Genomic DNA, 144,179 nt, shown 5'->3' on the forward strand with positions numbered 1-144,179 from the left:
GTGTTAAGTGGGCCCGTGTTAAGTGAAATTATGATAAGAAACTCAAATGCATTATTTTCTTCATTTTGCAATGCAATAACATAATTTGAATATGAATTGTAAATGACTTGACTAGACTAAAATATATTTATTTGACAATCGATTCTATTACAGGAACCAAGTACTTTCCTGGGATATATGTTTCTTTTCTTTCCTTCTTCCCCCCCCCCCCCCCCTCTCTTGTTTCCTTTTCTATATATACATCAATTAGTTGGTTTAACTATCACAATTACAAAGCTCTCAAATGAAATACAACATAATTTGGAAGGTATTTGTCATCTTACATGATAGAGCAACTATCACCCTTCCTGAAAAAAGAAATCCACGTGATCATATTATCCCACTAAAATTTATAGTAAATAAAACGTAATCCTTTCATCTTATTTAAAAATATGAAAGTTTCATGTTGTGAGGGAAAGAAGAGTTGTCTTGGGACAAGCTCAGGTCAATAAATCTTGTGCCTAATCTCAATTCCTATCAAAAAGGGGAGGATTCAAAATGTGTGTACCTCTTTGTTTCTTCATATTTGCTGAGAGTTTCCTTGAATTCTAGCCAGAGAGTGCTGGTATCCTGAAGGTTCACATTTTTTGGCCCTACAAAATATGCTTCAACAAAAAACTCTGGATTTCTTTCCCTGAATTACAATCGTTGAATTGAACATGAATTGGTCAGGATAAACATTCAAGACAGTAATGATCGACATTGATTTATTTTGTCTTGTTACCACATTTTATTCTTCCAAAGGTGCATGCATCATTAATTTAGTCATCTAATGTTAAATATATGCAAATATGTTATTTAGGAAAATAGTATCCATGTAATTATAATAATTAAGTAACTGGATATTTGTTCTTAATTACATAGTTATCATTATGAATATGATTAGCATTGTTAATGTAAATATACATCCTGTGGTGTAGTTGACGTTTTCTCTTATCTTAATATGGTATCAAGAGTCTAAAGAGAAGGAAACCTTAATCCGTGCTTAACCCTAATTTGTCCTTTCCCTATGGGTCCACTTCTCATAGGTGTAAGTTTTTTCTAGAAACCAGAGACACGGTTTCTAGTTTTTTTTTTTTTCTAGCAATCTCCTCCACCGGCCACCACTGTTCACCACTGACAACTTTTCTGGTGTGATTTTTTTTTTCCAGCTTCTCACCATTATGGGTTCACCCCACCATAAACAACACAACCAGTCATCACGTCAGTGCATCACGAACGGAAATCCCACATGCCCACACTCGCCACCTCCTTCTCTGGGGACTTTCTCTCTCTGCCACCATTTCTGTTACACATGACAGCGTGTGCGGCAACCTTTCAGCCTCCTTCTTTGCTGACTAGACTCGCATTTTCGAGAAGGTTCTGGATTTGTGGTCCTTTTTTCCATTTGACTTTTGAATGTTGTTGTTTTTCCTGTTTTCCTACTATTTGATTGTTTTTATCTCTCTCTTAGGCTGACCCATGGCAACTCCAGCTCCTCCTAAACTTGAAGCTCCTTTTTTCACCAACTTTGTCATTGCTCCAGTTGTCTACTAACAAGCTGGATGGGAGTAATTATGATTTTTGGACCTCTAACATCAAACTTTGGCTCAAAGGTCATGATTATCTCGACCATCTCACCACCAAAGAAGATACTGTAGCTGCGACTAAATGTGCTATATGGAGTAAGATTGATGTTCAACTTTGTAGTGTCATCAAGCCCACTATTCATCCTTCTGCGAAGCAGATTTTTTGCTCCCATGATACATGTGAATCAGTTTGGTTACAAGTCAAGTTGCTTTAAACTAATGATATACAAAATCTATATAGAGTATGTCAAACTCTCATAAGTGTTATTTTATATCTTTTGATATTACTTTCTTTGAGTTCATTTCCTTCTTTCGTTCTTCTGCAATGTCTGAGACAGGACTAGAATCTATCATGCCTTCTCCACCAATTCTGATTATTTTTCACCCACCAGAGATACCACCTCCTCTAGATGACCCTCCTCTACGTCTGTTACAGGGGTACTATCGTTAGTCACCAGCTCCTCCTTTGCCCACCATTGACATACCATGTGACCCTTCGTCAGCTTTAACACGTGACCCTCTGGCCCTATTACCCGACATTGATCTTCTTATTGCATTTCGAAAAGGTATACGTTCCACTCGTAACCCCTCTACTCATTATGCTGCTTTATCATATCATCGTCTATCTTCTTCCCAATATATCCAATATATATGTCTTTCTTCTTTGTTGTTTGTTTCTATTCCTAAGAATACAACAGTTCTCTCACATCCCACTGAGCATGAAGCAATGCTTGATGAAATGTGTGCACTTCACAACAATGGCACTTGTGATCTTGTTCTTCTTCATTCAGGTAAATATTTCGTGGATTGCAGGTGGACATACACTGTCAAAATGGGTCTTGATGGTCAAGTGGATCACCTTAAAACTCGTATTATGGCAAAAGATTATACTCAGATCTTTGGATTGGAGTATGGTGACACATTCTCTTTAGTCGATAAAATGACTTTTGTTCGCTTGATCTTGTTCATGGTTGTCATTTGCCACTTGAATCTTCATCAACTTAACATTAAGAATGCATTTCTGCATGGCGACTTTGCTGAAGAAGTTTATATGAAGTAACCTCTTGAATTTGTTGCTAAGGGGGAGTCTTCAAGATTAATTTGTCAAATTTGAAAATTCTTGTATGGTCTTAAACAGTCTCCAAGAGTTTGATTTGGTATATTTAGCATCGTTGTTCAACAATTTGGGATGATTCAGATTGAAGTTGATCCTCAGTCTTTTATCACCACTCAGCTATAGGATGCATTTACTTTATTGTGTATGTGGACAATATTGTTATTATTAGCAATCACTATCATGATATTACACAGTTGAAAAACCACTTCAAACAAAAGACCTCGGTAAACTTTGATATTTCTTGAGAATAGAGATGACACAATCCAAGTATAGTATTGTAATTTTCCAAAAGAAGTATGCATTAGATATATTAGAAGAAACATGTTTGATAGGGGCCAAATCTGTAGATACTCTTATGGATTCTAATTCTAAACTTCTTCCAAGTCAAGGGAAACCTCTTGCTAACCCAGAAAGGTATGGAAGATTGGTTGGTAAAATAAATTACCTCATGGTTACTTGACCCGACATTCCTTTTGTTGTTAGTGTGGCAAGTTAGTTCCTTAACGCTCCTTATGAAGGACATGAGATGCATTGACTCACATTTTGAAGTATATCAAGGAGCTTCAGGCAAAGGTCTCCTATATGAGGACAAGGACTGTGATAAGATTGTTAAATATTCTAATGCAGATTATGCAAGTTCTCATGATACGAAGTTCATTTCTTTTCTGGCTATTGTGTTTTGATTGGAGGTAATTTGATTTCTTGGAAGAGCAAGAAGCAAAATGTGGTTTCTTTCTCAAGTGTAGAAATAGAATATCAAGTCATGGCTTCAACCACATGTGAACTTATATGACTAAAATAACTACTTAAAGAACTAAGATTAGGAGAAGATACACAAATGACACTCATTTGTGCCAATCAGGCAACCTTACGCATTGCCTCGAATCTAGTTTTTCACAAATGAACAAAGCATATTAAGATTGATTGTCACTTCTTTCATAAAAAGATCTTGTTAATATGTAAATATAGTAATTAAGCATGATTGATGTGTAATTATAGTAATTAGGCCAGTAAAATAGCGTAATTACAACATGATATCAGGATTACCTTTATTAAAGTAATAATCTGTAATTAATGTAGATTCCTTTGTACATGTATAAATTCAGACTCTTGGGTCATATGCAATCCACATAAAAGCATACATGTATCTATTTGGTAGTGTATGTGAATGATATTGTCATTACTGGCAGTGATTGCATGGGCATTCAGTGCCTCAAACAGCACTTGTCCCTACATTTTCAGACCAAGGATCTCGGTCCTCTCAAATATTTCCTTAGCATTGAAGTTGCCCAATCCAGCCATGAGATTTCTCTCAATCAACGCAAATACACCCTTGATATTCTTACTGAAACTAACATACTTGACTGTCGTCCGACTGATTCTCCTATGGATCCCAATATCAAGCTCTTTCCGGGTCAGGGGGAGCCTTTGAAAGACCCAGAAAGGTAACGACACTTAGTTGGTAAACTCAACTACCTCACCATCATTAGACCATACATCACTTTTGTCGTAAGTGTAGTCAACGAGTTGTTAAATGCTCCCTGTACCAGCCATTAGGATGCTATTGTTCGCATTCTCAGATACATCAAACATGCACCAAGCAAAGGGCTACTTTATCAGAATAAGGGAAACTCTACTATTGTTGGCTACTCTAATGCTGATTAGGCTGAATCACCATTAGATAGACAGTCTACTTTGGAATACTACATCTTTATTAGGGGAAACTTAATTTCATGGAAAAGCAAGAAGCAACACATTGTTGCTAGATCCAGCATAGAAGTAGAATGCTGTGACCACGTGTGAACTTACTGGGCTAAAACAATTACTCCAACAACTTAAAGTAGGAGAGGTCGATAAAATGAAGTTAATTTGTGACAATCAGGCTGCATTACACATAGCCTCTAATCCGGTTTTTCATGAACGAACCAAGCACATAGAAATTGATTACCATTTTATTAGAAAAAAGATTCTCGCAGGAGAAATTGAGACAAGTTTTGTTGGCTCGAATGATTAGTTGGCAGATTTGTTTACAAAATCCTTAAGAGTGCCTCGAGTGGAATATATTTGTAACAAGCTTGATGCATATGATTTGTATGCCCTAGATTGAGAGGGAGTGTTGATATATAAATATAGTAATTAGGCATGATTGATGTGTAATTATAGTAATTAGGCCAGTAAAATAGCATAATTACAGCATGATATCAGAATTATCTTTATTAAGGTAATAATCTGTAATTAATTTAGATTCCTTTTTACATGTATAAATTTAGACCCTTGGGTCATATACAATACACAGAAAAACAAATTCAAGTATCAGATTCTACATATCTTATTTGTAATTATTGCCACAAGTTTTGTCAATTCAAATGATTAACTAGCAGATGTATTCACGAAGTCTATAAAGGGTCCTCATATGAAGTACATATGTGACAAACTCAGTGCATATAGTTTATATACTCCAGCTTAAAGGGAAGTGTTAAATATATGTAAATATGTTATTTAGGAAGATAGTATCTATGTAATTATAGTAATTAGGTAACTGTATGTTTGTCTTTAATTATGTAACTATAATTATGATTAACATTGTTAATATAAATATACATCCATGGTGTAGTTAAGACATAAAATTCATCTCATCCTTTCTTGTTTTCTCTCATCTGAACATCTAATAATAAATACATCAAAATGAACATTTAATGTCAATTTTTTACTTCAAGTTAGTTCTTCTATGTCAATTTTTGAAAACAAATTACTCCTCCAAAATGATCAATTTGATGCTAAATTTGACATTGAAAGACTATTCTAATAAATTTATACATTGTTAGAGGACCAAATCAATAACACTCATATCTTGAAGGACCAAGATAAATGGACATTATTTTCTTTAAAATAATTGTTGTAGACTATATACTTTGCAATATTATAAAAGTTTGGGAGGCCATTATTTGCCTCAATATACACTATATGCATGGCTCCTTATCCTCACCCTTCTCCACTATGTATGTCCTAAATAAGGAAATTTTTGGATTCCTACCCATATTTTCCTTCCTTCCAAATTTATCCATCTCAAAGCCTTCCAAACAGCAAGGATGGAGACAAGGGAGAAAAACTAGACATCTTCAAAATTTTCTTTCAAATTCAGTATACAACATGCAGTTTGGTCCAATCAAAAAAATAAATTAGTATTTGACCCCTAACATGAAATTCTTAGCTCCATCCTTGCCAAGCAAACCATTAGAGTCAGAGGAAATGGAATAACACATGTGGACATTGAATGCCATATATGCAACTAATTGATTGAAAATGAAGAATATTTTAGAATTGGGTATCTTTTATGTAGAAAGAAAAATCTTTACTGGTGGTGATCAGATCAGACATACCTTCCTTCATATTCTGACAACCATGCTACGTAAGCGGCTCCAAAGTACATGGATACAAATGGATTGTTAAGATCATCAACGGATTCAAGTTCATAAGCCTTGGAGCCCAAATCACTGAACAAAAACAAGACATTGCACACAGATATCAGTTTTAAGAGAAGAAACAAATGCATTTTTTTAATAATATTATGTCCATTTTTGGCAAAATAAAAATAGAAGTCTTTCTTTATAATTGCAAATTAACAGGTCTTGCTTAACTTAAATCTAGAACTTGGCAAAGTCAAAGATATTTGTTACTAAGAATGCCATCACAAATGCGCAATACTTTCTAAAATTGATGATAATGGATATTAGTCTAATTTCAAATTTATAAAATTTCCAATCTTAAATAAATATATTACACACATAGATATAATACTTTTGTCAATATATATTCAAAAAGTAATAATGGATATGTCCTATACATACAAATAAAGCCAAGAAGCAGTGGAATAGTCAATCCCCATTATTCCAGGTCGCGATCCAACTCCATGTACAAAACGCATGCTAGAAACCTCCCCAATTGCACAAAGTACTGACTGTGCACCAAACAATGTACCAGAAAAATTATAAGATATTCATATGGTATTATATATTTCTAACAAATGCATGTAAAAAAAAAAACACACACATTGAATGTACAGTCTGTTATTTTCTCCACCAAATCAAAGAAACACTGAAAAATACCAGAAATTTTGTCTTCAAGGAATTTTTTAATATTCATTGGATTTCATAATCATGCCATTGAAAACAGAAATTGAATCTCCTGCTTTCTCTGAAGATTCGTTAGCTTAGTCACCGTAAACATTATGAGTGCATTTGGATACCACAACTTATTTAAGTAATTATTCAATAAGTTCTTTGTAAGCGGTGACTTATGCCATAAATTTAACAGTGAAACTTATTACGATAAGTTGAACACAACTTATTTTGATAAGCTATAATAAGAAACTTATTGAAATAAGTTGAAAAGATCATAAGCTTTTTCAAGCAGACCCTATAGGGTACAACATATTACATCAAGAATGGATAATACATGATTTGATAGTGGATTGGGCTAGTGCTAAGGCGCTTGGATAGTTTGCAGGAGGTTATAAGTTCAAACCTCATAGCCACCATTTTACCCAAGAAATGTATGGAATTTGTTAAGGTTAATATCTTTGTAATTATGATAATAAAGTAATTGCAGATTTAGTAATTATTTTGTAATTATTGCTAATATTATTATTAATATAAATATCTAGCCCATTATGTAGTTGAGACACACGGTTTCCACCAATTCTCTTTCATTTTTTTCTCTCTTAATATGGTATCTAGAGTCTAGCAAAAGGGTAATTTTAAATCCGTGCATAGCCGGTGGGCCAACTGCCGATTGGTAAAATAAATTTCCTAGAAATCGCGCTTCAATTCTAGTTCTGGTCTTTCATCCACTGCATCATTGTTCATCACATACTATTCCAGCATGACTATTCTGATTTTCCAAACACTTTTCCAGCCACCATCAAGCTTGCTTAATTTGCCTCGTTGAGATGATTCCGGATCTGTGGCCTCTTTTTCTGTCCTGTTGGCTACTCATAGCGTCTTCAACCCCTCCCAAAGCTCATATCTTTGTTTTTACCAACTTTGTCACTACACCACTCTCCATTGATATCCTCCATAACTTCCTTTGTAGAAGATCACCATGCCTCCACGGTTTTTGTTGCACACACTGGTAACAAATATCTCTTTTCTTCTCTCTCTACCCCTAGTTATTTACCTTCATTTATTATGACAAACGACTCCAAAACAAAGTCTCAAGGTATTAGTACTGTTCATCTCTTTCCATCCTTACCTATTGACAATGTCTTAGGGTCTCCTTTTAATCTTTTATCCCTAAATCATTTTACTCTCACTCTAGATTGTATTGTCTACTAAATATTTTGTTTTCCACTAAGATCAAAGTTCAGGGCAGATGATTGGCACCGGATGTGAGTTACATGACTTTTATCACCTCTATTCTAATGCTCATGCTGGTTTGACACTGAATTCTCCTCTCCTTCTGCATACTCAATTGGGTCATCCCAATCTCTAGAAGCTACAATAACTAGTGTCCAGTCTTTTCAATGTCTAACTTGCCTTATGAATTGTGTCAATTAGGTAAACATGTTTATAATTATTTTCATATGCATATTAATAATCGAGTTGCGTCTCCCTTTAGATTAGTCCACTCAGATGTTCAGAGTCCTAGTCATATAATGTCTACTTTAGGATTTTAGTGTTTTGTTACATTAGTTGATTATTATTCTCGTCGTACTTAATTGTTTTCTTTATGAAAATTCATTCTGAATGATTTTCTATTTTTCAAACCTTTTATCATGAAAGAAAAGTTCAATTTGGTATTGTTATACGCAATTTGTGTAGTGATAATGCTCGAGAGTACTTCTTTGATTCTTTCTAACAATTTATGGCTTCCAATGGAATACTTTATCAAACCTCCTATGCTCATACTCCTCAACAAAATAGGGTTGCCAAAAGGAGAAATAGGCATCTATTTGAAGCTAATCGCACTTTCCTTTTGCATGATAATGTCCTTGGTTGTTTTTCTGGGTTATGTTCTTAGACCATGTTATCTTACCAATCAACTACCTTATTCTATTTAGAACAAACAGGTACCTCACTCTCCTGTTTTCTCACTAGTCTCTTTATCCTTTACCTTCTCGTGTGTTTGGGTCTACTTATTGTCCCTAATCTTAGTCTAAGGGATGATAAACTTTTTGCTCATGCTTATAAATGTGTCTTTCTGGTTATGTTTTCTCTTAGAAGAGTTATAAGTGTTATTATCCAATTCTTAAGCATTACCTTATCTTTGTTGATATCACTTTCTTTAAGTTTGTCCCACTTTTTGGTTCTTCATCTACATCTTCTATGTTAGGCCTGCTATGTTTCTTTCTCTAATTCAGGTTGTTTTTCACCCACCAGAAATATCAGCTCCTTCAAATGAGCCCCCTCTACATTCTTTACAAGTGTATTGTCAGCAACCTCCTCCAAATGACCCTCCTCCTTTGTCATTATTGGCTAGCATTGGGACTTCATCTAACTCAATGCCACAACCAACTCCTCCAGCCTTACCTACTAAGTCTAGTCTTCTCATTGCTATTCGAAAAGGCATGTGGTCTACTCGTAATTTCTTTCCTCATTATTACTTCAACATATCACTATTTGACTTCTTTCCAATATATGTGTTTTTCTTTTTTGTCTTTAGTTCCTATTCCTAAGAATACAGATGAAGCCCTCTCACACCTTGGGTGGCGTCAAGCAATGATAGAAGGATGTGTGTGCTTTAGAGCAGTGACACCTGGGATCTCGTTCTTCTTCCTTTAAAAAATTCGTTGTTGATTGCAAGTAGATTTACACTGTCAAAGTTGGCTCTGTTGGTCAAGTTGATCACCTTAAAGCTTGTCCAGTAGCAAAGAATTATATTCACATCTTTGGTTTAGATTATGGTGACACATTCTCTCTAATAGCTAAAATTGCTTTTGTTCATTTATTCTTATTTGTGGCTGTCATATGCCACTGGCCTTTACATCAACTTGATATAAAAAATGTTTTTCTTCGTGGTGATTTTAATAAGAAAATTTATATGGAGTAACCTCTTAGATTTGTTGGTCAGGAAAAGTCTTCAAGATTAGTTTGTCGTCTAGGAAGATTCTTGTATGGCATTAAACAATCTCCATAGCTTGGTAGATTCAGCATTGTTGTCCTCCAACAATTTGGCATGTCTCAGATGGAAGCTATTCATTCAGTTTTTTATCGACATTCAGCCATAGGATACATTTATTTAATTTTTTATGTTAATGACGTTGTTTTTACTGCATTATACAATTAAAGAACCATCTATGTCACAATTCAAGAATGATATTGTAATTTTCCAGAGAAAGCATGCATTGGATATTATACAAAAAAAAATAAGTTTGTTTTGAAAGTGAAAACATTTTTGCTATGGTGCATGTGCATCATAAAACATTTTTGGTATGGATCAATTAAGGAAAAAGTTTACATTTTGATTTGACTTGTTAAATTAGTTCTAGACTCGAGAGTTTATGAGTTTGCACAAGTTCCAAGAGTATACCCCGAGTTTATCAAAAAAAGAGTTTGACAGCGAATTAACTCAAATTCCTTGTCTAGAATCATAAACTTGTAAGAATATATATAAGGGTTAACTCAAGAAGTCCTACAATTCTACATACTTACAGATTTAATATCCGCTGTGTTGAGGCGTTTGGATAGAACTATATCTGCAACTGCCTGTAAGATATAAATTAGTATGATAGGACATCAAATACTTCATATGCATTACTATCTTTAAGTAGACAAGATGCAAAAACATGAGCCCCTTGTCAAGAGAGAGAAAAGAAAGAATACAGAGGATAAATATCATTTCTATTTGAAATAACGAGAGAAAAAAATGCAAGGAATGAAACATCAAAATTTAAAAAGTCATCTCATAAAAAGTTTATAAAATATTCAAGAATTAAATAAGTGTATGGACATAATTGAAAAGATAGTAACTAATGTTTTCTTAAACTTTAGGTAGACAGGTAAAAAGAAACGAATGGAGAAATACAATCGTGTAATTACTCACAGTAATAGACTCATACCTGCATTTCCACCTGAGAAAGATATGGTCTGTTCTTTTCATCAAGAGAAAATCGCACCTTTCCTTTTTTTTGTTTGGATTTATTCCACATTTTTTGGACCCGAGGATGGATCCATATAGCTGCCATATCTTCTGGTGATGCTCTAGAATCCCAATATGTGTCAGCACTTGCATCTTCATTTAAAATATAGCGAAAACCTTGTCAGCCAACATAGCAATACAAGCAAAGGCAATTTTTAAGAATATTTTAAAATACAATTAAATTAATAGAAGAGAAGACTGCCAATATTCAGATCAATTTATGAAGTTGACATATCATAAGGAAAGTTGAAATAGAATCAACATTAGATGATAAACATCAACTTAAAAGCAAAGGCAAAAAAGAACTATCGACGTTAAATTTTTTACTGTCACAGCACAATCTATGCAATTCAATGCATATTACTTTATATTTCAGCAAAATGACAATATCAACTATCAGTAGATAAAGATAATTAGCAAACTTTCTAAACTGCCTTTTTTCCCTTCATAGTTTTAATATTAAGCCTTCTTCAAGTGTTTCATGATCTTATTCTAAGTCTATAGCATCTACAACTAGCATTCCAAGACTAGATGCTGAAAAACTCAACCACTGAAATAAGAAAAACTGAACTCACAATAATCCAATGTATTTAAGCAATTTAGGCATAACTACGTTCCAGAATTACTACAATGACAACTTTGAAAGATAAACTTTGGGCATTCACAACAACCAATCATCCCATGTTTATGTACAAAATGTAGATTCCAAAGGATTGTTTGTTTATATTCATACATTGTGAACAGAACCTACATTCAGCAGTGAAAAGTGAACACCTGGCCCTTTTCACTGGATGAGGGAAGGTACTAAGCATGGTTTGGAAAGCGTCATCCTCCATTCGTTCCAACTTCAGAATACATAAAAAGTGAACAATACAAGTGCTGCAAAGCACAAGAAAGCAGATTTAGACAAGTGTCCCTTGGTATGCCTAAGCAAAGGAATCACACACAAGTCGAGCTAAAAGAGTACTCTAATAAGCAGAAACTCAAAAGGTGGTATTTGGCTTGAAGGACTTCGAGGTGTGCTTTACTATAGTAGAGGCATATTATGCCTTAAAAAGGAGGTAATCCTATGCGCAACTCGCATCCCAAGACATGTCAAGCAATGTTAGGATCCTAATTGCAAGATACAGGACTTGAGTCCCACATTGGAAGTATGGGATTTATAAGGCCTTGGGCTCTCCAACTATAGTAGTTAGCTTTTGTGGTTTAGTTCTTCCGAGGTTCTTATCAATTGGTATCAAAGTCTTCCACCAGGTCTCAGCAATAATCAAGCGACGCTGGTGGTGACACCGGTATTGCAGTTGGACCATTGTTAGCATAGAAGTAAAAAGGCAATGATACTTTAGAGATCAACACACTTCGTGGAGTGAACGAGTTCATGTGAAAAGAACACACATAACAAAGATCGAGCGAGTTCATATAGAAATACATGCACATTACCCAGTAAGCAAGTTCGCATAAAAAGACACATGTCTTGAAGGAAGAAATTCATGTAGAAAAGCATGTACAATGCAAAGCAAACAAGTTTGTATAAACATACATGTGCAACACAAAGCAAGAGAGGAAAGCCCATAAAGTGTAAGCATCAAAGCACGAGGACTGCAATAGGAACATGCTTGCAAATTATGCATGCTAACATTGGTACAAGTTCTTCATGGAGCTAAGTACTTAATTTTGACTTTTAATTTACATTTACACGTTATTACGTCTTTCAAATGGCTAAAAGTACAAGTAGTGGAGACAACGAATAGTGCTATTCCAAAGTAACATGCTTAAATAGTGTGTTCATTTGATAAACGTAAGTCATATCTAGTCGTTCTAAACATGACACTATGAGGATTAGAGCGTACTTGAACAATGGCTTTCTTGTTTAAAATTGCTTTCTTAGTTTACCACTTCCTTGTGTAAATTTTTCTCTCACATGGAATCATTTTTATGATTGACTGTTTTCTTTCTTAAGATCACCTTCTTGATTGAATGCTTTTTTGTTTGAAATTATTTTCCAAATGATTATCTTCATGTTAAAGATTGCTTCTTGAATAATCATTTTCTTTATCAAAATTGCTTTGAAACACATGCTGAAAGGACCAAGTATTCAGTATTTGAAAAGGGAAGAGGTAAATACTTTATAAATCACGCTTAGTATCTCACTCCCTATCCAATAAGAGCTAAGAGTTTGGTATTTAAAAAGAGCGAAAATGAATACTTTCCAAAGCATGTTTAGTTCCTCACTCCTATCATCTAGTAAAAAAGGTTAAGTATTCGATATTTGGAAAGAGTACAAGTGGACACTTTCCAATGCACATCTAGTACCTCTCTTTCCTTATCCAATAAAAAGGACTAAGTATTTGGTATTTGGAAAAAGTGAAGGTAGACGCTTTCCAAAGAATGCTTAGTACCTCACTCCCTTCATCCACTAAAAAGGGCAAGTGTTTGGTATTTGAAAAAAAACATAAGTGAATGGTTTCCAAAACATACTTAATACTTTGCTTCCTTCACATTAGTGAAAGTCGCCCCAAGGACCTAGAAAGCAAAAATTAGATCTTCCAAATTAGGCGAGACTATTGAAAAGCGAAGCATGGTCTTCCCATGCAAATTGAAAAACAAACTTTAATCTTTTCTGGATTAAGAAACAAACCTTGAAAAATAAAGTTCGATCTTTTCAAGGAAAATAAGATAAAATGTTGGGAGCAAAGTTTGATCTCCCTCAGCCAATCAAAAAACCAAATATGATCTTTTCAAAAACAAAGGAGCAAATGCAAGTTCAAGTACAAGTGAAAAAAAAAAACTGAAAACAAATGAAATGCAAAAGCAAATGCAAGAAGAAAGTGTATAACCAAAAGTGAACGCAAAAACAAGGATTCCAATGTAGGTACAAATACCGATGTAGAAATAAACAAAACAAGAGTATATGTATGAATGAAGTATGAAAAGAAAACCTGTTCTGAAGGCGTATAAAGTCTAATGCAAGAGTACGCATTATCCTTTTTAACAAAAAAAAGATTATATGAAGGCTAGTTGAGGTCCAGAGATATTATTGGCACACCCAAAACTAAACAACAGAACAAACAACTGCAGCAATGGATGGGCCAGGACAAGTACATGACAAGGCAAGCGCGTATAAGGCACACCAAATAAATTGAAAATGAAACTATGCAGAAAATACAAGACAAGACATAGCGCCATGAAAGGAGGACCAAGATATTGCCCCTGAATCTGTGAGCATGCGAACAAAAGAATTGACACACATGACAGTAAAGGCACTCAAGCAATACAAAATAAAATCCACAGGCAAGACAAGCTTAACAAGATCATGATACAAGCAAGTAAACTAAAAGACTCCCAATGTAATCATGTTCTCAGTGTTAAACCAAAAATTTGAGTGCAAAAAGTCTTCCCCAAGCAGCAGATTGAGAATTTAAGAGCAAAGGTAAATTTCTTTGAACAGTAAGACAAACAAATAAAATTATATAAAACATCCTTAGCGTTCATTCATAAGCCTTCATACATAACATGCACCCATTCATCAGTATTTGTACACATGCACATGGCACTCACACATAACACCCATAAAAAGAACACATTTACATGATCTATAGTCATGGATGCTTTGTCCTCAAGAACAAGGTTCCAAGACACACATGGCTAGGTATAGTTAGCAATCACTCTGCGAGTCATTCAAAATCACTTCTGTTATTACTAAGGGAGGTTTCAAATCTTTCACAAGTATATTTAATCTTGATATATTACCTCCTTACTAACAAGTCCTTGGCAGCATGATAAAGCATCAAGAAGCAAACTAGTCATTTTATTTTATAGATGCCTACATTCATAGAAATGATGTGGTGGGTGCTTGCCACATACATCTAGGGCTCATGTCAAATTTAATAAACGAAAGACCAATTACTGGGGGCTTCAACTCAGAATAATGCATGGCAAGCAACCACCTAAGAATCATTACAATTCATCTTAACAAAAAAAAGGAGCACTTTTACACGATATGTTTGACTTGAGAAGAACTATTTCTCTGTTAACAAGTTATCTGCAGTATGAAAATTTCTAGAGAAAGGAACAGTATAACTTTGAATCATCATAAAACGAGGAAGAATATGAGGAAGAGTTTATGCACCTAAGGAAGAAGGTTTTTGTTAAGTACAAGGGGGCTATTTTTGAGAACCAGCCTCAGAATATATGATAAGTGAACAATTTAAGTAATGCAAAGTATATAAAAGTGGATCTAAATGAGCTTCTCTCAATATGCCGTAACAAAGGAATGATGCGCATGCCAAGCTGAAATAGCACTCTGAAAAGCGAGAACTCAGCAAGCAATATTTGGCTTGGCGGTCTTTTTAGACATGCTTTACTCTAGTATAGATAACTCTTTTCTATGAAAAAGACTAACCTTGACCTTTCTTCTTTAAGCTTAATTAGCTAGCACCCTTGTTTCTACAACAGCAACCAACAAGCACAGTGCATACATAATACCCTGTTTTTCTCAACAATTAATGTGTCCTTATCTTTTCTAATAAGAAAATCTCTTATAAAAAGGCATGGCTGGGGATATGGAGGACTGATTAATTCCTCCACAAGAAAAATCCCTTATGCTGCCGGTGGATTCTAATATCCTCTCTTCTTTTGTAAAAAGTATATTTTTTTGGAAAGCATAACTTTTGCATAAGTGATTAATAATTGAAAGTGAGCCGTTGATTGTGCAGTTTAAAATTGGATGGCTAAGATTAAATATTGAAAAGGTAAACAAATGCGGATAGGAATGAATAGTGAGCAGGATGAAGAGGGTTAATAACGTAAATGTGATAAGTTGTGTACATAAAATTTGATTAACATGATGCGCCCCATACAGTCGATGTAGATATGGTTAACACGACACAGTAAGGAAGTAATTGTCAATAAGAGACATGACCTTTGAACCCAATTAATCTAAATACAATAGATGTGCAATGTGAAAACTGTGTTAACACAGAACCGATACAAATAGAGTGCATGCGCAATATGTAAAAGGTGCTTCTGAAATGACATCAGTTGTAGCACACAACCGATGCAAAAAGAGGGCATACACAATATATAAAAGGTGGCCACATAATGATATCATTTTTACTATACAGTCGATGCAAATGTAGACAACGTAGAATATATAGAAGGTGCTTCTGTTATGACATCAGTTGTAGCACGAAGTCGAAAGGATAAAAAAGAAAGCGGGCATGAGGAGGGGAACAGACATATAAATAGAACAGCCAGATAGCAGGAAGAAAAGAGACAATGGACATTAGAATAAAAATACACAGCCTGCTTGAACTGATAGCTATTGTGAATCAAGCTTGAGAAAAGATAGTGCCTTGTTCACTCAGAGTTCTTTCTGAAACAGAAGAGAATGCCCCTACTAAAGCATAAAGCACCAACTTATTCCACAAAGAGCGGAAAGAGCATCAGTTATTTCTTCAATACATAATCTCTTGATCACTGACCTACCAGAGTATAAGAAAGAACGGAAAGAAGCAAAAACCGCACCAATCACAGCTTCTTCACCAAGACGTGTGAACAGCGCCTTGAGTAGCCTATATGAAGTAGCGAAATCGGCCTTACTTATAATCGGGAATCAGAACAGGCAACTATGAGACAACTTTCTCATTGTCCCGACAAAGTTACTGCATACCTGAGAATGATTTAAACACAGCGGGAGTGGACGGAAAAATCTATAAGGAAGCCATTGAAATATGAGTAAAGTAGAAGGTGGTTGGATAATGACATCTGTTATGCCATTATTTCAAATTTCAAAATGGGTTGTCACTTCTACATCGGTTGAATTAGATGACCGATGCAATATTCCTTTACAAAGTATATCTATATGGGTTTTGTCATATAACAGATGTAAAAAGTGGCCACATCAAGCCAACACAAGTGGTTGCCTGATGACATCGGACTTACCACAAAACCGATGCAAATGGAGTCCTTCACAAAGTATATTTACATGGGTTCTCTCATATAACCGATGCAAATACAGTCCATGAACATAATCTATAACATAGTTGCCACAAAACTGATGCAAATTGATTACGATCGTCACCTAATGATATTGGTTTTATAACAACCGATGCAAATCCCGCTCCTATTTCTTTCACGTATATATTCTACCCTTTCATTTTCACAACAAAAGTGGTAAACAAATTCTTCATATCACACTAATAAATATGGGTTCTTCTATATGTGGGTTATTGCACAAACTGATGTTCACGTTTGACTTTCTGTAATATTGCCTATAATTCCAAATTGAATTATTTTATAACTTCCATCATTCCATCTACAATCTGTATCTTAAAGGTTGATATAGCAGAAAATATGTATGCGTTTCACCACAAACACCATCAAATATTATATATGTCTTTCACAGATGAAAGATAAAAGTGCAACTAAAATAAAATATATCACTGTTAAATGTAAGCCTCAAAAGATAATTCTGATACAGTTCCACGTTTGCCAGAAAATCAAATGGGACATAATGCGACCCAGTTCCATAATTATGTTGCGATGCGAAAAATTAAAATAACAACATGAGCAACAAGAAGAAAACGTACAAAACACGAAGAAAGAATAAAACCACGAAATTACCAATGTATCCTTTCAGAAATCTAACTTGAATAATCGATATCCTATAATTCATTCTTAACCATTCGATTAAAATCAACGGTTCATAATACATGATAGCTTTTGCAAAAGATTTCTTTTCTTTACTTTTTACAAAAGAAGGGAGGATATTAGAAGCCGCCTATGCTGCCAATGAGTTCCTATTTGTCTTTCATTTCATAATCTAACAAACTGTAGAATCTTTATGTAAAGTATGGACATCAGAAGAAAAAGGAAACTACAATTATCCAATGTATTTAAGCATATATATTAAATTGATATTGGGCATAACTACACGTGCCAGTATTACTACAAATACACCTTTGCAAGATAAGGGCCTTCAAGGCAAAGGAGTCATCCCATGTTATGTACAAAATGTAGATTCTACAGGATTTTTTGCTTATGTTCATAACATTGTGAACAGAAACTACATTCAGCTGTGAGCTTGACTTGGTGCTACTGCAAATCAAGTTATCATGATACAAACAAAGCTAGAGGAAAATTCTGAATGGGTAGGATGAGAAATTTATTTGAGGGGAAAAGTTAAAAATTTGAATAAATATGAAAAAGTCAAGTTTTAAAAATTTGGGGAGGACATGGCCCCTTTAGGCATCAAAAGGTGACACCTTTATCCTGAATTCTGCTTAGTTTGTCAATCAGTTTCCCTTTCCTTTCAACTAACATTCTTTAAAAGCTTGTGGAATTATTTTCAAAAAATAAAATATTCAAATTTGATTATACAGGTAAAATGAAAAGTTTTTAGAAAATACTACTTTAAGCAATTTATTTTGTCTCCTTATAAACTAAATACAAGGATGATCCTTAGCATACATCTTGAGGAAAGGTTGCATAACTCCCCATCCCCCACTATGGAGATCTTCAAGCACTGGTCCACCACTGTTATTATAATCTGAACATCTAAAATAAAGAATCCAACATTGTCTTCGGAAAGGGGTAGCTACAAAAACTTTTGCATCTGAGATCAATCAGTGCCTTTTGCATTTCACTTTTGAGAAATAACACATTAAAAATTGGAGGATAGGGGGATAGGAAGTGACCTCTTGTGTTTTCTGATGAAGTTATAGGATATCCTGCATGAGAATGAGAATGAGCAGGAGCTGGAGCATTGATTGGTGAAGGACTGTCATGAACAGATTTTTAGCATAAGGACAAAGTATTAGCAATAAGGCATTCTGAGCACTTCAATTTGAGATTTCTTTCTAACTCAACAAATAGACTATAACTAATAATTTATTACACTGATGTTGATACTAATATGTCCCCCACGCATATTAGTACTAATTTAGATTCAGTAATCACAATTGGACAGCATTAGCAAAGCACAGACAAGAATATACGCAAAATTTATCTCGTGAAACTTCAAAAAATATCCAAATAAACTACAATTTATCAATAAGTAAAAGGAGGAAACACCTGGATGGGAAGCTTCCTTTGACCGAGAGATAGCATTTCCAATAGCACAAAGTTGATTTATGAGTTGCCTTCTTTGTACCCCCTTTATATGCCCTTGCAATAAACTCTTCACTTCTTTTTCTGCAAGCAATGCCCCTCAATGTGATAAATATTCTAGAACACACACTAATGGTAACCACTGGGCAATTCATTGCTAGTGTACACCATAAACATTAATAGTGTGAAATATGTGACTTACTTCTTATCAAAATTTGACAACCATTTGATATAAGCAGCACCAAAATATACATTTATGAAGGGTTTGAACAAGAGTTCTATATTCTCTTGTGCTGCATATGAATGATAACCTAACTCACTGCAAGCTGCAGTTAACCTTAGTGAACCATAATCGTGAAACAAGGCACATTAAATAAGGTGTCACATATAGCCAGTACCTCATCAACCACTCAGCAGTTTTGGGTAGGAGTTGCATAAGCCCCACATTAGGCTCTTTAGATTTATGGCCGGAGTTCATAACAAGTAGTTTCCTATCACTTCCAATTTCAGCAATAGCACAGATCATGCCCTGCAGCAAGAATAGAAGGCCCACCTTATAAACTAAGATGATCCTGATACTCTTAACATTTGAAATTATTTATTTTAATCATGGAAGTAGTACAAACTTTTAAGAGTCTAAACAAAAGAAAGGTGAGTGTTATGATCGCATTATTTGTGTTTGCCAATTCCACCCTTCATCATGGAATAAAATCTATTTGCTTTAGACCTCTTCCCTGAAGTACTTTCCTTCAAGGAATATGAAATTCTGTCAAAGAATAACAGGCTGAAGCTCATTCTTATGATCTATACTCAGTAGCAGAATAAATTCTTCTACCACATTCTTCCTTTATACCCCTTCTCAGCTTGGTAAGATTAAGTTGTTGAGTGCCTAACCTATATTTGGAACGACAAAATGAAGAAATAATATGATAAAATTTAAACTAAAAGAAGTCATACAGGATCTATCTCTGAAGGAAAGTGCCTGCTAATAACAATATCAGCTACAGCCTGAAAATACACAAAACGACTTAAAGTAAGAAAAACAAGCGAATCAACAATCATCATCTAGCAACATATTTTGAATCTATCGTACACATTTAATGCAATTAATAACCTATCCAACATAAAGAACAGAAACTTACAAAGTAGCTTTTGAGAGATTTACCAAAATCTTAATACTTGGGTTTATTATAAGTAGAAGCCAACCACCTAGAAATTCAAAATCCTTAAGATAGAGCAACGTTTACCCTCATTTCAGTCTGTGTTAAATATGGTTGCCCATCAGGATCACGTGAGAGGTGAACCTTTCGACATCTCTCCTCTCCAGCTTTCAGCCATTCAGCACTCACTTCGGGTACATTCCACATTGCCTCCAAATCCTGTGGGTCAACACAATCATCCCAATAGCTGAAGGTGATGGCCATCCTAAAAGATAAAACTAATGAATGAATCAAATGCTGATACCAAAAATAAATTTAAAAAAGCCAAAAAAAGTGAAGAGAATAATATTGTCATTAGTTCATTATTATTTGTGTTAACATTGACAAAATCCATGATTCCATTGGCTAATTTGGAGACACTAGGAACTGCCAGAAGATAAATAACACAAAGCTTATTCATGAACTTCAAAGTTAAAATTTGCTTATTTGATAGTAGTCAGAAACAAGAAAAATTAAAAGTTAAAATACATGTTCAACATCTTTCGTTATCCATTTTCACATAAGGAACCAAACAAAGCCACATATCAGTCTCAGTGATCATTATAAATCAAACATTGAGAAATATCCATATATTTATTATAAATTCTAGATATATATTCCTATGCTGCGTAGTTTCTGAAAAATGTCACACTATTTTTATGAATAAATGGGAAACAAAGGGGAAAAAGATCATAACGTAGGGGAAAACTAATGAATGAACAGACATTCACATTATACTCAAATTAACTTGTTTTTGAAAACATGGCAAATATTTATTTTGTCATTTAGAAATTGGGAAGGAAAACAAGAATGTGGAAGGGAACAAAAAACACTTATACAAGTGATATCATGAATGGCCCTCAAATTTAACTAACAGCGGAAATCAAGCTCACATAGTTACACCCTTTCATGTGTGATGAATCTGCCTAACAGTAACCTCTGAACTTCAATTAACTAGCCAATAATTTGTGGTGGAAAAGAAATTTTTAGTGGCAAGGTGAATGTGATAGAAGAGAGAGAAACGGAAAGACAACAAAATAAAAAACTTGATACATTGTTAAGATAATAAAATCTCACGTTGGCGAGTTAGAAACAAATCAAAGAAAATGCTAGCAAGAGGATCATGACTCTAAATTGCCAAAGGCATTTTAGAGAAGTAGATCACTCAAGCTTATAATCCACTCTTATCTCTAATCTTAGATCAGGTCCACATGCAAAAATACCAATATAAGTAATCAATTCCAATATTCATCATGTGAAAGCACAAGCTCTCGATTATAGATTGTCCAAGGCAAATAGACAAATAGCTCAGTCTCACCTCATCATGTGAAAGCACAAGCTCTGTATTCAAAATGGAAAATTCATATAAAAATAAAGTATTCTCAAGTATATTGTTCAAGTAATATCCTTGTTGAATGAGTTTGGGCTTAGTAGTTATTGGAATTGAATTGAGAAATAACATATTCTATCCGTATTAGAAAGCAAAGCAGGATAGAGATAAAAAGGAGAATTAAATAGAAGAGTAATACTAACACACTTAGTTATTAATTAAAATTTATTAAAAATATAAAAATTATGGTGATTTTATTTATTTTCACTCCTAATTTTTTTTTATATTTATAATTTTTAAAAAATTTTAACCATAACTAAAAATGTGTTAGAAAGTGTATGCTAATACTCCTCTAAATATCACATGATTAAATATGGAATATTTATAAAGCATTTTAAATATGCAAACAAAACAAGTTCATCAATTTTCATAGAGAAAAGAAATGCAACTGAATGAAAGTCAGAAAACAGAGCAGAGTTTATGTGAAGAAGCCATGGTCAACCCATACATTGAAAATTGAATGATTTCAGTGTCTCTTTCTTTTATAGATTTGGCAGAACTAATTTGAATTATTAAACATAATTAGAATATGTACTCAAATTAATCTCAAGCATAAATTTTACATTGAAAAGGCACTTCACGGCCTGAAAAATTGATTATTATTGTAAACCAAACAAACAGGCTCTAAATCTTGTTACTCAGAATTTAGGCCTTTCACGATGGACATTTGTGACACCATGTTGGAAAAAGGAAATCATATAAACACCCGTATATTTGTACCCAAACTCATAATTCAAAGACACTCATGTCCCAAATTCTCCAAAAACACAAAATAATTATGTTATTTTCTGATGTCACAAGGATCTCATTCGAACAAATACCCATTTGCCACAAGTATAACGCAACAACATTTTCAATTTATTCATGTACCAGAAAACTGAGTGAATAAATAAATAATAATCACATCCATACTTACAAGATAATGGTAAGGTAACAGAAGGTTTTGCAAGAAGATTGGATAAATTTTCCTCCTAAAGTTGATAATTTAAGAATTGGTAACACAAGTTGAACATTTGTTACGAGGATTGAGGTCTGGGAGTATATCTCATTAGGATACTAACAAAATATTTATGCCAATTCTTTTCTGGCAATGATATTTCAGAGAGTGACACTTGGCATACCACGGTGTTCTGATAACGCCTCTCGCCAATGGCATGGGTCTGTAAAAACACCTCATTCATTACTACTTATTTTAAAAAACTCATTTATGAAATCTAATTAGTAAATAAAAAACAAATAATATATATATATATATACATATATATATATAGAAGAATACTTTAATTTTATAAAAAAATAATTTTTTAAAAAATAATTTAAAATATAAAATTACAGGTATTTAAAACTTTCAGATTTAGAAAACTTTATATATTAATTTTTTTATAAAAAAATTGGTGATTTATAAATATTTAAGTATGTATGATATTGATTGAAAAATTTAAGGACTGATAAATAAATTGATAGAAGTAAAATTCACTTATAAATAAAAAAATTGATATATAAAACATGTAATCACACAAAAAGTAAAATATGCACACAAAAAAAATAGAATTGGTAAAATGGGCCAATTTGATGGACTGGGCAAAACAAATCTTTAAATAAGTGTGCTTGACTCTAAAAGATAAGGCCCGATTTTATCTTGAGATATTTTGGTCCGATTCATATAAGTCCGACACTTAATAGTCCTTTAATTGGACTGGCTCATGTGAGTTTGAGCAGTCCGCATATATATATATATATATATATAGAAAGTTTGGGAGGAAATTTTGTTTAATTGTAAATTTATTTACATTTTTGTGATTTTATTATGTGTATAGAAATAAAATATATATATATTATAAAAAAAAAAACACAACTTAAAAATAAAAAATAATGGTCTAATACAAAAATTGGACAAAAACAAATGAGTGGCCTATTAGGCTGTTACAAAAACAACTTAAAATAGCTTGTTACAAATATTGAAAACAGCAACAAAAAAAAAATAGTAACCTATTGTTACAAAAATAATAAAAAATATTGCTTATTACAAAAATGGAGAAAAGAATAAAAAAAAATTTGTTCATACTGTCGAGCTAGCCCGTAAAAGCCCACAACCTGTATAGGATAAGGCTCAAACAATAAAAATGTAAGTTTGTTTTTACCTTAAACTAAATAAGCTCGATTTATTTGAATTTGCTATCCGTATCGAGTATGACTGTTCATTTTAACAGCTCTATTGATAAAATTATGAGTAGAATTTGTTATATATAATTTTTTTTACTGACATAAACTAATTTTTTTCTTGAAAAAAAAATTGTTAAAATTTTAAAGTTAGTACCGGTTTATTTGTGTTTTTCAATAACAAAAATATGTTTAAAATATACAATGATAAACAGGTGTTTATGGAATACTTTTTAAGGTTAAAGAATTTGAAACTAAGAAGTGAAAGAAAAATAGTAATTATTTTAAAAAAAAAAAACATGAAACATAATTATATTCTTTTTAAGATACTTTACTTTTTTCTCATCTTTATTTTTTATCAGAATTTAAGAAATTTTGTCAAAGCCCAAGTCCATCCATTTTGAAAGTAACAAAAATAATTGGCCCAAAAAGAAAGGAATAGTCAATCCCAGTTAGCAATGGTACGCTGCACAGATAATTGATTAATATCTTAAATAAATCACTAACCATATTATCTATTTATATAAAATTAATAATAATTATTATTTACACGTAAAAAAACATAAAATATTTTCTTAATTTATAATATCATAAAAATTACTTTCAGACAATGGTGATGAAAATAATTTTTATTAAATAAAATCAAATTAACTTAATATTAATGTATACATAGTAAAAAATAAAAATATTTATATCAGTATTTTTTGAAGTTTTAAAATTAAAGTGATTGAATTTATTTAAGTTTGGCCAAATTAGTAAAATTAATTTAATTGCGGAAAAATGTGGAGTTTATACGAATTGAATAAAAAATAATTGTATGAATGAATCCCATTTAATTGATTTTCTTGGTGGAGTGAATTTAAACGCAGCTTATGCTTAAAATTAATGAACAAAGCTTATTTTTGTTTTGGAATCACATTCCTTTCCTTGAACTCATGTTGAGGCACACGTGTGGCATCTCAAAGTAGAATCGAGTGCCTGTCTCAGTCCATACATCTCTATCTAAGGGTCAATTTCACGCACCCTCATTTCAACATCAGCTAACCTGCAAAATGATTCATATATACCTAGTAAAAAATATAAATAAGAAATAAAGATAAACAATTTAAAATATTATATAAATCAGACACCATAATCATCATATTATATTTTATGATTTTTTAAACCAGGATCGATAATAAATATTTATGTTTGATAAAATTTTATTAAGAATGAAAATACTATAAAATTTAATATATTAATTATACCAAATATTATATCTTTAATGAAATGATTTAAATTTTTTAACCTATATTCTTATAGACACTTTTAAAGATGCATATATTTTACTCCTTTTGGTTGGTGGGTTGTTGGTAACTCTTGGGGTTAGGAAAGGGAGCATGTGGTGTTCCCTAATTGTCTATAAGATATTGTAGCCATCGTCTCCACCTTGAACCATCCGAACATTTCTTTGGTTTCTTGTTAACACCTACCAAATTATAGTTTTTTTAATAATATCTTTTTTATGCACATTACTCAAGAGGAACACATTTGTATTTTATTAATAATTAATTTGTTCAATAAATTAAAAAGAGTAAATTGGGTTGCATTAACTAGTTTGTTTTTTATTTCATCTAAACTGCTGCTGATAAACCCTTGTCTTTTTAGTTTATTTGTAAACACTAAACAAAATTGAGTACAATTTTTATTTACATAGTAGTATATACTTTATATTTTGACCTTTTTTTATCTTTTGGCTGGCTTAAGAAATAAAGTCAAGAAGAATTTTAGAACAAAAAGGGGCTTAAATTAAAGTAGATACGACATTTGCACACATTTTGGTAGGTTATTATAGTACACATCTTCAAAGCTGTGTTTAAAAAAGGTACACATATCTAGATCCATATTTGTAGGAGTAATGACTATAACTCTTCTTTCCAGATCTTATGTGTATATGGATATTCGTACTCATTACCTATAATTAATTATCGGATTAACAAATGCACTATAATTTTAATGTTTTTCTTTATTGCTATCTTAAATGAACATTGAAAGTAGTAAAATAAGAAAAAGTATATTGACATTTCATGATATGGTGTACTAATAAATCTAAAATAGATAGCTGACAAATAAAATTATAAAGTTGAAATCAAATGAGTACCTATGCTTTTGGAAATTATTTATTTTCATATATTTTTTTCTATCATTTTCTTTAATATTGATTAAAACTTCTTTGTTTATATATTTATATAAATAATTAAAATTTTATCTATAAAACAATATCTAATATTTTAAGCATTTAACCCTGTTATTTATGGACAAACATATTTGCCCATCTACACAATAATTTTTTTAATTATTATTATTATTTGAATTTAATTATACTTTTTGTTTAATTTTAAATGACTTGACTTAAGACTACGTACGAACATTAACTTTGCTATTTTTTAATAAAAAATGATATTCTAATATTTTAAAAAATAATATTAATATAATTATGTTTATTGAAACTCAAACCTAAAATCACAAATTAAGCTGAAGTAACCTGATGCAAATTCATATAACGTCTTTTTAGATATTAACAACATATGTTACTTAAAAATCAAATGAACTAATATAAAATTTTGCCTAAAAAACGTTACAAGTTCTAAATTTTCATTTTTCTTAGAATGAGATAAATATAATTTTTTAATAAATGTTTTTAAAATTTGACAGATTTTTCTGCTTTGAAATAAACATTGTCCCTTCTCAATTTTTTTATTGCTTAAGATTAGTATTATTTAAAGACAATTCTTATCTAAGAGTTGTATAGTAAGAATATAGTAATAAATTAAGCAATGCATATTTTTTAGGTTAATAATTAGAGAATTATTCATTATGTATGAAAAAAATCTTTAGTGAGAGACTCATTCATTATATTTAAATGTGTTACTTTGGTCAGATATAAATTAAATTAAATGAAAAAATAATATAATTAAAAAATTATTCTTATAAAAATAACTATTTTGAATCATTAATAAATTTTAAATCTATAATATAATATAATTATTATGCCCATTAATATATTTGGTCAACTTTTAAGGATACGTTTGGATTTTAGTTATGAATTTTAAAACCATGATATAAGTGTATGAAAAAAATTACGCGTTAGTTAAAAATATCGAGATATTTTTTTTTGTATTTTTTATTCACATTATGATTTAAGGTTTTTTAACGATAATCCAAGCACAAGCTAAGTTGAAATTGTAAGATAATACAAAACTGATTCATTTAATACAAAAATATATTTATTAGAGAAATTTCACAACCTTTCGTGTCAGTAAAGGTGAAATTTCCCAACATGGCCTCGGGCTGGCACGTGCAAGTTAGCACAGAGTATAATTAATAAATCTGATTCTGATTTTATAATCTTTATTTCTTAAATTAAAAAATGTCAACGTCATGTTTTTAATATATTCTTATTTATAACTTTATTATTAATTAAAATTTATAAAATGATATAGACCTCATTAATTATTTAATGTTTTATTCATGATGTTATATTTTCCAAAAAAAAATAATTAATAAGTCCTACGTTCTTTTTCTATCCATTAAATCAGCATACTGCGAATAGAAAAATAGAAGAAAAGGGAAAGTGAACAATTGGGAATATTAAAATCCTCGTATGTTGACAATTTTGGAATTCAATTGTAAGCTAACTTGTATTTTAATTAACACTTTAGACGCCAAACTATTCATTTTTGTCCTTTGAAAGAGAGATAGAGGTAAGTGAGATATTAGATTTAAAATAAAATTTTGTTAACGAGTGTCTGATTAAAAAATTAAAAGCAATTTTTTTTATTAAAAATCATATATTTATTTTAAAAACTACCTTTAATTTCTTAATAAATGTGCTTAATATTTATCATAAAAAATATATGTGTGTTATGGTACTCTTAAAATTATTTATGAGCATCGTACTCAACACATTTAAACCAATAAAAAATAAATGTGTTAAAGTTAAAAAAATTATTATATATAATTTATTTAAAATTATATTATTTATATTATTGTATATATTTGATCTCTTATTTTATTTTTTTATATTTTTATAAATTTTTAGTTTTAAATAAAATATAATAAATATATTTTTATATTCTTAATTCTATTATTATTAATATTTAATTATTATATTAATATATTATATTATAATTATTTTTATTTATAATAAATAAAATTGCTTAAATAGAAATTATATTTTGTTTTAAAAATAAAAAAATGATAAAAAATGATAAAAAATTAAATATACAATATATATATAATAATAATAATAATAATAAGATTATGTAATAAATAATATAATTTTAAATAAATTATATATAATTTTTTTAAAAACTTAACATATATTTATTTTTTATTAGTCTAAATTTTTTGAATAGGATACCCATAAAAATTTGTTAGGGTACCACAGAATTTATCTAAAAATTATTAAAAACTAAAAATTCATGGGTACCAAAAATAATGTTTGTTACGGAATTATAATTTTCTATTATCTTAAATATTAAAAGGTATTTATATTTTTTAAAATAAATTATTAACTTATTATTTCTTAATATAAAATTAAAATGATAAATCAATAACTGTACAGAACGCACGGGTGGAACTTGTGGCAGGATCTAGCCAAAATCAATTTGAAGAACAGAGAAAAACAGAAGATACGATCACAGTGACGTTGAAAGCGGGGACAGGAGAAGCAGCTACAAATCGGAAAAAAAAAAACAACGAGAAAATCGAAAGCATTCACAAAAGGAAAAGGAAAAAATGAAAAGACCTGCGTTTGTCCCGACGTGTCTTTCGAGGAATAGACGCGATAGTCTTTGCCGTTTATCAACTCACGACAAACTCCGTTTATTATCAGAACTTTCATCACTGCCATCACCCTCACTCTATTTGTTAAAGCCTCCACATCATAACCGTCCACTTATGCTGATCCATTATTAATGCAACATTTTAAATTTTTATATGGATTTTTGTTAACGCCAGCGGTTATTGTTGATTTTGAAATCAACACCCAAGTCCAGTGGTTTCCTTCACTCTTTTTATAAGTTTTCCTGACAAATTAAGATAAATTATTAAACATAATTGATATATTAATTTTTGGAAAATTATTCATATTGTTCTAAATTTGTCTTTAATTAAAGTCAAATTCTGTTATTATATTAATTATTAAGAAGTTCAAAATTAACAATAAATAAAAATATGTGAAAAGAATAAATATTTCTAAAATTTAATAAAAATCTTACATTAAGAACTAACAATTTAAAAAAATCTTATAAAAAATTGTACAAGATTTGTTTAAATAACAAATAATTTTACTTAATTAAAGACTATTCAACTAGTCATAAGAGATCTCCTCAGGAATGTTCCTTAAAAAATATATTGAATGAGATTTTGAAATTTTAATTTTATGCCCACAAAAAAATCAAAGTTTTTTTTTTTCAAGTTGTTATCATTTATGCTAACTTGCATTGACAAAAAAAATTATTTTTAAATATCTAAAATGTAGAAAATAAAAAAAGGAGTGAGAACACATGTTTTTTCCGGACGAAGTCATCAGAGAGTCTTGATTTTACATTTTAAAAAATAAATTCTATGATAATAAGAATTCTTTATAATTATTTTATTATTACAAATAATTTTTTAAAATTTATTATTTTTATTAATATGATAATATGTGATTAAATAATATTATAATGATATATTATCATTTCAATAAATTTTAATTAAATTATAATATATTAAATAAATTTTAAAATGTTTTAAAAAAAATTAATTTTATCCCTGGGGAGTCAGAGAAACTCATTAATTATAATTATTTTAAATTTGTATTGTTTTAATCTAACAGGTTGAAGAATGGTGTAGGGTACGGGGCTCATCCGCATAGGATAACCACCCGTCTCCAACAGTGATAATACAGTGACGTTTTAAGGGAAAGAGTAATTGGCAGCATTCCATTTCCATAAGAAGCTCCGCTAGGGAACTGCATATTTAAAAAGAAAACGAGAAAAGAGTGCCATATTCGCGTACTCATTAAATTATTATTCCTTCTTTGCGGTCGTTGGTGCAAAAACCAGAACACAACACTTTCAATTTTCTAGGGTTTTTGCTTCCATCACCTTCTCCAATGGCTGCTTCCTCTCTCCTCAGATCTGCGCTTCTCGCTCCCTCTCGCTCCGACTTCTCACCTTCCTCTTCCGATCGCTTCAAGGTCTCTTCCTTGTTGTGTTCTTCTTTTGCGTCACTGATTCCCTAGCGTTCTTCAGTTTTCACATTTTACATTTTGTTTTCTGTTTTTCCTGCATTTTCTCGAAAAATATATTGGAAAGCTTGACACTGGACTGTGATATGATGTGTTTCGATTCGTGCTCTTTTTTTTTTTTTTTTTTTTGGTTTGGCCCTCGGATTATGAACTTGGTTTTGGATTTGGTTTGGTCACTCTGAAGACCAGCACTTTTTTCTGATTCTCTCACTTTTTCGGTTTAATGGAATTTGTTGTTGCATTTTCTAGGAAAGCAAGCGGAGATTTTGCAGCGTTTTTGTTTTACTTATTTATTTATGTTTTTTTTATTGTTTTGTTTAGCTCTCAAAGTTTGGTTTTGAATTTGGTGGAAACCTCTGGTTGCTTAGAAATCAGGGTAGGAGAGAAAAAGTTATGGCGTTTTTTTTGTTTTTTTTGAAAAATAATTTGCTTGTGAATCTTTGATTGTTAAGAAGAGTTTCCTTCATATAGTTTACACGCTTAATTTTCTGGGCAGTTCTGGGTTAGTGCGTTCATTTGGTTGTGTTTTCTCGATGTTACATCTTGTTAATGTATTTATATGTATGATTCAGGTGTTTTGCGATGCCTCAAGTTGTAGTTTAAAATCTAAGGGATTACAGAACAGCATATTTGGAACTTCAATTCCTTGTGAATCATTAGTCTTTCGGTTGAGTAGCCCAAACTTTTTAATTTAGTGCCCTTCCTGTGCCTGTTTCTGTTCCTTTAATAGTATGTGGTTTTACTATTTGTGGTTTTGATGTATATGTATTTGTATTTGTATTTGAACAGAAACTGCAATGCCCGTAGCATTCAGCCTGTTAAAGCCACAGCAACGGAAATCCCTCTCCCCACACAGAGTAAGAATAGTACTACTATTGTGTTTGGATTTGGGTGATTTGCGAACAATTTTTAGATTCTAACTCATGGCTGATCTTGGTCTGTTTAGAATCAAGGAGCACTGGGAAGACAAGGGTTGGAATAAATGGTAACTATCTTTATGTGAGAGCTCTCTGTTGTGTCTACTTAGAGTATTCTATTTTATTGTACACTTCCAATTTTGCTCCAAATACTTCATCATAGTCAACTAATTACTTTAAACTTCTCCTTCCATTACATTTTCTTTTTCATTTTAACTAGGTTTTATTTAGGATGCATTAGTCACTTTATTTGGAACTCATAGTCAGAATTGCTCAACTTTTTACATTCAAAGTTCAGCATATAACTATGATATGTTTAAAGTTTTTTGGTAAGATTCCTTCAACTTTCTAATTGCTTAGATGAAATTGGTAGCCTCCTCATTACAGGTAATGTTTCATGAATGTAATCAAACATAATAAGAGGATAGTCCTCCTCTGGGGATCACATGGTTTAATTGACTAGAATGTGTATTCTTTAACTTGAGAGAAAGATTTCAAACAGTGTTTTGTGAAATCCATATTTTATGGAAGGATCTGTGCTAAATGTTCACAGGTAGCTTGCATAATCCAATTATGAATGATAAACAAAAGTAGAATATGAGTTTTTCAACTTATGTACTAGTTGGACTTAAGAACTTGCAAATCAGTTTACCTTAGTGAGCCTGAAATAACTATTAAAGAATCTAATGTAATTATGTAGAAAGTGAAAACTTTGTTTTGAAATGTGATTCATAGAATTTTCAGCTTATCTTAAAAAAAAAGTACTTAATGCTGAAATGTGCAGGTTTTGGTAGAATTGGAAGGTTGGTGTTACGTGTTGCTACTTCCCGGGATGATATTGATGTTGTTGCAATTAATGATCCTTTTGTTGATGCCAAATATATGGTATGGACATGCAATACCTTAATGTTTTTGCTTATAGTATATTATGTTCATGGTTTGGATGTTGCACTGATTTAGACTATATTAAATCTGTTTTTTGTTGCATGTGTTTTAATGTATACATACGGTGATATGTACATCTATCTCAATTCTTTGTTGATTTGTCTTTGGTGTTGCCATAACGTTAAAGATTTAAATTTATATTAGTATACTGCCCTGATCTTGGATGCTTACCATGTTCCCCCAGTCTGCAGTGACATGATTTTATGATGTATCTTTTATGCTAATTCAATTAAGATGGGATGTTCTGCAACTATAGTCTATGCTGTTTATGTCTCTTGCCTTTTGTGGTATTGTACATATCTTGGGATTTATTTAGATTATATTGTTTTTCCCTGAAGCCGTCTTTTACCTTACCTGAAGTCATGTCTAACTTCAGAAAGATCCAAATTGATTCTCTTTGCAAAAATATCCCAAACAAAGGAACTTTTTAATATTTCCACAATTATCTTCCTTGTTTTGGTGCATAATAAGGGGACTTTATAAGTTGCCTAAACCTCATCCTTTTATTATGAAAAATAGCAATACTCTTTTAATTAAAATGACATGTAGAATAGTGATAGAGTTTAAGAGTGACAAAGTCTTGCCAGAAGAAGGTTGTGTGACATTTGTTGGTGACACAGACATAGATGCTGATATTTTTCTAGGTTGATGATGGTTTACTTAGAAGAGATAGTTATGATGGTTTTGGACTACATCAAGGGGGCATGTGCACTCAAACTCTTTTATTTATTTGTTTATTTATTGTATTATTATTGTTGTTGCTGTTGTTGTTATTTTATCTTTTTGTTTGAGTGTTTAGATTTTATCATAGAATTCGGTGTGTTTATTGTGATGCACTTGTACTCCAACTTTTCAATGAATCATCTTTTGTTTTGTTTTCTCTAATTGTTTTATGTACTCTTTTTAATTCATTTATTGTGGGATGCTTGGTTTTTGGCCTATGTTCAATTTATGCTCTTTTTAATTGTAGTACTCTATTTATATTATGCAGCATGCTTACATTTTGCTTTATCGTTTAATCTTTTCTCTTGTAGGCTTACATGTTTAAGTATGATTCTACTCACGGTCCATTCAAGGGGACCATTAAAGTTTTGGACGACTCTACTTTGGAAATTAATGGGAAGCAGGTTAAAGTTGTGAGCAAAAGGTATCATGAGTAGAGCTCTAATAATTAAATTGGATGTTAACAATGTTACTGGTGTACATCATTTGCGAAGGTGTTAAAAGAGTGCTAAAAGAACTGGTTTAACATCACAATTATTTTTTTAATGTATTCAGAGATCCTGCGGAGATCCCATGGAGTGATTTTGGGGCTGATTATGTCATTGAGTCTTCAGGAGTTTTTACAACATTGGACAAAGCTTCATCACATTTGAAGGTATTTCAATTACCTGTGTATTTAAGTTGTATTCCTCTCTCTCTCGTTTATCTCTTCTTCCCCTTTGTCTTACTTTCTCCTGCTTCAAATCTTAATTCTATCCTTTTCTTTTTACACTGTAGGGTGGTGCCAAGAAAGTTGTAATATCAGCTCCATCTGCTGATGCACCAATGTTTGTGGTAGGAGTTAACGAGAAGACGTACAATCCAAACATGGACATTGTTTCCAATGCAAGCTGTACAACTAACTGTCTTGCTCCTCTTGCCAAGGTTTGATTGCATTGTATAGTTCCAGACTTTATTGAACTGAAGCCTTTCTCTATAATGAGAATACTTAATGTCTTAGTGACTTAGTGTATAGTTTGATGGTGTTAAAGCCTGTTAACTTAAAGGTTTAATGGCAGCTCCTCTTCCTTAAAGGGCAAGGAAAATTACATGGCTAAAAAAATCTTACTGCTTTTGAAACAAATCCTTGAAGGGGGGCCCCTGGTAACTTTATATGATGTGTCTATATAATAAGACATGAAATATACTGTTTTGCTCTATTAATTACATTGCCACACTTTTCCTCTTGACCATTCTTTTCTTCTGCGATAGATCCTGGATTAATTTTTGCCAGGAGGTGTGATAAAACCAAAACTGAGCTAATAGGATCATAAAATTCATAGAAAATTAGTTCATTATCAAGAATCAATAATATCTCTTGAAATATATGGAATCAAATTATTAGAGAGAAACTGACTTAATGGAGTTAATGCTGGTCTATCTGAATTTGTAAGCCATTTTCCAAAAAATGTGGCTCATCTGTCCCATATTTCCTATTGGAAACTTGTGTAGATCTCTAACCATGTTTAAATTGTTCAACAGGTGGTTCATGAAGAGTTTGGTATAGTTGAAGGTTTGATGACAACTGTGCATGCAACAACAGGTCTCTTTTGCAAACTTGTTAATTATATTCTCTGATTTCTTTTACTTGTGGATTTTAAGCATCCATATATGTTCACATCTGGCATTGAATACATACATTTTTTTTTCTTTGCTCAGCAACACAAAAGACTGTAGATGGCCCTTCTATGAAGGATTGGCGAGGGGGAAGAGGGGCTGGTCAAAATATAATTCCAAGTTCAACTGGTGCTGCAAAGGTAAGAGACAAATGAACACAGATTTTATGCTTACTATTTTCCATATAGATAGGTTTATGAAATTGGTTTGTTATGTTAAACCACAGGCTGTTGGGAAAGTTCTTCCTGATCTAAATGGAAAACTCACTGGGATGGCATTCCGTGTGCCTACTCCTAATGTTTCTGTTGTAGACTTGACATGTCGGCTTAAGAAGAATGCTTCCTATGAAGATGTTAAAGCAGCAATAAAGTATGTCTACTGCAGTTTTGCTCTGGCTTTTATATCCTTGTTTGGATTGTTCTGTAATAAACCTTTGGTTGATTTCTATGTCTTTTCTATGGTGAACAATGAAGGTATGCTTCAGAGGGACCTTTGAAAGGAATTCTTGGGTACATAGAAGAGGATGTTGTCTCCAATGACTTTGTTGGTGATTCAAGGTGAATTATAGTTTGTTATTTTACCTTTAAAATTAGAACTTCGGTGAATTATTTTTCTGGTTGGAAAGTTATAAACTCATGATCATGAGAAAGGTTGTTTAAATTGAGTTCCAAGGTTGGAAGGGGGTCTTGGATCATAGGATCAGTGGATCTTAACATGACTTGTTAAGAGTCAACTAGAATATAGGAATATATTTAAATGCATATCTATATGAACTGAAAATAGCATAGTTTAAACTTAAACTAGAATGCAGAAATATATTTAATTACATATCTATATTTAAATAGATATTTAAAATACATACACACCTAGGATTTAATTAAACTTAAACTAAAGTTTTTGACAAAATAAAAGCAACGCATAATAAAACTAAAGCATCAGAGAAAATAGTCCAACACTTTAACCTATACATCTAACAAATCATTCAAGTTCTTATCACAATAATCATTCTCCATGTTGTCTTAGTCTTGCATCATCTTCCACATTTCATAACATGTTCACCCTCAACAATCTCAAGCTCATTGAAATTAGGAATCTCCAAATCATCAAGAGATGCCATGGCAACATAACCATCAACATCTTTTTTCATTGGAAGCAGGTCTTCTTTGTTTGGAAGATCAAAATCCATATCCAAATCCCAAGTTTCAACACTCCACTATCCAATCATAATTAGAATAAAGATTTTCCAGATCATATTCATTTGCTTTCCTAGCTTTTTCTTGTCCAATTTAGAATTGGTCACCCAGAAGACAAAGGACTTTCTCTTCTTAAAAAAGACTTAATGTTTTAAAAATGTTTACGTCCTTTTTTTGCCCTTAAAATGACCCTGTTTTTAGTATTTTCAAGGGTAAAATAGTCTTTTTCCTCAATTTTCAGAACATGACCTAATCCCACATTTTCCTTCCTCTCTTCTCTCTTTGATGCTCCCTTCTCTTATCTCCATCTCCGTCTCTGTTTTTAGCGGGCATGTCTCTGTCTTTGTTTTGAGGGTGGCTCCTTTCTCTCTTCTCTGTCTCTGTTTTACAACAATTGGAAATACATGACCTAACCCCACTTTTTGGCCACATTTTTCTTCTCCCTCCTCTCATCTCTCATCTCGGTCTTTGTTCCGCTGCCATAAAATTATGGCGGATGCCATGGCAGTCAAAATATGTATATGTATATATATATAATATTCATCATATTGAATATCAACTGCCTTTTAGTTTGCTGTATTGTGTTTGACATTATGTACTGTATTTCTTTACAAACTATCTTAACAATGTCCTTTATCATCTTAAACACCTTATCAACTCTTCTAGAGATGTGATAAGTGTCAATAGTTTAGTACAAGCTTCCTTCTAAAATAAAGTTCTTTTAGGACTATTTATCAAGAAGTTTAGTATGGTCTTCCTTCTCTTGTTAATCCACCCATCTGTCATAATGGGCATCTTGTTTTCATCTAATAAACTTTATGTTCCTCCAAAGCTTGTTTGGTAGATTCAACCTTTAGTTTCAAATATTTGGCTCCAATCTGATGGTGGTAGTAAGGTGGTTTAAATCCTTGACTAGCAACTAATCCAAGCATCATAAATTCCTCACTGGTTGCTACATTGAAAGGAATAGCATTGTTGTGTAAACAGAAGGCGGCAATTCCTTGGCATGGTTCCACTTTCAAGCAACAGTTTTCTTTGAAATATTTACAATGGTCTCTTTTTCCTTTTTTTTTTTTCCCTCTCGTTCAGCATCAACGTTACTTGCTTGTCTTATATGTTCCTTTGACTTTATCAAACTTCCATGCAATGAGGGGATACAATTGCCCACATTTCCTTTTGAACTTCACTACTAACATCCTTTTGGGTTCTAGCCAAATAATTCTTCAAGCTGTAAATCCCTTTCCATTGATGACCTCACAATATTTGCACTTAATTTTTCTTATTCTCCATGTTTTCATCCCACATCAGTATATTTTAGCTTTTTTTCACTGCCACTAACCCAACTAGAAACAGCCTTATTAATTCTGCCAACAATACCACCATTACAATCTGTTGCAGTCTTTGTTAACCCAAAAAACAGAAGTACACAAACATGACCACAGCAAAGTGAGGGAATAATACAGCAAGCCTGAATGCAGCAACAATAGAGAACACAACAACAAACAGGGAGGGAGAAGCAGAACACAAACCACAAGTTGCAGTACGCCAGGAACGCTGAACTAATTGGATTTTCATAAGAGTGTTAGGGGAAAGGGTTTCCTTGGGTATAATCCATGTACAGACGACAGAGGGAGAAGTGAAGTCTTTTAAATCAAGCTGCCTGAAAATTAGGGACTTTTAAAAAATGGGTCCGCAACCTGACTGCTTCAGATGTGGATTCGTTTGGAGCATGCTGCTCCAATGATTCACGCATTGATCCGGTGCTCCAGTCCAATTCCGTAGGGAAACTGTGCCAGAGTGGTGCGCCACTTGCGAAAGGGATAAAAAAACATTGAGTTGTGTGATTCAATGCACCATAGCATGTGCATAACACATTTACTTCCACTTGTGCTAAAACAGATTTTTAATTTGCATTAAGATAAAATAAATTAGACCTGAACCTTCATTTATCTTTTCCTTTGCTGTTAGAATTTTCTTGTTAACATCTTCAATTTAAAACGTTCCTTTTTGACAGGTCAAGTATCTTTGATGCGAAGGCTGGCATTGCGCTCAGTGCTTACTTTGTTAAGCTTGTTTCGTGGTATGACAACGAGTGGGGTTACAGGTATGTGTTGCATATATAAACTAATACATGCAAGCACAGACAAGTAGGGCATTTTTAGAAGCAGAACTTGATGCTGATCCCTTTCTTTTTTTTTGAACCATCTGCGTTGCAGCAACCGAGTGTTGGACCTTATAGAGCACATGGCACTGGTGGGAGCTCAAAATTGAACACCAATGTTGCGTCCATTGTTGCTGATGTTGAAATTCTTGTTGAGTTAGGTTAAATGTTAGTAACTGCTTAGGTTTTCAGATTTTGGTTTTGATCTGATTTTGATAAGATGTGAGGTTAAATGATCTCATCATGTACACTGAAAATAAAATGATAAAGGACATTCTAATAGTTACACAATTTGGAATTATCAGGAATGAATTTTACATCCCTTTAAAACGCTCGACATTTTAAGGGTATAAACGCAAAAGCTCCTTTTAAGAACAATTCAATACCATCACCGAAGAAAAGGAAAAACTGTCTCGTTTAGTTTTTTTTTTTTAATAATACCGCTGTTTTGTAATATATTATATATACCAAGATCACTAACCAGCTCTTGTATGTATAGCTGTTCCATTCAATATTAAATTTTGAATTTAAAAATCTTGCTTTTAATGACCTTTTGAATGTGAGATTTGAATTTTTGAATTTTTTTTTTCCTTTATGTATTTTTGGATAAGGTGTACAACTTATTTTGTTTTAAGAGTTTTAATTAGAAGGATTAAGGAATTTATTTTTCTAAAATAATTTTCTAATCGTTTTGGGTATCTGTAAGAGTTTGGCAAATTACTATAATGATGAAAATTCAGATTTCAATGAAAAATATGCAACTTTGGTTAATTGAAAACATTTAAAATTTGACAGCCATGGACCGTGGGTGTTATTCCGATTTTGATGGTGAATATTCTGTTATTTCTTATTCTCGTTCCAAATGAGTGGATCCTATTTATGAATTTTATTGAAATTGGGAGTTTGGGCCAATCTCGTGGGGAATTAAGGAGTGGATTGATGCAAATTTATTCTGGTAAATTCTTAAATTAGTTTTTAAAATTGTAAGTATTGGATAAATTAGTCTTTAACTTAGCCAATTGTCAAATACTTTAGTTTAACTAATAATTAGTCAAATGTTCACTTTAGTTTAACTAATAATTTTTCTTATAATGTTCTTAGTTGCCACTGCTATTGAACTTGCCACTGTGACCTTTTTATTCATCATCGTTGCCTTTCCTTCCTCCTTTTGTTACTTTGTTTGCGTTCTTCATAACACTTGTTTTTTGGTTCACCAAAGAAAGATATTGCGGTGGGGGCAACTTTGCCTTCGCCATAGGCTTCTTCTTTGTTGGCAAATTGAATGTTGGTGGCTAAAAGGGAGTTTCGAATGGGAGCAGTTTCCAAAGTGACACTAACAAAGAAGTTGATTATTATGATTGGGACTATTTAAGATTCTGAAGAAGAGGTTGCCACCAGTGAAACGGCGTTGAAATGCAATTTTGATTAGTGGAGGAAAATGATATGAGAAATAACATTGTTTTGGTTATCTAATGTGACACATCATTAATTGAATTTTAATCGTAATTCAATGATCATTAATTGAATTTCATTCAAATTCACGTAAGAAGTTAAAGCAACCTAAATGTGATTTTTAATGCTAAATCTAATATGCATGGAGGGGTAGTGGCGGACCACCGTGAACAGTGTCAATTTGAGGAGGGAAAAAGAGAGTGGAAGTTAGATGTCAAACAATGTCGTATTAGCTTTTACGTGTCATTTAACGGTAAACATTAATATTTTTCATGCGTATATTAATGATAGAAACTTAAATGCATTATAGACTAATATGGAAGCAATTTAAATAAATAAAATACTAATATACATTACTATTGTCTGAGAGACTAGTTTGAAAGTGTACTCTTAAAATATAATTTATCAAATACTTTTGTTACAGAGGGTACTAGAATTTTATCTTTACCATAATTGAAGGATAAATTGTTACAAAAATTGAGTAATTCTTTTCACATAACCTTGTGCGAATCGTACTTCTATTCCATTAATTTTATTACACTAGTAAAATATGATTTTATTTCTAAAAATATATTAATATTTACTTTTAATTTTCTATTTTTTTTTGTTGGTTCTGATCCTTATGTATTTTAAAAATAATCTCTATCATTATGTATTAAAATAAACATATCTAAATATATTCCATCACCTGTAAGTCGAAACAATTATTAATGTAATATATTTAAATGCGTGATCCTCATTTTATAAAAACTCAAGACCCTGCAAATCCCCTCCTATGAAAACTCAACACCCTCATTTTATGTGATAATACATGTTCTGTTTGTCTTAGTTAACCTATTAATTTATTATTCAGAACAATTTTGTCAGAACTAGAAAATGATGACTTACGGATTTTTTTTGTTTGCACAATTATGAAGATAGATATTTTATTTTCTCTGCCTTCTGGGTTAAGTTTGTATAAAGATTTACAAGCTTCTTATGCATTGCACGATCATTTCTTAAATTTAAATAAAATTTATAAAGAAAAATTAAAAAAATATTTTATTACTTCAAATAAAATTTAAAATGTATAAAAAAATATAGAAGTAAATTAATAAAATTAAGTTGTATTATATTCACTTATATAATAATGTATTAAAAATCAATTTGCAAATCAAATTTGTCAATTAAGAATAAATTTTAGAATTAAAATAATTTAAAATTGGTTTACTTTTAGAAAAGGTATCTACAATTTGGTACTATATGCCAAAATTTTAAATAAATTTTAAAATAATATAAAAAATAAAATATTAGCAAAAAATAAAATTAAATAATTATCACATTACTTAATAAGGGTAAGATATAACTCCTAAAAGTACTTTTTTTTTTTTCTGTAAAACGATAACTTTGAAAAAAATATTGAAAGAATTCAAATTTATAATCAAAGATAGGTTGAAAAGAAAATAACAAATGTAATAAAGTAACACTTGTGATAGGTAAATAAAGTATTTTTGCAATATCTTTTATATTTATTTATTATCTTAGAAATATAAAATAATTGAATATTTTTTAATGTTTACTTAAGGTTACATGTTAACAATAACATTCAATATATCTCTTAAATATTTTAAATTATCATAAAAATATATCTTTGAATATCTTTTATGATTTTGAGATAATAAATTTATTTAACTTTATTAAAAATTTGGTTAAATTAATAGATTGGTTTCTTAATTCCTGTGTTTGTTTCAACTTTAACTAATAACTTCTTTTATATATATATATATATATAGGTTTCATATGTTTACATCTATTTTAATTTAGTCCTCTCCATTAAACATGACTGATGATGTTATTAACTTTGTTGATGTGTAATTAGAAGTTGAATAATATAATATTATGTGATTTTTTTCAAAGTGACGTGTTTCTTGTCTCCACACAGATGTACAAAAGGAGTACATATTGAAAGAAGAAAGAATCACAGAGTTCTTCATCATTCTTTGACAAGATTGTATAAAATATCTTGTGAAATTATTGAAGAACATTAATTAAAAAAATCATTGAAGTGGATGAAAATATTAATTATATTGAGGTTGTTTGGAAGAACAAGTGCTAAACTACTTACTATTATGAAAAAACTTATGACAATAACTTTGACAACAATAGCAAAAGTAGTGAAAGCAACAAAGCTGAAGGGGTCAAAAACCATACTCATGGCATAGGCACTAACAACAATAGCCCTTCCAAGCATGGTGATGCTAACAAGAACATAATTGAAAGGTAGGGGCGCCTGAATATACTTCCAAAAGGAGTAAAAATAACTCTAATCTCCAAAGTAATGACAAGGAAGACCAAGGCAACAACACCATTAATAGCACAAATATTGGGAACATAGTTAGAATTGTTAGTGAGCCACTAGAGCATGGCCATGATGGAGGCATAAAGTTAAAAGAAGAAGGAAACAAAAAAGAGGAAGGACAAGTCGTAAAAGGAAGTTGGGAAAGAGAGAACAAAGAAGAAATAAAAAGCAAGGTGAAAAAGTAGAGAAAGGAAGAGAAAATGGAACGTGGATACATGAGTACTAAGAATGAAACTATCATATGAAATCTCTCTGGGATACCTTGATTCGTGTCTCTCTTTGAAGGAGAAAATGTGAGGGAGAAAGAAGAGCTAGTAAGAGAAGTACTTGAAGACTAAGAAATAGTAGGTTGAGTTGTTGATTTGTACGTGCAAGTGAAGATGGAAGGAGTAGAGATTATAATTTTAGAAATCTTAAATTTTCAAATGTAATTTTACTTTTCATTTAAAAATTTAATTTTGTCATTATTAAGTTAGATATTCATTATATTACTAACTTAAACACAACTTAGTTAAAATTAACATCATCAATGTAAGATACAGTTAAAACATTATTAACAGTAGTTACCTACTTAAAAAAAATTAACTTGAAACAGATATAGAACATATTAGACATATATGAAAAAAAAAGTTATTGGCCAAAGTCAAAACACAATAATTAAAGGACCAATCTACTAAATTATAATTTTTGAAAAAAAAAATTTAATGTGTTTTTAGACACATTATATGAACACTCATTAAAAAAAAATTAAATTATACTTTTCATTTTTTAAAGTTAGGTGAAATTTTAATTTAATTTTTTAACTTTATTTTTATTTAATTTAGTCTTTTATGTTTGATTTAAATTTCACCTAGGTCCTTTAATTTTTCAATTCAAGTTAGCCCTCTAAATTCTTTTTTTTTTTCCTAATATTTTCTTCTAACTCTACTCCATCTTTCAGTTTTTAATAATTTAGAGGATGTTTTAATGTTTGATATATATATATGCGTTAACAATAAAGATGATTAACAATTAAAATAATAAATATATAAAATTTGATGAATAATGATGGTTTGACAATGACCATTAAATATATAAAACAGAGAAAAAGAAAAAATAAATTAGTTGATAATAAATTACCATGATTAAATAATTTTTTAATATTGATTTGAAAGTTTTAGATGATAATTTTAAAATAAAATACATAAAAATTGTAAAATAAGAAAAAAATGTTCAAGAAGGCTGTGATTTTAAATTTTTGATTAAATTAAAAGACAAAATAATGTTAAATGATTATTTTATTTGAAAATAATAACTTATGGGTAACTAAATAAAAAAAAATTGAAAGATTAAAGTGAAACTTAAATTTAGATGATTAAATTGAATAAAAATAAATAAAAATAGAAGAACACATACAATTTCGGTTAAGCCAAAGGATGAAAAATTTAATTTAACTGTAAAAAATTAATTCTTCATCTTGTAATTTGGAAAACTTATAGAAATAATGAAGAGAATTTATAACTACTGTATCTTCCTACATATTTTATTAATTACATATATACATGTATTTATTATTTTAAAAATATAAAATATATTATTATTAATTGTTTAATAAGTAGAAAGATTAGAAAAATAAAAATTACGAGAAATTGATAGATAGATAGAACATGTGATATATGGAGGTATAAGAAATCTGTCTTTATAACACACCTACCATTTTCTTATCCCTACCAATTGAATTATTGAACTATCATAATGTCATTTATCAAAGGGTCCCATATATGAAATCTATTTCAAAATGTGAAATCATTTATCTGACCACCCAACAACTTGTCGAGTAATTAGATGGATTTAATCTTGAAACTTTAGTTTAATTGAATGAGTAAAGGATAAGTGTAAGCCAAAACTAATGCACTTAATGTGCATTAAGTGTTATTACTATGTTGTTAATTATTACAACAATTAATTATTAATTTTAATAACGTGTTAGAATATAATTTTTTGGCCTAATGCATACAAATTAAGTGTAACACATTTAATAAATTGACATCTAGCATTTGCAACAGCAAAGAAACTTCGTATAATTACATATCATTTTAGGAAAACCGTAATGCTTTATAGGACATTAATTTTCTATGAATAAAATACGAATTCACGTGTTTATTTACTGTTTCATTTCATACGAATTTGTACAAAAATTATTTTGTGGTTTAAAACTCAACAATTCGACCCAATACCAAGCCATCACATGCTCATTGAAAGTACTTCTGGCAACGAGCACAATACCATGCCACCAAATGGTCAAATGGAAACCAACTTTTATTATTTAGTAGTTTTGAAAGATTGTTAAAAAATTAAAGAAAAATATATTAATAATAATTTTAGCAATGATTTTAGTTTTAATATCTTAATCAGTACCTTAGTACTAATTAAAATTTGCCGATAAAAATTAATCTAATATTTATAGGATGTGGACAAGACGGCAGATTTAATGGGAGGAAAATAATTGAAAGTGAAAGATCTATACGCGTGCTTAACCTCTTCTGAAAAAGTGATTCTGAAAAAATATATACTTTTAAATATTTTATTGAAATATAAATGATTTTTGTTTATATATAATTATAAAAAAGTATTTTAAATTTAATTATAACTATTTATTTGAAAATTACTTAAATAGATTTTGAAATAAATAACAACTCATTTTTTTCCCTAATTCTATTTTGTTTTTAAATTTAGTGAAAACACTTAACTTTTCAAAAGTTAAGGTAATTTATCTTATATAAAAAAATTAAAATAAGGAGTCTTTTTTGTTTATTTTTTTTTAAGTTTTGTCGAGTTATATCATATGTGGCCATTGTTAATGTAAATTTGGATTTGTGTTTAACCAGAAAATTCTGCATATCTGGTTTAGTATTAATTATTGTTTCTAGAAGAATGGCAAATGTAAGGAACAAACAGTCGGGGTTTCAAATTATAACAATAAAATCCAAGGAGCTGGAGTCAACAAAACTTCAATGAAATGCTTTCTTCACTCTGTAGCCAATGGCTCTTTCTTCACTCCCACTTGGCTTCACTAAAATGCTTCTTCCTCTGCAAAGCAAGTCATATCCAACTCCTCAATGCAAGCCATTATCAAATAAACTTTCTAATAACTGTCAAAGAAATCTTCGTCGATCTGCCAATTTCAAACCTTCAATTTGGACTTACGATTATATTCAATCCCTAAGCAGTGAATATAAGGTATGTTTCAATACTTCATGTATACTTCATATTTGTGATCATATATATATATATACACACACACATACCACCTCGCTATTCAACACTTTAACCAAAAATAAGTTTTGAAGCAAAGAGATGGGTTTGAAACATAGATATGAAAAATAGTTAAATTGATGCAGGAAGAAAAGTACATAGAGCAAGGGAGAATGCTAAGGGAAGAAGTAAGGACGATGCTTGGAAGACTGGAAAATCCACTTGATCAACTTGAGCTTATTGATGTATTGCAAAGGCTTGGAATTGATTATCATTTTGGCAATGAAATAAAAAATATATTGGACAATGTTTACCATTCGGATGCATTCAGGAGAGAGAAAAATTTATATGCCACAGCACTTGAGTTCAGACTCTTAAGGCAACATGGTTATGATATCTCTACAGGTTTTGAAAGATTGAAATTGTAATTATTATTATTGGTTGAGATTGTCCAATATATACTAATATTTTCTAATGTGTGTGTGTATCATTGTTGTTTGCAGATGTGTTTGTTTGCTTTCAAGATGAAGTGGGTAATTTCAAGAAGAACCTATCTGTTGATGTTGAGGGAATGCTATCACTTTATGAAGCCTCATTTCATTTAATGGAAGAAGAAAGTATATTGGATGGGGCAAGAGATTTCACCTCACAATTTCTAAAAGAATATTTGAATCAAAATAGAGGTGACCACATTTCACTTTTAATCAGTCATGCTTTGGAGTTTCCATTACATTGGAGAATTCATAGATGGGAAGCTCCGTGGTTCATCAATGCATATGAAGGAAAGCCAAACATGAGTTCTGTTTTACTTTTGTTAGCTAAATTGGATTTCAACTTTCTTCAAGCTATCTACCACAATGAATTGAAGTATACATCAAGGTGATGCTACTCGTTATGCTAAAACAATTTTTATCTTTTTTTTTTTAAATTGATTCTTATTCTAATTTATGACCACGTTATATGAATAACCATTTTAAGATGATAAATGATATTTAAATATATATGTCACGTCTTCAATAAATGATACTAACAGTTATTTTTAGAAATATTAAAATTTATGAAGACAAAAATCAACAAAATTTTCTTGAGTAAATAAAGATATGTTCAATCATTTATAAAAATTAAACGCATATTTTAACTCTCTCTCTCTATATATATATATATTACGTTTTTCTACACATGTTGTATAACATGTACAATCCAGAACTTAAAAAATACTACAAAATTTGAATAGTTGTAGTGTGGCAACGTATTTGGTGGATTATTGTGTCAAATATAATACTTATTAATGTGACAAATAACAATTGTAGTTGTTATGATTAACAAAATATAATACTTATTGATGCTCTAAATTTTGTCCTTTTGTAAGATGGTGGAAGGAAACTGGCTTCACAGACAAGCTGAGTTTTAGTAGGGATAGGTTGGTAGAAAACTTCGTTTGGACCGTGGGAACAAATTTCAAGCCAGATTTTGGATATTAGGGAAACATGCATAATATCTACAAGTGGTATTATTTGGAAAGTATCACCGTAGGAAGGGCAATGATTGATTTGTTTAATTAAAAAAAAAGATTTTGACAATGAATGACTATGACTTGTTGAAATGTTAACTTCTTTAAAATCTTCCCTCATTTCTTGGTTATAATGTTTTCAATTAATATACTTGAGGTTATATTTTAAAAATGATTTTTACCCTATCTTACATCACAATAAAATTATTATGGTCATTATTAATTACATAATAAATTTAATATGACTAATAAGTGTCAAACTTTAATAAATTTTAATATGAATTAGGACACTTAAAGCAATGAATTAAAGTTGAATATCAATTTTCTTTTAATCTAAAAAAATCTAAATTAAACAGTTATTTTAATTAAGAGATAAAGATGAAAATTTTCTTTGATTTTTATTAAATTCTTTGTTTTACAAAAAACTAAGAAGGAAGGAAGACAAAAGAAAGAAGCTCAGTAAAATAATTACATTTGCTCAAGTTTCACTCAAACGAGAGTTCTTTCCCTTGAATGAAAATGCGAGATACAAAAATGAGTCATTGTCTATTTTTTTTTCAAGTGAAAGTGAGTCACTGTCTGATTTTTTTACTTGAGTAAACTGTTTCATGCTCAAGTGAGAAATCACTAAATCACACTTTAAAGAAAAGTGAACAAAAAAAAAAAAAATGGGAGAGTGAGAAAAAAAGAAGCAAGCCAAAAAGGTGAGAAAGCATACAATAGAGGATATTTGAGACATCATTCTTCATCCCTTTCCATCTTTTTCTTTTGTTATAATGACTATTATGAACAACTAAGTTTCTTTTTGAAATTGGATGTAATATTCAAATTTTATTTATTTTGATGATTATATATATATATATATATATATATATATATATATATAGTTTTCTATTTTTATAAATGTTGATAATTTTACTAATAACATCTACATATAACTCAATAACAGTTCTACTAGTTTGTTGTTGATATGTATTTATTATATCATCAATGTCTTCATCATCACATATCTCTAAAATGGTGTATTGTCTAGCATTTGTATCAATAAAAAAATGTAAAATTAATCTAAAATAACATGATTATGACCAAGATTAAATTTCAAACAATTTTTTCTTTTTAATGTTTTAAACTTAATCTTAGTTTTATCTGAATCACTTTCTTATTGCCTTCTAAATTCACTTCTTCATAAATTCTACTATTTCAATATGCAATATCAACAATTAAATTAATCTTTCATTTTTACAAATAAAAAAAATTAATTGAACAATTTTTATCACTGCCACAAATAAATTCCAACAAAAATCAATTTATTTACTAAAAGTAAATATTTTTTACATATTTAAAAGAGACCTCAGGGTCGCAACTGAGGATCGGGTTTTACAATCCCTTTCATCTCATCTTTTCTACACCTTTTACACGTCTCTTTCACATCCTCAATCTCGGTAGTGGCCAGTCCCTGATAACTATTGGAGCCTTGGGAGCGTGTCTTAGGATCACGAGTTCTTCTCATCTTTTTTTCTGTTGGAGACTCTTTTAATTTGCATTTACTTTTCAAGTTCTATGGATTTGTCTAGTATTATTTTTATTTTCTTTTATATTATACCGATCTAAATTCATAATTAAGATTACGGTGGATTCTTTACATAACTTTATGAGATCTTTATGATTAATAATAATTTTATGTTTTTTTATTGGTGTTTTTGCACTATATTTGTATGTTTGGAATTGACAACTCCTAAACATATCAGAATCAATTATATCGTAGGTCTCGTACTATATATAGTTAATAGATTTATAGGGTAAAACGACATAAAGAATTAGGATTGACTAAGTTTATTTCTTTTCTTTCAGTTGTTATTAAATTAACAATTTATAAGTTTTTTATGTTTTTTCTTCTTTTTTACCTTGTATGACAATTGGAGATAGTAATTTAAGATAAAAACTGCTAATAATGCATGACATTTGGGTATTAATAGGTTTAGTATGAGTGATTGACAATCATAGGGAATAAAATTAAAATTAATTTAAAAGAAAATATTACGAATTGTAAAAGTAAAACCATACGCTCTAAGTTTTTTTTGATCAATTTATTATTAGAGATTACACTATTTTTAATTCTATTTTAATCACTTTCATATTTAAATTCTTATTTTATTTAATTTCTTATCTTTTAAATTCAAATAATTAAATTAAAGAAATTTTATTAATTAAAAATAGTCATCGTAAGATGATATTTCATAAATTTATTTTAAATTTTTTTATAACATTTTGTAATTACACTTACCTCCTATAAACATGATGACGATACTACCTTTAATAGTGATGCCATACTTGTGTCCCTTTGATACATGAAATTATCCTAATTTTTTGCTATTTTTGTGATAATACTTATTTTAAAATAAAAAAAATTAAAATTTTATCAGCAATAATTACAATTTTTTGACACATGACCAAAGTCACGCCGGATAGAGATTAATTTTATTAAAACAATACTTTGGCAATTTTAAAAGAAGGTACTTTAAATTTATAATTTAATTTTAATTTTAAAAAATTGATTTTAAACGTACCTCTTTAAGACAATTATTTTAACAAATGTAATAAACCTAGTTATTATACCTATGCTAGCACAAGTTATTTATGAATAAAAATTAAATTTTTTTATCATATTTTATTATATGTTAATTGTTATATAAAAATATAAAAGAAAATGAAAAATATTTAAAATTTCAGAAAACAAAGTTTCAAATGTTTAATAGAAAATTTTATAAAATGTTAAAATAAAAAAAAACAGGAATAACAATTGTTATCGTTTGAAACATTTAAAATAAGGTATAAAGAATGAAACTTAATTAAAAGTATTTCATTTTATTTTATTTAATTAAACGTCTTATTTTCCTTCCATCCAATCGAAGAGGGAAAAGATGTAACTCATTTTTTATTTGATAATTTTTTTTATCATATGTAGACAAAACATAAGTCATTGAAAGTACTTGCGGCCACCCACCAGAACAATAATGCGATCACAAGGTAAGAATGTTATATTTATCAAAAACTTTTACAAATTGACTTAAATGTTTCATAAACTGTTGATGGATATTGTCATTCATAAAGCTAAGCATTTTCCACGTTTAAAAGATGTCGACAAAGTGTCGGAGCAATAAAATCTGAAGAAGGATTTGTAAGGTAGTGCCCACTGCCTTAAGAGTTGTGTGTGTGGTAGATAATATTCATTTGTGCTATCCTCAAATACATTCCTCCTATTTGTTAAAGTACTCAATGCTTTTTCCATGTTTTTAGAAGTACATGGATTAGTAAAATGCTATTTAACAAAATTTAAATATTTTTTTTAATATTACATAGTATATTTAATAATAAATTAATATAAAATTATAAGAAAGTTAAATTTAATAAAAATTTAAATTAACATAAAAATATAAAAAGTATCAATATGTTAAGGAACGTTTTAAAATAATAGTTCTTTTCGAATGGTTGGCACACTCGTGGAATAACGTTAAATTAATATAAAATATTTCCAAATGGTTGCCCTGGGCTGGCATACAGAGTCAAGAACTTCGGTTGTGCCCTATAAAAGCTTAAGTTGGATTTCAAAATATCACAGCAAGGCAACAAAATATTCCCAATATTGGTTTTTGGTTCTAGCTAATTAATGGCTAGTTGTTCACTTCCACTGGCAGCTAATAGCTTCACTAAAATGATTCTACCTCTAGAAAGTAGAAAGTCTTCATCTGCAGCAATCAGAAGCTCCAGTGTCCCTTATCCAACTCCTCAATGCAAGGAATTACCAGATCAAATTTGTAATAATCGTCAAACAATTCTTCGTCGATCTGCCAATTTCAAACCTTCAATATGGACTTATGAGTACATCCAATCACTGAGCAGTGAATATAAGGTATCATTTAATACTTCATGTGTGTTTCTGTTTCATATATTAAATCTCGCTCCTTCCTCATTCTTTATAGAATAAATGCTTAACAAAGATGGTCTGTATTTCCTCCAGTGTTGTATTACTGTGGAATTCCTCTAGATTTCTATGCATATTATTTTTCAAAGCGTTCCATAATTTTAGAGAAAATTAGAGTTGTAATTGTCTAGTCCTTCACATTTACTATCATCACATCCTACTCACAAAACACTCCCTGAAAGTACTGTCAATTTTTGGCCACAAGAGGATCTGTACCAACTATCAAGTCCGAGTGGGGTTAAGATATTTTCATTTAAATGACTTTAAGAATATATGTAAATATTAAATTTTAGATAATATATCTACAAATATTTAAATTAAACGAATTTTGATACAAATAATAATAAAAATAATATAAGATAATTCAATAGTTAGATTTATCAATTTTATATTTTATAAAAAATTATTAAGTAATATAAATACGCAAATTTGATATTTGATATTAAGAGATCCTTACTCACAAAAAATATTATTTATTTTCTTAAAATTTTATAAAAAGTAGACATTATTTTTATTTTTATACAATTATAAATTAAATTTTTTTATTTGAAGAGTTAGTATAATTGTTGCTTTTCTAAATAATTTTTTATAAACATTTAAAAAAAAAGAAGTTTCTAGGTTACGTGACTCACTTTAATTGTCACTATTTATTATTCTTTCCATTTATGTTTGCCTTTCATTCACTCCTTGGCTTCCTTATCAGGTTATTTAAAAGGACATGGACAAGGATTGAGAACGATGGTTTGTTTTTGGAGGAGAGCGGAAAGAATGACAAAATTTATATTTTAAATAAATATATTTAAAATTAATATTTTTAAAAAATAAAAATATAAATTAATATATTGACAAAAATCTAATATATTAATAATATTTTTATTATAAATAATATATTTTAAAATTAAAAAATACGTCCTTTCATCCCCTTCCTCTCCCATAAACTTTATAATAATAATAGTCAAACAAATTTTTCGTCGATCTGCCAATTTCAAAACTTCAATTTGAACTTATGATTATATCCAATAACTAAGCTGTGAATAAAAGGTATCATTTAGTACTTACGTACAGTGCTTACTATTTGTGATCAATTCGCAAACACCCATTATGCAATTACAAGTCCTTATAACTAATCTATGAAACAATAATGTTCAGGTAACATCATGTAGTTCAATTCATGCAGGATACAAAGTACCTAGAACAAGGCAGAGTGCTAAGGGAAGAAGTGAGGAAGATGCTTGGAAGAGTGGAAAATCAACTTGATCAACTTGAGCTTATTGATGTGTTGCAAAGGCTTGGAATTTCTTATCATTTTAGCAATGAAATAAAGAAAATATTGGATAATATTTACAATATGGATGCATTCAAGAAAAAGAAGAATTTATATGCCACAGCACTTGAGTTCAGACTCTTAAGGCAACATGGTTATGATATCTCTACAGGTTTTGAAAGATTGAACTTGTAATTATTATTATTGATTGAGATTGTCACATACTTGACATTTCCTGATGTCTGTGTGTATTATTGCTGTTGCAGATGTTTTTGTTTGCTTTCAAGATGAAATGGGTAATTTCAAGAAGAACCCATCTATTGATGTTGAAGAAATGCTATCACTTTATGAAGCCTCATTTCATTTGATGGAAGAGGAAAGTATATTGGATGAGGCAAGAGATTTCACCACACAATATCTCAAAGAATATTTGAACCACAATAAAGGTGACCACATTTCACTTCTAATTGGTCATGCTTTGGAGCTTCCATTACATTGGAGGATTCCTAGATGGGAAGCTCAGTGGTTTATTGATGCATATGAAAGAAAGCAAAACATGAGTCTTGTTTTACTTCAGTTAGCTAAATTGGATTTCAATTCTGTTCAAGCCATATACCAACATGAATTGAAGCACACATCAAGGTGAGCTGATTGATTTCAGTTAACAGTAACTTGAGAAAATTAGGTACAAACAATTTTGTTTGAGGGTTTGGGTTAAATTATCATACATCATGATTGATTGTGCATCTTATTTTGACCGGGTTAAAAAAGATTCAAAAATATTAAATATTTTCGAAGTTCAAGAAATGAGATAAGAAATTTACTTAATTTTTTCAGCACAAATTGTTTATAGGAAAACAAATATGTTCTCAAAAGAGCTTACATGAAGGCTTGTATTATATACTTGCTTCTTTGGATAAAGTGAAAATAACTTAATGTGATAAACTATATTTACTAGAACAAATTTTAAAAAATATTAAAATTCTAAGTTATTTCAATAAATTTCTCTCAAACTCTTTTAAGTGTCTTAAATATTTAATAGCGTACTGTTAAGATATAAAATTCTACTTTGGTGGATTGGTAATAAATTAAAGACTATATAAAAAAATGACTTTAAATTTAAAATTGTCAAAACTAATTTAAACAAGTAAGCCAATTATGCTCAAGTCCATTCACTCTTTCTCCAATATTGTTATAATTTTTTTAAAGCAAAAACCTTGCCATAATCCTAACATATTTTAGATCAGTGTTTATCAATATTCAACTTTGCATGGTTTTCTTTGGTAGACATCGGTATTTATACATCCTATTTTTTGTTGTACTATTTCAAACTAATTTTGAGAGTGCTGAATACCTTCTAAAACTTATGTAACATCCCATTTTTCCTTCTCCTATATTAACATAAAACAATTATACCTTGTTATTGTTAATGGAATATAATACTTTGAATCAATGTTCAAAATTTTGTCTTTTTAAAAGATGGTGGAAAAGAACTGGCCTCGGAGAAAAGTTGAGCTTCAGCAGGGATAGGTTGGTAGAAAGCTTCATTTGGACAGTGGGAACAAATTTTAAGCCAGATGTTGGGTACTTCAGAAGTGTTATGACAAAGATCAATTCCCTAGTAACCACAATTGATGATGTTTATGATGTATACGGCACCTTGGATGAACTAGAACTCTTCACAGAAGCAGTTGACAGGTTAGCATAGTTGCAGTTCTATATAATGATTTTCCTCCATTTTCTTTTTCAAATTTCTCTTGGAAAGAAAACAAAATAAGATTATTAAAATAAATTCAACTAATTATGCATTTGTTTAAAGTTTTTCACAATGAATGAATGATTAATAGTATTTTATTTATGAATCTAGATGGGATCTAAATGCAATGGATAATCTCCCGGGCTACATGAAAATATGCTTCTATGCACTCTATAACTTCGTAAATGACACGGCTTTTGAAACCTTAAAGAACACTGGCTACTACATCGCTCCCTACCTAAAGAAATCGGTAAGCACTTTTCTGATTGTTTTTAACCCATTTATTTGCCCGTTATATGTTTAGGTATAAATTTGAGGTTATATATATATAGTATTTAAAAATACTGAATACTGAAATATTAGATTTTGGAAAAAATTATAAAAATATAGGATATAAAATATTTTAAAGTACCAGATGATTTTTGAAAAGTTTTCAATTTTTTTCTAAATTCCATATTTTTGGTATTTAAATTGTTTTTCTATATAAAAAAATCATAAATTTGTGGACAAACCATATTGTGTTTAATGTTTGTTTCAAATGATAGCTCTTAATCTTATTAATTCTGTTTAGAAAGTATTATATATTTTATTAATTTTTTAAAATTATGTCAATAAAGTTTATTATCAAATCTATTAATTAAGCGTGTAATTAAATTGTTACCCTCAAACACACATAAGAGTATTAATGTCAACTTGTTTTATTTGTGTAATTTTCAGTGGACAGATCTATGTAAATCATATTTTATTGAGGCAAAGTGGTACCATCGTAGATCTACGCCAAGCTTCCAAGAATACATAGAGAACGCATTGGTTTCAATTAGTGCACCTGTTGTACTAGTCCATGCTTATTTTTCGATTCCACACTCATTCAACAAGGAACACGTGGTTTACTTAGAAGAATACTCTGAGATAATTCGATCTTCAGCAGTGATTGCACGCCTTGCTAATGACCTTGCATCATACAAAGTACCTTGTCAATCTCATTTCTATTTTTCTCAAATTCATTGTTTTGTCATTCTTTCTTTCTTTTTTTTTTTCACTAATTTTTGTTTTTATTTATTTATAGCGTGAAAATGAGACAGGTGATGTTCCTAAGTCAATTCAATGTTACATGAATGAATGTGGAGCTTCTGAAGGAGAGGCTCGTGAGTATGTAAAATCCATGATGTGTACAATGTGGAAGAGAATGAATAAAGAGGCTTGTAATTCTTCTTTATCTCCAAGTTTCATAGAAACAGCTATGAACCTGGCAAGGATGGCATTGTGTATCTACCAACATGGAGATGGTCATACTGTTCAAGATCTTGAAATTAGGAATCGCATATTATCATTGATTATTCAACCGATTCCTACTATATGTTACAACTTTTAAGTAAATAAGGGAAACGAGACTTACAAGACTTGAGGATATGATCTTTTAAGTGTGAATACACACTTTTCTAAAAGTAATATTTTGTCTCATATAAAAGCATAGGATACTACAAAATTTGTCTCTGAGAAACAAAAAAGATTGATAATGATAATTCACGCTTTATGAATTAATGTCTAATAGGAACTCAAGGTAAAATCAGTATATCTAATAGGAACACAAGGTAAAATCAGTTTTGTGTTATTGATGTTTCAAAGAAAAAATAGTTTTGTAAGTATTTTTTAACTTTGATGTATATTGTATGATTACATTAGAAACAAATTTCATCATCATTCATAATAGAACATGAGTTTTATACATATAAAGGAATTTCTAGAAAATAAATTATAAAATATAACAACTTGGTAGTTACTAACATAACTATTTGGTGGTTACCATTAAAAATAACTACCTAAGTAGTTATTTTTACAATTAACTTTCTCTTTTCTTATTTATAATTAATATCAAATACCATATTTTAATGATATTAATTATACAATCATGGGTCATAACCATGTAAATACTCTAAAATTCCAACATTATATGAGAACAAAAATAGTTAAAACACTAGTCATGATTTTACGGGTTTAAAAAATATGATGGATATATCTAATTTGGGTATTTGATTTAATGAATATTTTTTTTGTTTAATCTCTTTATTTTACATTCATAATATATATATATATATATATATATATATATATATATATGATCAAAATAAATAACATAAATTGTGCAAAAGTCTTTTTTTTTTTTAAAAAAAAAATCTACTAACTTCAACTTGCTCATAAATTCTAAAATGGCTAAAACAAATTTAGAAGTAAGATTTTCTTACTTATATAACCTTTGATTCTAATTTGTTACAAGCCCAACAATATATAGGATTTAATATCTCAATATCCCCTCTCAAGTCGAACTAGATTTGTACTAATTGTGACATACATTTTTTATAATCTTTTTCTAAAGTTCAAAAACTTTTAATCTCACATAATTGGATTAACAATAATTTAAAAGTATATAGTTAAGATGATTATAAGTTTATATTTTTAAAATTCTTTGAATAAATAAGTTATTTAAAGTTAAGCTTAATTTATCTTCTAATTTTGAATTGGAACTTCACTATTTGTTGAAATATGGTATTGATTTTGCTCTCAAAAAGCCTATAAAAGATGCATAAAAATAAAATAAAAATGAAAGGTCCAAAAAAATAAGATAAAATCAAAATGAAAAATTAAGCTAGGCCGAAAAAAATGAATAGAAAAGGGCTAAAAGAAAGTAGATTGGTGAAATAAAAATAAAATGCATGTCAAACATCAAAGTTAATTAACCTTTTGAGGGAGAAAGTTAGAATAATGTTAAGTCTCATATTTATAGATTACCAACAGTTTTAAAATATAAAAGAAGATAACTTTATGTTTGAATTGATAATTTGGATTAAAAGAACCTAAAGAGGATCTAAATCCAATTCCCAGATTGCTCTTATATTATTTGTTTACAAATTTTCATTTTTCACTGTAAACAAATTGGCACGCCCAGTGGGACATTATTTGTGTGTTTTATGATTGATTGCTTTGTTGCATGATATTACGTAACATTATGGCTAATAGAGGAAGGAATAGTGATTGTAGTTTTGGGAATGGTAATTCTAGAAATGGGGATGGTAATACTAACCTAGAAAGTGTGAGCGGTGGTACTAACACTTCCTCACTACCAACAATGACGATGACACTACCTACGTCGTCATCCGCACTAGTTAGCCAATTTATAGCTACTACACCAACCAATCCCGACATGAATTTTGGCCCAAGGCCAAGGCTGGGTGACCAGCCATTTGGCCTGCCTCCTGTGTCAAAGCTGCCTATTTTTGGTGTACAAACTTATTCTAACCCTGTGGTGACAACCGTCTCGCCCCAAAGTCACACCATTCCACCGGGAGTAGGTATGACTCACACCATTCCACCTGGAATGAATACAATTGCTGGAATACGAGGAGCCTAATTTGCGTTTGGAGCTTCGAGCGGGGAATCATTGCCTTCTAGCTCTTTCTCACGAGATGGAGTAATCATGCCACAAGGCACGTGGAAAGAGCTAGTCGCTCGATCCCAAAAGAAAAGAGAGCTCATTATCATGGGAAAATTGTAAGACAAATTGTACCTAGACAATTGAATAATTTCATAAATCCCTATGTTCCTCCAGCTATCCTACTTTTCATTTTTTATTCTATCTAACTATGGTAAATACAAGTCCTTGGTGATAGGAGGCATAGTTCGAAAGATTTTCTGAGCATTTTCGAGAGATTCTAAATTATATTTTGAAGAAAAAGCAAGAATCCCATCAGCAGAAAGGGGAAACTCAACAGACTCTTGGGGAATATAAGGACCCAAAAATGCATGAGGTTTTGAGTTCAAAAAAAAAGGGATGAGTACTTGAAATTTCCAAATAGCAAGTTTCTCCTCCTCTAGAGGCAGCTCAGGAAGATAGCTCGAATGACCCAGAGGCACGAGCTCAACATTTGAGAAAGATGAAGGAACCTTTGATTTGGACGCCATTTCAAGAGAAAATGAAGAGAAGAATAGAGGAAGCAAGGAAGACTTCAACACAAAAGGAGCAGAAGAGAGATAACAGAGCTCTTAACAGGAGGAAGTAAAAATGAAAGCGTAAAAAATGAGAAGGTAACTCCACCTTATATACTGGTCTCAACCTCGTGCAAGGCCCACGAAATAGCCTAAATCCAGATTATTTTGGCACTTAGTGGGAAGTTGAAGAGATAATGAGGCGCCTTTTCAATCAAAAATCACCCCAAATCCCCCATAGAACGGCGTATGTCTCTGTAATGGGATGTTTTGGGCAACTACCAGGCACAAGCTGCATTAAATGCGCTGACTTTGGGCGACGTGCCCGACATAAAGCAGGTAAGTGGCAGAGATGCTATAAAAATGGCAGGAAATTTGAAAATAATTTTTTTCCAACAAATAACAAAATAAAAATATTAAAATTTCATAATATGATAAATTAATATTTTGGGGGGCATCTGTTTGGGGTAAGGAAAAATTTTTCTAAGTTATAAAACCTTATTGGAGGAAGCTTTTTCGAGAAGTTTTGAATAGTTTTCAAGTCCACAAAACTGGAAGCTTTTTTTGAGGTGTTTTGAGCAGTTTCAAGCCCCTTACGCCCAAAATTGCTCAATGACTGGTAAGAAATTACGCCAAGTCCACAAAACTAGAAGTTTTTTCGAGGATACCTTGGCCCCTGAATTAAGAATAGCCAAAACTGCTCAAAAAATAGAAATAATTAGAAATTATTCCAAGTCCACAAGACAAAAGGATTTTTTTGAGAAGTTTTTGAGTAACTCTCAAGTCCTTACACCCAAAACTGCTCGAAAAACAAAAATAACAGGAAAATATGCTGAGTCCACAAGATTGAAAGTCTTTTCAAGGAGTTTTTGAGGGTTCCTAAGTCCCTAGCAACACAAAATTGCTCGAAAAATAATAAGTGGTCAGAAAATTATCTAAGTCTACAAACCTGGTTGAGCTCTAGATTTCCACAAGAATTGCTCAAAATTAGTCAAAAAATAGAAATCAAGGGAGAAATTATTTTAAGTCTATAATGCTAAATGAGACTCTTAGATTTCTCTCAGAACTGTTCAAAAAAAAAAAAAAGATTCTAAGTTCATAAGGGTCATGATTGGACTCAAAAGTTATTACAAGGCTCAGAAGCGGTTACTAGCAGTTACCACCAAATGAAGGTATAACAATACGAAGAAGGATGATGGGCAATAGTAGTTATGAAAGAAACCACAACCAATAGCACGATCAGAGCCAGTTGTGGATAATGGGTAGCAGTTGAAGGCAATTACCGAGAATTGTCCGCGAAAAAAGGAGAATGATGGTGGTTTCCCTTGCCTATAAATATGTCAAAGCTTCACTTTCTAGAGGATGGCTTTTGGCACCCAAACACCTGCACCGCGCCAGACACCAGCTATCAGGAGACTCACGGTGTTTTTCCTCATTGCTAGGAGTCGTACGTTTTAATTTCTGCACATTTATCTTTCCCGCCTTTTAATTCTAGTTCGTTTGCTTACTTCTTTTCTACAATTTGGTTCTTATTTTAGCAAATTATTATAAAAGCCTCTGTACTGTAATTCAGTTTTTTATTATTCTTGTTTAACAATTTATTTTGTGACGTCCATTTAATCACAACACACTTAAAAGAACCTAAGGAGGACCTAAATCTAGTCTCCAGATTGCTCTTAGATTATTTGTTTACAAATTATCATTTTTTACCGTAAACAGATAGGTTGAAAAGAAAATAACAAATGTAATAAAGTAACACATGTGATAGGTAAATAAAGTATTTTTGCAATATCTTTTATACGTATTTATTATCTTAGAAATATAAGATAATTGAATTTTTTTTTAATGTTTACTTAAGGTTACATGTTAACAATAACATTCAATATATCTCTTAAATATTTTAAATTATCATAAAAATATATCTTTGAATATCTTTTATGATTTTGAGATAATAAATTTATTTAACTTTATTAAATTAATAGATTGGTTTCTTAACTCCTGTGTTTGTTTCGACTTTAACTAATAACTTTTTTTTTTATATATATATAGGTTTCATATGTTTACATCTGTTTTAATTTAGTCCTCTCCATTGAACATGACTGGTGATGTTATTAACTTTGTTGATGTGTAACTAGAAGTTGAATAATATAATATTGTGTGATTCTTTTCAAAGTGACGTGTTTCTTGTCTCCACACAGATGTACAAAAGGAGTACATATTGAAAGAAGAAAGAATCACAGAGTTCTTCATCATTCTTTGACAAGAATGTATAAAATATCTTGTGAAATTATTGAAGAACATTAATTAAGAAATCATTGAAGTGGATGAAAATTATTAATTATAGTGAGAGTGTTTGGAAGAACAAGTGCTAAACTACTTACTATTATGGAAAACCTATGACAATAACTTTGACAACAATAGCAAAAGTAGTGAAAGCAACAAAGCTGAAGGGGTCAAAAACCATACTTATGACATAGGCCCTAACAACAATAGCCCTTTCAAGCATGGTGATGCTAACAAGAACATAATTGAAAGGTAGGGGCACCTAAATATACTTCCGAAAGGAATAAAAATAACTTTAATCTCCAAAGTAATGACAACAAAGACCAAGGCAACAACACCATTAATAGCACAAATATTGGGAACATGGTTAGAATTGTTAGTGAGCCACTAGAGCATGGCCATGATGGAGGCATAAAGTTAAAAGAGGAAGGAAACAAAGAAGAGGAAGGACAAGTCGTAAAAGAAAGTAGGGAAAGAGAGAACAAGGAAGAAATGAAAAGCAAGGTGAAAAAGTAGAGGAAGGAAGAGAAAATAGAAGGTATAGATACATGAGTACTAAGAATGAAACTATTATACGAAATCTCTTTGTGATACCTTGATTCCTGTTTCTCTCTGAAGGACGAAATGTGAAGGAGAAAGAAGAGCTAGTAAGAGAAGTAGTTGAAGGCTAAGAAATAGTAGGTCGAGTTGTTGATTTGTACGTGCAAGTGAAGATGGAAGGAATAGAGATAATAATTTTAGAAATCTTAAATTTTCAAATATAATTTTACTTTTTGTACTGGACAAGGAACTGCTTGGTCCTACATATAAGAAAAGGAAACTGAGTACCTATTCGGCCTAGTCTGGCCGAATACCTTGGTATCAGGATTAAGAGGTATTTAACTCGATTAAGGTTAATAATTAGAGTATTATCTACTTTAAGCAAAAAGACCAAAATCAAGGTTGACTCATCAAGCCCATTAGCCCATAATAAAGCCTATAAAAGGAAGGTAGGAAGTATAGGTAAAGGGTTGACTTTTCATTATTAAATACTATTTATTACTTAGAACCGAATCCTGACTTCAGCATCGGAGTGCCTTTTGCAGGTAGCTTCCCTACATCAGTGATAGTCAGAAGGAAGTCATTGTTTCAGAGTACAAACTTTAAGACTAGTGTTTCTCTAACAGGAACATTTTGGCGCCCACCGTGAGGCACGATTGCCTTGCTTATTCGATCAGTATGGTACTAACAAGAAGCCAACAGGATGGACATGTTCAGCAAGGGGAACTTCTCAACAAGAAGATATCACACCTACCCAACCGACACCTAAGGTTCTAGTAGAAGGAGAAACCGATGAAGGCCTTTTAGCGGTGTTAATGCAACTCAAAACAGAAATGATGGAGATGAAAAAGGAAAGGGAAAAGGATGCCCTGGAGCTCTCGGTCTTGAGAAGGGAGAATGCTCACTTAAGAGAAGAGATAAGAACACACATCCCTTCCCAAACTACACCTCTCGCCCAGGATCAAGGGGAGTCTTCGGCGTTACAAGAAAAACTGAGAATACAACAATCTGAAACTAAGAATAACCGAGATGATGTAGTGAGTCAAAGCCCATTTGCTCACCATATTTTGGATGCTAAACTACCAGACAATTGGACAGGCTTAACAATAGAAAATATGATGGCACAACTGATCTCGGGTAGGCCTGTACACGGAGAATGATTCCTTATGGTGTAGAATTTTTCCCACTTCGTTAAGAGGACCAGCTCTCACTTGGTTCACCCAACTCCCTCCGTCATCTATTAACTCCTTCACAACCCTCATAAGACAGTTCAATTTACAGTTCGTTACAAGCCAACCTCACCCCTTGACATCCCTAGCTCTTGTCATTATTCGTCAGGAAAGAGGAGAATCACTTCGAGTGTTCATGGAACGATTTGGCAAAGTGACCCTTTCCATTCACAATCTGGAACCAGCAGTGGCCATGCATCACCTTACAACGGCCCTTAAGCCTAGGCCTTTCGTTAACAGCATCTGCAAAAAATCACCAACTGATTTGGATGAATTGAGGAGTAGGGCAACAAAGTACATGCAGATGGAAGAATTAGCCAAATACCGAAATCAAATTCGCATGCACCAGGGGTCTAATTTAAAAAATCCAGATAAGAGAGAAACTTTCAAACTCTGGCAAGAAAAAAGAAAGAAAGGATGAGCCCGATAGGCCGCCTACGGGGCCCAAATATCCCTCTTACATTACACTCAATGCCAACAGATCCAGGGTACTTGATCAGGCTTTAGCAACAGAAATCCTGACCATGCCAAGACGCGCAAACACTCCCCTTTGGGCAGATAAGAGCAAATCTTGCCGATATCATCGCAATAGGGGTCACACGATAGAGGAGTGCACGACCCTAAAAGATAAAATAGAAGATTTGATAAAAAAATGGGCACCTTAGAGGATTTATTCAAACAAACACTACCGGTTACATCGAAAGGGGGAGAGATCGGTATCCTCAATCCTCAAGAAGGTATGAGGATAAGCAGTCTGAGAGACAGCGGAGTAGGTCAAGAGAGCCTCGTATAAGAAGATTTGATGAACGAGAAAAATACCCGAAGAGGGTGATCAACACCATAGCTGGTGGGTTCGCAGGTGAAGGACCCACTTATTCGGCTAGAAAGAGGCATCTCCGACAGGTTCGTTCTGTTAATAACGTTTCATTAGGCAGCAGAATCTGAATCTCGCCTATAACATTTACAGATGATGACTTTCAAGGAGTGAATCCGGTACAAGATGATCCCATGGTCATTAGTATAGACATTCTTAATTGCACTGTCCAGAAAATACTAATTGATCAGGGGAGCTCGACTGACATTCTGTATTGGAATACGTTTAAACAATTAGGCATCCTAGAAGAAGAGCTCAGAGAATATCATGAGCCGCTGATGGGTTTCTCTGGGGAACGAGTGGAGACTCGGGGCTGTATTGACCTGTACACCTCGTTCGGGTCAGAGCACGAGGGAAAACGTATAAAAATCACTTATCTTGTAGTGTATGCGAATACCTCCTATAATATACTGCTCGACAGACCATCCCTGAACAAATTGAAGGCCATAGTATCTACTCCGCACTTGGCCATGAAGTTTCTGTCTAAAAGGGGGCCGAATCGTTACAATCCACGCTGAGCAGAAGACAACTAGAGAATGCTACTTTGCAAGCCTACGTCTTAAACCTTTCCATGGGGGTAGCCGAGATGTCAATATTATATCCCCTTTAGTTGGGAGAGGAATTGGATGTTGAACTTAATCCTAGAATGGAGGAGGGGTATAGGGTGGAGCCCAATGAAAACAAGCAGCCTTTCCAACTTGGACCGAAGCCCGAACAGGTCACTTATTTGGGGGTCAGTTTGTCTATACAAGAGAGGAAGGCCTTTCAGGAAATATTGCAACATAATGCCGATTTGTTTGCTTGGCCAGATTCACACATGCCCGGCATTGACCCTGCATTTCTCTGTCATCACCTATCAGTTTATAAAAGGGTCAAACCGATAACACAAAAGAAAAGGAAGATTGACAAGGACAGAGCAAAGACATTAGAGGAGGAAACTAGTAAGTTGCTACAGGTTGGCTTTATCCGAGAGGTTAGATATTCAACTTGGTTGGCCAATGTAGTCATGGTTAAAAAAGCAAATGGTAAATGGCGAATGTGCACAGACTTTATGGACCTGAATAAGGCATGCCCAAAGGACGCATACCCTTTACCTAATATTAATACCTTAGTAGACGGTGCAGCCGGTCACCAGGTACTTAGTTTTTTGGATACCTATTCTAGATACCATCAAATACGAATGTATCCTCTAGATGAAGAGAAGATGACATTTATCACAAACTCAGCAAATTTTTGCTATCGAGTAATACCATTCGTCCTGAAGAATGCAAGGGCGAGCTATCAGAGGCTGATGAATAAAATTTTTGAAAAACAAGTTGAAAAATGCATGGAGATATATGTAGACGACATGGTGGTAAAATCTACTGCATTGGAAAATCATTTTACTCACTTAAAGGATGTGTTCGGCGCAGGCGACATGGGATGCGATTTAACCCAGAAAAGTGTACGTTCGATGTAGCTAGTGGTAAGTTTTTGGGGTTTATGTTATCAGAACGGGGGATCCAGGCGAACCCTGACAAGTGCCAAGCCATTATTGAGATGACTAGTCCTCAGAAAGTCAAACAAGTTCAAAGACTCACTGGTCGTATTGCTGCCTTGATTAGATTTTTGCCCATCATGGCAGAGAGATCTCGGTCATTCATTAATTTGCTTAAAAAATCTCAGAAATTTATTTGGACCAACGAATGTGAAATTGCCTTCATACAGTATAAAAATATACTAGCAGCGTTGCCTGTTTTGGAAAAACCGAAGCCTGAAAGGGAGATAATTGTCTACTTGGCCGTCTCAGAAAATGCCATTAGTTCAGTCTTATTACAAGAAATATCTGAATCGGTCCCTATCCGCTTCATTAGCCGAGCACTCCAAGGCCTTGAATCACGCTATCAGTTAATGGAGAAAGTGGTGCTAGCCTAGTCTATACGGCTCGTCGGTTAAGACATTACTTTCAAAGCCATCAAGTGGTGGTGCGTACAGAATGCCCAATGGCTAAAGTAGTGGAGCAAGAATTATACTGGAAGGGCCGAACACTGTAACTATTGAGAAATCTATTCAGTTTGGATTTAAAGCCTCCAATAATCAAGCCGAATATGAAGCTCTACTAGCCGATCTCAGATTGGCAAAAGAAATTGGAGTAAAACGTGTTACTTGTTAGAGTGATTCAAAAATAGTGGCCGAACAAGTCAATGGAGCATATCAAGTGAAGGATTCAATAATGCTTCAGTATTATCAAGAATTCAACAGTAAAAAGAATGATTTTGATGAAATACACGTTAGACATACGCCAAGGACCATGAACGATCAAGCTGACCATCTTGCTAGACTTGCTAGTCAAAGGAAACCTGGGCAATTACAAAGTGTGATCCATTAGGAGATTCCTCAACCTAGCATCGCCAAACAAGAGTGCATGGACATAGAAAATATGCCTCAAAATTGGATGACCCCCATTCAGTACCTTGCTAGCAACAGCTTACCAACGGATTCAACTTTGACAAAGAAGATTAGAATGCATGCAACAAAGTATCTCCTTCTCGGCAAAGACTTGTACAGAAGAGGAATTTCAACACCTATGCTTAAATGTCTTGACGATGACCAAGCTAGCTATTTCATGAGGGAGATTCACGAAGGTATCTGTGGTACCCATTCGGGTCGACAAACCATGGCAACAAAAATACTCAGAGCCGGGTACTATTAGCCGACACTCGCCCAAGATTTTCACATGTTTGTAAAGAAATGCATCCCTTGTCAACAACACGGTCCTCACTTACACCAACATACCGACACCCTCTGCTCTATTAGCTCTCCTTGGCCCTTTGCTATTTGGGGTATAGACCTCCTCGGCCCTTTTCCCTTGGCAAAAGGGCAGTGTAAGTTCCTCATTGTCGCTGTGGATTACTTCACTAAGTGGATTAAAGCCGAGCCCCTTGCTACCATCACGACTAATAATGTTCAAAAGTTCACTTGAAAAAACATCATTACATGTTTCGGTCTCCCTCATGCGTTAGTTACAGATAATGGGCTGCAATTTACAGATCTACAGTTCAACGAATTTTTAGAAGGGCTTCACATCAAACATAGGGTCACGTCTGTCAAATATCCTCAAACTAATGGCCAAGTCGAGGCTGTAAACAAAGTCATCTTACGTGAGTTAAAAAGAAGGTTGGGGTTGGCAAAAGGAGAATGGGCAGAGAAGCTACCCGAGGTACTATGGGCTTATCGGTGCACGCCACAAACCATCATAAAGGAGACTCCTTTTCGATTTACCTATGGTACTGATGCCATGGTGTCGGTAGAGATTGGAGAACCTTCATTTCAAAGGGAGAACTTTGAGGATTCGACCAATAACGAATCTTTAGCCGTCAATTTGAATTTGATAGATGAAGTACGTGGCCAAGTAGCAATTATGACCGAGGCTAGCAGAAGAATGATGGCAAGAAAGTTTAACTCCAAAATCAACCGAAGACAATTTTATGAGAATGACTTGGTATGGCGAGTAACCGAAGATGCACGACGAGAAGGGAAGTTGGCAGCTAACTGGGAAGGACGTTTTCGGGTATCGGCAAGATTAGACAATAGAGCATACAAGTTGGAGATATTGGAAGGAAAGCTTATACCAAAAAATGTTACACACTTGAAGCATTACTTTAGTTAAAGGCTTGTAATTTGTAATCGGTGTACTCTTTTCCTCGCCCAGGTTTTGTCCTCTTAAAAGAAAGTGAAAAAGGGGCTTTCCTGGGAAGGTTTTTAACGAGGCACCTTATCAAAAAAAAAAATCCTTCTCAGTTATGAATTTAATGCGTCAAGATTTCTTTCAAGCAATTCATTTGAATTATTTAATTTCCATCCCGAGTACCCCTACTCGGTCAAGGATGAATTATTATTTAAATTCCCTCCAGAGTACCCCTACTCGGCCAAGGATGAATCATTATTTAAATTCCCTCCCGAGTACCCCTACTTGGTTAAGGATGAATCATTATTAAAATTCTCTCCCAAGTGTTACTTGGCTAAGGTTGAATTAATTAAATTCCCTCCCGAGTACCCCTACTCAGCCAAGGATGAAACAATTATTACAAATTCCGTTCCAAGTACTTCTAATTGGCTAAGGTTAAGGATAAATCATTATTAAAATTCTCTCCCAAGTGTTACTTGGCTAAGTTTGAATTAATTAAATTCCCTCCCGAGTACCCCTGCTAGGTCAAGGATGAATTAAATTGTCAATTCCCTCCTGAGTACACCTGCTCGACCAAGGATGAATCAATTATCATTAAGGTCGAATTCATTAATTCCGTCATGAGTACCCTTACTCGAGCAAGAAATGAAACGAACAGAAGTATTTGGCTTAGTTGTTTAAAGAGAATTTGGAAGAAAACAAGAAAGAATTGAACTTGTATTTCGCTTGGAAGGATTACATAATTTGGGCACTATCGGCCCATGAATATAAAAGAAAATCCAAAAACTATTAATTTCCCTCCTCTCCAACACCTGGACCGGGGCGTTAGGACTGGGTGCATCAGTACCAGGGGTTTCAGCATTGTTATCTATTTCAACTCGGGAAGGGGCTTTGGCGTCAGGTTCCAAATCATCATCCACATCATTATATGGTAAAAACCTACCACCAAAAAAATCTTTGGTAAGATCGAAATGGAAGTTAGCCGGTACTTGGCAGAAGCTATAGCATTGGCGAACGGGATGGTTAAAACCCGACTCGTGTTCAATAGCCACTTGGACCGAACACTTGTCGGCAAAGGCCTTCATCTCAGTATCAGCCTTTTGTCTCTCACAAGCCAATGCTTCTTCCATTTCAACAAATTTGGCCCTTAAGGCCTCCTCCAATCCCAAAGATTTTACCCTCAAAACCCCCAATTCTTCCTCCTTAGCCCTCATTGCTTGCTCAGTAGCCTGGAGCCGATTTTCCACTATATGATAGTGTTCTTTATATTGAACAACCTCGGCTTCCAAAGCTTTATTAGTCTCAGCAAGATTTAGCCGAATCTCCTCATTATCCGCTAAAGCTTGTTGAGAGGTGGAGTACTCGTTTTGCACCTTCCTCATCTTAAGTGTCGGCTCCAGTGCTAGTCTTCGGAGCATCATCATGGATCGGATTTGAAACTCCACGTAGTATTTCCAAAGATTCTCGAGGTCTAGGTTGTTGACCGCTTCCTTTCCTGCATCCGAAAGCAAGTCAGGTGCAACTACTCGTCCAGCATACACTCCTAGGACGAGGAAGGTGTCGGATAAGAAGAATGGAGGAATATTTGAAGAGCTGCCAACCCCGGCAATCAAATCACCTTGGGCTTGATTTCACGCCCCCTCTGAACCACTCGGTTTACCTGAGTGGGAATGCTTTCTCTTCTTCTCCCTCTCGGTCTCTTTGTCTTTGCCTTTCTACTTCTCCTTTCCTTTCTCTCTATGCCTCTTGGGCTGATTTTTGGCAATGACAAGGTCTTGGGGAGCAGGACGAGGCCCAATTATCTCTGGCATATGGTCGAGTTGAGGGTTTCAGTGCTCCTCAATGGATATGTTTTCAGGTGCCTTGGACTTCAAGGTTTTACATTATGTTGGTACGTGAACACCGTGTTGAGGCATTAAGCCTACAGTAAAAGCAAAAAGTCAAATCAATACAACTTGATTCAAAAACTAAATCATAAAGACAAAATATACCATCCATGTCTAGACGAGGGTGAGGAGATTTCAACACTAAAAGAATGTGTCGGGCAGGAAGCTCTCGAGGAAGAGACTTCAAATAATCCAAAGTCGATAACTCTTCGGCTGACAATAGGTCCTCAGTGGAAAGGGAAGAGAGGATTATTCTCATTATCAAAGAAAAAGTTTCTACCTTCAAGGTGGACGATTACTTTGAAGTAGCCGGTCTTAAAACCCTTAAAAGATGAAGCATAAGGCTTAAACTCTGGCAATTCTGGTTGCCTTATTAAAGATATCCATCTTGCTAAATCTGATGGACGAGTACTAAAGAAATAAAGAAATAAGCCTACACTAGGTTCTATATAATGAAATTTACAAAGTACTCTAAATGCTTGGATAGTCGCCCACCCATTCGGATGGAGTTGTGTTGGCGCTACATTTAAAACCCTCAGTACTCCCATTTGGAAGTTGTCAAAAGGCAACTTTATTCCTAGTTCCCTAAACATATACTCGTACACAAAGAAGGTGTTGGCCATTCCGGCACCCCCCAGAAAAACAAATTCAGGGTTCCCGGTTTCATCTCCTTGGCAAGGGTCAATGGATATAGGGTAGGGATCGGAAGGTTCCCATAATGAAATTTCACAATGGTCCACGAAAGATTGAAGACTCCTATTTTTTTTAAACTGAGAGAAGTAGGGCCACTTCACCATGTACCCACTCGTATCCATGAACTATACAAGGAGGGAATACTAGTCTTTCCCTAAGAGGGCTCATGCTCGGTAGGGGCTCAGCAGAATCAGAATTAGTTGACTCAGATGATTCGGCTTCGACGCTACATTCTCCAAAGTCGGTCTCCACTTCTTCATTCACATTACTCGGTCTTGAGGAGAATTTAACCCCCCCTTCGGTTCCCTCAACATTATGACCATTGACACTAGTCAGCCTAGATGAGTCCGACAACGAGTCTTCCTATTCCAAGGATTCGGCCATAACAAAATAAGGAAGGGAAAGAGAAAGCTAAACGTACCTCACAGGTAGTCAGTTCGGAAGAAAGATAAAATTTGAATACCCTTCGGTTTGGAGCAATAATATGTACTCCTCGGCTCAGAGAAAAAGTGGAGAACAAAATACCTGGACCACCATGTATTTATAGGATTTATGGTCCTCAGATGTGAAGAGTCATACCCCTTCCTGACCGACAGATCCCTTCTAGATCAAACGGTTGAGATCGAGCACCCTTTCGTTTCGTACACACACATCGAGGAAACCCTAAAAAACCTGAAGTTCTAGAATAATCTTTTTTCATTATTTATTTATTTTTATGATTTTTTATTTTCTTATTGTTTACTTCTTTGGTCTATATCACTTTTTTGAAAAAACTGAATCCTCCTTCGGTATGCATTCCAACCTACCAAAAGATTTCATATTTCTTGACCGAATACCCTATTCGGCTAAATTACACTCCTAAAGACCGAATACCTTCCTTGGTCTTCCTTACCACCTACCAAACTGAGTATCCCCTCGTCTGCATGTGCTTAATACTTGTATCTTTTTAGCCCTTACATCGTACCTCTTCGGGCTTGGGGGGCTAGTGTACTGGACAAAGAACTGCTCGGTTCTACATATAAGAAAAGGAAACCAAGTACCTATTCGGCCCAGTCTGGCCGGATACCTTGGTATCAAGATTAAGAGGTAATTAACTCGATTAAGGTTAATAATTAGAGTATTATCTACTTTAAGCAAAAAGGCCAAAATTAAGGCTGACTCATCAAGCCCATTAGCCCATAATAAAGCCTATAAAAAGAATGTAGGAAGTACAGGTAAAAGGTTGACTTTTTATTATTAAATACCATTTATTACTTAGAACCGAATCCTGACTTCAGCATCGGAGTGCCTTTTGCAGGTACCCTCCCCACGTCAGCGATAGTCAGAAGGACGTTATTGTTTCAGAGTAGAGACTTGAAGACTAATATTTCTCTAACAGGAACACTTTTCATTTAAAAATTTAATTTTGTCATTATCAAGTTAGATATTCATTAAATTATAAACTTAAACACAACTTAGTTAAAATTAACATCATCAATGTAAGATATAGTTAAAATATTATTAACAGTAGTTACCTACTTAAAAAGAATTAACTTGTAACAGATATAAAACATATTAAACATATATGAAAAAAAATTTATTGGCCAAATTCAAAATACAATAATTAAAGGACCAATCTACTAAATTATAATTTTTAAACAAAAATTTTAATGTGTTTTTAGACACATTACATGGACACACATTAAAAAAAAAGATTAAATTTTACTTTTCATTTTTTAAAGTTAGGTGAAATTTAGTCTTTTATGTTTGATTTAAATTTCACTTAGTTCCTTTAATTTTTCAATTCAAGTTAGTCCTCTAAATTTTTTTTTCTAAAATTTTCTTCTAACTCTACTCCATCTTTCAATTTTTAATTATTTAGAGGATGTTTTAATGTTTGATATATATATGCGTTAACAATAAAGATGATTAACAATGAAAATAATAAATATATAAAATTTGATGAAAAATGATGATTTGACAATGATCATTAAATATATTAAAACAGAGAAAAAGAAAAAATAAATTAGTTGATAATAAATTACCATGATTAAATAATTTTTAATATTGATTTGAAAGTTTTAGATGATAATTTTAAAATTAAAATACATAAAAATTGTAAAATAAGAAAAAATGTTGTTCAAGAAGAGAGTGATTTGAAATTTTTGATTAAATTAAAAGACAAAATAATGTTAAATGATTATTTTATTTGAAAATAATAACTTATTGGTAACTAAATCAAAAAAATTGAAAGATTAAAGTGAAACTTAAATTTAGATGTTTAAATTGAATAAAAAAGAAGAAGAAGAAACACATACAATTTCGGTTAAGCCAAAAGGATGAAAAATTTAATTTAACTGTAAAAAATTAATTCTTCATCTTGTAATTTGGAAAACTTATAGAAATAATGAAGAGAATTTATAACTACTGTATCTTCCTACATATTTTATTAGTTACATATATACATGTATTTATTATTTTAAAAATATAAAATATATTATTATTATTATTTGTTTAATTAGTAGAAAGATTAGAAAAATAAAAATTATGAGAAATTGATGGATAGATAAAACATGTGATATATTGAGGTAGAAGAAATCTGTGTTTATAACACACCTACCATTTTTTAATCCCTACCAATTGAATTACTGAACTACCATAATGTCAATTATCAAAGGGTCCCATATATGAAATCTATTTCAAAATATGAAATCATTTATCTGACCACCCAACAACTTGTCGAGTAATTAGATGGATTTAATCTTGAAACTTTAGTTTAATTGAATGAGTAAAGGATAAGTGTAAGCCAAAACTAATGCACTTAATGTGCATTAAGTGTTATTACTATGTTGTTAATTATTACAACAATTAATTATTAATTTTAATAACGTGTTAGAATATAATTTTTTGGCCTAATGCATACAAATTAAGTGTAACACATTTAATAAATTGACATCTATAGCATTTGCAACAGCAAAGAAACTTCGTATAATTACATATCATTTTAGAAAAACCGTAATGCTTTATAGGACATTAATTTTCTATGAATAAAATACGAATTCACGTGTTTATTTACTGTTTCATTTCATACGAATTTGTACAAAAATTATTTTGTGGTTTAAAACTCAACAATTCAACCCAATACCAAGCCATCACATGCTCATTGAAAGTACTTCTGGCAACGAGCACAATACCATGCCACCAAATGGTCAAATGGAAAACAACTTTTATTATTTAGTAGTTTTGAAAGATTGTTAAAAAATTAAAGAAAAATATATTAATAATAATTTTAACAATGATTTTAGTTTTAATATCTTAATCAGTACCTTAGTACTAATTAAAATTTGCCGATAAAAATTAATCTAATATTTATAGGATGTGGACAAGACGGCAGATTTAATGGGAGGAAAATAATTGAAAGTGAAAGATCCATACGCGTGTTTAACCTATTTTGAAAAAGTGATTCTTAAAAATAAAAATAAAATGCATGTCATACATCAAGGTTAATTAACCTTTTGAGGGAGAAAGTTAGAATAATGATAAGTCTCATATTTATAGATTACCAACAGTTTTAAAATATAAAAGAAGATAACTTTAAGTTTGACATTTAAAGTTAAGCTTAATTTATCTTCTAATTTTGAATTGGAACTTCACTACGTAATGCCCCAAATTTTTGTAGCGAGAGGGCCCTAGGCATGAGACATGAAACTATGTCTTTCTTACTGTAGCGAATAGATTCACGCTGTAGCGAGAAGGCACTAGGAGAGAAGAATGAAACTGTCGCCTTGTCGCTGTAGTGAGAGGTCTCTTGCTGTAGAGACAAAGCTATAGTTTGGGCTGCATTTCAAGGTGCAGTCTCGCTGTAGCGAGATTCTGTAGAAACTAGAGTGCAGTTTTGTTTGAGTTTTTCGCTGTAGCGAGGGAGGGTGTCGCTACAGCGAGGTCCTGCAGCGAGAGTGTCGTGACTAGAAGAGGATTTAAAGGGGTTAAGGTTTGAGGAAGCTTCATTTTCCACTTTCCCTTCGAGATTTCTTTGATTCCCTTACTCCCAAACTCTATTCCACTTATTAAATTGCCTTTAAAGCCATTCCAGAACTAGATTTAAAGTTGAATTCGTGTGGAGAAAGCTTGGAGGTAAGTTTTAATGGTTAAGTTTCAGTTTTTCATCCCCATTCTCTGATTTCTCAATTTCTTTGAGTTCTAATGGGATTTCTCCATGTATTTAGATCAAAAGTTTGTGTGAGGAGCCTTCTTATTGCTGATTTTTTGTGTGGGTCTTTATTTGAGGTAATGGGGGACTTTACCGTATCTCATTTTACTTGAAAACCTATTTATTTGCTATGATTTTGTAATGTGATTGAGATTAAATTTATAAAATTGTGTATTTTGATGGATAATGTGTAGTGGGTGCGACTTGATAATGTAAAAGCTAATTATGAGTGAATTTCTAGGGGGAATTGATGTTAAATGTGATGAGTAGAATGGTTGAGCCCAATATAGGTTAATAGGTGTGTTTGTGTGTCCTTGAATTATGTAAAAGGACAAGTGTGTCGCGTATGGTAGATTAATGTGGGCCTGTGGGCCTTATACTGTGAATGAGTGTGAGCACTTGTGCTGTGTGTGCGAATAATGTGGGCCTAGGTGCCGTGAAATAATGACTATGGATATTGTGCCGTGTGCTATGAATGAATATATGTGTGGTTGAAATGTGTGTGTGAATGGGGCATATTGAATGCCGTTGTAATGATGTTGTAAATGGTTCAACGATACACTAGAGGTGTGGAAGATGAGGATGGTAGAAATACCTTGGGGAAGAGAGAGTGGTGGTGACACCAACAAAGAGCGTGGGTGCACCACGGGCCACACACTCTTCTCCTGACTAGACCTCTGATCACTAGCTTTGCTAAGTAACACGTGACTGTCCATATGGTATCCATGAGGCGGGAGTAACCGACGATCATTCATGGTGTGAAACTGTGATCACAGTGCCACAGTGAGCGTGGCTAGGTGTAGTAAGCACACGTGTGTGAAATATTGGTGCAATGAGTGCACCAGTTATGTTTTAAATTTGAATAAATGATGAATGATGATTGTGGCTGATATTGAGATGCTTGTCTTGTAATGCATGGTTTAAATATGTCAGTAAATGTGTAGTATTTAAGGTGAGTCTCTATGTTTGTGTGTGTTGGATAATGTGGAGTATTCACCCTTATATTCATTTTTCAGGTAATTAAGACGATCAACACCAGGTTCAATGAAGGGATGGATGGAACTGCTATAGGGCTTAGGATATTATTTTAAAAATGTTGTATTTGAAATGGTCCTGTAGCAGTTAATTTATATAAACTTGTAACCCTTTCCTCCATTTTGAAATATTTTGTGAAACCATATGATGAGAATTTTATTTAAATAAAAAATTTTAATATCTTTATTTTTGCAAAATTTATTATTTGAAAATTAAATTAAGGTGTACAATTTTGGTATTAGAGCAGTTCATCCAAACCAGACTTGGGTAACGGGCTGAAGTGTCCAAGCTAAGTGTTGATTGTTTTGTTTGCCTGAATTATAAATGTATTATTGATCTGATGTGTTGGAATGTGTCTGCTAAATTATTGTAGCAATAAATTGAACTTGGCTGGTAAAGGTAGAGGTAAAGTAGAGGAGCTAGAGGTTCTAATGACCTCATGGAACGCATGACTCAAATTCTGGAGACCTTGGTACATAACCAAGGCAGAGAGCCGATTGAGTACTGAGAATTGTCTGCCTTCACTAGGCACAATCCTCTAAAGTTTGAAGGAGGATTCAACCCCGAGGGAGCTCAAAGGTGGTTGGCAAATATTGAGAAGGTTTTCAATGCAATGGGGTGCTGTGAGGAGCATAAGGTGAGCTATGCCACCTACTTGCTGTGTGGGGAAGTGGAAGACTGGTGGAGGTTTGCCAGTCAGACATTGCCACAAGAGGGTGACTACATTCAGTGGGAGACCTTCAAGGCAATTTTCCTAGGGAATTACTTTCTCCGGGATCTGGGGAAGCAGAAAGCCCATGAATTCCTTGAACTGAAGCAAGGAAGCATGATAGTGGGAGAATATGCAGCAAAGTTCCAAGAGCTGATGAAGTACTGGCCTCACTACCAACATGGGTATGGTGAGGAGGACTTGTGTGCTCAGTTTGAGCAAGGGCTGAGGCCAAACATCCGAGCTGCAGTTAGTGTGTTCCAGTTAATAGACTTGCCTATTCTGGTGAGCAAGAGTAGAATCTTTGAAGCTAACTCAAAGGGAAAGACAGTGGACACTGGGGGAGCCGGGCCAGTGAGACAAGATAGAACACCCCATAGATTCTCCAAAGGGCTGTATTTGGGTTCTAGTCGTTCACATTCCAGAGGGACTTCATCTCAGGAGAGGAGCAGTGATACCGGTTCTGGCTCTGGTTCAGGAACGGGCTCTTTTAAAGGACCGCTTAAATGCTTAAGGTGTGGAGGACCACACATGGTGAAGGACTGCCTATAGCCACAGATTACTTGTAATAATTGTGGGAAGTCGGGGCACACTGCCAATGTGTGTTGGGCCACTAAGAGGAGTGGCAGTTCAAGTACAGCTCAAAGGCCAGAATCAAGAAGGAACACGAGGCCGAGAAGCATTCCTAGTAGGGTCTTTACTATGAGCGGGGCAGAGGCTTCACAATCTGAAGAGCTGATCCGAGGTAAATGTGTAATTAAGGGCCGATTATTGGATGTGCTATTTTATTCGGGTGCTACACACTCTTTTATATCTGTGGATTGTGTGAAGAGTCTGAACTTGTATGTGACTGAACTGCCTTGTAATGTTGTGGTAACTAGCCCAACAGGTAAACCGATTATGATGTCATGGGTGTGTTTGGGGTGTTCAACGATGGTGCACGGTAAGGAATTTAAGGTGGATCTATTGTTGTATTATTAGAGACAACTTCAAACACTTTTGGAGATAATTTTTGTATTATCTCATTAAACTCTTTTTCTGAGTTGGTAGCATGAAGATTGGCCATTAATCTAGTTTTTTGTGCTATAAATTATTCTTGATTACTTTTTTCGAATATAATGGAGCTTTTTGTGGGATACTTATAACCTAGAATCAAAGGTCATTTTTGTGATGGATTTTTCCCTTGAGATTGCAACCATTAATCTATTTTTTGGCGGCTTAAAAGATCAAGATTAAATTTAGCCCACCATTTTATCTTTACAACTCATGATAATAATTGTATACTTTTGTGCTTATGAAGTATAGCAGAATCATATTCCCACATTGTTATCCACTTTATTCCAAGACTAGCAACAAAAGATTAAAGTTAATATTCTGGAAGTAAGTTTGTAGTTTGATTAAAATATTGTAATGCTGTTTTAGCTGGTCCAGGAAATATTGATATTTCTCCCCCACAGTCATGGTACCAGTGATGAAACCATTTAGGGAATTTGGAAGAAATTCCTTTTTTAAACCAGATAAACCCAGAATGGGTTGCTGGTCTAAGATACATCATAATCTTTCAAGCTTATGTAACACTTTAAATTTAATTTCAATTAAATAATAATTTTGCAAATTCAAATAACCAATTTTTGTAAGATATTTCAAAATAAGAGAAGGGTTATAAATTAATATCAAATAACTGTTACAGGACTAGTTCAATTACAACATTTTTCAAAATAAAATCTAGGTCCTATAGTAGTCCATCCGTCCCTTCACTGAACCTGGTGCTGATCGTCTTGATTACCTAAAAAATAAATGTAAGGGTGAGTACTCTGCACTACTCAAAACACAACAAGCATAGAGTTTCACCTTGCCTCTATTTTACTCAAAAATAAACATAAATAGCATTTCATACATTTCAATTTAACTCAACACCAATGCAATAATCAATCATGCACACTCGTGCGCTCAAGGCGGGCCGCCACGCTTATCGTGGCACTATGATAACAGATTTTCACTATGAATGGTTGTCAATTACCCCCGCCTCACGGATACCACGTGGGCAATCACGGGTCACTCAGCAAAGGTAATGATCAGAGGTCTAGTCAGGAAGAGAGTGTGTGGCTCGTGGTGCACCCGTTCCACAGTCAGTGTCACCACCACTCTCTCCTCCCCAAGGTATTTCTACCGTCCTCATCTTCCACACCCCTAGTGTATCGCTGAACCATCCATAGCACATTATAACGGTGCTAACACGCCTCATTCACGCATATATTTCATTCACATACGCAATATTCATGCTCACACACGGCACATAGCCTATATTCAATTCATATTACACGACACATAGCCCACATTTTTTCCACAATATACGGCACATAGCCTTCATTTGTTCACAATAACATTAATTTACCAATCAATGACATTCTATCACACACAATCACCCCCACAGGGCCTAACTATTCCAGCACAAATCACATTGCACATCAATTTCTATCAAACACACAATTCATTATCTCTATCTCAGCCACATTGCATTATTCATTGAAACACACAAGAATTTCAATACATTGAGATAGGGTACAGTCCCCCTTAGCTCAGATCAAAGTCCCACACGCTAAATCCACCAAGAAGTGCTCCCCCTCACAGATTTCGTCCTAAACACATGGAGAAACTCCATGAGAACCCCGAGAAACCACGAAAATAGAGAAAAGGGTGAAAAATCGAAACCCTAACCATTAAAACTCACCTCCAAGCGTTCCCCACTTAAATCTAACCTTCAATCTAGCTCACAAACGGCTTTGGAGGCAATATAATCGGTAGAATAGGGTTTGGGAGTGAAGGGATCAGAGGAATTTCGAAGGAGAAGGGAGAAATGAAATCTCCCCGATCCCTAATCCCTTTAAATCCTCTCTAGTCGCAACACTCTCGCTGCAGCGAGGCATCTCTCGCTGCAACGCGCCCTCTGTCGCTACAGCGAAAATCTCAGATGAAACTGCACTCTGGTTTTTGTAGAATCTCGCTACACCGAGACTCTCTCACTATAGCGAGACATGTGAGAAGGCGACAGTTTCACCCTTTCCTTCCAGAGCCCTCTCGCTACAGCGAAAGTCTTCTCGCTACCGCAAGAGCTCTCTGCACTAGGCACTTAGCCTATTTTCAGCCCAACCAGTCCAATCCAATCAATCATACCTCCACACATACATACATACAAACATATACACACACACACACACACATATATTCATACTCATTACACAGAAAAACACCATCACTACACATTCGATGCAAATTTACAACATTCATTTACACTTATACACACACACACACACACACACACACACACACATATATATATATACACATTTAGATTTATATAAATAACAATAATTAATATTACAAAATTTAGGGCGTTACAACTCTCCCCTCCTTTAACTAACCTCGCACATAAATTACCTTCACCAATGATATCTCTTTACCCCTTAGCTGTTTAACACGGTGATTTGCAATCCTCACCGGGTATACATCATACGACAAGTCTTCTCTTACTTGAACCGGGTCAAGATCAATCACATGGGAAGAATCCAGCACATATTGCCTAAGCTGTGACACATGGAACACTAGATGTAGATTCAAGAGATTAAGAGGCAGCGGGATCCGATATGCAGCAGGACCAATTCTACTTAGCACTTTGAACGGCCCAATAAACTTAGGAGATAGCTTCCGAGACTTCAGAAACACATGGTCACCCACCTGAAACTACAACGGCTTCCTCCTTTTGTCATGATAACTCTTTTGGTGATCTTGGGCAGCCTTCATGTTATCTCTAATCATTTTGATCTGCTCATTCTGCCTTTGGATCATACCTAGCGCACACAGAGTCACTTCTGTGGTTTCATACCAACACAACGGAGTTCTACACCTCCGCCCATTCAAGGCCTCAAACGGTGTCATTCCAATACTAGCATGGTAACTGTTGTTGAACGTGAATTCTACCAGAGGCAAGCACTCTTCCCAAGTTCCCTCATGCTCAAGATTTTTATACTAGAATAAGGGTTGCCCTCATTCTTATACTGTCAAGATTTTTAATATCTTGAATTTTGAGAATACAATTTCTTGCATCTTTAGATCTGTGAGATGTGTTAATTTGATAGATTGGGTGTTTACCAGAATTAGTTCATAAAACTCTCTTCTTTGTTGTGAAGATGATGGTATAAAATGACATCCTAGAAGGAATTTTTTTTTGGCAATTTCATTTCTTGGTGTGGAGAACCATTCTAGTTCTATTGGTATGAATGGAATACACCCGTCTTTTTCATGATAAAGTTTTATATGTTCAATTTCAAAATCAAAGTTAGATAGTAAAGCTTGTTATCTGGCAAAAATATGCTTTGAAATCAAGTTTTAACATCTTTTTGTAATACTTGTGGATTTTCTTTGCAATCAATTTTTATCAAAAAAATTTGTTAAAAAGATCATCTTGAAATTTTTGTAAAAAAAGTACTATAGATAATATTTCTTTTTTAACTATACAATATTTTTTTGTGCAGGATGTCATATCCTTAAATGGTATCTAACTATTTGTTCTTTAGTACTTTTAGGCAATAGTTGTTTTAATATACCCTCATATCCTAAATCAGAAGTGTTTGTTTCTACTATTCAGAGGCTTTAGGATGTAAAATACCTAACATGGAAGAGTTTTGACTAGAGTTTTTATTTTTTTTAACTATGGTTGTTATTTCTTCAACCCATGGCAGTGGATTCTTTCTTAGTCTTTTATATAGTGGGGCACATATTGTTCTGATATTTGAAATAAAGTATGATATATAATTTAGGCATCCTAAGAATATTTGTAATTAAGTTTTTTTTTATTTGGTTTGAAAATTTATTAGCAAATTCTAATGATCTTTGCCTACGTGTTATAGTATCTTGATATATTTTAAATCTAAACAATCTAATTTTTTTCTTGAAATATCTTCATTTTCTTAGCTGAAACTACTAATCCATTTTCTTTTGTTAAATTTATAAATTTATTTAAATGTTGAATATGTTGTTATATTCCTTTTGAAAATATTAATACATCGTCAAGATATACTATTGATAATTCCATATAAGGATAAAAGATATTATTCATAATTTCTTGAAACTTACTAGAAACATGTTTTAAACCTTGAGGCATTACATTCCATCTGTATTGTCCAAAGGAAACTGCAAATGCAGTTTTATATCTATCTTCTTTTTTTTACTAATATTTGATAATATCCTGATTTTGTATCAAACTTTGAAAATATTTTTACATTTATTAATCTTTTAATTAAATCTAGTTTATTAGGTATATGGTATCTAATCTATTTTAAAACTTTATTTAATGGTTTATAATTAATTACTAATCTTAAGGCTCTTTTTTATGGTTTTGAAGCCTTATTAACATAGAATCTCGTACAACTCCAAAGAGACTTAGATGGTCTAATCAATCCTATGTTTAAATAGTCTTCTAATTCTGATTTACAATATTGTAATTGTTTTTTATTCATTTGTATAAGTCTTTTTTTTTGTTAGAATATCTTTTTTATTAAAATATTCTTCATAAGATAAACTTATTTTATATTGTTTTCTAGAATGAAAAGAAATTGGGTTTGTATCATAGATCTCTTTTTCTATTCTTTCTTCAAAAATTTTAATTAATTTTTATATCTTTAGATTTTTAAGTTGTTGTTCTATTTTTTTATAACTTATTTCTTCATTAATCATTTTAATTTGGTTTTGTTTCACTCTATTAAATTTAGTTTAGATATTGAGGCTTCTTGTAATAAATTTAATTCTCTAATTCTAGGAGCTTGTAAAATTTAAATTCTATTAATTTTCCTTCTACGACATTACTTATAATTGCTTCATCACTTATATTACATGGATATAACGTTAAAAAAGGTGTTCCTAGTATCATTTGGTTTGTCATATTTTTAACTAATATAAAAGTAGTTGTAAAATATTTTGTTTTACAAATTTTTTCTTTTGATAATTTATATTGTATATAGATTTTAGATCATTTGCCGAAGATAACTTTTCTGTTGTCTTTTCATAATATTTGGTAAGAATTAACTCTTTTTGTATGCAACTAATACATGCTCCTGAGTCTATTAAAGTTATTATGTTAAACTTTTATTTTTCTACTATTAAAGTAACTTCACACCATCACTTATGTATTGTCACTAATGATAGTAATTCGATGTTAAATATTTTTGGTTCTTTTTCAGTATTACTAGTTTGTCCTTCTATAAAAAAATTCCTCTAATTCTAATATTTTAAATTCTAGAATTGATTGATTTTATTTTAGTTAATTTATTTCTCTTTCTAAATTTTTTATTTCTTCTTGTAAATCTTTCATGGTTATGCTAGCAATTGGTTGTTTAAATTTTTCATAAACATCTTTTATTTCTATGGGTCTTATTTCTACATGTTTTTCCTTCTTTTTTTTTGGTAACTAAATCACTTAGTATTTTTAATAAATTTATTTATTAATGGGCCATCTTTTAATTCTTCTATTAGTGTTGTTAAAGCTTGTGTTTGATCCCTAGACAATACATTTACTTGAGGATTTGTACAATCTTGACAATTATATAATCCTGGGCTTAAGCAAAAGTTTTTGTTTTCTTCTTTAGATTCTTTAAAGGTATAGTCTAATTGATAGATTTCATTTTCTATTGTATTTTCTTCATTAGAGGTTTTATTTTTAGATTCCTTTGGTTATGAATTTATTAATATAGTTGTTAAGACTTGTCTTAGTTCTTCACTTTCCAATGAGTTAATTTTCTTTTCTATTTTACATTTATCAGCTCTATGTCCATGTTTATCGCATTTCCAACATGTTCCTTTAAATTTATTTTTTTCATAAGTTTTATTTGTTTTTGACTTATTTATTTTTTGATTATTAATTTCCTAATTATTTTTAAAATTTTTCTTGTACTTTCTTTATCCATAATTAGAAGTGTTTTGGGTTTTTGTATGTTTTTTAATTTGTTTTTTATTTTTTCTACTAGGGTCTTGTATTGATTCCATACCATTGTTCACAAAAAGTTCCTAATTCTCTTCTATCATTTAATTTTTCTTTTCTCATTTGGTTTTGTAATTTTGTGTCATTACAGACTCTCAATCTTGTATTTACTATTACATTATGTATTTGTCCAAAAGTTAGTTCTTCATAATTTATTTTTCCTTCTAATTTTGCTTCTAAATTTTATAATACTTTTCTAGAAAAAAAGGGTTGGTAATGCAACTATGAATCTTTCTTTTCAATAAGGTGCTGCTGCATATTCTTTAATCATTACTTTAGAAAAGAACATATCTTTATACCATTGATAATCTGACGTAGTTGGATACCTTAAGTTTGCTAATTGTATTTTTGTCCTTTCTTTAAATAATGTAGATCTCTTATAAAGTTTTGTATTATAGAATATATTAAAGTTACTGTTGTGTCTTGTTCATTGTTTTCTTGTTTAACATGTGATAATATGAATTATTTAATAGCAAGGGTTACATGGTGGTCGTACCATCCTCTTAATTGTCAACTGAAGCCTTGTGTTAAACCTTTAGCAGCTGCTTTATCTGATAGTTTTTTTAAGTTTGTAGGTAGTTGCGTTAAATCTAATATTGTCTGTTCACTTAACCTATCTAAATTGCATTCTACTATTTCATTACCGCCATATGAGTTTTGCACAAAATTTGATCTTTGTTCTAATAATACATCTGGTAATAATGGTCTATTATAATAAGTATTTTTGAATAATAATTATTATTAGATTTTATTTTGTTTACTTTTGGAATAATTTCTATAGTATTTATAGAGGGTTTTTTTATGCTTAATCTTGCCACTCTTTCTTTTATTTTTGAAAACCTTGATAAAATCTAATTTTTTATTTCTTGATTATATTCTGCATCTATTTATGATTTTATCTATTTTTTTTAATCTATTATAAAAGGTTCTTCTTTTGTTAAAGTATTTAATACTTGAGATGTTGTAGGACTATAATTACCATCACTATTGTTTTCCTGTAAAACAAATTCATATACTAGTATTGATATTCTTGACCTAGTAGTACTGTCTATTCCCTCTTAAATCTATATTTATAGTAGAATTATCTATTGAATGTCTCGAAGATTCTCTTATTGTATGTGAATTTTGTATTTTTTATTGTGGAAGATCTATTCATTCTAAGCCTTATTTTTTCATTAGATTCTTATATAATATCTCTAATTTCAGTATTGTATACTTTTTTATATTCTCTCTGTTCTTATAGAATCCATTCCTCAAGGACGGTTAATTCATCATGTCTTAACTTTTTAGGTACTTGTACCATACTTCTATCTAAAATGGCTTGTATTACAATAGTTTCATAATTATGTGTTTCTCTTCTCGCTTGAAATCCATAATTTACTTTGGTAATCTTGTAATATATTCTATAAATTAAATAAAATGGATCATAAGAATTGTCAACTATATTGTCTGATGATTTTATAAGTATTCTAATAGCTTTTGCAGTATTTTCATTATTTAAACTCAGAGAAATTAGGAAAGCAATTAAAGAAAGTAAGTCCATCTTGTAGATTTACTTTCAAAGTGGCTATTATAGAATCTTTTTTTTTTAAATAATTTTATCTCTTAATAATATTAATACGGGTAAATCTACCCCCATTCTATAGTTTGGTTTTACTGCTAACTGAATTAATCCTAAATGGATAAAATTAAATCCATCTTTTTTTTATGCTTTTGTAATAGTTAATCTTCTAATAGTTGAATATCTTTTTTACTTTGAGTTCCTGTGTAAGATTATATTCTATTATGTGTATTTGTTCACTATTATTAAATTATCAAAAATATTTTTGTTGATAAACATCTTTTTCTTTAATAATTGGGATTGAGTAATTATGTAAAGATTTTTCAATATCATTTATTGTAATTTGTTGGGGTATTGTTCTTGATGTTGAGCCTCCGTCCTCATACATTTCTTTCTTGACTATTTGACTATTTTGTCCTAAGTTTAATTTATTCATGGTTCTTAGTAAATTAGTCATTTTAAATATTATTCTCCTAGGGTGACGGGAACACCCTAGCTGATCAACGGTTTCACAGCCATACACAGGACTTACTACGAGACCACTATCAGGACTTACCAACGCCTAAATAGTTCTCATTACTACACCTGAGTCTAATACTTAAAAACAATTTTGATGTGGAGCCACTATATATATTTTTTTTTTCTTTTCATGTACAATATTTTAGTTCAGTAAATTTATACTCTGATGAAAGATCTTTACGGGAAGTACAACAGTTCTTTTTTTTTTTTTTAATGAAGCTACAACAGTAAGTCCCATTGGTTAAGGGTAATAAGGCTGATTCGTCGATATATTATTCAAAAGAAATGATAGAATATAAGAATATGGTGGCTATAGTAAAGATACTTCTATGCTTGTAAATTTTTTAAAAAAATGTCCACAAATAACCAGATATAGATGAAAAAGTTATAGATAATCTCACAGATAATCTCGAGGTTGGATCAAAGTAAAATAGTAATAGAAAGAAAAAGGAGGCAGTAGTAAGACTACTTAATAGCAAATAAAGGAACGTAAAATGTAGGAAATAAAAGGCAGAAACTTAAAACATAAGAAACTAGAACAAAGGTAGAACTAGTACAGAATCAGTGGAGGGAGAAGAGAAGAAAGCTGGACGATGATAATCTGAGCAGAACCAACTTAGAGAGAGAAGGGAGAAATAAGATATAGAAAATATTTAAGGTTTATTAAAACTTAGAAAGAAAAGCTTACAAGAATATCTCGTAGAACTTCTCTCTCTAAAACGTGTAAATGAAAGGGTACAATATGGTCAAGGACTCCTTATAGAGAATTCTTAAGATTACTGTTTCTATAGTTCTGGTTAATTAACAAGAACTATTTCTATTGTGTCTATTACAAATTTTTTAGATCTATACCAAAACAATCATCTTCATTTTGATAAAGATCTTCTGGTTCTTTCTTTGATGGTTTTGCTTCTTCTTTTTGGAGGAAATATAGAAATTCTTTTAAGTTGTTCTTCAAATTATCTTTTGAATTATATACTGCTAGAAAGGCTACAATTTGATATTTTTGATTGAGAAATTGTGAGGTATCTGGATCAGATATTTTGAGAAATTGGGGATTTACGCAAAACCAGTTGTTTACACCAAGCACTCTAGCATGGGATGTATCAAATTGGTTCCACCATTTAATAAAAGAATGTCTTTATTTTTTGTTTTACTATATCTGTACTGTCATGAGAATACCTAAGATAAACCAAAAATATAAAAATATCTGAGTTCTGCTTGAATTCTTGATTCACGAGCATATCTTTTCTTAAAGTGATCATATCCTTCTTTTACCTGCGAAGGAAAGATTGCTTCTATAGGACCAAAGAAGTCTCACCATTGGAAAAGCCAATTTGAAAATTTATAATTTACATAAGTTTGATTTTCTTAAAACAAATCAACCAAGAATGTCAATTGACTTTGTTTTGCTACCAAAATACTCTGGTCCAAGCATTTATGTAATCCCAGTAATTATATCCTGCTGAGTCGAACAATTGAGAAATTTTTTTAAAAGAATTTAGGTTTTTCCTGAAGTCTTTTAAAGTCTAGACTTTAAGAATTTGGATCGTAGAATGAGTAATTGCATTAGGATCTTTTTTTTTATCCTTATAGTGTTTTAATAGACTGAATCTTAGTTTACAACTATGAATTCATAGAATTGTTTTGTTTTGTTCAAAGCTGTTGGTCTAAAATGAAATTCTAGTGGGAAGACTTTTGCTTTGACTTTATAGAAATTTTTGTTCCAGAATTTTGGTTCCATTTGGATAACTGAGGAAAAATTTCCTTTTGTTATGTAATGGGAAAGGTTTGGTGAAGTATTGATTATTTGTTTTTCTTGTGATAGACTGATGGCCTTACTAGTTTCTCCTGGAAAGCTGATAGTTTTCTGGGGTTGGTTTAAAGATTAAATAATAGTGTTTATGCTTGCTAAATCTAATTCCATTTCATCTTCAGAGACAATATTTGCTTATGACTTCTTTGGTAATTGGCTTAGACTTCCTTGTTGGATAGTTAAGAGGGTACAGATTGGTAAAACATAGTCTGCTTTGGTTTGTTTTGCTGTTTTGGATTGGGAAGAATAATCATTCTTTTTGGATGACTCTATTTTTGGAATCACAAACTGTTGGGTTAATGACTCAACGATCTGGATAGCTTTCTAAGTGGATGACCCAGTCGGAGTGGATGACCCTAAGGATATTGGTTCTGATTCTGTCGAGGTAAACTTTGACTTTAATTTGTTTAGAGTCTAAGCAAGTCTGACTCATCCTCTATCAATCTTACCACCCTTGAAAGGGTTTGTGGCTGCCTTTCTAGCTATATTATTTGTCCTGTAAATATTCACGAGTAAGGTCGTCAGGTAGAAAGTTTGAAGTGCCTTTGAGATATTCAATTTCAAAATCAAAAACACTTAAAATTGTTTGTCATCTTGCAAATATTTGTTTAGAAGCAAGATTTTTAACATATTTTTGTATAATTTATAGATTTGTAATCAACTCTAATAAAAAAATGATTTAGTAAAACAATTGCCAAAACTTTTTTTTTTTACAGTTGAATAATTCTGTTATGCCGAATTCCAATGTTTTGATGTATATACAATGATATACTCATGGAAATTGACACTTTGTTTGAAAATACCACCATAACCGATAATAGAAGCATTAGTTTCAACAATTTTGAAAGCTTGAAGAATAGGGAGATAAAGACATTTTATCTCTCTAACTTTGAGTTTGATTTCTTTGACGATGTTGGTATGGATGTCAATCCATGATGAAGGATTTTTCTTAAGCCTATCATGTAAAGGTTTAATAATGTTGTTAAAATGAGGAATGATTTCTCCTACATAATTGAGACATCTTAAAAATCTCTATAACTGATTTTTATCAAGGATTCTATGTAGAAATTAATTAGCAAATTCAATTGATCTGTTAATAGGAATAATTATTCCTCGGTGAATGTTATGATCGAGGAATCTAACATTGGTTTGGAAGAGACTAATTTTTTATCTAGATACAGCAAGACCATTTTGTTTGAACATATTAACAAAAACATTAATGTTTAAAATGTTGATCATTAGGTTTAGAAAAAATTAAGACATCATTTATATAGATAATGACAAATTTTAAGTAGGTATTGAAAATGTCATTCATGATATTTTAAAATTAAATTAAAGAAAACATAGAGAGGTGTAATAGGTAAAACCAAATGCCCTAAACTCATCTTATTCAATTTCAACAAGTACACTTTCGTACGACCAATTGTTACTTAGTAGTTTACCTCAGCAAACTCCAAAAGTTGAGACCATGTGTCCCTAGATATTGCTTTGTTCTGCTGAGCCTAAGTACCATCAAAATTTTAATTTTAAGTTAGAGGAACAAGCATTAGCATAGATATATGATCTACAAGATAAAGTTATCCAAATAAGAAAGGTTCAGACATACTCAAGAAAGCTAAAGGTGCATGTGGACAATAATTGAGTATATTACCTACAAGAACTGGCACTAGTGATCAACCAGTGGCCATTGCTTCTCAGCAAATAATAATTGCCACAAACCAGTAGCTGTATCCAATGCCAGAGATTTTTGACCTGTAAAAGGTAACTTGAATATTATTGTTACATTTTGTTTCTTACATAAAAGAAAAAGGTTTAGGAATTGATCCTATCGTTTGTCAAAGTCATAATAGTGTTGGATTTAGCTGAGTTGGCAAACTATTTGTCACAGCATCATTCCATCTCAGTAAGACATGACAAATCGGTAAAATCTAACACCATTATAACTAGCAAACAAGAACCAATTTGTAAACTCTTTCATGTAGGATTAAAATGAAAATATGATATCAGGTGTAGGGACCAAATTTTTATTTTAACCAAAAAATCATATACTGGAAGCAGAAAATCTGCAGGGGAAAAATAGAAGATAGCCTACCAATCAATTAGTTCACAGCATCTTGAATCTCAAGACAAAAAAGTACTGTCACTAAATGTACTGCACAGCGGAAAATAGTCCAAAAAATCCAAACAAGAGAAACGTGAAAAATCAATATTTAAGAATAACTCCAATCTAGTAATCAGAAAATCAAATTATGGTTAGACCGTTAGTTTCCCAAGATCTTCCCTGTTCCATCACAGTGGGAGCAATTGTATCTTAAGTAAGAACTAGTAGGTTATGGCCATGGGTTGTCACTTACTACAATGCATATTAGTTAAATTACATTACAGAGGAGGCAAGGAGACCAACTGAACAAGTAGACATCAATGCATACATTCTCCTTCGCCCAGCCAAAAGCAAAGTTATATTTCTCACGGAACTTATCTGGACAATCAGAAACAGTGAATATATTTCAGGGAGCTTTTTCAACAATTGTTGGAGTTCATTTCTAGTGACAAATGAATTATAAATAGTATGATTGAAACTTGTTTCGAGCAGTGATCTGAATATTATTGTCCGTGCGTTCATCTTTCAGTTCAGACCGCATATATGGTATCTTTTCACGGAACTTTTCAAGCGAATCAATCCTGCCATAATTTCACGAAGGTAAGAATGTTATATTTATCAAAAACTTTTACAAATTGACGTAAATGTTTCATAAACTGTTGATGGATACTGTCATTCATAAAGCTAAGCATTTTAACACGTCTAAAAAATGTGGACAAAGTGTCGGAGCAATAAAATCTGAAGGAGGATTTGTATGGTAGTTCCCACTGCCTTAAGAGTTGTGTGGTTGATAATACTCATTTGTGCTATCCTTAAAAATACATTCCTTTTATTTGTTAAATTATTCAATGCTTTTTTCATGTTTTTAGAAGTTTTAGAAGTACATAGATTAGTGAACTGCTATTTAACAAAATTAAATATTTTTTTAATATTACATCGTATATTTAATAATAAATCAATATAAAATTATAAGCAAGTTAAATTTAATAAAAATATAAATTAACAAAAATATAAAAAATATCAATATATTAAGTAACATTTTTAAAATAATAGTTCTTTTTGAATGATTGACACACGAAAAATAAGGTTAAATTAATATAAATTATTTTTCAATGAAACTACGTTGATTTTTTATTTTTTGAAATGATCACTTATAGTTGATATGTAGCTATTTTTCAAAATTATTTTTGAGAGCAATTGGTATATAATTGCTTTTTAAAGCTACCCTTTGAAGCACTAATGTTTCATTAATTTAGATATGAACTATTTGATCAACACACAATATAAATTTTAGTTTTAACTAGATAAAGAATCAATTTTTATTTGTGATAAAAAATTCACAAATGAAAAAATTCTGAATTTTTAACAAATAAGTTCAAGTTTCAACATAATACTAAATAAATTTTAATTTATAATAAAAAATTCAAAAAAAAGAAATTTTAAATTTTACATTCTCAGTACATATTTTAAAAAGTGATTATAAAAAAATCCAGTTCATATGTATGCATTACTCTCCAGGTATATTCATTTATATAATATTTGTTAGAGCATCTTACACCACTGCTTAAAAGAATAATGCAGAACCACAAAAAGTTTCTTGGGTTTTAGTGGCGTACAGAGTCAAGAACTTTGGTTGTACCCTTATAAAACCTTAATTTGGATTTCAAAATAGCACAAACGGAGAGGCAACAAAAATTCGGTTCTAGCTAATTAATGGCTATTTGTTCACTTCCACTGGCAGCTAATAGCTTCACTAAAATGATTCTTCCTCTAGAAAGTAGAAAGTCTTCATCTACAGCAATCAGAAGCTCCAGTGTCCCTTATCCAACTCCTCAATGCAAGGAATTACCAGATCAAATTTGTAATAATCGTCAAACAATTCTTCGTCGATCTGCCAATTTCAAACCTTCAATATGGACTTACGAGTACATCCAATCACTGAGCAGTGAATATAAGGTATCATTTAATACTTCATGTGTGTTTCTGTTTCATATATTAAATCTCGCTCCTTCCTCATTCTTTATAGAATAAAGGCTTAACAAAGATGGTCTGTATTTCCTCCAGTGTTGTATTACTGTGGAATTCCTCTAGCTTTCTATGCATATTATTTTTCAAAGCGTTCCATAATTTTAGAGAAAATTAGAGTTGTAATTGTCTAGTCCTTCACATTTACTATCATCACATCCTACTCACAAAACATTCCCTGAAAGTACTGTCAATCTGTGGCCACAAGAGGATCTGTACCAAGTCCAAGTGGGGGTTTAGATATTTTTCATTTAAATGACTTTAAGAATATATGTAAATATTAAATTTTAGATAATATATCTACAAATATTTAAATTAAACGAATTTTGATACAAATAATAATAAAAATAATATAAGATAATTCAATAGTTAGATTTATCAATTTTATATTTTATAAAAAAATATTAAGTAATATAAATATGCAAATTTGATATTTGATATTAAGAGATCCTTACTCACAAAAAATATTATTTATTTTCTTAAAAATTTTATAAAAAGTAGACATTATTTTTATTTTTATACAATTATAAATTAAATTTTTTTATTTGAAGAGTTAGTATAATTGTTGTTTTTCTAAATAATTTTTTATAAACATTTAAAAAAAAAGAAGTTTCTAGGTTACGTGAATCACTTTAATTGTCACTATTTATTATTCTTTCCATTTATGTTTGCCTTTCATTCACTCCTTGGCTTCCTTATCAGGTTATTTAAAAGGACATCGACAAGGATTGAGAACGATGGTTTGTTTTTGGAGGAGAGCGGAAAGAATGACAAAATTTATATTTTAAATAAATATATTTAAAATTAATATTTTTAAAAAATATAAATATAAATTAATATATTGACAAAAATCTAATATATTAATAATATATTTATTATAAATAATATATTTTAAAATTAAAAAATACGTCCTTTCATCCCCTTCCTCTCCCATAAACTTTATAATAATAATAGTCAAACAAATTTTTCGTCGATCTGCCAATTTCAAAACTTCAATTTGAACTTATGATTATATCCAATAACTAAGCTGTGAATAAAAGGTATCATTTAACACTTACGTACAGTGCTTACTATTTGTGATCAATTTGTCAAACACCCATTATGCAATTACAAGTCCTTATAACTAATCTATGAAACAATAATGTTCAGGTAACATCATGTAGTTCAATTCATGCAGGATACAAAGTACCTAGAGCAAGGCAGAGTGCTAAGGGAAGAAGTGAGGAAGATGCTTGGAAGAGTGGAAAATCAACTTGATCAACTTGAGCTTATTGATGTGTTGCAAAGGCTTGGAATTTCTTATCATTTTAGCAATGAAATAAAGAAAATATTGGATAATATTTACAATATGGATGCATTCAAGAAAAGAAGAATTTATATGCCACAGCACTTGAGTTCAGACTCTTAAGGCAACATGGTTATGATATCTCTACAGGTTTTGAAAGATTGAACTTGTAATTATTATTATTGATTGAGATTGTCACATACTTGACATTTCCTGATGTCTGTGTGTATTATTGCTGTTGCAGATGTTTTTGTTTGCTTTCAAGATGAAATGGGTAATTTCAAGAAGAACCCATCTATTGATGTTGAAGAAATGCTATCACTTTATGAAGCCTCATTTCATTTGATGGAAGAGGAAAGTATATTGGATGAGGCAAGAGATTTCACCACACAATATCTCAAAGAATATTTGAACCACAATAAAGGTGACCACATTTCACTTCTAATTGGTCATGCTTTGGAGCTTCCATTACATTGGAGGACTCCTAGATGGGAAGCCCAGTGGTTCATTAGTGCATATGAAAGGAAGCAAAACATGAATCCTGCTTTACTTCAGTTAGCTAAATTGGATTTCAACTTTGTTCAAGCCATATACCAAGATGAATTGAAGTACACATCAAGGTGAGCTGATTGATTTTAGTTAACAGTAACTTGACAAAATTAAGTACAAACAGTTTTGTTTGAGGGTTCGGGTTAAATTATTATACATCATGATTGATTATGCATCTTATTTTGACCGGGTTGAAAAAGATTCAAAAATATTAAATATTTTCAAAGTTCAAGAAATGAGATAAGAAATTTACTCAATTTTTTCAGCACAAATGGTTTATAGGAAAAAAAATCTGTTCTCAAAAGAGCTTACATGAAGGCTTGTACTATATACTTATTTCTTTGGATAAAGTGAAAAGAGCTTAATGTGATAACTATATTTACTAGAACAAACTTTTAAAAATTAATTCTAAGTTATTTCAATAAATTTCTCGCAAACTCTTTTAAGTGTCCCAAATCTTTAATAGCGTATTGTTAAGATATAAAATTCTACTTTGGTGGATTAGTAATAAATTAAAGACTAAAAAGAAAATTAAAAAAAAAAGCACAAACCTCGCGATAATCCTAACATATTTTTTATAAGAGTTTATCAATATTCAACTTTGCATGGTTTTCTTTGGTATTTCAAACTAATTTTGAGAGTGCTGAATACCTTCTAAAACTTATGTAACATCCCATTTTTCCTTCTTCTATATTGACAGAAAACAATTATACCTTGTTATTGTTAATGGAGTGTAATACTTTGAATCAATGTTCAAAATTTTGTCTTTTTAAAAGATGGTGGAAAAGATCTGGCCTCGGAGAAAAAGTGAGCTTCAGCAGGGATAGGTTGGTAGAATGCTTCATTTGGACTGTGGGAACAAATTTTAAGCCAGATGTTGGGTACTTCAGAAGTGTTATGACAAAGGTCAATTCCCTGATCACCATAATTGATGATACTTAAGATGTATACGGCACCTTGGATGAACTAGAACTCTTCACAGAAGCAGTTGACAGGTTAGCATAGTTGCAGTTCTATATAATGATTTTCCTCCATTTTCTTTTTCAAATTTCTCTTGGAAAGAAAACAAAATAAGATTATTAAAATAAATTCAACTAATTATGCATTTGTTTAAAGTTTTTCACAATGAATGAATGATTAATAGTATTTTATTTATGAATCTAGATGGGATCTAAATGCAATGGATAATCTCCCGGGCTACATGAAAATATGCTTCTATGCACTCTATAACTTCGTAAATGACACGGCTTTTGAAACCTTAAAGAACACTGGCTACTACATCGCTCCCTACCTAAAGAAATCGGTAAGTACTTTTCTGATTTTTTTAACCCATTTATTTGCCCGTTATATGTTAGGTATAAATTTGAGTTATATATATATATAGTATTTAAAAATAATGGATACTGAAATATTAGATTTTGGAAAAAAATTATAAAAATATGGGATTTAAATTGTTTTTCCATATTTTTGGTATTTAAACTGTTTTTCTATATATCAAAAAAGTATAAATTTGAAGGCAAACCATATTGTGTTTATGGTTTGTTTCAAATAATAAGTCTTATATATTCTTTTTAGAAATGTATTATATAATTTATTAATTTTTAAAAAAATATGTCAATAAAGTTTATTATCAAATCTATTAATTAAGTGTGTAATTAAATTGTTACCCTCAAACACATATAAGAGTATGTCAAATTGTTTTATTTGTATAATTTTCAGTGGACAGATCTATGTAAATCATATTTTATTGAGGCAAAGTGGTACCATAGTAGATATACGCCAAGCCTCCAAGAATACATAGAAAACGCATGGGTTTCAATTAGTGCAGCTGTTGTACTAGTCCATGCTTATTTTTCGATTCCACACTCATTCAACAAGGAGCACTTGGATTACTTAGAAGAATACTCTGAGATAATTCGATCTTCAGCAGTGATTGCACGCCTTGCTAATGACCTTGTATCATACAAAGTACCTTGTCAATCTCATTTCTATTTTTCTCAAATTCATTGTTTTGTCATTCTTTCTTTTTTTTCACTAATTTTATTTTTATTTATTTATAGCGTGAAAATGAGACAGATGATGTTCCTAAGTCTATTCAATGCTACATGAATGAATGTGGAGCTTCTGAAGGAGAGGCTCGAGAGTATGTAAAATCCATGATGTGTACAATGTGGAAGAGAATGAACAAAGAGGCTTGTAATTCTTCTTTATCTCCGAGTTTCATAGAAACAGCTATGAACCTCGCAAGGATGGCATTGTGTATCTACCAACATGGAGATGGCCATACTGTTCAAGATCTTGAAAATAAGAATCGCATATTATCACTGATTATTCAACCGATTCCTATTATATGAGAACAAAAATAGTTAAAACACTAGTCATGATTTTACGGGTTTAAAAAATATTATGTATATATTTGAGTATTTGATTTAATGAATATTTATTTTTTGTTTGCTCACTTCATTTTACGTTCATAATGTGAACACTAAAATTTTGATTTAAATTTTTTTATTTTTTTTAAATAAAAATAAAAATGAAAAAATAAAAAATAAAAAATCTGAATTTTAATATTACAAAAGAAGAATGGAATCAAAAGGTTTTTTTTAAAAAAAAAAATTGTCTTAATAAAATAGAAAAATTTCAGAATTAATTTTTAAAAGGAAAATAGAATATGACAAATAATTAAATTCTTGAACCAAAGTTACTATATAGATAAAAAAGGAAAAATTCAGAATTTTGGACCTTTTGTGAAAACCCTAACAATAAAAGGAAAAAAGGACCATGGAGCAGGGAGAGACATCAGAGGAGGCTAAAAATTTTTTGAGAGGAGGCATTCTAAAACGGGGAGAGAAAAAGAGAAAATAGAGAGGAAGAAAGGTTAGTGGAAAGGAAAAAGAACAGGAGGCAAGCAAAAATTTTTAAGAACATCAAGTAAGCTTCATCATACATTTTACACATTTTTCTTCTTCATACATATTTATATTTTGAATAAACATTTCCTATATCAAATCAATCTCAAATGAAAAAAATATATTTTAAACCACCATTTCAAATATCCATGTCTCACCACCTCTCCACCCATTTCTCCATCTATCATCATCCACAAACACAAAACTCACCATAAAAAAAAAACTCTTTCCCTACCTTGTCTCATTCCTCTTCCTTTTGCTCTCAATAACCTTCACCACTCAAAACTATGGCCTCCATTAACCTCACATCCACCCTTTCATAACCTTTTTTTGTTTTTCTTGGAGAAAAGCACACCCCTAACTCTAAAGTCCTTCCCTCTCAAATCTGAAAATTTAAAATTTGAGACCATTTTATCTTTTTTTTATTTTTTCATTATTTTTTTGTTTGAAATTTTTTATTTATTTTATTTTTATCATTATTTAGTTCAACATATAATTTATTATTTTAGTTTTATTTATTTATTCATCATCATTATTATTTGTTATTATGATAATTATTAATTTATTTAATGAATGAGTTTTTATTATTTATTTTATTTTTTTATGTTAACTTTGTTTAAATTATTTTATTTTATTTTATTTATTTAAAATCTCTTGATACCGTTTACTTTACAATATCATATCTGAGTTGATTTTTTTTTTAAATTATTTCCTTTTTTATATTTCATTATTTATATCTTATTTTTTAGGATTGTTATCTTTTATTTTATTTATTGTATATTTCTATCATATTAATGCGATTTAATTTTATATTTATGATTATTTTATTTTATATTGTGAATACTAAATTACTTATTTTTTTATAATTAATTAATAAATAATAATATAATTGTATCAATTTATAATACTAACGTATAGCTTCTCTATCGTCATGTATTATAAATTGATAAAGTCTATGTGTACCTACGTTACCAAGACTTTATGCAATATTAACTTATCACATATTGTCATTAATTAATTAGTTAATCACTTTAATAATAATGCAAGATGTATTTCTCTTCTAAATACTAATTTACAAATCAATCAACTAATTTAAATCTAAATTATTTTATTAAGAAATAATTTATAATGTTAATGTGTAGCGATTTTACCTTTATGCGTTATAAATTGTCAAAATCTATGTGTACCAACGTTACCTTAGGTTTTATATAATATAAATCTATCAAATAAAATTTTTAATATTTTTTATTAAATGAGTATCTTCTTTAATCAATTCAAATAAAATTATTTATTTTATTTTATTTTATTTTCTTAAGTCATGTTTCAAATTTTGATAAATTAAATTACTATAATTTATTCATTTTATAAATTTTTATAATATCGATGTGTAATTTACATTGCCTTCGATAGTCTAATAAATTATAAAAAGTTTATGTATAGCTTACGCTATCTTAAATTTCTTTTAATATTAATCATAATCAAAATTAAAATTCAAATACTCCATTTACGAATAAAATATTTCTTAATGATTTGCAGTATAGTTGTGTGATCTTCCTTCACTTTCTGTATTGTTTTCTCGTAGGGTACATGTATAACTGCATTATCTTGTATCCTAAACATTATAATTTTTACGAAAAATGATTTTAATTCTAAAATAAATTTTTCTTTTACTAAACTTAATTATAATCAACTAATTTCATAATTTTTAGATATAACTACGTGGCTTTGAGTTCCCCATTGCATCCGGGGATACGTAGGAGCGGGAACCGTACCCGTCAAGTCAAAATATTTTTTAAAATAACTCGAATAATATTTCTTCTTCTAAAATAAAATAATTAATGTTTAGGGGTTAAATAAATATTTTTCAAAATTAGAATAATTTTGTACAATTAATTTTAGGTAACCGTTTTTTAAACGGACGTTGTAGGGTTCTAATACCTTCCCTACACGTAAATGACTCCCGAACTCATTTTTTGGTTTCAAAGATCGTACTATATTTAAGTTTTTCCAAGGTTTTTCTTAAAAATAAACTTTGGTGGCGACTCCTCTGATATTTTGGAACAAGTTTGTCATCCGTCGTACCGTTGCGATCGCCCGGTTGCGACAGATGGCGACTCCACTGGGGAAATCTTTTAGAGAGTCAAGCCTTTTATAATTGATCGTGCGAATTTGTCTTATTTTGTTTCTATTTGTTTAATCCCTTTCCTTTTTATTTATTTGAGTCAATTGTAGTGTTTCTTTTATTCGTGCATGTATTTCGTGTATGAATTGCGTAATCTCATTGTATGCTCATATTGATATTGTTATTAATCCTAGGGTAGATGACTATTGATAATTTGTATATTCTTGTGTTGTTTAATTTTTGCAACTTTTTATTTTTGTTGAGTTGATAAGGTTTGTATGCTCCCTCACGCACTACCACTTACACATTTATCACACACTTTGAGCGGGGCCCTATACCCGGGTCTGAGTATGCTTAGGATTAGAGGGGTTATGTAGCGGTGTCATTTTGGATGCACGTCCTATTTGGCTATCGTGAAAACCCTAGCTAGAGTTTGACCTTTTCTTGATGTCCTGCATCTAGTAGACTCCCTACTGTTGTGGTCAACATCAAGGATTGGATCTTCGCTCTAGTGACATTTTAGGATTACAAGCCACCTTTTGTGAGTTTTTACACGTAAAAGAAAGTTGTAGATCTTTAAGTTAGACCTTTTAGGTGACCTGAAATAGGACACAAAAGGGGGTATTCTTTCCTTATTTATTCTTTTAGAAATTATGTGAATTATTAGTGCCTTAAAGTTTTTAAATAAAAAAGGAGAAGATTTTTTTTGGAATAATATAAGGACTAGTAATTCACATGATTCTCTTAATTAATTTTTTCTTACATCATCATCATTTCATTTATCATTGCATATCATTTATTTGAATATCATGCTTATTGCCATCCTTGTGACACTTGTAATAAATTTAAAATCAGTTTTGAAATAAGGTTAAGGATGACAATTTGCATAATTTCTTACATAATTGCATTGTCATGTGAAGCATTACCCTTATAAGTATCAATTCAGATTTATCAAGAGAAAAAACTAAAAAAAAAGGGTGGTGATTCATATTGTTCTCGCATTATCATAGTCATCACATATTTGTTTCATTAATAAAAATCCTAGTAGATTATTGATTCATTTAGGATTAATGTTGATTCTTATATGGACATTTATCTGTTTAGAATCAATATTAATCCTTATGACTACTAGGATCCTATGTTAATGAAACAAATACAAAATTTGAAATAATTTCTCATCATTTTCATTTTATTCATAGGTTGAGGATCACAAAGTTTTTGAATATCTAAGAAAAATGAAAATTAATGTGAGATCAAGTAACAATGAGATGATACACTTGAATTAAGAAAATTTTATATTTTGGTGATGATCCCACATTAATTCTTGTTTAAAAGAAAAACTTAAAGATGTTCAACAACTGTGATGATTCTTCAAGTTTTCAATTTTCTCTTTAAACATGTTCTTCATGGTGTTAACTTCTTTTTGACTGCATCATTTTTTTATTGCATCACTCACAAACTATTTCAAAAAAATTAAACAAATATAACGGGGAAACGTTTTCTAAAGCATCCTTATAGAACTCGCGCTCAAGCAAGAATCATGGATGAGTTAGAGGAGCACAATGAAGAACTGAGGAACGATGTTAATCAGTTGAAAGAACAAATGGCACAAATCCTAGAGGCACTGAAGTCTTTAGAGAGAAGAACCACAGAGGGGACCCATATTCAAGCACCTCCAGCACAACCCACTCCTACCTATCCACCAGGTTTTACCCCTACACAAGGACCGTCCCAAAATTTTCCTCCTCATGAAACAATGGTGCCTTTGACCTTGTATGTAGAAAGGCCTCCACAACAAGCTTTTAATCAATAAGATGTCCAATTTCCCCTATATGGCCTTCCCCAAGGTTATACGCCACCAATAGCTGAGAACCCACAAAACACTGGCCAGCCATTAAATCAACCCAATCCTGCACAACCTTCAGATCCACAAATCCAACCAACCCAAACATCCATCTCATCATATGCTTACCCTCAAAATACCCATCCCCAAGAAGCTCATATACCCCACATTATACCTACCCCAAACCAACCGATCCACCATCAACCACAAATCACTAATCCTAGCCTTAATGGAAACCTAACCATATCACCATTCCATTCCCATAAGACCTTAGAAGAACCCCAGCCCAATTACTCAGAGAAGCACTTCCAATCCAGAGAAAAATTACAAATATTGGAAGAAAGATTGAGAGCTATCGAGGGGAGCAGCTTTGGCATTGGGGAAGCTGCAGATCTTTGTTTAGTCCCAGATGTGATAGTTCCTCCAAAATTCAAAGTGCCTGATTTTGATAAGTACAAAGGAACAACATGCCCAAAGAGTGATCTGATCATGTACTGTAGAAAGATGGCATCACATGCCCATGATGATAAGCTGCTAATTCATTTTTTCAAGACAGTTTAATTGGAGGAGCTTTGAGTTGGTATATGCATCTTGAGCGTACTCGTATTCGTAGTTGGAAAGACTTGGCTGATGCTTTCCTAAAGCAATATAAGTATAACATTGATATGGCTCCTGATATATTACAACTGCAGAATATGTTAAAGAAGGAGGATGAGACTTTTAAAGAATATGCCCAGAGATGGAGAGAAGTTGCAGCTCAAGTGGAGCCCCCTTTGTCTGAAAAAGAAATAGTGGCTATGTTTATTGATACTGTTCAATCACCTTTCTATGATAGAATGATTGGAAGTGTTTCGTCAAACTTCTCTGATATTGTGATTATCGGAGAAAGAGTGGAAGGAGGAATGAGGAGTGGTAAGATATTTCACAATTCGGGCAGACCCTCCAGTTTGAAGAAATTTACAAATGATCCAGGAAGAAAGAAGGAGGGAGAGACTAATGCTATAGCCTTTCACCCAAGAGAAGTTCCTTTCATCAGACCTAACCCTGCACCTTTTCAATTCCAACCCACATTTCCTGTCCCTCAAATGTCTTACCCATATGTCAATACTGTTTCACAGAATCCAAGTCTCCAATCTTATCAGCCGCGACCCTACCAACCTGCTCCGCCTACTTTTCTCATAGCACCACCCATGAGACCACCCCAGCATTGGAACCAAAACCCAAATCCCAACCAAATAAGACCCCAAAACAATCAGGAAAGGAAGCAAGTTCAATTTGACCCAATCCCCATGTCCTACACTGAGTTACTACCTTGCCTATTCCAAAGTTCATTAGTTGTACCCTGCCCAATGAAACCTGTAGAACCGCCCTATCCAAGAGGGTATGACCCAAACGCTAAGTGCGAGTATCATGCTGGTGGCATTGGTCATTCAACAGAGAATTGTAGGGCATTAAAGTTCAAAGTGCAAGACTTAATTAATGTCAAATGGCTAAATTTCAAGGAGGATAATCCTAACATTAGGAGTAATCCCCTACCCAAGCATGGAGGATCATCGGTAAATGCCGTGGAGGAAGAGTCTACATATGTTTTAAAGAGGAAAGTTGAAAAGGTTACCACTCCTCTTAAGATTATTTTTGCTGAGCTGTGCAAGACTGACTTGATCAAGAGTTTTGTACATGAAGGAAATATATGTGATTTGCACCCTGATGCAGACCACTCCATTGAAGATTGTGAAGAATTCAAGCATGTTCTACAAACCTTGATGGACAAGCATTTGGTCCAAATTGGACACCCTAAAGAGAAAAATGAAGTTTTGACTGTCGATGGGCAATCCTCAGCTTTCCCGAAACCTTTGGTCATTCATTACACCAAATGTATGAATACCCCAACTACCAACGGACCTAGACCCATCACTATACAAGTACCGGCTCCATTCACTTACAAGGACAACAAAGCAGTACCATGGAAGTATGATGCAGGGGTTTACGTTGGCAATTTTAAGGAAAACCAAACACAAGGTGTCAATTCTGATACTGTCGCCGTCTCAAACATTGCTGGTGTTGGTGGGATGACCCGTAGCGGTCGTATTTACACACCTGAGGAGCTGAGAAAGGAGCGAACAAAAGAGATAGAGAGATCCTCAAAAGGGAAAGCCAAAGTGGGCGAGTTTGAAGACGCTGACGAAGAGAAAATGCCTGAAATAAAGAAAACGGTGTCAGATGAAGAAGCTTATGAGTTTTTGAAATTTATTCGGCAAAGTGAATATCAAGTTGTGGAACAATTAAACAGAACTCCAGCACGGATATCTCTTTTATCGCTGTTGTTGAACTCTGAGCCACATAGGAGGACTCTTTTGAAAGTGTTGAATGAGGTTCATGTCAGCCATGATATCACTACCGACAGGTTTGGAGGCATTGTTGGTAATATTGTTTCAAACAATTATCTCACCTTCGCTGATGATGAAGTACCTGCCGAAGGAATGGGGCACAATAAAGCACTGCATATTTCTGTGAAATGTCGAGATCACATTATTGCTAGAGTGCTTATTGACAATGGGTCTTCTCTGAATGTGATGCCAAAAGCAACATTGTCAAAATTACCTTATGATGGGTCGCATATGAAACCCAGTGCCATGATAGTAAGAGCTTTTGATGGAACAAGAAGAGAGGTCATTGGAGAAATTGAAATCCCAATCCAAATCGGTCCTTGCACTTTTCAGATTTTGTTTCAAGTAATGGACATCGCGCCAGCTTACAGTTGTCTTTTGGGGAGGCCTTGGATTCATTCTGCAGGAGTTGTACCATCCACATTGCATCAGAAACTGAAGTTTATCATTGATAATAAGTTGGTGATTGTCTCTGGTGAAGAAGATGTGTTGGTGAGTAAGCCTTCGTCCACTCCTTATATTGAAGCTGCTGAAGAAGCTCTAGAGACCTCTTTTCAGGCTTTAGAGATTGCAAATGCTACTTATGTTGGAGAGGGAGCTCCAATCTTAAAGCCTCGATTGTCTAATACATCCATAATGACTGCTAAAGTCATGCTCGATGGAGGTTGTCAGTATGGATACATGTTAGGGCAAGTCATATCGAAAGCAACAAATTGGTTACAGCTCCATGAGAATAAGGATAGATTTTGGTTGGGATACATGCCCACTAAAGCTGATAAGAGAAGAGTCATGGAGGAAAAGAAAGAAAGAAGATTAGCCAGGTTGGAAGGTAGAGAGCCTAAGACTGAAAGGGTCCCCATTTGTGATCTTCTGAAAAGCTTCTATAGTGCTGGATTTGAGTTTCAGGACTCAGTGGCTGCTGCTGCTGATGTGGATACACCTGAAGAAGAGGTTGTGGACCTAGTTCGTACTTGCCCACCAAACACAGAAGTTGGCAATTGGGAGATCATTGAGTTACCTGTGATTTTTAATAGCTATTCAAAGTAATCCTTGAAGTTAATCCTATTGTTTGGTTTCAAAGCTTTAGGATATCATTACTTTTGAAAACGCTGATATATGATTTCTTTTCGTAAATTAGGACACATGTTTCCTTTTAAGTATATTTAAATGAAATGCGATTTGAATTCTCAGTAATCTTTCGTGTCTTTTTCTTTATCAGTTGAATCTTGTCATTTATTTTCTTTTTGTCTCAACTCTCGCACAATGCAGATTCGAAAGTGACATGTCTGAAAGTAACAGTGCTAATATCTCATCCACTAATTTCGATTGTCCCATTAATCAAGCTGTCGAAGATGATAGTGATGTTGATTTACCCTCAGAATTTCTAAGATTGGTTGATTAAGAAGTGAAAGAGATCCAACCTCATGATGAACCCACTGAGACAATCAATTTAGGGACTGAGGATGATAAGAGAGAAATCAAAATAGGCACCCTCATGAAAAAACAAGAGCACGACAAGTTGATTAAACTCTTGCATGATTATAATGATGTCTTTGCATGGTCTTATCAAGATATGCCAGGTCTAGATGTTGACATAGTCGAGCATAAATTGCCGCTAAAACCAGAGTGTTTCCCAGTTAAGCAGAAATTAAGGAGAATGAAGCCTGAGATGTCATTGAAGATTAGAGAGGAGGTCAAGAAGCAATTTGATGCAGGTTTTCTTGCTGTGGCCAAATACCCTCAATGGGTTGCTAACATTGTGCCAGTTCCCAAGAAAGATGGAAAGGTTCGGATGTGTGTTGACTATCGGGATCTAAATAGAGCCAGCCCTAAAGATGATTTTCCATTGCCTCACATTGATATGCTAGTAGATAATACAGCTCAACATTCATTTTTCTCTTTTATGGATGGTTACTCGGGTTATAATCAAATCAAAATGGCTGAAGAGGATATGGAGAAAACCACATTCATTACACCATGGGGCACCTTTTGCTACAAGGTCATGCCTTTCGGTTTGAAAAATGCCGGGGCAACATATCAAAGGGCGATGGTGACATTATTTCATGATATGATGCATAAGGAGGTTGAAGTCTATGTGGATGATCTGATTGCCAAATCAAGGACCGAAGAAGACCATGTTATGAATTTACACAAGTTGTTTGAGCGGTTGAGGAAATTCAAATTACGCTTGAACCCTGCCAAATGTACCTTTGGGGTGAAATCAGGCAATTTGTTAGGATTCATAGTAAGTCAAAAGGGAATAGAGGTTGATCCTGACAAGGCAAAAGCAATCATGGAAATGCCGCCTCCTCGCACTGAAAAGGAGGTTCGCGGATTTTTGGGGAGACTGAATTATATTGCTCGATTCATATGCCAACTAACTGCCACTTGTGAACCAATTTTTAAGTTGCTACGGAAAAATCAGTCGATGGAATGGAATGAAGATTGTCAAGAAGCTTTTGAGAAGATAAAGCAGTATTTACAAAATCCCCCGATACTAGTGCCGCCAGTGTCAGGGAGGCCGCTCATTATGTATTTGACAGTGTTAGAAGGATCCATGGGATGTGTTTTAGGTCAACATGATGAATCGGGTCGGAAAGAGCACGCCATTTATTACTTGAGCAAAAAATTCACCGATTATGAAGCTAGATACTCTTTGTTAGAGCGAACTTGTTGTGCCTTAGCTTGGGCAGCTCGTAGATTGAGGCAATATATGTTGAGTCACACGACTTGGTTGGTGTCAAAATGGACCCAATCAAATACATCTTTGAGAAACCAGCCCTTACTGGAAGGATTGCTCGTTGGCAAGTCCTATTGTCAGAATATTATATTTTGTATGTTACTCAAAAGGCAATCAAAGGCAGTGCTCTCGCAGATTTTCTAGCTCATCAACCGGTGAATAATTACCAGTCAATACAGTATGAATTTCCTGATGAAAATATAATGGCGCTGTTTAACGAGAAAGAATCTTCAGTAAAAGACGAATGGGTCATGATGTTTGATGGTGCTTCTAATGCACTCGGACACGGGATTGGCGCTATACTGATTTTCCCAGAGAGGCAATATATCCCAGTCACGGCTAGATTATTATTTGATTGTACGAATAATGTAGCTGAATATGAAGCATGTGCTATGGGAATTCAAGTAGCTATAGAGTCAAAGATTAAAATTCTCGAGGTATATGGTGACTCAGCTTTGGTTATTCACCAGCTGAAAGGTGAATGGGAAACCCTAGATGCCAAATTGATCCCTTATCAAGCCTATATCAAGGAATTGGTGGGGTATTTCGACGAAATTACTTTCCAGCATATTCCTCGTGAGGAGAATCAATTAGCCGATGCTTTAGCCACTTTGTCATCAATGTTTGTAGTAAGTCAAAAGGAAGATATGCCATTCATAAAGATGCAACAGCTTGATCATCCTGCCTATTGTCAAATGGTTGAAGAAGAATCTGATGGTAAACCTTGGTATAATGACATTAAAAATTTCCTCAAACACCAAGAATATCCATTAAATGCTGCTGAAAATGACAAAAAGACGTTGAGGAGGTTAGCAATGAGTTTCTTTCTAAACAGAGATGTGCTCTACAAAAGGAATCATGATATGGTTCTGCTTAGATGTGTAGATGCTTCAGAGGCACAAAAGATCATGGAAGAGATTCATGAGGGCTCATTTGGGACTCATGCCAATGGACATGCTATGGCAAAGAAGATTCTACGAGCGGGATATTACTGGTTGACAATGGAGGCCGATTGCTTTCGTTATGTAAAGACATGTCATAAATGTCAGACATATGCTGACAATATTAATGTTCCTCCAACAAATTTGAATGTCTTATCATCGCCCTGGCCTTTTTCAATATGGGGAATTGATGTAATTGGACCCATTGAGCCTAAAGCCTCTAATGGTCACCGCTTCATTTTAGTTGCTATTGACTATTTCACAAAATGGGTTGAGGCTGCCTCGTATGCTAGTGTGACCCAAAATGTGGTGGTGAGATTCATTAAAAAGGATTTGATCTGTCGGTATGGCCTCCCAAGCAAGTTGATAACAGACAATGGCACTAATTTGAACAACAAAATGATGAAAGAATTGTGTGACAACTTCAAGATTCGACATCATAATTCCTCTCCCTATCGCCCAAAGATGAATGGAGTAGTTAAAGCAGCCAATAAAAATATTAAAAAAATCATCCAAAAGATGGTAGTGACATACAGGGATTGGCATGAAATGCTGCCATTTGCCTTGCATGGATACCGAACTTCGGTTCGTACTTCAATTGGGGCAACTCCATACTCTTTGGTATATGGAATGGAAGCAGTACTTCCTATTGAAGTCAAAATTCCCTCTTTAAGGATAATAATGGAGACCAAATTGGAAGAAGCAGAATGAGTGCAATCTCGTTTTGATCAATTGAATCTCATTGAAGGAAAACGGTTGAATGCGTTATGTCACGGTCAACTATACCAGAGAAGGATGAAGAAGGCTTTCGATAAAAAGGTTCGCCCGAGAGAATTCAGTGAGGGAGATATGGTACTTAAAAAGATTTTGCCAACGCATAAAGATTATAGTGGCAAGTGGTCCCCGAATTATGAAGGACCATATGTGGTGAAAAAGGCTTTCTCAGGAGGGGCTCTAATCCTCACAAACATGGATGGACAAGATCTTCCAAACCCCATCAATTCTGATGCTGTAAAAAAATACTATGCTTAAAAAAAAAAATATATATATATATATATATATAATAATTAAAAAAGAGGAAAAATAAAAAATAAATAAATAAAAAAGGAAAAGAGCTCGCTAGGTTGAAAACCCGAAAGGGCGACCTAAGGCAAAAGTTAGAGCGACCTGGTGAGCTGAAAACTCGAAAGGGCGGCTCAGGCAAAAGTTAAGGTCAAATAAATACTACACTGAACTGAAAACCTAAAAGGGCGGTTCAGAGGGGCACTAACTTCAGTCGCAAGAAAGGGCTTCAAATCGAGAAATACGATCGACTGAAATACTAAACTGGGGCAAATTTTGAGAGGTTAAAGTTGAGTCAAACGAAAGATGGATTCAAAATACCTTACTGGGGTAGTTTCATTTTGGCAGTTTTGTTAATGGATGATCAATTTACATGAGAGATTAGCACTGTTCATCTGGAAGACGTCACTTAATCGGCATAATATTTCACTATTTTCATAGTCATTTCGATCCTTTGATGTATTTTTTCGTTACTCATGTCATAAGTCTTCTTTGTAAATTCACCATTTCTTTATTACAGTCATTCCTATGTTCCAAAAATATTTATCTTTGTCTTTAGTCACCTTCCATTCAGCTTCTATACACCACTTTGTTTACTCAACTTCTTCAATAGAATTTTTATTGTCATTCCAATAATTATATACTAAAAGGAAACATGCAAATTGTTAAAAGGGTAATAAGAAAATATGATTACAGTTGGAAGCTTAAAAATTCACACAGTAAGTTCGATGAATCTCCTGATAAGTTTAGCATGACAGAAGAAGTTGACTCCCCTTGACGATGCAAAAATAGATGGCAGTCCAATTTGATTGATGTCTTACCTAGCTCAAATTTCATGAAAGAATTGATCCTGACTAAAGAAGTTACTCATTCATGAACCTTGATGTGCATGTTTCGATAAGGTTGGAAGAATTATCATCCCCGAAAAAAATAAAAAAAAAATAATAAAATAAAATAAAAAGGACAAAGCTTGTTTTGATTTAATAAGTCTTATTATTGCGTTGGACCTCATCATTCAATAAATTTCATTCCAAGTGTTAACATTCATCCAGTTTATGCAATCGCATCATTACATTAGCATGCATTTGTTTTTATCTATTATCACCTTGTGAAGTTTAATTTATATTCATTATTTGCTTTACAATTTTTATGTGCAGTCCAAGACTATGATCTAACTGAGTTCTTTACTTTTCATCAAAATTCAGAAGTTGATTGATGTCTTTATTTTTCTGTCTTACTCTTACTATTAAAGTTCAGAGGATGATTATCCTTTTATTTTCTTTTGCAATCCAGAACATGATCAACCTTTTATTTTTCTGTCTTTGTTTTTACCTTTCTTGTCCTGGTCCCTTTATGTTTTTATCGAAGCCTAAAACTTGACAGCATCTTTCGCATTCTCTCAAAGCCCAGAACCTGACTGGCACATTTTACTTTTCTGTCAAAGCCCAGAATCTAACTGGCATTTTTCGCTTTTCTGTCAACGCCCAGAACCTAACTGGCACATTTTATTTTCTGTCAAAGCCCAGAACCTGACTGGCACATTTTTCACTTTTCTGTCAACACCCAGAACCTGACTGGCACATTTTACTTTTCTGTCAAAGCCTAGAACCTGCCTGGTACATTTCACTCTTCTGTCAAAGCCCAGAACCTGTCTGACACATTTCACTTTTCTGTTAAAGTCTCAGAACTTGACTGACACCTTTCACTTTTCTATCAAAGTCCAGAACCTAAATGACACATTTTACTTTTCTCTCAAAAAACTCAGCATCTAACTAGCACATTTCACTTCTTTGTCAAAACCCCAGAACCTGACTGGTTCCTTTTACTTTATTGTCAAAAGTTTAAAACTTGATTTACTTTACGTGCAACTTTTATTTTTGGCTAAAGTCCATTATCTGCCGGGCAATCTTAGTTTTTAGTCAAAGCATAATGTTGTCTCATAATTCTTGTTATTATTTGTTAAGCACAAACCATCAAAAATCATGGTTTCTCTAATAGCTTCTGATGTTGACTCTTTTTTTATGTATCTTATCATTTTTAAACCAAAATTAGTTCACTTCTTTACTCAATTTTTATCACTGTAATATGAAACTTGTTCATACATATTTTTTGATAAAAACTGAGTAAAGAGGGGCAACTGTGAACACTAAAATTTTGATTTAAATTTTTTTTAAATAAAAATAAAAAATAAAAAATAAAAAATTTTAATTTTAATATTACAAAAGAAGAATGGAATATGACAAATAATTAAATTCTTGAACCAATGTTACTATATAGATAAAAAAGGAAAAATTCAGAATTTTGGGCCTTTTGTGAAAACCCTAACAATAAAAGGAAAAAAGGACCATGGAGCAGGGAGAGACATCAGAAGAGGCTAAAAAATTTTTGAGAGGAGGCATTCTAAAACGGGGAGAGAAAAAGAGAAAATAGAGAGAAAGAAAGGTTAGTGGAAAGGAGGAAGAACAAGAGGCAAGCAAAAATTTTCAAGAACATCAAGTAAGCTTCATCATACATTTTACACATTTTTCTTCTTCATACATATTTATATTTTGAATAAACATTTCCTATATCAAATCAATCTCAAATGAAAAAAAAATATTTTAAACCACCATTTCAAATATCCATGTCTCACCACCTCTCCACCCATTCCTCCATCTATCATCATCCACAAATACAAAACTCACCATAAAAAAAAAAAACTCTTTCCCTACCTTGTCTCATTCCTCTTCCTTTTGCTCTCAATAACCTTCACCACTCAAAACCATGGCCTCCATTAACCTCACCTCCACCCTTTCATAACCTTTTTTTGTTTTTCTTGGAGAAAAGCACACCCCTAACCCTAAAGTCCTTCCCTCTCAAATCTGAAAATTTAAAATTTGAGACCATTTTATCCTTTTTTTATTTTTTTATTATTTTTTGTCCGAATTTTATTTATTTATTTTATTTTTATCATTATTTAGTTCAACATATAATTTATTGTTTTAGTTTTATTTATTTATTCATCATCATTATTATTTGTTATTATGATAATTATTAATTTATTTAATGAATGAGTTTTTATTATTTATTTTATTTTTTTTATGTTAACTTTGTTTAAATTATTTTATTTTATTTTATTTATTTAAAATCTCTTGATACCGTTTACTTTACAATATCATATCTGAGTTAATTTTTTTTTAAATTATTTCCTTTTTTATATTTCATTATTTATATCTTATTTTTTAGGATTGTTATCTTTTATTTTATTTATTGTATATTTGTATCATATTAATGCGATTTAATTTTATATTTATGATTATTTTATTTTATATTGTGAATACTAAATTACTTATTTTTTTATAATTAATTAATAAATAATAATATAATTGTATCAATTTATAATACTAACGTATAGCTTCTCTATCGTCATGTATTATAAATTGATAAAGTCTATGTGTACCTACGTTACCAAGACTTTATGCAATATTAACTTATCACATATTGTCATTAATTAATTAGTTAATCACTTTAATAATAATGCAAGATGTATTTCTCTTCTAAATACTAATTTACAAATCAATCAACTAATTTAAATCTAAATTATTTTATTAAGAAATAATTTATAATGCTAATGTGTAGCGACTCTACCTTTATGCGTTATAAATTGTCAAAATCTATGTGTACCAACGTTACCTTAGGTTTTATATAATATAAATCTATCAAATAAAATTTTTAATGTTTTTTATTAAATGAGTATCTTCTTTAATCAATTCAAATAAAATTATTATTTTTTATTTTATTTTATTTTCTTAAGTCATGTTTCAAATTTTGATAAATTAAATTACTATAATTTATTCATTTTATAAATTTTTATAATATCGATGTGTAATTTACATTGCCTTCGATAGTCTAATAAATTATAAGAAGTTTATGTATAACTTACGCTATCTTGAATTTCTTTCAATATTAATCATAATCAAAATTCAAATTCAAATACTACATTTACGAATAAAATATTTCTTAATGATTTGCAGTATAGTTGTGTGATCTTCCTTCACTTTCTGTATTATTTTCTCGTAGGGTACATGTATAACTGCATTATCTTGTATCCTAAACATTATAATTTTTACGAAAAATGATTTTAATTCTAAAATAAATTTTTCTTTTACTAAACTTAATTATAATCAACTAATTTCATAATTTTTAGATAGAACTACGTGGCTTTGAGTTCCCCATTGCATCTGGGGATACGTAGGAGCGGGAACCGTACCCGTCAAGTCAAAATATTTTTTAAAATAACCCGAATAATATTTCAATAAATAATATTTCTTCTTCTAAAATAAAATAATTAATGTTTAGGGGTTAAATAAATATTTTTCAAAATTAGAATAATTTAGTACAATTAATTTTAGGTAACCGTTTTTTAAACGGACGTTGTAGGGTGCTAATACCTTCCCTACACGTAAATGACTCCCGAACTCATTTTTTTGTTTCAAAGATCGTATTATATTTAAGTTTTTCCAAGGTTTTTCTTAAAAATAAACTTTGGTGGCGACTCCTCTGATATTTTGGAACAAGTTTGTCATCCGTCGTACCGTTGCGATCGCCCGGTTGCGACACATAATATACACATGATCAAAATAAATAACATAAATTGCGTGAAAGGTTTTTTGTTTTTTTTTTTTTTTATAAAATCCATTAACTTCAACCTACTCATAAATTATTACGTCTCAAATCTCTATCAATCGTTTAGTTTTTATATTTTAATGACTAATATTTGGTCTTAGTTTTGGCTCATATTAACTCTTTTTCCTCATTTGTTTTTTCTTGAGCCAGAAGCTCCCATCCACTCATCTTGTTCACTAGTTTTGTTGTGAACATAAAAAGTAATGTAGATATTAGAATTTTTAGTTTGTGAACCCGATCTATGGAGGGAGATTATGCACAAACTTGAATGACACATTTGCCTTAAACAAATTTAAAAGTAAGATTTTCTTATTTATATAACCTTTGATTCTGCCAACAATATAGAATTTAATATCTCAATGCTCCCTCTCAAGTCCAACTAGATTTGTACCAGTTGGGACATACATTTTTTACAATCTTTTACTCAAGTCCAACAACTTTTATATTAATCATATATTAAAAATCTCACATAATTGGATTTACAATAATTTAAAAGTATATAGGTAAGATTATTATAATTTTAAACTTTTAAAATTCTTTAAATAAATAAGTTATTTAAAGTTAAGCTCAATTTATCTTCTAATTTTGAATAATTGGACCTGCACTATGTATTGAAATATGGTATTGATTTTTCCCTTACAAAGCCTATAAAAAATGCAATAAATAAATAAATAAAATGAAAGTAAAGATGAAAATAAGTTAAGTTAAGTTAGGACTTGCATAAATAAGTTTGGCTAGTTTAATAATGTTAAAGCATAAATTTAGCTTACTATCTGTCATAAGCTTTTTCTTACGCCTCAACTTTTTTAAAGTTTACTCTGACCTATTATCCTTTTTAATAATCCATTTCGTATTGAAACCTTTAATAGGACATAAATAGACTATTAAATCATCTAAATAAGACTATATTTATAAAATTTATAAGACTTATATCTAGATAAATTATAAAAAAAAATAGTTCAACACCTTGGATATGTATGATAAAATTGTATATTTTTATTTCATCAAAATACGTAATTAAGATAGTACAAATGCAAATTAGTATTATGTACACAAAACAGATTAAATAACAAACTTAAAAGACTCTCGACTTTCTTTTAGAATGTATGTAATAAGTACACTCTATCAACTCCAATGAAAATGATTAGAGTTTATAATTTAAGATTTTATTTATTTTAAAATATAAATTATTTAATATAATATTATAATCTTGATATAAAATTATTTAATATATTATTAACAATTTTATAAATTTTAAATAAATTATTCTAATAGACCTAATAGATTCTTTTTTTTTAATTTAAGTCCGATCTATTTAATTAATTAAACTTTTTAATTAAGTAAGTCAAGTTGATTTAGGCATTACAAAAGTTAGATCATTAGCTTATGTCAGACAGGTTGACATACTTTATTTCTTAAATGAAAGGTTCAAAATTAAAAATAAAATAAAAAATTAAGCTAGACCGAAAAAATGAAAAAGAAAAGGACAAATAAAATAGGTTGGTGACATTATTTTTTTTAAAAGAAGTCCAAGTAAAAAAAAAAAGACATATAAGATTAAAAATAAAATTAAAATGCAAGTCATATATCAAAGTTAATTGACTGTGAGGAAGAATACTATAATAATATTAAATTTTTTGAGTGACAAACAATTTGATATCGCTTAAAAAAAGTCTCGAGTTTGAACCTTTGTGTATGCAAAAAAATCTCATTAAACCGGATGGAAAACCAAAAAACAATAATAATAATATTAAGTCTCATATTTATAGATTAACAACAGTTTATAAATATATAAAAAAAAGTTTTAAACATTTCAAAACACTCATAAACTTATATCTTTAAATTCTTTCAAATTAATTTTTTTATTAACATTTTTCCTCCTTCCATTTCTTCTTTCTTCCCTTTATCATTCAAACCCTTCCTTTTCGTCTCTTACTAAACTTCAAAACGAAAGCCCAAAAACAAATTTCTGTTCTAATCTAATTTTTCTCAAAAATAAAATAAAATCAATTTCTAAATAACGGAAATTTGAACTTAAACAGGACATGAAGTAAATATTAATTATTCATAATTATACTTGTGAATACTCTTTATCGTTATAAACTTACAATCAAATTACGCATAAATAATCCAAAACAACATATGCAAATAAAACTTTATTGATTCAATCTCTAGTTTTGACATATACAGATTTCTCAATGTTTTCTTTTATCGATCCATGAGTGATTGATTCTAACCTGAGTCTCTTGTTCATCCATATCAACGCCACTCAAGCATTGGTTATAGCAAATGCATTGAAGGCTCGACCTTATGCATTTTCCGTAATCAAAGCCATGATTGTGGCAAATCGGACCACAAATTAGGTCAGAGGTGCATGGGCCTGTGAATTTTTCACTTTTTGCTGTGGCAACATCAACCCTTCTTTCTTTTGCAATAGCAAATCATATCAAAAGCAAATATTAGTGTTCCACGATGTTAATATTTGGCTATATGTTGATATATTTGTATCATAATACATAACCCACACACACCCAGAAAGAGAAGGATCAACAAAATTGAGACATAAATTTGCTTTGTCATGACTTTGTTGAAGGCTACCAAAATAAGGTTTGCTAATGAATTTAGAATCGATGATGAATCCTAGTTAAATAGTAAAGATAGGAGGAGTTTCTAAAAGCACCTAACTAATGTCGGCATCCAACATTTGTTTCATATATTATTTAATAATTTTTATAAAATATGAAATTAACTAAATTAATCAGTAAATTATTTTATAGTATCTTTATAATTATATATATCAAATTTCACATAATGTAAATATTTATAAGTGTCTTATCTAAAATATTATTATTTATACTTCAAAAATATATTATTACAAGGTTAAATTAAGTAATCTAAGTAAGTATTTATTAGTTTTTTTGTATAAAATTAATTTACTTGATAAAATTTTTAAATTAACAATTAAAATTATAAATATTACGTTGGTGAAAAGTTATTAAATACTTATAAGGGTCTATTTAACAATTAAAATTAAAATTTCTTTCATTTATTTGAAGGAAAAAGAAATATTAAAAAAAATCTCTATTCTATTTAAGAATTAATTATATTATCAACAATTTTATTAGCGTCTGTGTGTGCTGGTTTTATTAGCGTCTGTCTCAAAGTATAAAATAAAAATTTATAAATAATATTACTTCTAATTTTATTTATAAAAAATAGTTATATATTTTTTAGTTTTAATTATAAAAAATAAAGTCTCATTTTAAAATATATTAAATGCTAAATTTTTAAATATTTTTCTTTATTATGATATTTACATTAACAAGGTGCTCGACTGCTCATCTTTTACCTACATAAATAAATACATTAATTTATTAAGCATATAAAACATGAATTTGACTATTTCTTGAATACAATATAAATTTACAACATACGACTACTACCTTTTATTAATTTTAGATAATTAAGTGTTAATTTCGTATAAATAGAAGTAAAATAATAAATTTTTATTAAAAGCTACCATATATCACATGATATGTATAATGCATTGATAACGGATCCGGATCCTCTCATGTTTTGGCGCGAACATGAGCGTCCTGTCCAAATTTGCTTAAGCGAATTTCCAACGGCTTAAGCGAATTTAAGTGAATTTTTGCTTAAGCCAAAGTTTTTAGCTTAAGCGATGCATTTATGAAATCCTGGCTTCAAAGCGAGGCCAAGCAAGAGTTGGAGATTATCCGCTTAAGCAATAAATCACCGCTTAAGCGAATATGGAATCGCTCTGTTTCGCTCAAGCGAGCCTTGTCTCATATTAAGCGAATTTGGAACAGAGAGTCATGTATTGCAGGGAAGGTACTCGCTTAAGCTATTGTATATTCGCTTAAGCGAATAAGTTATTGGCTTAAGCGGATGCAAGCGAATTTGAGACAAAGAGCACTGATTCACAAAACCATAAATCGCTTAAGCTAATTTGGGTTTGCTTAAGCGAATGGATGCATAGCTTAAGCCAAACTTGTGAGGTTAGAGCGAAATTAAAATAGCTTAAGCGAATTTGAGGGCTTCAGCGAATTATGCAGAAATTGGAAAAATTATGCAGAAAGTGACAGCATGTCAAAATTTTACAAAATTGCTTATCAAAGTCAAATTCACTCATCCAGAAATAGTTACTACATTAAATAAATATGTGGCAAAAAAATAATATGGATAAAGAGTCCATTCCATTAATGGTCCACAATTGTTCATAATGAAATATACACAAAAAGGATTCATTACTACATAGGCAATTCAAAAACAAAAGAAGTAGAGCCATCCAGGCCAGAACAACAGAATCAAATATCATCCAGGCCAGAATCATTGATATCATGAAGTGGTCCGTACAAGATAAGAAGATATATTAGGAACCAACATCAATGAATAGACAATGTAAAGTTAAGTTGAAAATTATTACTCTCAACAAATCTGTGAAACTTAATTGAGTAAGTAATGTGTAAGGGGTATTATAAGTTGGAGGTGCCGAACAATGTACTTCAAGTGGATGACAAACCATTGGTTGATATTCCTATAACATATTAACACCCATATTATTATATTATATGGTTATAATATGAAAGTTAATTGAATTGTATATATTTGGTATATATTTGGTATTCAAAATCATTATATAAAAGAACCTGAGATGTTGATTGATCTAAAATTGGAGTTCTGCTCTTCTTTCTATTTGCTTGTAGCTCAACCCAACTTTTGAAACGTTTATTCCCTTTCCTCTTAGTGCTTGGTCGAAGCTTGAATCCCCTAGGTTGTGTACCATTATTATTGGCCGACATTTGTGCATCATCCTTATATTTATCTGTAGGACTATTTGTTTGCAGTCGAAGCTTTGTGATTTTGCTGATTAAGTTGTTAATATTGTCATTAACTAGCTGACAATATTCTTCTGAAGTAGAAACATCACAGGCCAACCTAATCATTTTACCTGTTAGGTGACGGTATCGACGTATGGTACTAAGTTTAGGATCTCCTTCTACCTCTGTTCCTTTGACATTATGAATAATCCCACTACGACCATATGTTGTCCATCTCTTAAGTATGTATTTATCAAGGATAACTTTCATATCATTGGCTTCAAACATTTTCAATGCATGACAACAAAGTATGCCAAATGTTTCAAACTTCTTACAAGAGCAATATATAGTGCTTGAGGAAGGTTCAAACGTAACTGTCCATAATCTTTGTTGATGGACTTTAGTAATCACATATTCAACCAAAGGAGGAGTTGCAATCCTTTGTGAGATGCTACAAGCTAAGAATTGAGCAAACTGGTCTTGGAATAAGTTAAATATTGTATGTGTGTAAACCTTGGCCATTTGTATTAAGATTGGTGAAACCTTATACCGCAACATGGGTAGCTTATGGCGAGAGTCGTACTCATGTTTCAGCTCATTGTAACGCTTGTCTTCTACAACTCGTTCAAAATGAGCAAAGAATTGTTTGATACCAACACCAGGTTTCATACATGCCTTAAAATCATAGTTTAGACTTTCACTTAATTGAGTACTTCACATTCCAAGGGTAAACACATCCTTGAGATAACATGATGCCCATTTCTCCTTTATGGAATAAAGTGAAGTAATCCATGAATTTTCTTCAACATTATATTCTGTTATGAGACTTCTCCATGCATCCTCAAACTCAATTGAAGTATCAAAGTCATACATGCATTTTTTCAAATCTCTTAAAAAATTACTTTCTCCTTTCATCAAATTGCCAAGGTGTTTTATGCCATTTTGCATTAAATGCCATGTGCATAAAGCATGATGTGTATGAGGCATTATTTGGACAATTGCCTTGGGCATAGCTTGATCTTGGTCTGTAAAAATTGTTTGAGGTTGTTTTTGATTGTGTGCTTCCAAGAATGTCTCAAACAACCACTTAAAGGATTCTGCTGTTTCATCATACAACAGGGCTGCCCCAAAGATAACAACACCTCGATAATGATTAAAACCTGAAAACAAGGCTAGAGGTCTATTAGCTCGGTTGGTGCAATATGTAGTGTCTAATGATATGACTTCACCAAAACACCCGTAATCAATTACCATCTTCGCATCTGCCCAAAAAACATTTGTGATTTGTTCCTCAGCATCGATTTGGTATGCATGAAAAAATTATGGGTTCTCAATTAACTGTCGCAGAAAGTATTCCATTAAGCAACCAACTTCTCCATATAACATTCCCCTTTGTCTCTTAGCCTTCAAATAATTTTTTGCATCCAGAGGAGTATAGCCAACATTAGCTCGATGTCCTGCAAGTGTGCTCATTAGCTGAAATGAGGATTTCTGTTGCAATCTTAAGGACTCGGCCAAATCGATTTGATGAGCTTGGACTTCAGTTATGTTACGATGTGAAGCAAGCATGTGTGTTATTTCTAGAACTTGTAATGGATGATTATGCTCTTCAACAAACTCATGTACAACATATTTGTTGTTGCTTCCCAAAAATAATGTTATTCTTACAAGACAATCAGTCCTAGTTTCTGCCCTGGGCTTCATCACTGTTCTTTTATCATCTTTTCGATGTCCCTCTTTACAACAAACATACCGACAAGATGAAATAACACCATCAACCTTTCGCCTATTCCAGTATTGTTTCCTCACACCAAATCCTGTTATCCTTCCATATTCATACCAATATTTCCATGCTGCTTCAAGAGTGTCAAACTGTAACCCAACACGTGGCTTCCATGCAACATCCATGCATTCCATTTCCTTTTTAGAACAAAAATTCAAGAAGAAACATCATAACCATTGAATCCTCAAAATGAATATGGTAAATGAAAAACACAATGTCAAATAAATGTGCTTCTTTACACTGTCGTTTACGTTGTCAGATTGGCCCTTGGTTGTTGTTGATGTCGGTTAGCAGAACCTTCCCTAGTACAATCGTAGTAACAGAATTATCAGACTGGTCCTTTCTTAAGTGAATGATGTAGATACAAAAAGTGTCAAATTATATCAAATGCACACACGAGAAAATAAGTACAGACTACATAGAAGGGAAGAATGAAGCAAGCCTTTATTACTTCCAGTATACGTCAATGCAGTGAGCTTTTGGCGCCACTTAGAAAATTCATCTGCTTAAGCAAACATTTTTCGCTTAAGCGAAATTCCACTTAACTTATTCGCTTAAGTTACAATTATTAACAGTATTTTTCGCTTAAGCGTATACTCGCTAAAGCGAAAAAACTTAGCTTAAGCGAAATTTGCGACGGTTAACTTCTTCACAGTTCAAAGTAGCCTTGAATCTTCAAGACTTCTCATTTCACAGTACCTGCGTTCTATGTTCTGAAATTTCTCCTTCCTTCTCCCACCTCAAAACCCTAAACCCAACAGATTTCATTCCAGATTGTTTTTTAAATGAAAGTTCCACTGTCAGTCTTGTATATGATACATGCAAACTACTCTGAAACATGTATTTTTTATTTTGTAATGTGATAACAAACTAGATGTTTTGATTATTTCTTCCTAACTGTCATTTGGATACCCACCATGTTTATTTTGTACGCTGTTAAAATCGCTTAAGCCGTTTAACATCACTTAAGCGATTTGGTTGTCATACCTGAAATCCACAGGCTCAAAGATCGCTTAAGCGGATTTATTTAGCTTAAGCGAATCACATATGTTCAGTCATTTATGACATTGAAGTGAAATAACATGTCAGGTTCATTTAGGATATTGACTGATCTATTTTTAATCTAAAATTCATGATTTTATTTCTTATTTTAATTTCAGCATGGCACCTAAGAAGTCAATTCCTCAAAGAAAAAGGCAAAGACCTGAGGTTGGACAAAGTTCACATCAAAATGAAGTTATGGATGACCAAGAGGCACTAGAAACACAAACACATACACCAGTCTTATCATGGGATAGATTTAGGTTCAGAACTAGGGCAAAGGCTAAAAGATACATTCAATTGGAGCAAACAGAATTACTACCTGAGAGGAAAGTGGTATTAGAACAAGGAGAGTATGATGAATTTATGCAGGAAATTGTCAGAAGGAAATGGCAATATTTGATAAATCTTCCTAACCAAATACATGAAATTATTGTGAAAGAATTTTACGCAAATGCATGGCCGTTGATACCAGATAAGTCAAAGAGGAAGTCTTGGGTTCGTAGGCAAACAATTGCTTATGATAGGGAGGCTATTTCTGCACTTTTAGGCAATCCTATGACCTTACCAGAAGGCGAGCTTTGCCAATACCAACAACGTAGAAGGAGATTTTTAGGTTTTGTAGACCAGGAGGTAGCTAAGATCTTATGCATCCCCAGGAAAACCTTTGAGACAAATGTTGTTGGAAAGGCAATGAGGTTTAAGAGGAAAAGTTTAAATACTTTAGCACAAATCTGGACATCGTTTCTCTTTGCCAACATAGCCCCTACCACACACACCTCAGATGTTTGCATGCCTCGAGCATATCTGATTTATAGATTCATGGAGAAGTTAACTGTGGACATAGCAGTAAACATTTTAGATGAAATCCACCAATTTGTCATGTCCAACACCTCCACTACTGCAGCAGCAACAAAGCCTTTGGGTTTTCCTGCTTTGATTATTGCTTTATGTGCTTCACAAGGTGTTACGATTCCCAACTGCTCCAACCAAACAATTAAATTGAAGAAACCTATAAATTCTCAGTTCATCAGAAATTACTACATTAATCCATTAGAGCATCCTAATCCAGCTTCTTCTCAGCCGACCTCATCTGCAGCACCTGCAGCGACACCACCAACAACTACACCATCCATGCCTCACATGCAAAATACAGATTTTTGTATCATACACCATTTGACTCATATAGAACAACAAAACGCAACAAACAATTGAGCGTACACGCAGCTGAATGAGGCTTTTTACAAGTAAACTTTATTTAAAGAATTTCTTTTACATACTATTTTGGATATATTTAATTTGTTTAACATAAACCTCATTTTGTCAATTCACAGGTTTACATTACACCAACATCATGGAGAGACTTCTTTTTTCCCTTGGCCTACACCTGAAACTTTTGCAAGTATTGTATCCTGGCCTGGAGACACCCCAACTTTCCCAACTGAACACCAATTTGCACAGGATGATATCGTGCACCCAGAGGAGGGAGTTAACGAAGATATACAAGGAAATCAACCAGTGGTTGAAGACCAAGCACAAGAACAATTTAGAGAGGATGGGGATAATGCTGCATACAATGACGAACAACGTAATGAAGACTTCAATGACCAAGACTATGTGGCAGACATGATCAATCCTTAGTCCTCAAATTATTTATGGATGTATTTACTTTGAAATATTTCCTATTTTGTCATGGATTTAGTTTTGTATATGCTTTCATTTTGAACAATTATATTTTATTAATGGAATGGACTTAAGTTTTTATCCATGTTATGCTGGCAAAACCAATTGATATTTTGAAGTGTATTGAATAATGATATTTGATTCTGTTGTTCTGGAATGGAATGGTTATCACTTTTTGCATAATTTTTCCAATTTCTGCATAATTCGCTTAAGCCCTCAAATTCGCTTAAGTTATTTTAATTTCGCTCCAACCTCACAAGTTTGGCTTAAGCTATGCATCCATTCGCTTAAGCGAACCCAAATTAGCTTAAGCGATTTATGGTTCTGTGAATCAGTGCTCTCTGTCCCAAATTCGCTTGCATCCGCTTAAGCCAATAACGTATTCACTTAAGCGAATATACAATAGCTTAAGCGAGTACCTTCCCTGCAATACATGGCTCTCTATTCCAAATTCGCTTAATATGAGACAAGGCTCGCTTGAGCGAAACAGAGCGATTCCATATTCGCTTAAGCGGTGATTTATCGCTTAAGCGGATAATCTCCAACTCTCACTTGGCCTCGCTTTGAAGTCAGGATTCCATAAATGCGTCGCTTAAGCTAAAAACTTTGGCTTAACCAAAAATTCACTTAAATTCGCTTAAACCGTTGGAAATTCGCTTAAGCAAATTTGGACAGGACGCTCATGTTCGCGGCGCCAGAACATGAGAGGATCCGGATCCATTGATAACATTGAATTGTACAATTTCTAGTAACAACTCTCTTTTTTTTATTGTATGTGATTAAGCACATGTTGAAAAAAAGTGTATCATGAATTTATTAAATAAATACCAAACTAAAAATCAATTCTCACTCCATACATTGAAAAATAAATATTTTTGTAGAATAAATTTTTTTGTCATATACCCAATGACACGAAATAAAAACTAATATACAATAAATTTTATTAAAAATAACAAGATATTACACAGTTCAATATCAATAACATTAATTACTATAATTTTTAATAAAAATTATTATCTTTTAACATGTACCTAAAGTATATGTTATAAAATTTGTACATAAAACTACATGATTTAAATAAATTTATACACATATTTTAGTCATAATTAATAACCTTAAAATAATTTTGATAAAAATATTTTTACTCAACTTTAAATTAAATGAGCACTTGTCCCTTAGATAAAGATTGATTCTACAGTGTATTTGTTTGGTTTCGGGAACTTATAATAGACAAATTGTGTGTTTTACAGATACATATTATCTGTTTGACATTGTAATATTTTAATAAATGGATGGTATCCCAATCGGGATCAAGATCGTGCAGTGACCGCGTAAGAAAAAAAAATTACAATAAGTTAAAAAAGTATAATTAAAATGTAGCTTGTAAAATCCTTATTTTTAATTAACATAATAACAGTATAAAATCAGAGAAAATTCTAAGGAATTCAAAACAGAAAAACTTGAATAATAAGATATTAGCTTTTAAAATTGGTTAAAAGAACATCAAATAATATGGTCATATTTGTTTTCATAATGTACAGTTAGGACCGTTCATTTACATTTACAAATACTCAAAATAATATTGGTCCTAACGAGCAATCCGTCCACCAATGACTAAGTGGTACTAGTCTTCCTCATGCCAACCCTCTATCATCGCTAGGTCTTCAGAATCCAGCTCGTCGTCTGAGCTAAGGTATAGATCACCTGGATCGGTGATGACTTGAGTACCCGTAATCTACTCGATCGTCCATCGCGATAGTATTCTAGAATAGTCGTGATCATGGTACGTGACCAGATACGTTACTGCTGCTGGGGTTCTCTCAGTGCCAGAAAAGATATAAATACAAAGGGTATGATGGATTTGATGCATAGACAAATCAAAAGAGATGCTAAAAGCTAACTCCAACTCCATCATAACTACCTCACTATCATAAACAAGAATTTTTAAGTAACTAAGTCTCTAGTACTCGCCAAATACATCATTTACATTATCTATTATTAAACTATCTACTACTCTCATTCCCTCTATAGGTACTGTTATCTAGATTCCCTGAAGTGGTTACGTAAGGATGAGTCTCTATTCATATTACCAAGCATACATTCATAATTTGTCACATAGTAAAATGAGATAATACAACAATCAATCATGTTACAAAATCATACTCATGTACATGCAATAATATTTAAGTGTTCAGCTTATTACTTTTCGTCTCTCTCTTAATACTCAGGGTTCTCATTTCACTTTCACTTCTCTTGAGATCCTTCGAAGTCTTCCTTAGCATAGATAGTCGCTAGATAGCCGTAGCTACATGGATACAACGTGTGCTGACCCAGCCCTTTTTAGCAAAAGCATGGTCAGGAGTAATAGTCAGGAAATTAGTGTGAGGCCTGTGGTGTTCTTACTTTCATTTGTGTTGCGCAATTCAAGAAGAGCATCCACCACCCTCATTTTCCCAAGACTTCTCAGTCTTCTCCCTCTTCCACACTCCTAGTGTACCTTTGAACTATTTATACTCGTCCATATCATATTCCTTTCTCATTTCATTTCTCTTTATCTGTATTTTCCTATTTCATCTCTATATTTTCTGTTCTCTATTTACTAATATATTATTCACACTTTTATCTCTCTATTTTACTCTAGTTTCATTATTATATCATACATCATTCAATTGTTGCCGAGAGTTAGTCCCATCCGACTCAGTCCACCACATACATGCATATACACTTAAATCAATGATCATACACTTCATCAAACACTATAAAACATGCTTCAAACATAACAAAAATATGTTCTCATCCAAAATACACTCAAAATCATGCATTTCATCACAACCTTCTCATAAATACAAACATATCACTTTCTTGATAACAAAATAGAGCTCTCCTTACCTTGAAATAGAGGTTTAGTAAAAGGTTTTTTAGGGTTCTTGCTCAAAACGTTAGGTTCTTCCTAAATATCATAAGAAACCTTATTTAGAGAAAGAGAATCAAGAAAATAACCAAAGGAATGAAAAATCAAGCTTCAAAAACTTACCAAAGAGCAAAGGAAGTGATCCTTAAGACTATCGGAGAAAAGTTGGGGTTTTTCAAGGATTTGTTGAGAAAATGAGGAGAGAAGTCAGAGAGAACATATAGGAGTCATGACTTGGATTATAATCCAAGTTTCTTAACTTAGAAACCCTTAAATACCCCTCAAGTTGCGACATTCTCGCTATAGCGAGACAATTCTCGCTACGACGAGTAATTTTCGCTACAACGAGACATTATCTCGCTACAGCGAAAAACTAGACAAAATTGCACTTTGTTGTCTGTCATTCTAGCTACAGCAAGAGCTCCTCGCTATAACGAAAGAGCACTAGAATGTCTGATTTTGATGCTGATTTCTAGCTACAGCGAGACACATCTCGCTACAGCGAAAAACCCTGCAACTCACCCATCTGAAACTCTTCTAATTTCAAGTAACATGCATTAATAACTCACATAATTAATAATTAATAAACTAAGGATGTTACATAGCTGCTAAAATTTATTAAAGAAAATCTTTAAAAATTATTTTAAAAAATATAATCTTTGAAACAAAATTTTGATTTAGGAATTGTCTACATTGTCAAAAGATTAATTTTTATTTTGAAATTGTTTTAATTTTTTAAAAAAATATTGATATTGTAAAGGATTTCTTTTTATAAAAAAATTAATCTTAAATATGGAAGAAGTATTTTTAAAAATTATAAAAGTATTAAATTAATTTTAAAAGAGTTTGTTTTATATAAAAAATGGTCAATTTAATTTTTTAAAATATTTATTTTGCACGCTAGAATGGAAAATTATTTTTGAATAATTTTTATTGAAGTTATAGGTACAAGTAAATAAGTTAATAAATCATATTATTTTTTATTTATAAGAAATAACTACTAATATATTTCTACATTACTTACTTATTTAAGATGGATAAATAATAGAGAATATAAGTATAAAATTCACTTTTCATTTAAAATAAACAAAGTTCATTACAACAAATATCCAATATAATAGAACAACATAATATTACATTTAGTTCATAATACTCAAAATATACAAAAATTATACTACATAACTGCCTCTATATGAGGTCTCAAAATATAAGAAAAAGAACTTTAATGCAAAATTACTTGACTTCAGCCTTCTAACACTTATCTGCTGGCCCCTCAACCTGTGAAGTAGATGCAACACCTGTTACATATGCTCACGTACCACTATACGATCATTGCATATGTAACAGCCCATACATTCCTAACTCATTTAATACACAACATGAAAACGGTTCCAATTGGTTTTATAGCCTAAGTAATTCAGAAGGAACCGAGTCAGTCCGGGAGCAATCAATTTTGGTATCTAGATCTAGACAGTATAGCTTACCATGCTCTATCGTTACACGTTTATCCACCTAAACGTGTAACTCGGCTCTGTAATGAAGCAAAATATATATATCTTAGTATGATACAGCACAGACAAAATCATATTCTCAACAGTTTAGCTAAAATAATTCATAATATTTTAGCCAAATCTCAATATTTTAAATCAATTAACAGCAGTTACAATATAAAAAATAGTTTTATCCAAGAGATCTGACAAAATCATTCCAAACATCGTTTAGTAGTTAAAGTAAGCTCTTTTTATCTTAGAACAACGATTCACACCAGAACTATCAAATATTATTTATTTTAAGGCAAGATCCACCGAAGATTTAGCTCTACAATGAAGTTTCTCCTAAAATATCATCAACTATCTATAAGAAAGAGAAGAAGAAGAGAAACAAATGGTAAATCTAACTTCAAACTTATAGATACTTACTTCAGATCATTTTTAACAGACGTAAAATCTCAAATATGGTGAAAAATATAAGTTTAGGATGGTTTAGTATGAGAGAAAATGGTGGTATATGGCATTGGCTCTCTCTAGAACTTTTAAGAAGTGTAAAAATGAAAATTTCATACAAGGCCCTTTATTTATAGGCAAAATTTCAAAATGTTTTTAAGTACTGGTCACGCCAACTTTTATTGTTCATATCAACTTTTCTAATCACCTCTTTTTTTTTAAAAAAATAATATTAAACTTCATCTAAATCTATTCTAATACCAAATAATCCTTTAATAATAAAACATTACAAATCACTCAATAATAAATTACAGACCAGATAGATGACGGGTGGAAGAAAGGAAAAAGAGAAAGAATGGTGGAGGGAAGAGACTTTCATAGTGGATTTTTGTGGTTGACGGTGATTAAAAAGGGGCGAGTAATTCCGACAGTGGAGGTAACTCCGACAAGTGATGGCGGTGGCAATGGTTGTAACACCCAAAATTTTAAAATATAAGAATTATATTTTTAAAACTATAGTATTTCTCACTCCAGCAAGATTGGTTAATCTGGAAGGGATGCCTCTCAAGCATTCTTACTCAAGTGAGAATGGATAGAAATTGATCAATTGTACTCTCACTCAGGCGAGGAACCCCCTCGCTCAAACGAAATTAGGCAACAGAAATAGGAGCTTTCTAGAGTGTTTTTGCTTAGGAGAGAGTGATCTTTCTTAAGCAAAAATATCAACAAATGAGTAAAAAATTTTGTCTCATTTTCTCACTTAAGTGAAAATCCTTAAGTAAAAAGGTACTCAAGTAACTTTGACGTTTTTAAAAGTTAAATTACATGGCAATTAACCATTTTTATTTCACTCTTAGTTCCATCACTTTCTTCCACAACTAGAAAACATCCTTACTCTCAAAACTTCTCTTGAATCTAAGCTTGGACATTCTTTTACTCAATTTCCAATAAGTTTCTTGGAGCTTATACTTCCAATCTCATTTAAATTTCATCATTTTCTTTCTTCTCAAAAGTTACTCTTCTTTGTGATGCTTAGGAAGAACTTGGTCTTTCAGACAACATCTTCTACCAAAATCTTACGTGAATCACTTACTTAATGTAAAGAAAGTTCTATCTCATCACTTACGTGAATCACTTACCAAAATCTTACGTGAATCACTTACTTCGTGGTTGCATATAAATTAATGAAAGTGAAAGTAGCACATGCCTTACATAGGTCATTATGGTGAATTATGTTTATACCTTCCATGACTTTAGCTACTTGAGAAGACCGACTAGATTTATCTTAGAGCAAATAACTGGTACATAGGTCACAACTGACACTAGAGACCACTATGATGAGGACCTGAAACAAAAAGAGATGGAAGAAATAGAGGATTGGTTTGATGAAAACTGATCTAGACTAGGATCATATTCTCAGGATTTTTGGTGTGTGAATGTTTTGCTCATTTGATGTATTTTGATTTTGTAATTATTTAAATTAAGTCTTTATATATTGTGTTTATGACTTATAAATATTTTTTAATATAAATTATTGTTCGTTATATTTACATATTATAATAATAAAAGTCTCAATTTAGTAGGTGACCTCTTAACTGAATTATATTAATTTTATATATTCTTTTTTCTATCACTCTTTTTATTTTTGTCATAACATTAATTAAGCAAACTTTTAATCTAATAACCATTTGTTCTAAAAATATTACAGTCTTGCATAGAAGCAATCACTACTGTAAACTTGTGACAAGGGTCCAAGCTACTCTTAATAAGCTCTAAAGCATGTTGTGAATTCGAAATATACATAATGTTTCGAAAACCTTTGCTCTAAGTTACCTGTAAACCATTCAAAATAGCTTGCAGCTTCGCATAAAGATTATCCACCATACCAATATCTCCATAGAAGCCAATAATTCACCACCCACGACTATCACATATTAGAGCCCTAAACCCTGCAGCTCCAGGACACCCACATGCACTACCATCCACTTGAAGAGTCACTTGAACATCAGCAACATGAATACAAGAGACCCACCTAGCAACATAAGAAGCAAGAGCCTCTCCCCATTGACAAACACACCCAATATCAATAGCTAGATGTTGGATCTTCAAAACAAGCCTAAATAGGGGGATTGGGGGACTAGCAAAGACAACAGATTCTGAAACAACCATAACTCCCAAAGAATGATGATCATGAGTGGATTGCCATGATGAACCTAAGAGCAAATCTAATCTTTCCACACCACGGTATCCCGAGAGCAAGATTGCACATCAACCTCAAACCTCTGCCACACCTGCAGGGAAATAGAGCATTCAAAGAAAAGGTGATATACAGGTCTTTAACAGCATTAGAGCAACACGGGCACAATAAAGAGGTCCCATAATGACGTTAAACCAAGAAATGATGTATAGAAAGAGCTTCATGCACAAGTTGTCAGGTGAAAAAACAAAGATTTTTTGGAACTTGTAATCTCCACAACCAGCCCCATGAATTATTTGGGGTCTCAAATTTTTGGTGTAGCAGCCACAAATAAGCATCATTGGTAGTATAGCATCCAGAAAGATTACTCTCTCAGATCATCATACTGTATGTAGTAGAATGAAGCACAACTAGTAAACGCTCCAAAGGTTACACGTAAGTCCTTAAGAATAGGGATATATAATTGTTAAAGCTGAAGACAATCCCCTTGAATGAGGTTGCATATACAAAAATCTATATCGTGAATGTGTACATATGGGACCTACATACACAGAGATGCACCCTGAAACCAAACATCATACTAAAAGTTAGCTTGACCATTTCCTAATTTTAGATGGAAACCCCATTAATTCCAATAACGCTTCCTAAGGGACTTCCAAAAAAAGGATCCCTACACATCAAGCATTAAAGCGTTAGTAGGTTGCTGATATTTCCAATAGACCAATTGAACCCAAAGTTTCTCCTAGTTGTGAAAAAGATTCTATATTGGTTTACCAAGTAGCGAAATATTCTGGAGATGGATGGTAACGTAGATCAAAAGTTTCAAATTCAAATGCATCACATGCTACTTTCCAAATAGAATCACTTACTATTCCCAATATATTTTATAGTTTTATAGAATCAAAAGTTCTATTAAACATTCGAAACTTTTTCTGAAATTCTAAATATTTTTATTCTCCTTTATATTTTTATATAACAACTAACATATAATAGAATATGATAAGATTTTTAATTTTTATTCATAAATAACCTGTGCTAGCATAGGTATAAAAACTAGGTTTATTACATTTGGTAAAATAATTGTGTTAAAGGGGTAAGTTTAAAATCTTTTTTCTTAAATAAATTTAAATTATAAATTTAAAATACCTTCTTATTAAATATTAAATATTTATATAAAATTCTGTCGTCTTTCAAATTATAATAAAGCTACCTATGAAAGGTAGCAGGAATTACACAAAAGTATTTAAACACTCATTATTTATCATTGATATCGATGTCACTTGCTCCTTTGTTTCGACAAATAGCGTCATAGGTTTTTAGTTTTGCTTCATTTACTCTTCGTATTTCACATTCTATCTCTTTGAAAAAGAAAAATAATAAAAATAATATTTAGGAAACTATTTTATGACATTAATGTTTAATATTTCAAGTTATATGTGTCGTAAGATGTAAGCATATTATCTCAAATTTTGTGTAATGTGAATTGTATCAAAAATAAAAATATAAAATTACTTTTGTTCTCTTTTAACAAACAAAATTGATTTTGAAATCAAATAAATTTATTTTTTTCTTTACTGTTATAAACGCTTTACCCTGCTAACATATGATTTACATTCTTTTCGGATGTTGTATAAGTCCTCTAAATACATATATCACTGATGTATAATTTGTATTGCTTTATTTATTAGCAAACTACCAAGCAAACTACCAAGCTTTGGTTATTTTTAAATTATAATTATTATATTATTATATTTTACATTGTATTTAATAATAATTATATTTATACATTATTTATTATTATTATTATTATTATTATTATTATTATTATTACAACTTTTCTTAGAACTTATGAGAATTATCTTTTCATGTCGTTTATAATATATATTTATATGATCATTATATAGTTGTTTTTAAATCTTATAAAAATATTATAGTATATATATATATATATATATTATCATAAATAAATGAGCAATATTTTTTACTAATTATTACACAAATCAAAAAATTATATAAATTTTGTGTGTTTTATTTTTTAATATTTATCATATATAAAAAAATTCATTAATTTATCGTATTTAATAAGCTTAATTATATATTTTTTTTCTTAAACATATAGCATATTTTATAATAAATTATTAGGATTTAGATTTTTTAAAATTATTAAGATTTAAATCTTACGTCAAACTTTATTTTGTTAAGTAATGAGTTGACTCACAAAGATGTAATTCATTACTCCAATGTGACAATCTTGAAAATATAGCACTGCTTAACTAAAAATTGACATTAAATTTTTTTAAGGAAACAAGTCTATGAAAACTAATAAATTCATATTTTGATGAATTTTTAGTTATTTTTGTATGATTTTTTAATAGGAAAAATATAGCTGAGAAGATAAAAATCTTACAAAAATGTATAATTATTCAAATAATGTAAATTTTAGTTTTATAACTCAATTTATTTGGATTAGATAATTTTTATATAAATGTTGATTGATTGAATTAGTTTTGCAGAAAATTCCAAGAGAAACACCTGAATATGAAGCTTTAAGAGGTCAAAAAGGGTATAGTGTAATTACTTTGGGTGCAAAAATTGAACACTTTAAAAGTCTAGAATTGAATTGAAGAATGGACATAACCACTTTTAATGCAAAAGGTAAGCATTTCAAAGAGTTAAAAAGTGAAGTATGTTAAGCTTAAACAATTTTTGTGTAAAAAGTAGTCACTTTAGAGGCTGGGAAGAGAATTCCTAGTACGCGTAACTATTTTTAAGATCAAGAGTGGCAGCTACAGAAGCTATATTGCATAATCACCTTGCATGAAAACACTTCTTAGACAAAAATGGCTATGTATAAGCTTATATGAGAAATTGTGTTGCACGTAACTACTTTTAGGACCAAAAGTAGTCACTCCATAAGATGTGTTGTGTAGAGTCCTTTGCGCGTAGTTACTTTTGTGTTAAAAAGTGTCCACTTCAATATTGTACATGTTGCACATAGCTACTTTTAGGACAAAAAGTGGCCAAGCAGAAATACGAGAAAATTATAAATTGTTAGAAACTTAGATTTTTAAGATATTTTCTCTTTCTTTTTTCTTTTTCACACTCTTAGAAAGCTAGAAAGAGAGAGGATTGAAGGCGAATTTCAAGGCTCAAATCTAGAGGAATCACGCTTGGGACTTAGATTCATGAAAATTTTTTACACCTTCTCTTCTACTCTTTCTTTCTGTCTTTTAAAATCATGTTATATTCTTCTTTAGTTAGAGATTAATGGATTCGATTTGGATATTGTAAATTAATTGTGGATCTAGATTCTAAGATCTTGATTGCATTGAACATTTAATTATTTACTTAATGTAATTCTTGGATTAGTTATTCAATTGAATTGAACCTAGAGAATTTTAATCAATGGAAGTTAAGTGAATTTCTCATATCTAAATTGAATGTCAAGATTATTGATATCTTAAGTATAAGCATTCATGATCTTATAATCTCTTAATTTCTAATGCTTAATACAATATTTAATTGATTTACACTTAAAAAATTAGGGTAGATAATTGAATAAGAATTATTAAGTTAAAGAATTAAACTTTGATTAACCTAGTAAAATTGATCATCAATCAATTAAGGAACTTAGAAATTCATATTACGTTTAGTTTTGCAATTGACAAATTAGTGAAATCAACCCTAATTTCATTGAATTAATCATCTGATCTCTCACATCTTCACTTCATTTGCTATTTTCTTCTATTTTTTGTACTTTATTGCTTTAATTTTCAAGGGTTCAAAACTTTTCAAATTTCAATTAGCTCAAATAGTTTTTAATTTTATGAATTGGTAATCAAATAAATTAATCCCTGCAAACGATACTTGAAACTCAAAATTATAAATTTTATTACTTGTTACAACTACCTAATACACTTGATAGATAAGATTGTTAAAATGTGACAAAAACTTATCCAATTTCTCTCCCATGCCACATTGTTCTTCAACTTCTTATACAACTTAGTCATCGTCATACTAGTAAGCTTAAATGCATAGAAAAATCCCATTTTTGGTAATCAAACCCGTAATTTTTTTTATATGTAGATCAAAGTACTCCACCACATTATCTCCTTCACTGTTACCTTGTTGAACTTCAAATTTACAAATAAAACATAGTCAACAAGCTTAAGCAATGTCTGTCACTTAATATCCTTCTCTTTGAGATGCTTGGCAGAATCATTAAAATCAAACACAACGCAACACAAATTTAACTTTCTAATAAAGAGATTCCTTTTTGAGCTAGGAACATCCCTAAAACTTGGCAAAGTCCCATAAACTGTAAAAGCCATTATTGGACCCATTGTAGTAGCTAATTTCTTAGTTTGATTTGTTGAAAGTTGAGCAATAGTCTCATTTCCAGCATGAGACAGAACTGAACCAGAATTTGAAGAAACTGAACTAGGTTTCAGGAAAGTATTAGAATTAAGCCCAGAAGATGAATTCATATAAAAACCACCATTGAGCTCATGCTCCATAACCAACCTTTACTCTCTCCGAGACACTACTGGCAATGCCACCATCACCATCCTCCTCCTCGCCACCATCACAGACTACCTTTGCTCCCCCTCCTTCTACAACTCCTGCAGCACCGTCTTCTCACTCTTCGTAGCCATGACTCCTTCCTCATTGGTTGGTTCTCCGCTTAGCCTCGCACCCCTTTCCGGCCTCATGCGTGCCTTCTCTATCACCTCTTCTCTCTCCTCTCTCTCCCAATTCTCTTCCCAAATCCAAAACTTACCCCAATCCTCTCTTTTCACTCCTTAACTCTTCGTTCTCCTTGCTTCACCCTCCATTTCAAACAATCTTCTCATGCGTACACTCACGAACCGCGCTTACTTAGAACTCTTGTCATATGGACTTGGAATTTTCATATGCTCCATCATAGGAAGTTTATAGTGGAAGGGGAAGGAATTTAAGGCTAAACATAGGGCCAGTCTTTGACACCTTGAAGGAAACCCTAAGACGCTCAAATTTTGTTTAGATTGGGAAAAGAAAAACCCTAGAAATTAACAAAAAACACACAGAGGAAGTGTAATGTTCTAAAGTTTTTTTTAAATATTTAAAATGTATTTTGAGATTTATTTATAAATATTAATTTTAAATAATAAAATATTTAAAATTATTTTCCAGCCAAATAGGATCATGTCTTTGAGATTGTAATTAATTTAATAATAAATTTTTTATTTAATTTTAAAAACTTGTTATCTATTACATATTTTATGAATAATTTCATAAATGTTAATAAAAAATTATTAATGATTAAATAAACCATTGTCTATGCCAAGTTTAAGGTACAATTTTACAACTATGGATAAGGAAATTGTTCATAGTTAAAAAATCATTACCTATTATATATTTTAAAAAAGATTTTACACATGTTAATGAAAATATTCACATTTTAAAAATTGTTACTCATTTTATGTTTTAGAAATAATTTTATAACCATTAAAATACTGTAAGGAATTAAAAATTTATCGTCTATGTATGTTAGAATCGTTGGGAACACAAGGGTCCAATTAATTCATAAATGTTTTAAGCATATGTTAGGAGGGACCATGTCTTGGGAGGCTTATATAGAATATGTTTGTAAAGATGTGGCTGATAGTTTTCCTCTCTAGAAGAGACATATTGATGTGGTTGTATAGATATGCTTTCAAATTGAAAATCCTTGTTTTCGTAGAATTCTTTAACATTTCACTAAGATACAATACCCACCATTAAATTAAAAATTGCACCGTATATGCTAGCGATCTGTGAGTTCAAATACCTCTATTAAACTAAATTTGTAAAACTTAAAAGGATATTTAAGTTAATTAATTTTGTAAGTATAAGAAAACTTCCATGCAAACCTTTTTTATTTTATCAGGACCATATTTTATGAAAGTAAAATAAGGTGGTTTTACAAATATGAAATAAATATTTACACATTATATCAAATACCCAAATTACATATACTCTATATCGTATTTAAACACAGTAAAATTACTAGTTTTTACTATTTCATTGCCCATATAATAGGAATCGGTTGAACAATTAATGATAGAATGTGATTCCTGATTTCAACAATATCTTGAATAGAATGGCCATCTCCATGCTGGTACATGCACAATGCCATTCTTGCCAAGTTTATAGCTGTATCTATGAAACTTTGAGAGAAAGAAGAATTATGAGCCTCTTTATTCATCTTCTTCCACATCGTAGACAACATGGATTTTACATACTCACAAGCCTCTCCTTCAGTGGCTCCAGTTTCGTTCATGTAGCATTGAATTGACTTAGGAACATCGCCTGACTCATTTTCACGCTAAAATAATAAATGAGGAAAAATATTAGTGAAAAGAAAAGCATAAAAAAAAAAGTAAGAGTTTTGTAAAGAATAGAAATGAGGTTACTTTGTATGTTCCAAGGTCATTAGCAAGGCGTAAAATCATTGCTGAAAACTGAATTATGTCAGAGTATTCCTCTAAATAAACAAAGTCTTTCTTCTTGATTGGATGTGGAATCAAAAAATAAGCATGGACAAGTATAACTGGTGCACTGATAGAAACCCATGCATTCTCTAGGTATTCTCGGAGGCTTGGTGTATTTCCATTACAGTACCACTTTGCCTCAATTAGATATGCTTTACATATATCTGTCCACTGAAAGTTTTAAAATTAAAATGAGTTAACAATATCTTGATTAATTATAAGATCAATATTATGTGCATAGAAATTTATACCAAAGAGTTAAGATGGATAATAAAACAAATAACTACCAACCACTTTCTTTAGGTAAGGAGTAATGTAGTGCCCATTCTTTTTTAGAGTTTCTAAAGCCATTTCATCGACAAATTTATAGAGGGTATGGAAGCATGTTTTCATGTAGTCAGGGAGACCATCCATTGCATTTAAATCCCATCTAGAAATCACAAACAAAATACTGATAATTAGTAAAGAAATTTTGAAAAACAAAGATTATTTCTCGAAAAACATTGTTTTCATTATAGAGCTATAATAACTCTAACCTGTCTACTGCTGCTGTGAAGAGCTCTAGTTCATCCAGGGTACCGTACACATCATAAACATCATCAATTGTGGTTACTAGGGCATTGACCTTTGTCATAGCTCTTCTAAAATATCCAAAATCTGGCTTAAAATTTGTTCCCACCGTCCAAATGAAGTTTTCTATCAATCTATCCCTACTAAAACTCAGCTTGTCTGTGAAGCCAGTTTCATTCCACCATCTTCTTACATAATGACAAAATTAGAGCACCAATAAGTACTATATTTAGTTAATCATAACAACTATAATTGTTATTTGTTACATTAATAAGAGAAGAAAAAGTGAAATAGCAGAGAGTTGAACCTGTTTCCACGATAATGCCAAGTTTTAAATGATTTTATTTTTCTAGACCACAGTATCTTTTGCTAGACTGTCAAGTTATTAAATGTCTCTTAACAACACTTAAAACTATAAAATACTAAAATAAAGAAAAATATTACATAAATCCATATATAAAAACTGAAATTAATGCAAAATTTTCTAATTAAATTTGATTCAAGACCAGTTTAAAATTGATTTTAAAATTTAATTTCATAAAATCTGTCACATTGTTCCTAACTGTCTCTTTTTCTAAAACGTGCTGAAAACTCCCTTGAAGACTCGGTGTCTGATTCTTTTAAATTGATGGGATATAATCAATTTTAAATTATTAAATATAATTAATATATTGTAAAATTAGTATCAATCATAAATTTGGTATTAGATCGTGTGCATGTTGTAGAAAATTGATTCCTAGTATAAAATAAATAAAATATAAACTGGCTAAAACAAACAAAATAATATTTTTATATTTTGAGATGGATCTTGCATAACTATCTCATGAAAGGCACAATCTACCAAATATGTTTCCACTTGACAACTATTCAAATTTTGTAATACTTTTTAAGTTCTGGATTGTACAAGTTATACAACACGTGTAGAAAAACGTAATAGAATATATATATATATATATATATATATATATATATATATATAACATATGCTTTAAAATTTTATAAATGATTGAACATAATTTTTATTTATTCAAGAAAATTTTCTTGATTTTTGTCTTCATAAATTTTAATATTTTTAAAAATACTCTCTTCGATCCTTTTTATAAAAAACAAAAGACTAAATCATCAAAACTAAAGAAAATAAATAAGTATGTTATATTTTTCATAAACATAAATTTTATTCTAAAAATACCCATGATATTAAATTATGTAGTTAGTAATTTGTATATTTAATAATACTAATAAAAAAAGAGTATAAAAGAAATTTAACAATTAATACATCTTGAATCTATATTTTGTTTCTTATAAAAAAAATCGGGAAGAGTAATTGTTAGCATCATTTATTGAAGACGTGACATATATTTAGATATGTTACGTCGTTTATCATCTTAAAATAGTTATTGATATAACATGGTTATAAATTAGAATAAGAATCAGTTTTAAAAAATAAAATAAAAAAGATAAAAATTGTTTTAGCATAACGAGTAGCATCACCTTGATGTATACTTCAATTCATTGTGGTAGATAGCTTGTAGAAAGTTGAAATCCAATTTAGCTAAAAGAAGTAAAACAGGACTCATGTTTGGCTTTCCTTCATATACATTGATGAACCACTGAGCTTCCCATCTAGGAATTCTCCAATGTAATGGAAACTCCAAAGCATGACTGATTAGAAGTGAAATGTGGTCACCTCTATTCTGATTCAAATGTTCTTTGAGAAATTGTGAGGTGAAATCTCTTGCCTCATCCAATATACTTTCCTCTTCCATTAAATGAAATGAGGCTTCATAAAGTGATAGCATTCCCTCAACATCAACAGATAGGTTCTTCTTGAAATTACCCACTTCATCTTGAAAGCAAACAAACACATCTGCAAACAACAATGATACACACACACATTAGAAAATATTAGTATATATTGGACAATCTCAACCAATAATAATAATTACAATTTCAATCTTTCAAAACCTGTAGAGATATCATAACCATGTTGCCTTAAGAGTCTGAACTCAAGTGCTGTGGCATATAAATTTTTCTCTCTCCTGAATGCATCCGAATGGTAAACATTGTCCAATATATTTTTTATTTCATTGCCAAAATGATAATCAATTCCAAGCCTTTGCAATACATCAATAAGCTCAAGTTGATCAAGTGGATTTTCCAGTCTTCCAAGCATCGTCCTTACTTCTTCCCTTAGCATTCTCCCTTGCTCTATGTACTTTTCTTCCTGCATCAATTTAACTATTTTTCATATCTATGTTTCAAACCCATCTCTTTGCTTCAAAACTTATTTTTGGTTAAAGTGTTGAATAGCGAGGTGGTATGTATATATATATATATGATCACAAATATGAAATATACATGAAGGATTGAAATATACCTTATATTCACTGCTTAGGGATTGAATATAATCGTAAGTCCAAATTGAAGGTTTGAAATTGGCAGATCGACGAAGATTTCTTTGACTGTTATTAGAAAGTTTATTTGATAATGGCTTGCATTGAGGAGTTGGATATGACTTGCTTTGTAGAGGAAGAAGCATTTTAGTGAAGCCAAGTGGGACTGAAGAAAGAGCCATTGGCTACAGAGGGAAAAACAACACTTCATGTTGAAGTTTGTTGTCTCCAGCTACTTGGATTTTATAGTTATAGTTTGAAACCCAAATCTTTGTTGCTTACATTTGCAAATCTTCTAGAAAGAATAATTAATACTAAACCAGATATGCAGAATTTTCTGGATAAACACAAATCCAAATTTACACTAAGTGTGGCCCACTTATGATATGACTCGACAAAACTTAAAAAAAAAAAAAAAACTCGTTTATTTTAATTTTTTATATAAAATAAATTACCTTCACTTTGAAAAGAAAGTACTTCTGAAAAGTTTGTGTTTTTGTCTAAATTTTAAAAAAATAGAATTAGGGAAAAAAGTTGTTATTTATTTCAAAAATCTATTTAAGTATTTTTTAAATAAATTAGTTATAATTAAATTTTAAAATACTTTTTTATAATTATATCTAAAAAAAATTACCTAAAAAAAAAATTGTTGCAGTAACCGTGACTTGCATACTTGTGGAAATTGACTTATCAAGCATAAGCATATTTGATCATGAACATGTTAGAATCGTTGGGAACACAAGGGTCCAATTCATAAATGTTTAAGACTGTTAGGACCATGTCTTGGGAAGCTTGTATAGAATATGTTTGTAAAGATGCGTGCCTGATATTTTTCCTCTCTTGAACATACATATTAATGTGGTTGTATAGATATGCTTTCAAATTGAAACTCATTGTTTGTGTAGAATTCTTGAACATTTCATTAAGATACAATACACACCATTAAATTGAAAATTGTACCGTATATACTAGCAATTTGTGAGTTCAAATACTTCATTTTAAAGTACATTTGCAAAACTTAAAAGAATATTTAAGATAAATTTAAATAGTATTTTTCTTCTTATCTTTAATTTCTATTTATAAGTCAGTACTTATATATAAAACATTTATATATTAATCTTTATACGTACATTTATTTTTAGTTTAGTTTATAAAGTTATGTTTAAGCTATATATAATAACGAAGGAGCAATGTAAATAGCTAATTAGAGTTGAAGACGGATGAATGATCCTTTAAAAAATTGTACATAAATACTCACGTTAGATATGTTAGTGCTATATAGGAAAAAATCAAATATAATTTAGTTTATAAGTAACAACAGAGATTAAATTAAAAATAGATATTGGTATAGGAATTGATATACAAATATTTTATATATAAAAATCAATCTAGTGAGTTAAGTATAGAAATTAAAATATATTTTAAACCTTAAGTTAATTAATTTTGTGCGCATAAGAAAATTTTTGTGCAAACTTTTTTTATTTTATTATGACCGTATTTTATGAAAGTAAAATATGGTGATTCTACAAACATGAAATAAATATTCACACAATATCAAATACGACAAAATTACATATCGTATTTGAACACATTAAAATGACTAGTTTTTAGTATTCCATTGCACATATAATAGGAATCAGTTAAGAATTAATGATGGTATACGATTCCTGATTTCAAAATTCTTGATACGACTAAATTTTTCCTATGGCTTATATTTCTTGAAGCCTTGCAGACAAACCATGTAAGACATAACATAAATTTAATCACTTCTTCAATGTGTATTATGTGTAATAATAATGAAGAAAATATTTATTCTACAAATTTAGTAGGTTTTTTACGTCATTTAAGAGAAGCTACATGTTTTGCTAGCATCACGAAACATCGAAAGCCAAATAAAAATCTCCCTCTTATTAGAGCAAAACAATTGAAACTTCAATATAAAGATGGAAACTTTATGTAAGACACAAGAAATTTAGTCTTGAACAGCATATTGTCATGAGAGTCATTTATGAAAAATTTATTCAGATGTAATGATAAGCGAATTATCAACGTCCTCAAGAGTGTTAGATATAGAAATGCTAGATATTTGATCCATAATATAGGGATGGAGTTTTTTTACTCTTTATGCCAACCTTGGAAGCAATGTAAGGCTAAATTTTGTACTCTAATTTAACATAATATATTTTAATTTTTCTTTTCATCTATTTCAATCATGTTAATGTTAAATTTTAAATAAAAAAAAATTAGGACAAAAATATCTTATTATTAATTTTTATCTTTAAATAAGATATATTACATTAAACATGTGTCATATTATACACTTCTACCTTTCTAGTAAAAAAAGTAATGATATATGGAGGAAAAAAAATTCTTTGCATGTGGCTAATTGAGTATGGAGACTCTTCCCTAGTCACTTTACCCAATATTAATTCAATGATTTCAATCAATTTTACCAAAATATGTGTCATGTAAAAGTCAGATTTGATAACAGGATAATTTGTGTTTTTAGAAATATTTATTTAGTAAAACCTTAATTTCAGTGTTGTTAAAATTAGAGCAAGCAAGATGAAAAGGTGCAACTAGCTAGGTGAATTCATTTTAAATTGATAAATTATAAGATTTAAGTTTTAAATTTTGAATTTTGTTAACTTCAACGGTTAGAATTGAGTTTAAATATTCAAAACTAATAAATTTTTATTAAAAAAGAATAAATTTATTATATCAAAGTTATAAAAATAATAATAAATATTTTTAATAAAATCTTACTAGTATTAATTAATTGTTTAATTTTAATTTTAAAGTTTGATACTAATTATTGTTTAAAATTTTAAGTCTAAATTAACTTTGGACTTTTTTGGATTGATCCATCCGACTTTTTCTCGATTGAGTTTAGGTTTACTCAATATAGTTAAGCATAAAAGTAAATTTCAATTGAGCATGATCCTTTTTCAAAAACTCAAATAAAAAATTATTTTTAACTGGACCGAACCAAGCAAAATGATTTGATATTAGTTGAATACTTAATTTTATCAACTCCATTTATAATTAATTATTAAGATTTTCTTTAGTAAAATAAGTCAAAAATTGAATTTGTAACTTTTAGCCGTGAAAATAATTGAAAATTATAGATTTATAATTAAAAGTTTGTAGTTATAGGTTTATGAATTTATAATTGTTTGACAAATTAGTCACGCCTTTAATTGATTTATGTACCCAACTCAAAAGAATATGTAATATTATATTAATACAATATTAAAATTAGATATAATTTACTTTATTTATTTATTATCAATTAATTAAATAATTAAATAGAAAAATAAAATTTTTTATATATATTTTAAACATAAAATATTTTAAGTTATATTTTTTCATATAAAATAAACTTAAAGAAAAGAAACAAAGAAACCAAAAAAGGGGGGGAAATGAAATCATGACAAAAGTAAAGAGAAAAAAAACAATAAAATTAATGTATGTATGTAAATTTTTAATTATGTGAATGATAACGTATTTTTAAAAAATAAAAATATTAATAATTATCTTTTAAAATTAAACATTTTTTATATAATGATTTAAATTTTAAAAATTATAAGCTCATTTTATCTTTTTATTTATCTAACTGTTGTACAAGTTTATTAACTAAAGTTATCAGTTACTTTTATCGGTTAGCCTAAAATTTATAACAAATGAATAAACTATATTAAATCAAGTTGTAATATCTTAATTTCAGATAATCAAATTAAAGGTGAAGCTAACCTCATACTTTATCCTTATTAATTATCGTTGATTAATTGGGACGAGTTAGCATGTCATTGTAGTGTTTACTTATTTCTTAACTTTTTTAATTGATATTAAAATAGTTTATTTGATCTCTCTCACTTTAATGTCTAAAATTATAACCGTTGGTAGTTAGTGTCTAATTTTAATTTTATAAAACCTTTATTTTAATATTTGAAATTATAATTTTTAATTACTTTTATCTTTTATATATAAAAGTTTCATTTTAGTACGTTACTTCGCAAAACATTACTGACTTTATAGTTAAATATAAGTGGAAAATATAGTGAAAATTTGTTAAGATAAATGACATTTTATAAAGTCAAAAACTAAACAAATTCAAACGTGTGTAACCAAAAATTATACGATGGACAAGAACAGGAGTTTTCTTGTTAATAATATAAACATTAAATACTCATAAATATGCTTGTGAACATCATTGATCATGTAATCTCAATGCGTAAATCATATAAAATAAGAGATGTAAATAAAACTTTATTGATTCAATTATAGTTTAAGCATATACAGATCTCTCCATGTTTTTTTTATGGATCCATGGATGATTGATTGATCTTAACCTGTCTCTCTTGTCCATCCACGTCAACACCACTCTCGCATTGTTTATAGCAAATGCATTGAAGGCTCGACCTTAGGCATTTTCCGTAGTCAAAACCATAACTGTGGCAAATTGGACCACAGATTAGGTCAGAGGTGCATGGGCCTGTGAATTTTTCACTTTTGGGTACGCATTTTGCTGTGGCAACATCAACCCTTCTTTCTTCTGCAATAGCAAATCATATCAAAAGCAAATATTAGTGATCCACGATGTTAATATTTGGCTATATGTTGATATATTTATATCATAATACATAACCCACACACACCCAGAAAGAGACTTACGGACAAGAACGAGAAGGATCAACAAAATTGAGACGTAAATTTGCTTTGCCATGACTTAGTTGATGGTTACCCAATTTGAGATTTTCTAATGAATTTAAAATCGATGATGAATCCTTGTTAAATAGTAAAGATAAGAGGAGTTTCTGGTTAAATAATAAAGATATATAGGAGGAGTTTCTACTTCATTTAGTAAACATATATATGTAAAAGCACCTAATTAATGTGGGTAATCAATGTTTTATGTTTTATGTAAGTACATAGAATTTATGTATTCAGAGACAGTGGTTTCAACTACTCTCTCTGTGAAAGTACATAGAATATTTATGTGGTGGAGAACAGGTAATCCCAACTACTCAGGTTGCATATAATGTGGTTCCAGACTACTTATGTTATCGAAGTTCATAAAATTTATGTGGTTTGGGAATAAATGGTCCTAACAACTCATATTGCAACATGAATATATTTTTCCTCATAAATTATAATTTTAGAACACATGACGCGATATTAGTAGTCGAGATCACAGTCCCCCAACCTCTGTCTGATGTCACAGCTTTTAGTTAAAGAGATTGATTAAGGAATTAATAAATAAAATTTATATTTAAAATATATTAAAATCATAATAAAAAAAAGGCATATTATTATATTTTTTATAAAAGAAAATCACTACTCCCTATATTTTAAATTTTGTTTTTCTACCTGTATCTATATTTAGTTGTGATAATTAGAGATATAAATAGAACTATTTTGGTCACAATATGATAATATATTATATTGATTAAAACTATCTTAATTTATAAGAAAAATCTTTAAACAATATATAAGAAATGGAGAATATAATTTTAAACTATTGTTAACACTTGCCCACTTATATACATCAGAGAATATCGTCTGAGCAACTTTATTGTAATATATATATATATATTGGTAGAGGATTTCGATAAATTGTTCCCGGTATTAATAACCTCTTGAAGACGTTATCTTTCATTTGTTTAAAGAAAAAACGAAGATAAAAAAAATTATTATAAATATTAAACTCAATTTTAGAGCTGAGTTTAAGCAATTAATAATAATAATAAAATTTTAACATTTTAATAATTCTAATATAATAAATATATTTTAATAAAAAATATTATTTTTTATTAAACTCAACTCTTAAAGTTAAAATTATCAAAATTCAAAAACAATTCTCTATAATATTTAATCATTCAAACACAATAAAAAAATTATGAATAATATTATATCTATTTCTATTTATAAGAAATAATAATAATTTTTTAATTTAATTATAAAAAATAAAAATTAAATTTCAGATATATTAATTATGAAAAAAATTTATGTTCTTATTTATTACGATATTTATATTCATGAGATACTTATTCTTTAACTATATAAAAATATCCATTTATTAAATATATATAACATCAAATTAACCATTTAATACTATTAATATTTTTAATAAAGTATAAATTTATTGCAGAACTATTTTTTAATTAATTTTGATGAATTAGGTATTCATTTTTTTATAAATAAGATCTAGATAATAAATTTTTTATTAAAAACTACAGGATATCACCTAATACGACACATTAATAATATTAAATTCTAAAATTTCTAATAAATTTTTTTATTATTATTTCTTATTGTATAAAATAAGTACATATTTTTGTAAAATAACTTTTTAGCATGTACTCAAGGGCATATAATAATAATTTATATATGATAATTTTCTATTACAAATAATAAGGTATCACAGAGTTCAATATATCAATCATATTAAATACTATAAATTTTTAATAAAAATAATTATTTTTTTATTTCTTAACATATATCTTTAAACACACATTAAAAAAGTTATTCATAAAATTATGTGATTTAAATTAATTTATACACATTTTATTATTTAATAGCCCAAATTTGTTTTTAATAAAATTAATTCTACATAACTTTATCATCTTGAGAATATATAAGTGTAACAAGTATTGTGTTTTTAAAAAAAAAAAACTATTTTTAGATGTTTAAATCCGATCTTAACAATATATATACCACCCTTTTATTTTATTTTTTAAAGAAAATATATGTTATAAAAATAGCTTCACATTTTTCAGAAACTTATGGAAGATATATATTTAAAAAAAATTCTCAATTTTAATTTTGAAAGTTAAGAGCTTCCAAATTACATATTTCTAAAATGTTATTGTCACTGCAACGAATATACAGAGATAATATATTCTTATTCATATAAATTCTTTTTACAAATTTTTCCTTAAATTTTAAAATTTTATTTCTTTAATGTTTTTTTCTAAATCATAGGTATTATCCACTCAATACTACAAGTTAAGCTGAAATAACTCCTTACTAGTTGATCCACATGTTCAGTAGGTTATTCCTTTAATTTGTTTGTATTTAATAAAATAGAATATTTATTATTAATATTATAGACATTTTTCTTACACTTTATTTTCTTTAAAATACATGTCTAATATAAAAAAAAAAACGTGTATATATTTTTTGAAAAATATACTCTGACCAATAGTCACAGATCAATATTCCCTTTACGATGGAGAAATCATTGAAATGAACACTTCTTTCAACAAAGTTCTTTCATACATTTTAAAAAATAAAACCCAAATTAAAATATTATATTTAAAAGACCCAATTATTTAGTAAATAACTGTACGAGACTTTGTTAGTCACTAAATTCACTCATTGAACTTTGTTAACTAAATTCACCTGCATGCAGTTGCGTCGTTACCATTTATTTTAACATAGGTGTTACATCTTTGTTTAAAGAGGGACTCATTTGACCATTATATTTGGGCTGATTCTAGCAATGACCAATATGTCATATTTATCCATACATTTGCTGTATATTTACTTATCTCATTGTTTTGATGCAATTCTAGTATCTTTCCTCTTTATGGTACTATGACTCAATATGCTCTTCTTAGTAAAGAAGAGAGTGAAGCCATGAGCATACATAGCCCTGGCATTTTGAATAGAACCTCTTCTCTTGCATTCCTCGGCATCAGCAAACCACTTTTTCTTCCTGTCTTCTTCCTATAAGGACTCTCTTGTGTTTAAAAACAATAAAAATTTATAAATGTGAATATAGCACAAACTACAATCAGTAAGGTAAATTCATTATCATTTTCTTAATGCTGGGCCATCTCTTCAAAATGGTATGAGACTATAGTTTAATCATGTGCACGTAGAGCTTTATTTCTTTTGAGACGAACAAGTTTGCAACTTCCAACTGCCATCTATATTTTTATAACACTTTCTACCAATAGCTGTGTAACCAGCTTAGTCTAAAACGGGGATACCATTTGAGAAGATACAAGAGAGAGAGAATAAGATGGTGAATGGGATAAGGATAAATATGTCCAATTATAAAGTTTTTTTAATTTGATCTCAACCCTTCATTTATTTTATTAATATAATTTTAAATTCGTCATGCATGGGTACACCAAAAGTTAGGTGTCAATCATTATACTTGTAACATTTCAAGTTGTAACACTCTAAGTTTTGTAATTTATTTTAATTTTAATATAAATTATGAATTTTTATTTGAATATGCAATTGATGTATATGATGATGTGAAATATGTGTGTGTATGTGTATATATATAAAGTCAACATTCACATTCACAACATCATCATCACACACAGTGTGTGTGTGTGTGTGATGATGATGATGTGAATGTGAATGTACTGTGTGTGATGATGATGATGATATGAATGTGAATGTTGACTATGAATTAGGATTGGATGTGTTTGGACTAATTAAGAAATAGGTTAAGTGTGTCCTGTAGGGGCGTTCTCGCGAGAGAGCAACAGAGAAAGAGTGTTTTTTGGACACAGT

General features: G+C 31.2%; 7 protein-coding genes and 3 pseudogenes across 7 annotated transcripts; 6 read left to right on the forward strand and 4 right to left on the reverse strand.

The window, feature by feature from the left end:
- Positions 1–319: 319 nt before the first annotated feature.
- LOC113856266 lies at positions 320–10,906 on the reverse strand. The gene is made up of 6 exons (XM_027488015.1): positions 10,781–10,906; positions 10,374–10,427; positions 6,573–6,682; positions 6,105–6,218; positions 548–673; positions 320–347 (listed from the first exon to the last, which is right to left on the reverse strand). Exons 1-6 carry the CDS (start codon positions 10,904–10,906, stop codon positions 320–322), a joined length of 558 nt encoding a protein of 185 aa, XP_027343816.1.
- A 6,841-nt stretch (positions 10,907–17,747) lies between these two features.
- On the reverse strand, positions 17,748–22,665 carry LOC113856267. Its single transcript, XM_027488017.1, has 7 exons — positions 22,475–22,665; positions 20,217–20,394; positions 19,927–19,977; positions 19,368–19,498; positions 19,168–19,295; positions 18,934–19,053; positions 17,748–18,640 (listed from the first exon to the last, which is right to left on the reverse strand). Exons 2-5 carry the CDS (start codon positions 20,391–20,393, stop codon positions 19,286–19,288), a joined length of 369 nt encoding a protein of 122 aa, XP_027343818.1. The 5' UTR covers position 20,394; positions 22,475–22,665; the 3' UTR covers positions 17,748–18,640; positions 18,934–19,053; positions 19,168–19,285.
- A 7,058-nt stretch (positions 22,666–29,723) lies between these two features.
- LOC113853914 (glyceraldehyde-3-phosphate dehydrogenase GAPCP1, chloroplastic-like) lies at positions 29,724–37,981 on the forward strand. Its single transcript, XM_027484618.1, has 14 exons — positions 29,724–29,944; positions 30,568–30,662; positions 30,785–30,852; positions 30,942–30,980; positions 31,697–31,797; positions 32,892–33,004; positions 33,136–33,235; positions 33,358–33,504; positions 34,102–34,162; positions 34,279–34,376; positions 34,463–34,605; positions 34,710–34,793; positions 37,444–37,533; positions 37,646–37,981. Exons 1-14 carry the CDS (start codon positions 29,861–29,863, stop codon positions 37,698–37,700), a joined length of 1,278 nt encoding a protein of 425 aa, XP_027340419.1. The 5' UTR covers positions 29,724–29,860; the 3' UTR covers positions 37,701–37,981.
- A 6,420-nt stretch (positions 37,982–44,401) lies between these two features.
- LOC113855571 (myrcene synthase, chloroplastic-like) lies at positions 44,402–45,497 on the forward strand. The gene is made up of 3 exons (XM_027487208.1): positions 44,402–44,599; positions 44,761–45,019; positions 45,118–45,497. The coding sequence occupies exons 1-3, from the start codon at positions 44,402–44,404 to the stop codon at positions 45,495–45,497; spliced, it is 837 nt and encodes a 278-aa protein (XP_027343009.1).
- A 4,255-nt stretch (positions 45,498–49,752) lies between these two features.
- LOC113855572 (terpene synthase 10-like) lies at positions 49,753–54,498 on the forward strand. The gene is made up of 7 exons (XM_027487209.1): positions 49,753–50,034; positions 51,284–51,542; positions 51,637–52,012; positions 52,850–53,068; positions 53,238–53,376; positions 53,844–54,092; positions 54,193–54,498. The coding sequence occupies exons 1-7, from the start codon at positions 49,792–49,794 to the stop codon at positions 54,496–54,498; spliced, it is 1,791 nt and encodes a 596-aa protein (XP_027343010.1). The 5' UTR covers positions 49,753–49,791.
- A 19,618-nt stretch (positions 54,499–74,116) lies between these two features.
- Positions 74,117–74,764, forward strand: LOC113855574. Its single transcript, XM_027487210.1, has one exon. It carries the CDS (start codon positions 74,117–74,119, stop codon positions 74,762–74,764), a length of 648 nt encoding a protein of 215 aa, XP_027343011.1.
- Positions 74,765–88,959: 14,195 nt separating this feature from the next.
- LOC113855575 lies at positions 88,960–93,455 on the forward strand (annotated as a pseudogene).
- Positions 93,456–97,672: 4,217 nt separating this feature from the next.
- LOC113855576 lies at positions 97,673–105,075 on the forward strand (annotated as a pseudogene).
- Positions 105,076–115,325: 10,250 nt separating this feature from the next.
- Positions 115,326–116,528, reverse strand: LOC113855577 (annotated as a pseudogene).
- Positions 116,529–132,206: 15,678 nt separating this feature from the next.
- Positions 132,207–135,826, reverse strand: LOC113855578 (terpene synthase 10-like). The gene is made up of 7 exons (XM_027487212.1): positions 135,629–135,826; positions 135,217–135,475; positions 134,743–135,118; positions 133,218–133,436; positions 132,973–133,111; positions 132,604–132,852; positions 132,207–132,515 (listed from the first exon to the last, which is right to left on the reverse strand). Exons 1-7 carry the CDS (start codon positions 135,824–135,826, stop codon positions 132,207–132,209), a joined length of 1,749 nt encoding a protein of 582 aa, XP_027343013.1.
- Positions 135,827–144,179: the final 8,353 nt, after the last annotated feature.

This window comes from Abrus precatorius, unplaced genomic scaffold, assembly GCF_003935025.1.
Source record: "Abrus precatorius isolate BTA unplaced genomic scaffold, Abrus_2018 Scaffold11, whole genome shotgun sequence".
Classification (NCBI taxonomy): Eukaryota; Viridiplantae; Streptophyta; class Magnoliopsida; order Fabales; family Fabaceae; genus Abrus; species Abrus precatorius.

What these genes read in the sequence shown, in the direction of transcription:
- LOC113856266 (XM_027488015.1), bottom strand. Translation starts at nt 10,906, where the DNA reads ATGGCAGCTATATGGATCCATCCTCGGGTCCAAAAAATGTGGAATAAA. An exon ending in TTTCTCAGGTGGAAATGCAG is followed by an intron (nt 10,428 to 10,780) that starts GTATGAGTCTAT and finishes TATATCTTACAG; the next exon opens with GCAGTTGCAGATATAGTTCT. An exon ending in ACACAGCGGATATTAAATCT is followed by an intron (nt 6,683 to 10,373) that starts GTAAGTATGTAG and finishes TTTGGTGCACAG; the next exon opens with TCAGTACTTTGTGCAATTGG.
- LOC113856267 (XM_027488017.1), bottom strand. Translation starts at nt 20,393, where the DNA reads ATGGCCATCACCTTCAGCTATTGGGATGATTGTGTTGACCCACAGGAT. An exon ending in TAACACAGACTGAAATGAGG is followed by an intron (nt 19,978 to 20,216) that starts GTAAACGTTGCT and finishes GTGTATTTTCAG; the next exon opens with GCTGTAGCTGATATTGTTAT. An exon ending in TTCCTTCAGAGATAGATCCT is followed by an intron (nt 19,499 to 19,926) that starts GTATGACTTCTT and finishes TTCTTGCTGCAG; the next exon opens with GGCATGATCTGTGCTATTGC.
- LOC113853914 (XM_027484618.1), top strand. Translation starts at nt 29,861, where the DNA reads ATGGCTGCTTCCTCTCTCCTCAGATCTGCGCTTCTCGCTCCCTCTCGC. An exon ending in GACAAGGGTTGGAATAAATG is followed by an intron (nt 30,981 to 31,696) that starts GTAACTATCTTT and finishes TGAAATGTGCAG; the next exon opens with GTTTTGGTAGAATTGGAAGG. An exon ending in TTGTTGATGCCAAATATATG is followed by an intron (nt 31,798 to 32,891) that starts GTATGGACATGC and finishes TTTCTCTTGTAG; the next exon opens with GCTTACATGTTTAAGTATGA.
- LOC113855571 (XM_027487208.1), top strand. Translation starts at nt 44,402, where the DNA reads ATGGCTCTTTCTTCACTCCCACTTGGCTTCACTAAAATGCTTCTTCCT. An exon ending in CCCTAAGCAGTGAATATAAG is followed by an intron (nt 44,600 to 44,760) that starts GTATGTTTCAAT and finishes AAATTGATGCAG; the next exon opens with GAAGAAAAGTACATAGAGCA. An exon ending in TGGTTATGATATCTCTACAG is followed by an intron (nt 45,020 to 45,117) that starts GTTTTGAAAGAT and finishes TGTTGTTTGCAG; the next exon opens with ATGTGTTTGTTTGCTTTCAA.
- LOC113855572 (XM_027487209.1), top strand. Translation starts at nt 49,792, where the DNA reads ATGGCTAGTTGTTCACTTCCACTGGCAGCTAATAGCTTCACTAAAATG. An exon ending in GAATTGAAGCACACATCAAG is followed by an intron (nt 52,013 to 52,849) that starts GTGAGCTGATTG and finishes TCTTTTTAAAAG; the next exon opens with ATGGTGGAAAAGAACTGGCC. An exon ending in ATGACCTTGCATCATACAAA is followed by an intron (nt 54,093 to 54,192) that starts GTACCTTGTCAA and finishes ATTTATTTATAG; the next exon opens with CGTGAAAATGAGACAGGTGA.
- LOC113855574 (XM_027487210.1), top strand. Translation starts at nt 74,117, where the DNA reads ATGGGGTGCTGTGAGGAGCATAAGGTGAGCTATGCCACCTACTTGCTG.
- LOC113855578 (XM_027487212.1), bottom strand. Translation starts at nt 135,826, where the DNA reads ATGGCTCTTTCTTCAGTCCCACTTGGCTTCACTAAAATGCTTCTTCCT. An exon ending in CCCTAAGCAGTGAATATAAG is followed by an intron (nt 135,476 to 135,628) that starts GTATATTTCAAT and finishes AAATTGATGCAG; the next exon opens with GAAGAAAAGTACATAGAGCA. An exon ending in CTCCTTACCTAAAGAAAGTG is followed by an intron (nt 132,853 to 132,972) that starts GTTGGTAGTTAT and finishes TAAAACTTTCAG; the next exon opens with TGGACAGATATATGTAAAGC.